Source organism: Syngnathus leptorhynchus, chromosome 4, assembly GCF_054491065.1.
Source record: "Syngnathus leptorhynchus isolate UIUO chromosome 4, UIUO_Slep, whole genome shotgun sequence".
NCBI lineage: Eukaryota > Metazoa > Chordata > Actinopteri > Syngnathiformes > Syngnathidae > Syngnathus > Syngnathus leptorhynchus.
In genome coordinates this window covers 4,322,473-4,437,480 of record NC_141198.1, presented here as the reverse complement: position 1 = coordinate 4,437,480, position 115,008 = coordinate 4,322,473, and the positions used below count along the sequence as shown (strand labels likewise).

At 43.7% G+C, this 115,008-nt stretch overlaps 4 protein-coding genes and 1 long non-coding RNA gene across 16 annotated transcripts; 4 read left to right on the top strand and 1 right to left on the bottom strand.

The window, feature by feature from the left end:
- Nucleotides 1–2,892: 2,892 nt before the first annotated feature.
- LOC147057679 (TNF receptor-associated factor 2-like) lies at nucleotides 2,893–25,071 on the bottom strand. Of its 7 annotated transcripts, none has more exons than XM_085909920.1 (12): nucleotides 24,596–25,071; nucleotides 22,489–22,567; nucleotides 21,979–22,077; nucleotides 18,660–18,821; nucleotides 12,683–12,757; nucleotides 12,477–12,551; nucleotides 10,403–10,855; nucleotides 9,185–9,362; nucleotides 8,952–9,100; nucleotides 6,667–6,741; nucleotides 6,498–6,587; nucleotides 2,893–3,237 (listed from the first exon to the last, which is right to left on the bottom strand). In XM_085909920.1, the coding sequence occupies exons 1-12, from the start codon at nucleotides 24,781–24,783 to the stop codon at nucleotides 3,136–3,138; spliced, it is 1,725 nt and encodes a 574-aa protein (XP_085766046.1). In that variant the 5' UTR covers nucleotides 24,784–25,071; the 3' UTR covers nucleotides 2,893–3,135. The 7 variants fall into 7 exon arrangements, with proteins under 7 accessions (XP_085766046.1, XP_085766050.1, XP_085766051.1 ...); XM_085909925.1 differs by lacking the exon at nucleotides 2,893–3,237 and adding an exon at nucleotides 3,653–4,822; XM_085909924.1 differs by lacking the exon at nucleotides 6,667–6,741.
- A 6,301-nt stretch (nucleotides 25,072–31,372) lies between these two features.
- On the top strand, nucleotides 31,373–64,882 carry LOC147057678 (uncharacterized). Of its 3 annotated transcripts, none has more exons than XR_015065910.1 (3): nucleotides 31,373–31,648; nucleotides 32,741–32,859; nucleotides 59,033–64,882. It is a non-coding gene; the product is annotated as an uncharacterized LOC147057678 (long non-coding RNA). The 3 variants fall into 3 exon arrangements; XR_015065912.1 differs by having other exon boundaries at nucleotides 56,913–64,882; XR_015065911.1 differs by lacking the exon at nucleotides 31,373–31,648 and adding an exon at nucleotides 31,874–32,115.
- Nucleotides 64,883–65,215: 333 nt separating this feature from the next.
- rabl6b (RAB, member RAS oncogene family-like 6b) lies at nucleotides 65,216–82,302 on the top strand. Of its 3 annotated transcripts, XM_085910186.1 has the most exons (18): nucleotides 65,216–65,367; nucleotides 66,640–66,985; nucleotides 67,255–67,389; nucleotides 67,723–67,770; nucleotides 67,931–67,960; nucleotides 68,308–68,360; nucleotides 68,524–68,612; nucleotides 68,799–68,939; nucleotides 71,685–71,790; nucleotides 71,879–71,982; nucleotides 72,054–72,439; nucleotides 74,191–74,247; nucleotides 76,322–76,469; nucleotides 76,859–77,062; nucleotides 78,641–78,893; nucleotides 79,185–79,368; nucleotides 79,843–79,901; nucleotides 79,983–82,302. In XM_085910186.1, the coding sequence occupies exons 2-18, from the start codon at nucleotides 66,856–66,858 to the stop codon at nucleotides 80,166–80,168; spliced, it is 2,313 nt and encodes a 770-aa protein (XP_085766312.1). In that variant the 5' UTR covers nucleotides 65,216–65,367; nucleotides 66,640–66,855; the 3' UTR covers nucleotides 80,169–82,302. The 3 variants fall into 3 exon arrangements, with proteins under 3 accessions (XP_085766312.1, XP_085766313.1, XP_085766314.1); XM_085910187.1 differs by lacking the exon at nucleotides 67,931–67,960; XM_085910188.1 differs by lacking the exon at nucleotides 74,191–74,247.
- A 1,313-nt stretch (nucleotides 82,303–83,615) lies between these two features.
- Nucleotides 83,616–94,677, top strand: imp4 (IMP U3 small nucleolar ribonucleoprotein 4). The gene is made up of 9 exons (XM_085909019.1): nucleotides 83,616–83,781; nucleotides 84,208–84,316; nucleotides 84,397–84,480; nucleotides 84,562–84,671; nucleotides 86,960–87,092; nucleotides 93,309–93,463; nucleotides 93,555–93,649; nucleotides 93,759–93,832; nucleotides 94,309–94,677. The coding sequence occupies exons 1-9, from the start codon at nucleotides 83,779–83,781 to the stop codon at nucleotides 94,425–94,427; spliced, it is 882 nt and encodes a 293-aa protein (XP_085765145.1). The 5' UTR covers nucleotides 83,616–83,778; the 3' UTR covers nucleotides 94,428–94,677.
- Nucleotides 94,678–95,050: 373 nt separating this feature from the next.
- On the top strand, nucleotides 95,051–114,739 carry araf (A-Raf proto-oncogene, serine/threonine kinase). Of its 2 annotated transcripts, XM_085909018.1 has the most exons (17): nucleotides 95,068–95,116; nucleotides 95,228–95,361; nucleotides 96,043–96,222; nucleotides 97,699–97,802; nucleotides 99,716–99,818; nucleotides 99,938–100,095; nucleotides 102,565–102,651; nucleotides 102,750–102,894; nucleotides 105,716–105,743; nucleotides 105,846–105,973; nucleotides 106,068–106,270; nucleotides 107,530–107,706; nucleotides 107,942–107,988; nucleotides 108,290–108,408; nucleotides 108,505–108,636; nucleotides 109,059–109,193; nucleotides 109,526–114,739. In XM_085909018.1, the coding sequence occupies exons 3-17, from the start codon at nucleotides 96,115–96,117 to the stop codon at nucleotides 109,664–109,666; spliced, it is 1,815 nt and encodes a 604-aa protein (XP_085765144.1). In that variant the 5' UTR covers nucleotides 95,068–95,116; nucleotides 95,228–95,361; nucleotides 96,043–96,114; the 3' UTR covers nucleotides 109,667–114,739. The 2 variants fall into 2 exon arrangements, with proteins under 2 accessions (XP_085765143.1, XP_085765144.1); XM_085909017.1 differs by lacking the exon at nucleotides 95,228–95,361 and having other exon boundaries at nucleotides 95,051–95,116.
- Nucleotides 114,740–115,008: the final 269 nt, after the last annotated feature.

Below are 115,008 nucleotides of genomic sequence, written 5' to 3'. Positions count from 1 at the left end.
TGGATGGATAGATGGATGGATGGATGGATGGATGGATGGATGGATGGATGGATGAAATAGGTAGGTGGACAGACAGACAGACAGACAGACAGACAGACAGACAGACAGACAGACAGACAGACGGACAGGAACTATTTCAATTATATTGGCCGCATAGGCAGATGTTGTGCAAACTGTGTGAAGAGTTTTGGAAACGTGTCAGACTTTGTATAAGGACAATTGTATAAAACTACTACTACTACTGCTACTACTACTACTACTACTAATCGTACTACTAGTAGTATTCGTACTACTAGTAGCTACTACTACTACTACTACTACTACTACTACTATGTGATTGTGAATGAATGTGATTCATGAAAACAGATATGATAAAAATCCTACTTCTTCTCCTCTCTTATCAAAGTCAAAGTCCGCTTTATTGTCAATTTCTTCACATGTTAAGGCACACAAAGAGATCAAAATTACGTTTCCCACCGTCCCACGGTGACTAGACAGTACACAACACTCACAATCAAATAGCACAAAGAGTAAAATCGAACAGACAAGAGCAACGAATAAGTAATAAGCAAATAACCCAAATAAACAAACAAACAAACAAACAATAAATAAATAAATAAATAAATAAATAGACAAATAAGAGCGGCAAAATGGAGCATGCGTGCCAATAGCAAACAGCCAGATCATAGCGCAAAAGAACAGGACGTCATGCAGCAGAGGGTGGAGGGAATTCAGGATCCGGACAGCTTGGAGTACGAAGCTGTTTCTGAGTCTGGTGGTGCGGGAGCGTAGGCATCTGTACCTCTTCCTAGAGGGCAGAAGTACAAACAAAGAGTGAGCGGGGTGACTCACATCACACAATCGCGGCCGCTTTGCGAGTGAGACGGGAGGCGTAAACTTCCTTCAGGGAGGGGAGTGGAGCCCCGATGATTTTACTTGCAGTGTTCACTATGCGCTGCAGGGCCTTCATGTTGTACTCAGAGCAGCCACCACCCTACACAGCGATACAACTGGAGAGGACGCTCTCTACTGCGACCTAGTGCGGAAAGAAAGTACTGTTACAACGCAGACAATAGACACTGGCTGTGAGATGTTGATTGTCGTACTGTGAATGTGCCCCAAGCCGCCAAAGTAAGCAGAACATTTAATAGATTAGACTAGAAGAGATTTATATCTTTAAAACAATAATATGATATATGTAACTGATTCCGAAACAGATTTTTTTCTTATTGTATATTATGCGTGCAAAAATACTGTTTTTCAATTTTGACGTGGGGTCAAGAATATCCTTTATCAAAACGTAAAATTATGAACTACGGCAGGGGTCGGCAACCCGCGGCTCTGGAGCCGCATACGGCTCTTTAGCACGCCCCTAGCAGTTCCCTGGAGTTTTTGCAAAAAAATGCGTGAAAATGGAAAAATAAGGTTTTTGTTGTTAGTGGTGTTTTTTTAAATATGGTTTTTAGACCGTTATCATGACACAAGAATTCTTATGCTTTAAAAATATATGTAGTTGTAAGTATAATAAAAATACCACATTTAAGAATGACGCCAAATAGCAAAATTGCGTTATAGCCTGTGACACAGCACCGGTGAGTTGTAAACAAACAGGTTGTGAGTGATGGGCCATGGATTCAAAAGGCAAAAAGAGAAAGATTGCTGATGAGAACAGAGGCTTTAAGAAAGAATGGACTGAACTTTCATTGCCAATGCTGAAGCATTGCCTGCATGTTTGATTTGCAATTAGAAGTTGTCGAATAACAAGAAGAGAAATTTGGAGCGACATTTTCAGCTAAAGCATGCTAAATTTGCTGCCGATCACCCTGTTGGAGGCTTTTAGATTTTTGCGGCTCCAGACAGGTATGTTTTTTGTGTATGTGTGTGTGTGGGGGGGGGGGGGGCAATATGGCTCTTTGAACATTTTGGGTTGCCGAATCCTGAACTACGGTTATGACATTTTCTATTTAAAGTTCTCCGTCCCGTTTGAGTCTTGCCGACAGTATTTTTTCCAATTATATAGTTGCTGCATTGATGCTCATGTCAGCAACAAAAGCAAAACATTGACATTATTGTGGCAGAATGGTTCATGTGATGGACTATAAGAAGTCATTTGTGGTCTCCTTGCAAAGGTTCTTAACCTGGGTTCGACCAAACCCTGGGGATCTCATGGGTTCGGCAGAGCCTCCACTGCGGAGGATGCATATCTGAACTGGTTTCAAAAAGGCAAAAGCAGAATTCACACTGATTTGCAGGTATGTAATTTGTTGTTAGTTCTGTGTTGTGTTGGTTTTGTTCTTTGAACAAGGTGATGTTCATGCATGGCTTATCTTGTGCATCAGTAAAAAACATCTATGTATTGAATTAAAAAAAAAAATCACTATAGAGGGGTTCGGTGAATGCCCATATGAAAGTGGCGGGCTTCGGTATCTCCAACAATGTTAAGAACTACTGTTTTAACAGAATGGCTTTCCTGAACTTTGTTCTATGTCAGGGCACTTAGTGTCAGTAAGCACTAACATTAATGTAATGTTTGGATCCGGAAAAGACTATACAGTCTGCCGCATAGCCACCGAATGGTTAAGGCGATGGACTTGAAATCCATTGGGGTCTCCCTACAGTGTTGAATCATAACAATGGGATAATATTTAGAGATTTGCTCAGTGACTAAATTGTATCTTGGTATCAGTGCAGGCCCTGACATCAATACAAGTATTAAACCCTACATCTCATTTTGTTGTGGCCGAGAGGTTAAAAAGGGTGTCTTTGGGTTGAAGACTTGGTTTTGTCCGCCCCCCTCCCACACACACACTTGTCCAACCTAAAATATCTTGTGTCAAGGTATTGAATGCCATTTGAGTTTTAAAAGCATATATAGAGATGAGAATTGCTCACTTAAAATCGTTTATTACATCCATGTTTCAAGTTTGTAGTTGTAACAATTTTTGCCACATCAGCAAAGAATAATGTAAAAGAATGACAATTGAAAATCCACAAAAACCTGTTCAAAATGTATTTGTTATAAAAGCACATTCACAATTCAGTGAGTTTGTGGAACAGAAAACACAATTATACAGGCACTTTTAATGCAAATAGGAGATCATTGAAGATTAAAACAACAAAAAACAATTACTTCAGTTAGATATTTTTTGTCACTTTGAACAGCTTCCTCAGGTCTATCAGATCACTTTTACAGTTCAAGCCTCCACATGTTTGTGCAGGAGCAAAAGGTTCATACATCTGGAAATGTAAACAAGAAAATGATTCAAAAACTGTTCTTACTTACCAAGTAATGTAAGCACAAACAAACCAAATTAGTATAACATTCATGTGGATAGGATGATATCATGATGATTTTTAAAGTCTAAATACAAACACAAACTTGAACTTTTAATTGGATTGCTCGTCAGATTTACTCCATATCTCCATTCATTCAACCTTTTCTGGGGTCATGAGTAAGGTGGAACCGTCTGCGACTGACTTTGGGAGAGAGGTCGGGTGAACTCTGGATTGGTTGCCTGTCAATTGCAGGATCTAAATAATCATTTTTAAAAAGTAATTATGACCATCTGATATTTAATAAAGGCCTTCCTCACGCATAGAGAGTGATCACACTATTATACAAACATAGGAAGCAAGTAAAACACAAACAATGGTGAATGAAAGAACATTTAATAGCATCATATCCGACAGCGATTCAGACACCAACACTGCAGCAAGCATTCATTTAAACTGACAAACTCCTTTTCAGTCAACACACTGAAACATCATTCATGAAGGTACGAGACATCGTGAACTGGCTCCACATTGACTGCTTTTGTGTGTTTTTGAGCACATCAATGACCGCAGATGTATAGCACGTGTTTACATTTGAATATGTGTTCATATACAGTAGCTCTGTAAAGATCATGAATGGTGCAATCCAAATTCAAAGTTTTCCATATAATTACCACAGAGCCGAACGGGATTTCTTTCACTGCCATTATTTTATTCAACTGACAACTGAGTCTACGTATATCGGCTGACTTTGAATGAGAGTTGGGCTCCAAAATGTCTAATTATTTGGGAGGTTGTTTTTTTAGTTTAAAATGGTAAAAAAATAATAATACAAGAACTGTTTGTCCATGTCCATTTATGTACATACACTTTTAATGATGCAACATGTAAGATGTTAATGTCAATCAAACATTGAGTCCCTACTCCTTTATTGAGACAGATCATACTGAAACACTAAAATATTATTGTAGTGGATGTAAAAGACATAAGATCCCTAGAAGTCCCAAATTACCTTAATGTATGCGTACATTTTGGATATACAATAACCTCAGGTTATAACAACAGTTGTTAGTACATATAGTAGTTACTGTATTAGTAAAATGGTCATTGTACATACACGTAAGTGGCAAAATATGACCATATGAACTGTCAAAATGAATTAATCTGCTGGAATTTGGCAATTCAGCTTGATTACTAGTATTGTTGCTAAAATCATGAATAAATAAAACTAATCTCATTTTCTGACACACGCTCACACAAACGCCTACACAAACTACACAACATTCATGACTACTGCACTCAGAATTCATGGAATTCAAGTAAAGTCCACAACCACAAAGTGATCACTGCAATCAAGTGTTGAAAACGATGACTGGTAACAGAATACTACTCCTAAATGCAAATGAAGTAAATTATTGCAGCTACTTGTACATTGCAATTCTTTTGTGAGTGTGAGGGCAAAAATGAACAGCACGTGTTGGTATCTGTTTTGGTCTTCAATGCATCAAAAGTCATTGCATCCTACGGTAGAGAATTATGTACAGCACATCTGATGGAGGAAACAAACAGTTGTTAATGTGAGCTGTAGTGAGTGAATCTTGCTCTGACTTTGCTGAATCTTAACATTATGAGCTTCAATTATGCTACAAGAAGCAGGCCCAATGTCATTTCACAGTATTCATTTAATTAACTAGCTAATTTATATTTGTCAATTAAAAAATACCAGTTATTGTATTTTCACGACCATAAGGTGCACCTAAAAGTCTTACATTTTCTCCAAAATGGGCGCCTTATGTTCCAAAATGAGCTGTCCATCTTCCGCTCTAATAAAACACATGCAACAATATCACTAACATGGACGAGGTACCGCTTATTTTCGACATTCCGCTGAACCACACTGTCGAGAAGTCAGCTTATACTGTTGCGCTAACTTGCCATGCTCATGGTCAGAAACTGACACCTTTTCAAGAGGAAGGCGCTGCCTAAAGAAAGGTTTCCACCTGGATTCATCAATAAGGCAAATCAAAAGGGCTGGATGAACGATCAGAAAATGAGAATGACTGAGTGAGGTGTACGTGAAGAGACCGGATGTTTTTTTCCACGCGTTACCGTCCTTGTTGATCTGTGACTCCATGCGCGCCCATCTCACAGCCGCTGCGAAAATCCAAGTTCAGCAAACGAACTTGGAGCTTGCTATCATTCTGTGAGGTTTGACGAAGGAACTCCAATCATTGGACATCGGTGTAATAAAGTCTTTCAAATTGAAGTTGTGAGCGCCATGGGAGCGATGGATGACAGATGGCGAACACAGCTTTACAAAAACTGTGAGGCAGCGTCAGGTGAGTTACATCACAATATGTGAATGGACTGCGGATGCTTGGGCTAACGTGTGGTCGCACTGTTGTTCGGGCTTTCGCAAAATCATTTCTGAGGAGCCGCATGGCAACGAGACTGATTCTGACAATGAGGAGAGAGAATCTAGCATGTTTGGAGAACTTGTCGAGCTGTTCATTTTGGACACAGATGAGGACTTTGATGGAGTTGTGGATGAGGATTGATCAAATAACATTGCTAAATACTTCAATAAAGTACAAACGACCTCAGCTTTGTTCCTTCTGCCTTTTTAAAAGGCTTTGGTTTTTACTTGCCATGTAGCACTTTGAGATTCCTCCGAATATAAAGTGCGTTATAAATATAATTTATTATTATTATTATTATTATTAAAACAATGCGCATGCATGCTACCGTATGTTTTAAGCTAGCGTATGTTTTACCATGCCTGCGCCCAATAAAACGGTGCACCTTATGTATACGTTAAATACAGAAATAGCCCCCGTAACTGAGACTGCGCCTTTTATTATGGCGCGCCCTATGGTCACGAAAATACGGTACTGATTAAGTACTGGTAGACTCAGCAAGTGGTAAATCATATTTGTGCTAATGTTTTTAAAACGCTGTCTTTGATTGGCACACTATGAGAAATAGTGACAGTTACGTTTCCAACTCTTATACTGTATATTGCCAGATGACAACGAAACTTGACAGACTCTAAAGAAAAATGGCATTTAGAGGTAATGCAAAGGCCTGTTTTAAACCTAGAGCCCAGTGAGGTCTACAATGGCCTTGATGAAGATGGTGTCATCACGAATGTAAGTGTTTTTAGATTCCAGCTTGGAGAGCGGACAGAAGAGCGGGCAGCCACTGGCAATGTTCATATCACTCACAGGCCTCTGGAAGGATGAGGATGAGATGTCAGGCCGGAAAGCATCGATTATGTGCTCCCTGTTGTTCTGGTCGAGCAGCATTAGGGTGACCTGGATACAGATGTGGCAATTTTGCTTCAAACAACGGTTCCAATATACAAACATCAGAGGCGTTATTAGACAGTGGTACCTTGTACAGCGGTACAGCAGGCGTGCTGGAGCCTATCCCAGCTGACTTCGGGCAGTAGGCGGAAGACACCCTGAACTAGTGGCCAGCCAATCGCAGGGCACACAGACAAACAACCATTCACACACACACACACTCAATTTGGCAGTTTTCAATTTGGAGTGGTCAATTGGCCTGTCTTGCATGTGGGAGGAAACTGGAGTACACAGAGGAAACCCACGGAAGCGTGGAGAAAACATGCAACTTCCACAGAGGAAGACTGAGGCAGGAATCGAAACCTGCATCTCTGAGCTGTGAGATGGAAGTGCAAACCAGTGCGTCACTGTGCCGCCGAAATAAAATAATATGTGAGCCGTTTACCAAACCCACGTCTTTCCTGGTACTTTGTTAACGCTACAATATAGTTATATACTAGATCTCTGCAGCGCACACGCGGCGTTGTTGACATAAAGAACGAGGAATTTGATTGACGGATTTAATGATTTGGAGTGACACAGATGGTTTGATAATATTGTTTTAATATGATAATTATTTGAAATATACTTTATATATCGTTATATGGGTCTGTGGAATAATTAGAAATGCAACTTACAACGGGTCCGACGTCAGCATATGCGGCGCATACGCGGCATTGTTTACATAAAGCACGATCGATGGATTTAATGAATTGGAGTGACACATATGGTTTGATAAACGTATTATTTATGTCATACTTACTTGAATAACTCTGAATGTTACCTCAAGCCTGTTCTCAGTTCCTCGTTTGTGTATATGTCACGTTAGCATACCGTATCGTTTAGCCTGTTGTTGCTGGTTCACGTCTGTTTTTGGTGTTGGATTTTGACAAATAAATTTGCCCCAAAAGTGCGACTAATACTCTGGTGCGACTTATGTATGTTTTTTTTTTTACTTCATTGTGCATTTTACGGCTGGTGCGACTTATACTCCGGAGCAATTTATAGTCCGAAAATTACGGTAATTGTCTCTGAAAGGTAACAAATTGTAAAAATTCTTTCAGAGGGATACAGCACTCTTGAAATTGCTAAGGTTTAAGCAAAATTATTTCCTTCTGCTTCCCTTTTCACCAAGTCATGTCAAACAAATGTGAAATGACTATTAAGCGCATTGTTTATGAACTTGCTGAAATAAACAAATCAAATGAAAGATATTGGGGCGTGACCACAGAACCATAAACGTTTCATTGCAAATGTTGCAATATACATGGTAAGGAAAAAAAAAGACGCAAATTAACTGCCAAAGATTTGAGAAGACTCAAACACAAAGCTATCAGGGACCTGTTCTCTCTCAGTGCTACAATATTCCGAAACTTAAATCTACCTTGAGTGCCCAAAAACACCAGGTGTGTAGTGCTCAGAGATATGGCCAGGGTGCGAAAGGCTGACACCTGACCACGACTGAACAAGACATTCATGTTGACACGTCAAAACTTGGTCAGGAAATATCAGTAGACTGATCTTTCACAGATCTTATGGACTGATGAGACGAGAGTGACTCGACGGGCCAACTGGACCCATGACTGATCAGTAACGCCCACAGAGCCCCACTTCAAATAGGACGCCAGCAAGGTGGAGACAGGGTACTGGTATGGTCTGGTATTATTAAAAATGAGCTGGACCTTTTTGAGTTCCATATACACTTAAAATTAACTCAAATTAAAACAAAAATGTATTCAAATTAACCAACTTCCAGTTTTTAGAAGCAGTGGCACAGTAATATGTAAGTGCATCTTTCAAGAAGACCATGATTTTCATGCAGGAAAATATTCCATTGCATGCATCAAACCACTTGGTAGCTCGCTGGTAAAAGGCCTTGAAGAATAATCAATGTCTGGGAGGCTCTGGTTGTTGCTGCACAAAAAGTTAATGAACAACAGATCAAGAAGCTAGCTGACAGACTCCATGGATAGATGAAGGGTGGCTATGTTGGTCACTGATTTTATTTATTTATTTTTTTTTTAATGTGTAAATTTTGAGTCGTTTGTTATTTTCACTTTAACAAATGATAATAAATAAGTGACATTGGAAAATTTCCATTTTTACTTTAGTTGCAAAGTAATTCTGCACACTAATTTTTGCCTAATAATTGTACACAGAAATGTTACCAAGAAAGCCCGGATCTCACTCTTACTGTCTTAAATATTCAAGTTTAAGGTTTGACCAAGAGCACTGTAATCCTCAAAATGTGTACATTCTGGATTTTCTTTTATAAATGAAACTACGAAATAGACTGGTCACGACATTTTACTTTTTATCTTTTATGAGTCTTACCTTCTGATTAAAAGGCCACTTAAGGAGTGCATCACTGTGTCCTCTCATCACCACAAAGAACAAAGATAAATGGGTCCCCCTTCCTGTCCCGTCACCATTTAGGTAGATACGCAAGCACATCTTGTAGCCATATTTACTTGTATAAAAGGCTGGAAAACATGACAATACGTTATTACAAGAACTCATCAGTGTCTTTATGACAAGACAAATTTTTAATCATCAGATAATTATACCAGGAGAGAACATAGCAGGAGCTCGTCCAGCGATAGCGTCCTGTCTCTTCTTTGTAAAATCGCAGATCTTCCACACAAAGATCCCATCATATGTAGCTGCGGACATCTCCCTCATTTTGCCCTCCATCTCTACAATGGACAAGTCCCGCAGACTCACAGTTCTCTCCAGCTGACGAACCTTTACCACACATAAATAAGCTGTCATATATATATATATATATATATATATATATATATATATATATATATATATATATATATATATATATATATATATATAGTAATTGATTCATCAAAAACAAACCGTTTTCAAATTAATCATCTCGTATCGTTATAATTGAGTAATCGTTTGGAGACATTTTTTAACAATATTTTCCAAATCTTTATTTCAGGCTCTCGCATGTAATAATTATCTGATCTCTCTTGTCCTTCATGAAAGCAGACAAATTTATCTTTTCGTGTTTAGTAAAATAAGACATCTGCTTTTACTTTGGAAATTAACAACGTTAAATCATTCTTGTGAGATTCTTTGTTGAGTTGTTTTTTATAGTCATAAATGACATACACTTATTTATCTTCTGTACTGCTTATCCTCATGAGGGTCACGGGTGTGCTGGAGCCCATTGCAGCAGTAAACAAAAATAATCAAACACTAATTGTGGAAAAAAAAAATACACTTCAATGCAAATAAAATTGTATCCGTTTGCTGAGATTTGTTTCTATATTCCTCTTTATATCTTGTCTTTTGAAAAAAGCCACTAATGCCTTTCAAACACAATCCAGCAATGTGCGTTCCCGTAATGCGAATCCATCAAGTGTGTGGGTTTTCACACAGCGACATAACATCTTGCACAATAAGATAACTACACCGGTATGAAGTGATATATATAAAACATTTGTTGGTTAGTGGCAATTGATTTGAACACAACGGGGCAAGTAGAGTGAGTGAGTGTGAAAACGTCCTACTGTGAGTCGCAGAATACCCTTAAAAGAGGTGTGCTGTGCCTCTGTTATGGCCCTGAAATTACAGGTACCTCTGAAGGACAAAAACTGTTGAGTAGATATTGTCTGCTTTAACGTCATGTCATACATACAGAAGAGAAACATGCAAAAAGGGAATGATACCTGCTTTAACAAACATCAATAATTACATTTCCTAGACAATATCAATAGTTTATTTGACTAGTATGAAGAAATTTCCAGTGTTCCATTTGTCACCTTGTTGTTGAGAATCTCAATTTTGTCTTGGTCCAGCCTGTGTTGCCGATTGTAGGCTTCCATGGTGGTGCAGGAGCGTTCCATCTCTCGGTTGAGGACACAAACGATGTTCTCGAACGTATTGATTTTTAGCTCCAGCTCTTGGCAGCGTCGGCTCAACTCAACAACCTTGGTCTTTTCACCTTGGAGCTGCAGCTTCAGGATAGCACCCACAGTGCTGGGTAGTGTGATGGAGGTGGAAGCCGCAGCACCACCTCCACCAAGCTGGCTCATCTTGAGTTCTAAATCTCTGAGGGACTGGTGGAGCTCCTGTAGCTTGTGGCCAGCTACCTCCAGGCTCTGAGGCTGCAGGCTCTCCAGGCTCACTTTGATGCCCATGATGAAATGCAGAAGCAGGTTAAGGTGTTCGTACGAACATTGACGCTCATGTTCATGGATCTTCTCCTTCTCCACCTGCATATTAGAAAAGAGATTAGAATGTGTTTAGAACAAAACAGTACTGTTAAAAAGCACCAGGGGTCACTAACTATTGTGACAAAAGCTATAGTGTATTTCTTGAGTACTGATTCATGCAAAGTTCCACCAATTTGACACACATTTCTGCCATAACCAAACTGCTTAAATTACCTTTACGTAATCACGTTCCTGTTGTTAATGTTATTCTTCTATGTAAACACACTGATTATGGCAATAATTTCAACAAGGTAGAAAAGAGGTACATATCCATATGCAACATTTGAATTTCATAAATCATTTTCAAATGTTTAATGCGACAACATTCATAGAAAATCACAATGTCCCATTCACTGGTGAACCATTTTGAAAACTGGCCCACAGGTGAGCGCTCCCCACTGCCCATGAGCACCATGTTGGTAACGCTTAGAATACACAACCTCAGAAAATAATCGTGATGATGATGTACAATATGTAATCAAAACAACAACATTACAAGCACACAGCAAATAAATAAAGGAATTTTAAGCATGGAGTATACATGCACAATTAATGTTCAATTTATTACAGACATTGAACCATACAAAAAAGTAAAATGTAATTAAAAATTACATTTTAAACCATTTTAACTTTCCCCGATACAATGTCCCAGTGAGATTGTTTGATAATTGGGGATAGTCATAACTGGGTGCAGCTTTTGGAGGGCCCACAGTTCAATTGTTCCAACACAGAGAAAGAGAAAGAGAGAAAGAGAGAGAGAAAGAGAGAGAGAAAGAGAGAAAGAGAAAGAGAGACAGACAGACAGACAGACAGACAGAGACACAGAGAGACACAGAGAGACAGAGAGAGACAGAGAGAGACAGAGAGAGACAGAGAGAGACAGAGAGAGAGAGAGAGAGAGAGAGAGACAGAGAGAGAGAGACAGAGACAGAGGTCAAGAAAATGGGAATTAACGGCTCAGACTCAAACTTTTCAACTTTGCTAAGTCAGGGAGGAAAAGCAGCCCAAAGGTCCAATGTTCACTAATGTGCGAACAACAGTCACTCGTGTTACATGGTATGCAGCAGTCAATTGTCATGAAATGCCCCAAAATGTAAATTATTATACAAGAAAAAGAAAAAAAGAGTGTTATGTATTATGGTCTTTGTTTTTTTAATTATGGGTTTCTACCATGAACAAGCAAAGAGTATACTGAATTTCTTTTTCAGTTTTTTGGCAGAGGCTACAATATTGTCGTCTTTGCCATGCTGTGTCAACAATTGGTAAGGTGGTAAAATGATTGTTTCTCAATCCCCTTGAATCTTGTACTTTGAAGTAGCATAACCTTCAGTAATTAAGTATCTCAATGTTTCGACATGGTCAGTCTAGATCAGAGTAGTAGTACAAACAGATAAAAAATAAAATGTTTTGTATTTTGACAGCAATCTGTAATGACTCTTGAATAATTCTTGGTTTTCCGTCATCATGAAAGTTCTGATACACAGGCAAGAAACTGTTGTTATGGTCTTATCACGAGTGTGTTAATACGACAAGATCAATAAGTTAAGTTGAATAACGATTCAGCATTTGTTGCTTTAGCTAGTGTCACACACAGCAAATTATGATGAAAATGTCTACTTACAGACGTATCGCAGCCAACAACATGAAATCTGCATGGTGCTTTAAATTTACTGCAGAACTTAATATGGTCCACATACTGCAAAACAAAAAAAAATAAAGAAGCTAGTGATCTACAGATTGCTTCGTCGAATTAGATCCCCAACTAAATGAGAGTAAATGAGAATTGTGAATTGAAAGAAAATCACTTAAAGAACATATTTGGGATACCTTTTCTCTGGGTATCTTTTTCTTTGCACAACCTTCACAGATCATTGGGTACTTCGGGCAAATTTCATCATGAGCCTAAAAAACAAATTACAAAGGAACAATTCAATCAGAATCCTGACATAGTATCCTAATTACAGTCCAACTATGATTTCATTAATTTTAATATTAATACAGATGGAAAGAAATACTCTGAAGATGTCAACAAATAATTAGGTTTTGGTACGCTTCTATTGAAAGATCCTATTTTTTTCAATTCTGGGATTGATTTAACAAATAATGATTTTGACACAAAAGGAAAATTTGGTACCATAGTGATTACGTTTACATGCAGACAACCCTTTTAAAACCCAAATATTGGCAGTATTCAAGTTTTTAAAGTACCGTTTTGGCCCGAATATAAGACGATGTTTTTTGCATTGAAACAAGACTGAAAAAGTGGGGGTCGTCTTATATTCGGGGTCTAGACATAATACCGATTTTCACTTGTGCGCAGCGGTAAGGTAAAGGTTGCTGCTATCGACTGAGTATGTTGCTGTCATCGTGTGCGTCTTTGACACAAAGAGAGTATATACATTTCATTGTTACTACTGTCCACTGTTGTGCTGTTTGTCCGATCGTGGTTTGCTTCGTGTGCGCGCCGTTTGATTGACAGCTCCGGCACGCTCCTTTAAGTTTGCCTCGCATCGTACGAGTAGCCGTTACGCAGCGACACGGCGACTAACGGCCACCAGCAAATGTTATGTTTCGTGTGTTGCCGAGAGTATTTCATTCATGGTTATTTATTATTTCTTTTGCCAATAATTCAGTAAAGCAATGAAAATTGAACCACGTCTTCCCTCCTGTGTTCTGACCGACACCCGGGGGCGAAAAGAGCATAACCATCCGAACCAACCCTCTATACAGTCCTCAGGCTCCCCAACAATAGCGGTAGCAGTTTGCATGATTTTATTGCAATGTTTTTCCTTATTCATATTTGTTTCAAGACTACAGTTACAGTTAAACTTCACTTTCATGGTTAATGCAGTTATTGTAATTTTGTTGTTTTATCACAGTAAATTGGTTTATTTACATTTCAAAAACCAGGAGCCATTCATTTACAAATGTGATTGCACTTTAGTTTACATATCTAAATGTTCAGATATTAAGATGTGATAGACAGTTTTTGCATGATTTGAATGAGGCAAAATCACATGCTTTTTCTTTCGAATATATTGTTACAATCATTTGTTTCAGATGTACCGTAATTTTTGGACTATAAGTCGCTCCGGAGTATAAATCGCAACAGCCATGAAATGCACAATAAAGTGAAAAAAAACATATATAAGTCGCACCGGAGTATAAGTCGCACTTTTGCAAATGTATTTGTCAAAATCCAACACCAAGAACAGACATGAACGAGCAACAACAGGCTAAACGATAGGTATGCTAACGTCACATAAACACAAACGAAGAGCTGAGAACAGGCCTGACGTAACATTCAGTTATTCTAATAACTATTACATAAATAACACGTTTATAAAACCATCTATGTCACTCCAATTCATTAAACAATCCATCGTCCTTTATGTAAACAATGTCGCGTACGTGCGCCGTCGGACTCGTCGTGATTTGCATTTCTAATTATTCCACAGACCCATACGACGATATATAAAGTATATTTCAAATAACTATCATATTACAACATTATCAAACCATCTGTGTCACTCCAAATCATTAAATCCATCGATCAAATTCCTCGTCCTTTGTCAACAACGCCGCACGTGGGCCCTGACATCAGCCTCGTCGTTATTCCACAGATCTAGTATATAACCATATTGTAGCGTTAACAAAGTCCAAGCAAAGACGTGGGGGTTTGGTAAACGGCTCTTTATTTAACAAAACAATAGTTCAACGCGGCAACAACTACTGAACTTCCAGCCACGGAGGTGGAAGAGAGCTCCATAGAATAGGACTAGGCGTGCGTAAAAGCCATGTCCGAGCCCCATTCACCGTCCCCGGACAGCCACCCGGCCGAGCGCCGGCCCCAGACTTCCATCCACGGAGGTGAAAGAAAGCTCCGTAGAGTACGACCGGGCATGCGTAGAAGCCATGTCCGAGCCCCATCCACCGTCCCCGGACAGCTGGCCAGCCGAGCGCCGGCCCTCGACTTCCATCCACGGAGGTGAAAGAGAGCTCCGTCGAGTAGGACCGGGCGTGCGTAAAAGGCATAATAGTTTTTCAAACCCTCTGTGTCACTCCAAATCATTAAATTCTTCAAACTCTTCGTCCTCCGTGTCACCTACAAACAAAGTACATTATGTACACAACCGCCTCGCTGCTGACGTCACTTGAAATTCAAATTACAGCAACCCCTTGCTACATCGCGGTTCATTTATCGTGGTTTTTCAGGGTTTTTTTTATTGTGAAAATTTTCATTTTTATTTTTCAATTTTCACATATAAGTCGCTCCTCAGTTTAAGTCGCCCCCCCACCCAAACTAAGAAAAAAAAACGTGACTTATGGTCCGAAAGTTACGGTAATTATTTTCTGTATAAAAATTTCATTTGGTGTTCAAAAAGTCTTTTTTCAAACTTGAGTCTTGAAAAAGAGGGGGTTGTCTTATAATCGGGGTCGTCTTATATTCGGGCCAATACGGTACATGTAAACATGCAGAGAAACCCAAACATGTCCTTTATTGGGTTTTTAAAAATCAAAATAAGACCCCTGGGTTACCTCTCTTCTTACCCAAATGTCTCAGCTTGTAACCATTATCGGGTTACCTCCTAACCACGCACGCTACTGCTCTATTCACAAGTAATCTTGGTCTTTGTAGTACAGGTACATTTGTATGCGCATCATTCTCGCTGTAGCGAGCCTAACTTGAACATAGATTTTTCAGCAGCGTTTTCACGTTATTTTCTGTCTCTAAGGCAAAAATGAAAGTGTGTACACTGGCAGTGGCACCTGTGTAAGTCCATACGATGTACATAAGATGTACAGTTAAAAGTTAAAACGGGTTGAATTGGTCAAAATAAAAACAGAGAAATTAGAAGGAAAACAGTACAGAAAATGGATGGATGAATGGAGATTTAATTTAGTGGGAATGAAAAGTGAAATTTTTTAATCGTGAGAAGTTTAGTAACCCATACTTTGGAATCCCAAAGTTGAAACCGATTGAATCAGCTTTTGCCTTCACACAATTAGCATAAAAACACAGCGCCTCCTGCTGGTAGAGGGAAAACTACAACCCTTGTCATTGTTGAGTTTTTTTACTACTTATTGATTAGTAGTTGCATTTGCCTTTGCACCCTTTTTGTCAAAGGAGTTTTTTGTTTTGGATTCCCCCCAAAAAAGGATCACTCATCCATTTGCTGATCAATGTAAATTTCAATTGTTTGCTTGAAATCTGTCACCTCTAATTCTTTGACAATATGTCCTTGTTACCATTACATAGATATACAGGCTATGTTACTGGTGTTAAAAAGTTGTTGCAAGCTCCTCTAGAAGTGATCTTGATTGCAACCTTTCTGACTCGTCCATCTTGACTAAGAAAAGTCTCAACCACCAGCCCCATGGGCCAATGGTTTCATTGGGCTTAATTGTTTTTAGCAGAACATCATCTCCCTTTTGTAGATTTAGAGCATCTGATTGCCATGGCCTTCGTCTTTGTTGTGTTGGAAGATATTGTGTTCTCCAGTGATGCACAAAAACATGAGATGTTGCACCTGCCTCCACTGATGTTCAATTAAGTCATTCTTATCAAAGCTTTCTTGAGGGGTAGGTGGCAATCCAATTTTCTGTGTGACGAGGATAGCAAGTGTGAGATGTGTGTCTGGATCTTATGAGACAGGGATGAGTATACAAAAGTTTACAGTTGCCGTTACTTCTGCCAGAAGAAAACTTTGTGAGTCAACAACATTGATGAATCTCATTGCTGTTGTCAGGCAACATGTCACACTTGATGTTTTGAGCTCTCGACGTGACTTACAAGCTCCAAAATGAAGTTGTAAGCTCTCCTTCCTCCAAACCAACTTAGGTTCTCAATTTATATGGCAAAAAAGTTCTTTGTTATACCGAACGTGTCAAATACTGATGATCTGGCAAGCGACCTGATGCTTTGATCGTCTAGGATGGCATAGGCTTTCAGTTTCTTCTCAGGAGAAGCTTTTGGATTTATGGGCACAAGACGGATTTACTTCTCGCTCAAACCGGGCTCGGAACGGCTGCGGCATGGTTTCTCTGCGCAACGCCGGCAGCGATTGACGGCGTTGCGTCTCCGGGAATTTCCGCCCATGAGACCATAAGATTATGGGGAACGGAGGGGGGGAGGGCACATTGAAGAGTTGAGCTCACGTGATAAAAAGAGAGTAAAATAGAGCTATTTGTAAACAATAGCCCTTTTGTTCACACTGATAGACTTTTGGGACATTATTTCCGGGACTTTGGCTCCTCTACCATGGTTAAGCACGTTTTGTGTTTAAATTGTGTTTTTTTCATCAGGTTTAATTTATTCGAACTCGTGTTTTGCCTTTCAAATACCTGACTCATGCCAAGCTATGTTGTTAGCGGGAATGGATCCATCTGTAAGTTGTAGATATGTCATGTTTTCGTGAATTAAAAGAAAAAAGAACTAGTTCGCAGAACGTTTTATATTGAAATATAGCGAATCCACCTCATATGCCGACGCCCCAATTTCCTGTCTGAGCCGTGTAATTTCTTTAGCTTCATGAAAATCCGCACGCGCCGTCTGGAAAAAATAGAAGGCTTGCAGACAGCGAGCAACGTTCCACTGGTGTGCCGCAGCCAGTAAGAGTTGTTGTGGGTCAGTTAACAAGTGGAAATGATGTGACGAAAGGAGCGCCAAAATGCTGCCGAAAATAAGGTGGATGTTGTCGCATCACTGCTGCCAGTGAGTTAGGTTTACAGAAGCAAGCCGGTTTCCGTACTCACAGCTTAACTAATTTTGCCTAGAGATGTGCCAAAAGATGCCGTCGCTTCCATATATCCCCCCCCATATATGTATAAAAAAATTCTCAACAGATTTACACGATTCACGAAAATGATACTTTTGACGGAAAAAAAACCACTGAAATCTGCGGATCCGCGGAAAATTCTGATCCCTGATATTATATATCGTATATCGTTGGCAGTTTTGCTGTCATGTAATTTTGAAGGTGGTCCAATGACTCTGCATGACCACTCAACATCTGAACAGCCAACAGAATAAATGCAAATCCAATTGTCAAAGTGGCACAATGAAGGCAATGGCATTATAAGGCCTCATGAAGCGTGTCAGCACATTGGGCAAACTGTATTGATACTGTGTCACTTTGTTACTCAATAGGACACCTACCGGATCTTACATATTTGTACTACAACTTATTTTGACATTGGGTAGTGTGGCTGGATAAAGACACTTTGCAGGTGTTAAAATTGACCCGAGGTGGTAAATTTACACCAGCAATTGCCCGAAGACTGCTGGGATAGGCTCGGGCACACCCACGACCCCCGTGGGGACAAAGCGGTACAGAAAATCGATGGATGGACTTTTCAACATACAGGGTTAGTGGATGAGTTTACAGATAGGATCAAAGCATTTTTGCTTTTGTTATATTTGAGGATACACTTGCATATATTGCAAGTCATCATTGTACCTGTCAATTAAAATAGCTCCACATGTTTGAGGCACTGCTACTATATGACTGCAGTTAGCAACCACCTGGTTATTTCAGCAAGCGGTCCGTGTTGGGAAAATGCCAAAACACGCAATTGCCAACTCAACAACAAAGAGGACACATGGACTAGTCAACTAGGCAGTTACATTTTGGATAGAAACTGAGCGATCTCACATTCACATTATTGCTGAATAAAAACTCATGTGAACCCACGCTGCTTTCATGAACGACTACATCCACAGAGACTGCTTCTAACAACTTAATCTTAATATAGCATAACATTTCAAAAGTACATCTACAGAAAAAAAAAATCTCCATCTCACCTTGATGTTCTTTAAAAGGAATGGTTCTTTGCAGTATTTGCAGTTGAGTGTCCTCTCAGGACATTCTCGCTCATCATGACGTTCCTGTTCGTTGGCTCTCATCAACTCTTTGCAGGAAGGGCACAAGATGATAGCAAAGTCACAGTGGCCCTCATGGCAGGCCTGCAGGGAATCAGCATGAATACTTTAAAATCATTAAATAGGGATAGGGCAGGGGTCGGCAACCCGCGGCTCCAGAGCCGCGCTCTTTAGCACGCCCGTAGCGGCTCCCTGTAGCTCTTGCAAAAATGCGTGAAAATGTAAAAAGATGCACAAACATTCTTATGCTGTAGAAAATGTATGTAGTTGTAAATATATTAAAAATACCAAATTTCGGAATGGCGCAAAATTGCGTCATAAGCAAGCGACACAGCACAGGCGAGTTGTAAACAAACAGGTGTGTCAGTGACGGGCCATGGATTCAAAAGGCAAAAAGAGAAAGATTGTTGATGAGAACAGAGGTTTTCAGAAAGAATGGACTCAACTATTTGCTTTCATTGCCAATGCTGAAGGATTGTCTGATTGTTTGATTTGCAATGAGAAGTTGTCAAATATAACAAGAAGAGCAATTTGGAGTGACATTTTCAGCGAAAGCATGCTAAATTTGCTGCCGAACACCGAGTTGGAACTGAGAGGAAAAGTGCAATTTGAGGAACGAAAAAACAGTTTCAAGAAGTGGATTGCATCTCCAAACTCTACTTCTGCTGCAAGTTTTGTTGCAGCCCAGGAGATAATAAAGCCCGGAAAACCATTCACCGATTGTGAGTACATGAAGGATTCAGTCGTTAAAATATCAGAGTGCCTGTTTTCGGACTTCAAAAACAAAACCAAGATCATTCAGAAAATGAAAGACATTCCTCTCTCCGCAAAAAAACAGTGAAGGAAATGGTAATTTAATTGGCAAACAATATCACTGATCAGCAAATCAAGGACATCAATTGAGCTCCAGCTTTCTCAATTGATGTGACCGATATCGAATAGACAGCTCTGCTACGCAGGTATGTGAGCTCTAAAGGGCCGCAAGAAGAAATTGATACCACTAAAAGGCCAAACACGGGGGGAGGACATCTGTGAGGCTGTGCTGGAGTGTTTAAATGACAGAGATACACACTGGCCACCTGATTTCAGTCGCTACAGACGGCACACCGTGTATGAGAGGGTCGCAAAAGGTTGGGACTTTACGACAGAAAGCATTGGATCAAAATTTGCTTGCATTCCATTGCATATTGCACCAAGTGGCGCTGTGTGCGTAAACATTCCCACCGGAGTGTATGACGGTAATGAACCATGTCATCCATATTGTGAACAAAATAATCACAAAAGCATTAAACCACCGCCAGTTTCGTGAATTGCTAAATAAAGTTGACAGCGAATATGCCGATCTCCTGCTGCACAACAAAGTCCGCTGGCTATCCAGGGACGACGTTTTGCGTCGCTTTATTGCTTTGTATTTGTAGCCTACTTAATTATTTTAATAGTAGGCATACAGCTCATGTATTGACAGTTTATGTTGCCTTATAAAAAGATTTTAGATTTTTGTGGCTCCAGAGAGGTATGTTGTTGTTTTTGGGGTTAATATGGCTCTTTGAACATTTTGGGTTGCCGACCCCTGGCATAGGGGGATGCTTTATTTGAAATATTGGATGAAATAGAAGAGCAAGTAAACACCAGCAAACATTTTTAAAAATATGTTTATATGTTTGCTTCAACAGCTTATCTTTGCTAATATTATTTTCAACATGCACTTATATGTCATCCATGCATTTTCTATACCAATTGTCTCATTGAAGTTGTGGGTTACTGCTTCATGCATATCCTAGGAGAATTCAGGCTAGACCCTGGACAAGACTTTATGGTTACTTGGATTTTTGAAAAACAATAATTGAGAGCCTTTCAATCAGTTTAGAATGCATCTTACGTTTCCAATTATCTTGTTGAGTCAGACAAAGGGCTTGTTTCTGTATTTTTCCTCTTAGATTAGGCTCACCAACATTGTGACCCTTGGGCACCAGTAAACCCCCAAGGAAAGACAGTAGTCTGTGGGCCTGGTATAAATATAGTTTTAGGGTAATGACAAATTGTGATTTTCTGGGACTGTTGTCTAAATGACGATTTGAAAATGTTGAAATATATCAGTTTCCTCATTACTTTAGGAAATCATCAACATTATCAGTGCCTATATGGAAACAAATATCCTTAATTATGAATTGTAACATATACGATTAAGAAAAGGCATCTGAGCACATTTATTTCAGAAGTCTGTATGAAACTGGTAGCCTTTTGCATTAATAATACTTAAGAAGTAGCTCAGTTTCAAAAAGGTTGGTGAACCGTGTTAGATTAGTGCAGTGATGATTATAAAATCCTTATACAGAAACATCATTGACCCTAAATTGGTTCAAATACTACTGGTTGGATCACTTACAGTTAACATCCATTGATAATAAATAATCTGCGGGTGTACAAGTTTGCCATGGCGTACCACAGGGATGCTCGGTCCATCATTGTTCAGATCTTTACATTTGATTCCCTTAGGAATTATGATTAGAAAGCATTCTTGACTTTCACCGTTGTGCAGGCAACACCATAATAGAACAAATTAAACCAACCAGCTTGCCAAACTCCAGATGTGGCTTAAAGACATCAAAAACTGGATGACTGAGAATTTATTATGAAATTCAAATAAAGACGAAATTATAATCTTTGCAGCTGAGCACCTCAGAGGCAGGGTCTTTAAAGATAGAAATGCTCTCAATGGTTTTGCATTTACACCAGCAGCACCACAAACACAAATACTCACTGATCCCACTGAGGGGCAAACATTTGCAAGTGTTTGTGAACAACACAAATTTGTGTTCAAGTTAGGATTCGGTCAAGGTCGCAGACGTTTGCCCACGGTTTTAATGGATTTTGTTATCTCAAGGTTGAGTATCAAAATTCTCTTTCAACAAAAACGGTACAGGCAAATGTTTGTGACCTTGAACAAACCCTGATGAGAATTTTTTATGTTCACAAACACTTGCAAGTGTTTGTCTCTCAGTGGGACTACGAGCTTTACTGATGATGCAGGATGAGGAGCAATTGGGGGCTCTTCAGTGCCTTCCTCAATGACAACCGCAACCACTGCCCACACTCGACTGACTTCATGAGCCTTCAAAAATTGGCTCTTGGTTTGTGTGCGCCACCCCAAAAATGTAAGTGACCCTATGAACAATTTATGAAGGAGCCCATTTTTAGTGAAGGAAGAATTGGGTTTTACATTTCTGTATTTACAGTATACCTCAAAATCTTTAATAGTCCCTGTCCATGTGCATCCTTCATTGGGGCAAACAGCTGCCAAGGCTTCAACTTCTCTCCGAGCTGCATTGTCTGGAAAAGCCTGGAGGGAACATCAGGGAATCCTGTCCATTAGCAGGCTGATGTGTGTTGTTGGCTACATTTATAATGGTTGTGTTACTTTGACGCACTTTCCTAAGGATCATAATAGTACATAATACATCTGCAAGGTGCAAAACATAAGCAGTAAGCAAGCACAGTTTTTGTTTTGTTTGCTCTTTACAACCAATCAATCGTTGCAACATTTCATCATCTAAGTCTGTGGACCAATATAATATAATATATTTATATGCAATGTGTAATATGTCTTGTCACCGTGGGATAGTCGGAAATGCAATTTTAATCTCTTTGTGTCTTGACGTGAAGAAATTGACAATATAGCAGACTTTGACTTTGATGTTAGTTCCCTATAATCAATAGACAAGTGAGAGTAAGAAATAGAGAGATTACTTACGCATCCTTGTTTGAGAATCGAGGTTGGTTCCTCAAATAAGTCTTCTTTGAGGCAAGCATTGCATTTCTCAGGTCCAGAACTATATGACAACACATTATTATTCCACCAGTAAATATTCCGTGTTATTGATAAACCACCTTCAACGTGTCACACATTAATGATTGCGTGCATTGATTGTATTAGAATAAATATTTGCGTCCTCAAAACAGAAGAAAACCTATCAACCTTGTCAATGGTAGTGAATAGCAATACATTTACAGATACTGTAGTGTTCCCTTGCTCTATTGTGGTTCACCTTTCGCAGTCTCACTGTTTCAATTATTTTTGGGGGGATGTTAGTGTATCACTCATTTATTTTAATTTATTGTACAGCGTAGGAATGGTAAACGGCAAATGGAGTGCACTTATAAGGTGCTTTATCAAAACTACTCTAAATGTCTCACATTTACTCATTCTTACCCGCAATGCGTTCTGACACACCAAGTCCCCGTTTGGAGCACCGACATTGAACCCCGGCACTGTTTTTGGTGGACTCTGAATAACCGAATGACACTTTAAAACAAGTCGAGCCGTGTAAGCTAGATAGTTAACAGTTGCATTCAGGGAGAGGGGAATGTTTAATCACCCCCCGCAGTACAAGGACGATAGATAAACCGTTGGCAAATGGTTGTTAAATATTTAGTCTAAAAAAAAAACTATCTTACCTGTAATCTGTATTCTTTAGTCAAAGACACAATCCTAGTTGTTTAATGCATGCCTTGTTGTTTGTTATTGATCAGAGTGAAAGTAAGTTACCATGTTACCAGTTACCGCTGGCCGTGCATCATCTTTCCAATCTTAAAAGAGCGAAGAAGACGATGATGGCAACGAAGACAATAACGGGGAAAAAAGATGAGCAGCTACCAACTTTTGTTTTTAGCACAATAACATCAAAAAGGGTTCAAAGTTGCATCAACCCATCAGGATTTGACTGGTATGCACCACAACATTCTAGTTAAGGAAAGCCATGTTGGGGTAAAATTAAGAAGCAGCCAGGGGGCAGAGCATGCTCCTCTTACAGCCTGCAGCTTGGAGTTAAATCGATTAATTTTAACGAGTACTTAGAAGGAAGGGCACCGTTTGGGGATGGAAAGGGGCTCATAACCGCATAATAGGAACATAACCCCACCTCAAAAAAATAAATAAAAACTTAAAATTAAAAAAATTATAATGAAGTCCACTTATCTGATTGCCCTTATTGCAGTCACTTTTTGAAATGTATAAGTCCTGCGATAATTAAGGGAACACTGTACACAAGAATTTAACACTGATTAATGTGTTACAGGAAATAAATAATTTATACTTAAGATTACAAGGTCATCACAAATTATTAAAATGATTATAAGGGGCACAAGAACCGCGAAAATTAATAATTACTAGCTTCCTTGAAATTCACTATACGTATGTACCTCAGATAATATCACTTGATCACTCTACTACAAATGACCAATCATATTATATACATTGTGACTGTTTCTAATTTGGCTTATTTTGCTTTTTTACAACATGTTGCTGACTAACTTATTATTGCTTTAGGTCTTTTTCAACAATGACAATAAGTCGATATTGTGGTTGATAACCCCCCCCCACCACCGCCGCTTTATAAAACAAAACAAAAATCTGTGCTACGGTACATGCAACAAAGCACAATTATATACGCACTGTTTTTAATGTTCATTCAATGATTGGAACAGGTTTAAATGTTTGTCAGCTAGCTAATCGATGAGTATACTAATAAATAAATAACACTTCAGGAATATTCAATTTAGCTGAGAGATGTTATCATAATCGAACGATAGAAAATCATGGTCAACGTGAACATGACAACGTTGGAAACACAAGCTATCCTCAGAGTCTTTTAAAAAGGATAAAAGTTGTGATTAGAGCAATGTCCGTAGGCCGAATTCAGAGTATGTGTTTGTAATATGAATATTACAATTACCTTGTATTTCGTTGCCTGTGACAATTCACACGGGAGCATTAAAATAATGCTTTAAAAAGGCTCAGTAGCCAGTTGTAAATCAATGTACGACTGCTAGCCCTTCAGCCACCATGACACGATACCCACCTCACTATTTGGTTGAAACAGAACGAACAAAAGCGGTGTCCACATTGCGCCTGTAAGGGCCTTCGCAGGATTTTCAGGCAAGAATTACACAAATGCTTGTCCTCCAGGTTGTTGGCCAAAATTTTCTTTGGGAAGCCTGGTTTGTTTCCCTCCAGCGAAGATGGTGGAGACGGCTCTTGAGCAGCCATTATTCCCCTTGAGCAATATCGGGGTGCTCACTGACTGGGGTATGTTCAAGAAAGCAAAGTAGGAAACACATCTAAAAGTGTATTTAGCGATGTGCACCAATAAGCACCCATCAGACTACGGGTTAAAATACATATCTCAAGTCGCAAAACACACAATACACAGTCTGGCTCTCGTAAAAATGGAATCTTGATTTCACGTGTTTAAAAGAACCAACCGAGTATGCTGTGCTCACTGGTGAAATCTTTCTCTGCCTCTAGAGGGAGCAAGTACAACAGGAGAGCATCAGGAAGATGTCAGCATTTTTGGCCATCGTTCCAACTTCAACGTATGTATTCCCCCAATACATGCCACGGGCGCTTCTATTTTTGTCACTCAAAAAAAATTGTTTTTCACAAAATTCAAAATTTTCAACCAGAAATTCACCATTCATTCCCAATGGCACATTCAACATTTCAGATTTACATAGTATTTCACATTTGAAGTTCACAACATTCAGCTCATTCAATTGAAAAAGATTGGCAACATGCCCAAAATTGCCACTTCCTAAAAATTCTACATTTTCCCCATTAAAGTCAAAGTCTGCTTTATTGTCAATTTCTTCACATGTCAAAACACACAGAGATAGAAATTTCATTTCCTACTGTCCCACGGTGACAAAACCACGGACAAACCAAACATTCAAGTAAACAACACAAAAAGTAAAAACAAGAAGGCACATACAATGAATAAATAAGAGCAATGAATAATAAATAAATAAATAAATAAATAAATAAATAAATAAATAAATATAACGAGTGAAAATGGAGCAAGTAAACCTTTTTGCATACAGCGGACAGTCAGAATATCGCGCTAAAGTACAGGAGGAGTAGTGCAAGGCACCCAACGTGGCCCAAAAGGCCAGGACGTTATGCTTTGACTTTGACTATTACTACTACTATTACTACTACTCCTACTACTACCACTACTACTACTACTACTACTGCTACAAAACTAGTAAATTGTAATACACATATTTAAAAAAGAAAAAAGACTTTTGTGATGGAACTTTCAAATAAAACAACCTAGACAGCAAAACACAAGGGGGAAACAAAATAAAGATCACTCTCTTATGTATCCCCTCCGCCACTCAGTGCTGTCCTTTTTTCTTTTTTTCTTTTTTTTTATCATCCGTGGCCTCTGTGTATGTGTTCCAAACAGCTTTTGCAAACAAAGATAGACTCTTCGGAGATTGGGCACCACTCATTATAGACTTTGGAATTACTCAGTAAAGAATTATGAATAAATAAAGTCTGACTATAACTTTAATATGGTTAATATGGTTGATTTCATTGGGCGGCTCGGTGGGGCACTGGCACATCCGCCTCACAGTTAGGAGGGTGCGGGTTCGATTCCACCTCCGGCCCTCCCTGTGTGGTGTTTGCATGTTCTCCCCGAGTCCGTGTGGGTTTTCTCCGGGCACTCCGGTTTCCTCCCACATCCCCAAAACATGCTTGGTAGGCCGATTGAAGACTCTAAATTGTCCCTAGGTATGAGTGAGAGTGCAGATGGTTGTTATTCTCGTGTGCCCTGCGATTGGCTGGCAACCGGTTCAGGCTGTCCCCCGCCTACTGCCCGATGACGGTTGGGATAGGCTCCAGCACGCCCGCTACCCCCGTGGGGACAAAGCGGTTCGGAAAATGGATGGATGGATGGATGGATGGATAGATGGATAGATGGATGGATGGATGGATGGATGGATGGATGGATGGATGGATGGATGGATGGATGGTTGATTTCATGATTATGTATTACAGAGATTACCTCGTCCAGTCTAAACAGATTGTCATGTCATGTCAGTCGCACATTTCGAACATCAGCAATCGCACAAGAACGAGCAGACAGTTTTTTTAATTTACCAGCACTAACAGAGTATTCTTGATTATTGAGTATTCTCTTTGCATGAGGCCCACCACCACGCATATTGAACTTTCTCATTTGTGAAGAGCCAGCGACAGAAAAACAATTGAAACCATAAAACTAACAAAGCTGTATTACACCACCACATTGTAACCATCCACTATTGTTCTAATCTACAGTACAGATGTTAAACTTGCATGTGTAATCTTGCATGTTTTTCTTACTGCATGTTTTCAAATCCTCCCCACCAACATGAGACAGCTTTGCAATCTGTATATAACAAATAATGAACAGTGTCTCAGAAAAGTGGAATTACTTAAAGACAAAGTTTAATCAAGGGCTTTTTTCTTGTAGGTCAGACAGACGTGACTGCTAAAAGTCAGTAACTCTCATAGAATACCAATGAAACCAAAGAGAGACCTATGGGTTCCATTTGTACGCTATCAAGATTCAAGACTCAAGAGTTTTTATTCACCATGTTTGAGCGTGCCAAACAAGGAATTTGACTTCGGTACATCACAGCGTCTGTTCAACATTTAGGTGACTAACAACACTCAGGACATGTGAAAAATGACAAATATTCTCAAACATCTCCTGATCTTAAACTCCCAGGAGGGCAAGGAAAAACTAAAAAACTCCAACTAGGGGAAATGAGAAACCTTAAGAAGAGACCACAGATGGGAGGGGCCCTCTTCCAGGATGACCAGGCTGCAATGGATGCAGAGAGGACACATAGTACAAATAGTGTAGACAATTCACAAAAGGTGTGGAGAGCAGGATGGTATTGCACAGCAATGACTCTGAGACTCTAAGAGTGGTGTGAGTTCATCAGAGCAACAGCCTTGGGGAAGAAGCTGTCTCTGTGTCTGCTGGTTTTGGCGTACAGAGCTCTATAACGCCATCCGGAGGGGAGTAGTTCAGACCGCAACCTGGGTGAGAAGGGTCTGTAGAGATGTTACTTGCACGTTTCCTGATCTTGGACAAGTGAAAGTCTTGGATAGATGGGAGGTTGATTCCAATTATCTTTTCTGCAGTCTTTTCAAGACCAAAAGGGGGACCAAAACAATCAAAATTTTGATCAACATTGATTCAATGATCTATCGTTCTGATTAACCCTTGAGCGTCATACGTCCTGTTTGGCATTTATTTCCCTGGACCTCATGTCAAATGTCTACAGATTAGTTATGGGCAATTGTCCACTCTCCATGCACATTCTTCCCAAGAGTTGAAGCTTCTCATCTCAAGGATTGCCAGAGGGGACTCCACAACAACAAAAAATGTTAGCTGCAAGATTCAAATCAACCATTTGCCACAAACAACTTTACCTTGTTTGAAAAAGGATTGTAACATTTTGTTTGTGCCTTTGGGTATGTTTTATTTTGATTTGCTTGATTTGGTTTGTACATATAAAATAATGTTCTCTTAAGTTTAAAATAGTACTGCGTAGAGATAAAATTACTTGTTCTACAATAGTTGTACGAAGTTCATTTTGTTTTCACTTGTCAATTATTTTACTGGTTCTTTTATCACAAACAAGATATTTTAGGTTGCATTACCTGACATGTTTCGGCTGGTAATTCCGCCTTCATCAGTGTAACTTCTTCGTAATACTAGTTATACTAAGTTCATTTTGTTTTCACTTGTCAGTTATTTTACTGGTTCTTTTATACATGCGTGAAGCTGGCCCCCTCACCCACGCAAATTTTAAGGAAAATAGTCTGTTTCGTTTGTGCTTCGTTTGTGCTGGTTTGTGCAGCAAAAATTTTCGTTTGTGCAGCAACGATTTTCGAGTTATAAAAGATAATTTTATAGGTCATCCAGAGTTCACCCAGCCCCCCCTTTTTCTCCAAATGTACCCAAAATGGTACCGTTCGTTTGTGCTTCGTTTGTGCTGGTTTGTGCAGCAAAAAGTTTCGTTTGTGCTGCTCCGGTTTCGTAGATATTAGACATTTATTTTATAGCGATGACGTCACCCAGCCCCCCCTTTACCTCCAAATGGACCCAAAATGGTACCGTTCGTTTGTGCTTCGTTTGTGTTGGTTTGTGCAGCAAAAAAATTCGTTTGTGCTGCTCTGGTTTCATAGATATTAAACATGTATTTTATCGCGATTATGTCACCCAGCCCCCCCTGCTATGTTTTTTTAGTTATTACACATTTAATTTTTAGCGATGACGTCACCGTATTTCGTCGCGAATGTCAATCTCTGGAATGCTCCTGATGCAAGACGAATAGACCCAGATTGTTACAGATTGTTTGTGCCGCAAAAATTTTTGTTTGCGCTCAGTGAATAATTCAATTTGCCATTTATTTAATATGAATTTATTTTCGAGAGATGTCAAATCCTTGCTCCATAGATCGTTGATTTACCATTTGTTTGTGCCATTGCAATTTTTCATTATTAAAATCATGCATCTTCGTTAACCCCCTGTCATGTATTTTATTCTAACAATTTTTGTAACCATTTTTCACATCCTGATAATTCCTCAATTCTTATACATGTATTATCCAACTAATTACCATGCAAAGTTATCTCTGCAGGCCGGCTCTGTACACCTTTGTAAAAACAAACAGACACAATATCTGGTCAGCTCTGGGATTCAGTCATGATGAACCTAATCCTGAAACTAGCAGTGAAGCAAACTCGGAATCAGGTCCTAAACTGTAATTTCAGCTTCATATTCCTTTTGACAAGTGGATGGAATGTATTCCGAAAAAGGCTGAATACTGTTGGAATTTATTTCTAATTTAACAAATCTGACTCCAATTTGTGACCTTACCCAACTGCCACTCATCCAACAATATGCACGCTCGTTCTGCAATAGAAAGGTATCAGGAAGCCGGCATTTTCATACACGAGTGGATTTATTCCTAACACACAAATCTAATACATCACCTGGGTCTCGGGTCCCTCTCAATACACCTCTGTACGCCTCTGTTGCCACCAGCAGACGTACTCTACTTCCGAGTTGCCCAGCCATGAGTTATACTACACAATATGCAAATGGCACATCAACAAAGGCATTCTGTCATTATTCTATTGGCTATGTGTATACTGCAGTTAACTTTAGCTTGCTCTCATTAGTCTTTCTTCTCCTGCAGAATCACTTGCTCGCTCCTCCTGGTTGTAGTTTTCCTTACAGGGTCACCAGTTGTTATCCACCAGCTGGCCCTGGGTTATCTTGTCGTCCTTGCTGCTCCTGGGTTATCGTTTGTTCTGGAACATTCTATTCGTGCACATCCTTGCACCACATATCTTGTAACATTAATTGTGGCGGAGAGACAGAAATTAACAGCCCAATAATCTTGAACTGTTTCAAGATTTCAAGAACATTAAGAACAGTGATGACTCCCTTCACACTGGTAGCTCAAAGCGGTTTCTATCTGGACAGTTGCGGGAGCAGGTAGCCAAGGAACTTTGTGAGGGCAGGATGGAACCACATGTATGGCGAGCATCACAGACAAATAAACTGATGGACTTCGGAGACTCTGAGCCAAGCCAGGACCGACCCAGGATTCTCTTGGGCATTATGTGGCATACTGCAGGAGGACTGCATATGCCTGGGAGATCTATAATGACCTGGGAAGTGGAGTGAAAGCAGCATCAGTAAATACTAAGATCTTCCCACATGCTGTGTTCTACACAGTGTGGTGATGCATTGTTTGATTTGTTGAAAAAAAAAGTGTTGATAAGGTTCCCTTTGAAAAATAGTTATTTTTTCACGTTTTCAAGTTTCTTTTTCTCGCGGTCATCAACTTCACATACATGTATTAATTGTTGCATTAATTAATGTTTTGGAACAGACATAGACTCAACAGGTAATTTAGGTTGCGGTGAACCTTTTTCACGTCAGATGTAATTGAAATAAATTATCATACAGGCTTATTGATAACAAGGAAATTAATCAATGAGCACGATAAAAACATAATTACAGAAATATCCTCGCACTAAAAGCCATTTCCCGCAGTGAGAGTTTTCTGTAAGCTAAAAAGAGAAAAAAAAGGCTAAGAACATATTTACCTTGTATTCGTCTTGCATCAGGAGCATTCCAAGAGATTGACATTCGCGACGAAATACGGTGACGTCATCGCAATAGAAATAAATGTCTAATATCTACGAAACCGGAACAGCACAAACGAAACTTTTTGCTGCACAAACCAGCACAAACGAAGCACAAACGAACGGTACCATTTTGGGTCCATTTGGAGAAAAAAGGGGGGCTGGGTGAACTCTGGATGACCTATAAAATAATCTTTTATAACTCGAAAATCGTTGCTGCACAAACGAAAATTTTTGCTGCACAAACCAGCACAAACGAAGCACAAACGAAACAGACTATTTTCCTTAAATTTTGCTTGGGGGGGCAGCTTCACGCAGGTGTCACAGTCGTGACGCTAAGATGCCGTCAATGGGCGGAACTTCCGCCGAGATTCAAATCCGTGGGCGCGGCTCGCAACACGGAAGTAGGAAGTAGGAGAAAAGAAAATGCTCAAAGACGGGCGTCGAACCCGCCATATCATGCTTATGAGGTGGACGTGCTAACCAGTGCGCCATTATGTCAACGCATATTAACTGTAAGTCTACTAAACAAAACAGTGGTTGCTATATGACGTCTGCCACGTCGCAGTCATATGACGCGGACATGGCCGCAAATGCCAGCCACAAATGCCCGAATTTCGACGATTTTTCCTGGTCAACGTTTGTAAATGATTGCGTTGTTTAAAAAAAGAACTTTATTTAACTCTAATTTACCCTTTTAGATGATATTACGTTGCAGTCACGTGCCGCGGAAATTACGTCAGTAGGCGGAACTTCCGCCAAGATTCAAATCCGTGGGCGTGGCTTTCAACGGAGTAGGAAAGAGCGAGACTGCAATGGGCAAGCGACACAGAGCGGTTATTAACACGACGATTAATGAGAGAAATGTTTCTATTTTCTGCTTGCAACTGGACCGTCTAGAGCGTACACGGTAAATACAACTCATTGTTTTTAAAAAGAAGTACTTTAGTAGCCCTGAAAAGCGAGCGAGTGCGCCAGTGTGTGTGTGTGGGGGGGGGGACGTCGAATTCGGCTTGGGGGGGGGGGGGGGGGGGGGCTGAGGACGTCTAATTCGGCGTCTGCTGCCAGCCACAAATGCCCGAATTTTGACGAGTTTTCCTTGTCAACGGTTGTAAATGATTGCGTTGTTTAAAAAATAACTTTATTTAACTCTAATTTACCCTTTTAGATAATATTACGTTGCAGTCACGTGCCGCGGAAATTGCATCAGTAGGCGGAACTTCCGCCAAGATTCAAATCCGTGAGCGCGGCTTTCAACGGAGTAGGAAAGAGCGAGACTGCAATGGGCAAGCGACACAGAGCGGTTATTAACACGACGATTAATGAGAGAAATGTTTCTATATTCTGCTTGCAACTGGACCGTCTAGAGTGTGCACGGTAAATACAACTCATTGTTTTTAAAAAGAAGTACTTTTGTAGCCCTGAAAAGCAAGCGAGTGAGTGCGTCAGTGTGTGTGTGTGTGGAGGGGGGGGGGGGGTTACGTCGAATTCGGCGTCTGCTGCCTGCCACTAATGCCCGAAATATCTTTATTTTCTGCTTATAACTGGAACGTCTAGAGCGTACACGGTAAATACGATTCATTGTGTTTAAAGAGATTTACTTTTGTGTAGTTTCACTAAAGTTGTCGATGTAGCTAGCGTTCACATAGCAATAGCAATGTGTAGCTGTGTAGCTAACCCTAGCTGAAACGTAGTTGTATCTAGTTGTACTAAGTTCATTCTGTTTCCTTTTTCAATCACTTTTTGGTTCTTTTATCACAAACAGGGTATTTTAGGTTGCATTACCTGACATGTTTCGGCATGAACTTCCGCCTTCATCAGAATGTCCACTCTGTGACACTCTGTGACACTGATGAAGGCGGAAGTTCATGCCGAAACATGTCAGGTAATGCAACCTAAAATACCCTGTTTGTGATAAAAGAACCAAAAGGTGGTGGTGGTAGTTGTATCTGTGAATGTTTGTTGAGGCTAAATGCTAATCTTCTATTTTATTCCTTTACAGTCCACGGTGTTTGTTGGCTGTGTTTTCCACTGTAAGAAGAAAAAAAAATACAAATCAGTTGGAGGCTCGCATCATTCACCAGGAGCCACAATGGTTGGACGTTGGCAAAGACTTCTCAAGTGAGTACCCCTTTCTTCCTCTATTTATGTTAAACACCTCCTATTAAAACTTCCACTGGCTGCAGACAGCCGCGTTTGATCCACCAACAGTATTGCAACTTGCAATTAACTCCTAGTGTCCTTCTCATTAATATGGAATGGTAGCAAATCCAAATTTGCCTGAGAACAAAAATAGATGAAATAAATTAAATAAGTCTTACTTGTTCCCATTAAATAAATTAAGTAGGTCGTCTTCCCATTCCTTTTCAAACAAGTAAAGCCTGCCCATTTTGTGTCGTAGTTTTTGCGTCTATACCTAGTATTTATACAAAATCAAAATTTAAATGACTTTACTCATTCATTTATTTATTCAAAAGATCCAAAGTTGTGTTATGTGTAATTCACAACAAGTCTCATGTCAAAATAAATTAAATAAGTCTTTTTCCCACTCCTTTTCAAACAAGTAAACTCTGTCTATTTTGTGTAGTAGATTTTCTGTTTATACCTAGTATTTATACGTCGTAATTTAAATTCTCATTATCAAATATTCATCCATTCAAAAAAAATCCAAAGGTGTGTGTACCTATGTGTAATTCAGAACATATCTCGTGTTACTCTACTCGCTCTTATCAACTTCTATCATTTTAACTAAGCTTTTAATACGTCATCAGGTCTCATTCAAAAGATCCAAAGTTGTGTGCGCTATGTGTAATTCAAAATAGATCTCGTTACTCCACTCGCTCATATGACCAACTTCTATCAATTTAACTAAGCGTTTAGTACGTCCTATCAGATCTATAGCCAAGATTTGGCACCATGTGGTGAAATTTTGAATTGCAGCACATCCAATTTTGCCTGGGAATAAAAATAGATTAAATAAGCTAAATAAGTCTTACTTTTTCCCATTAAATAAATTAAATAGGTCTTCTTCCCACTCCTTTTCAAACAAGGTCTCAAGTTACTCCAATCGCTCTTATTAACAACTTCTATCAATTTAACTAAGTGTTTAATACGTTCTATTAAGACGTATGTGAAAATTTGGCACCATCCTTTGGTTAAATCAAGATTAAGAGCAAATCCAAATTTTCCTGGGAACTAAAATAGATTAAATAAATTTAAAAAATCCTCTTCCCACTCCTTTTCAAATAAGTAAACTGCCCATTTTGTGCTGTAGGATTTCCGTATATACCTAGTATTTAACCAAAATCATTATTTAAACGACTTCATTCATTTATTCATTCAATAGATCTAAAGTTGTGTTAGGTGTAATTCAAAATAGGTCTCTAAGTGCCACCGGCCCTGCCGAGCTTCAGAGTCCGACCAGCGCCGGTTCTGCAGCCGGCCTCGAATGACGAAAAATAACGGGCTCCGCCTGGAGGTCCCCGCCAACTCGGCGAATATTTTCTAAGTGCCACCAGTCACAGGGGTGCAGTACCAACTTTGGTCTTTAGGTGCGCCAGAGTACAATGTGTTGGTCCCCCTAGTTAATGTACTCATTAACTTTACCACTGTTTTCCAAAACACAATCGGTACGAGAATGGGGGCGGACCCCTCACAGCCATGCCAGCGCAACAAAAGTCCGCTCCGCGCTGATTCCCCTGTCTGCCACGCATGACGAAACACGTCGGTCTGCCCCTGGAGCTCACGAGACACAAAAAAATTTCCAAGTGCCACCGGCTCTTCCGAGCAAATGGGTCCGCTCCGCGCTGGTTCCCGGCCCCCGAATGACGAAAACTGCCGGTCTCCGTCTGGAGGTAATGACAAACCTTTGGCGAATATTTACTAAGTGCCACCGGCTCTGCGTGGCTATGGCGTCCGCCCAACGCCGGTTCCCGGGTCGAACCCGGATGACGAAAACTGTCGGTCTCCGCCCGGAGCTCCCAGCCAACTCGGTGAATATTTTCTAAGTGCCACCGGCTCTGTGTGGCTATGGCGTCCGCCCAACGCCGGTTCCTGGGTCGAACCCGGATGACGCAAACTGTCGGTCTCCGCCCGGAGCTCCCAGCCAACTCTGCGAATATTTTCTAAGTGCCACTGGCTCTGCGTGGCTATGGCGTCCGCCCAACGCCGGTTCCCGGGTCGAACCCGGATGACGAAAAATGTCAGTCTCCGCCCGGAGCTCCCCGCCAACTCGGGGAATATTTTCTAAGTGCCACCGGCTCTGCGTTGCTATGGCGTCCGCCCAACGCCGGTTCACGGGTCGCACCCGGATGACGAAAACTGTCGGTCTCCGCCCGGAGCTTCCAGCCAACTCGGCGAATATTTTCTAAGTGCCACCGGCTCTGCGTTGCTAAGGCGTCCGCCCAACGCCGGTTCACGGGTCGAACACGGATGACGAAAACTGTCGGTCTCCGCCCAGAGCTCCCAGCCAACTCGGCAAATATTTTCTAAGTGCCACCGGCTCTGCGTGGCTATCGCGTCCGCCCAACGCCGGTTCCCGGGTCGAACCCGGATGACGAAAAATGTCAGTCTCCGCCCGGAGCTTCCAGCCAACTCGGCGAATATTTTCTAAGTGCCACCGGCTCTGCGTTGCTAAGGCGTCCGCCCAACGCCGGTTCACGGGTCGAACACGGATGACAAAAATGTCGATCTCCGCCCGGAGCTCCCAGCCAACTCGGCGAATATTTTCTAAGTGCCACCGGCTCTGCGTGGCTATCGCGTCCGCCCAACGCCGGTTCCCGGGTCGAACCCGGATGACGAAAAATGTCAGTCTCCGCCCGGAGCTCCCAGCCAACTCGGCGAATATTTTCTAAGTGCCACAGGCTCTGCGTGGCTATGGCGTCCGCCCAACGCCGGTTCCCGGGTCGAACCCGGATGATGAAAAATGCCAGTCTCCGCCCGGAGCTCCCAGCCAACTCGGCGAATATTTTCTAAGTGCCACCGGGTCGTCCGAGCTTCGGCGTCCGACAGCACCGGTTCCGCAGCCGGCCTCGAATGACGAAAAATAACGGTCTCCGCCTAGAGATCAACGCCAACTTGGCTAATATTTTCTTAGTGCCACGGGCCCTGCAAAGCTCTGGCGTCCGCCCAGCGTCGGTTCTGCAGCCGGCCTCGAATGACGAAAAATAACGGTCTCCGCCTGGAGGTCCCCGCCAACTCGGCGAATATTTTCTAAGTGCCACCGGCTCTGCGTGGCTATGGCGTCCGCCCAACGCCGGTTCCCGGGTCGAACCCGGATGACGAAAACTGTCGGTCTCCGCCCGGAGCTCCCAGCCAACTCAGCAAATATTTTCTAAGTGCCACCGGCTCTGTGTGGCTATGGCGTCCGCCCAACGCCGGTTCCCGGGTCGAACCCGGATGACGAAAACTGTCTGTCTCCACCCGGAGTTCCCAGCCAACTCGGCGAATATTTTCTAAGTTCCACTGGCTCTGCGTGGCTATGGCATCCGCCCAACGCCGGGGTCCCGGGTCGAACCCGGATGACGAAAAATGATAGTCTCCTCCTGGAGCTCCCAGCCAACTCGGCGAATATTTTCTAAGTGCCACCGGCTCTGCGTGGCTAAGGCGTCCGCCCAACGCCGGTTCCCGGGTCGAACCCGGATGACGAAAAATGTCAGTCTCCGCCCGGAGCTCCCAGCCAACTCGGCGAATATTTTCTAAGTGCGTCCGCCCAGCGCCGGTTCTGCAGCCGGCCTCGAATGACGAAAAATAACGGTCTCCGTCTGGAGGTCAACGCCAACTTGGCGAATATTTTCTAAGTGCCACCGGCCCTGCAAAGCTCTGGCGTCCGCCCAGCGCCGGTTCTGCAGCCGGCCTCGAATGACGAAAAATAACGGTCTCTGCCTGGAGATCAACGCCAACTTGGCGAATATTTTCTAAGTGCCACCGGCCCTGTAAAGCTCTGGCCCAGCGCCGGTTCTGCAGCCGGCCTCGAATGACGAAAAATAACGGTCTCCGCCTGGAGATCAACGCCAACTTGGCGAATATTTTCTAAGTGCCACCGGCCCTGCCGAGCTTCGGCGTCTGACAAGCGCCGGTTCCGCAGCCGGCCTTGAATGACGAAAAATAACGGTCTCCGCCTGGAGATCAACGCAAACTTGGCGAATATTTTTTAAGTGCCACCGGCCCTGCAAAGCTCTGGCGTCCGCCCAGCGCCGGTTCTGCAGCCGGCCTCGAATGACGGAAAATAACGATCTCTTCCTGGAGGTCCCCGCCAACTCGGCGAATATTTTCTAAGTGCCACCGGCTCTGCGTGGCTATGGCGTCCGCCCAACGCCGGTTCCCGGGTCGAACCCGGATGACGAAAAATTGTCGGTCTCCGCCCGGAGCACCCAGCCAACTCGGCGAATATTTTCTAAGTGCCACCGGCTCTGCGTGGCTTTGGCGTCCGCCCAACGCCGGTTCCCGGGTCGAACCCGGATGACGAAAAATGTCAGTCTCCGCCCGGAGCTCCCAGCCAACTCGGCGAATATTTTCTAAGTGCGTCCGCCCAGCGCCGGTTCTGCAGCCGGCCTCGAATGACGAAAAATAACGGTCTCCGTCTGGAGGTCAACGCCAACTTGGCGAATATTTTCTAAGTGCCACCGGCCCTGCAAAGCTCTGGCGTCCGCCCAGCGCCGGTTCTGCAGCCGGCCTCGAATGACGAAAAATAACGGTCTCTGCCTGGAGATCAACGCCAACTTGGCGAATATTTTCTAAGTGCCACCGGCCCTGTAAAGCTCTGGCCCAGCGCCGGTTCTGCAGCCGGCCTCGAATGACGAAAAATAACGGTCTCCGCCTGGAGATCAACGCCAACTTGGCGAATATTTTCTAAGTGCCACCGGCCCTGCCGAGCTTCGGCGTCTGACAAGCGCCGGTTCCGCAGCCGGCCTTGAATGACGAAAAATAACGGTCTCCGCCTGGAGATCAACGCAAACTTGGCGAATATTTTTTAAGTGCCACCGGCCCTGCAAAGCTCTGGCGTCCGCCCAGCGCCGGTTCTGCAGCCGGCCTCGAATGACGGAAAATAACGATCTCTTCCTGGAGGTCCCCGCCAACTCGGCGAATATTTTCTAAGTGCCACCGGCTCTGCGTGGCTATGGCGTCCGCCCAACGCCGGTTCCCGGGTCGAACCCGGATGACGAAAAATTGTCGGTCTCCGCCCGGAGCACCCAGCCAACTCGGCGAATATTTTCTAAGTGCCACCGGCTCTGCGTGGCTTTGGCGTCCGCCCAACGCCGGTTCCCGGGTCGAACCCGGATGACAAAAATGTCGATCTCCGCCCAGAGCTCCCAGCCAACTCGGTGAATATTTTCTAAGTGCCACCGGCCCTGCCGAGGTTCGGCGTCTGACCAGCGCTGGTTCTGCAGCCGGCCTCGAATGACAAAAAATAACGGTCTCTGCCTGGAGGTCAACGCCAACTTGGCGAATATTTTCTAAGTGCCACCGGCCCTGCAAAGCTCTGGCGTCCGCCCAGTGCCGGTTCTGCAGCTGGCCTCGAATGACGAAAAATAACGGTCTCCGCCTGGAGGTCCCAGCCAACTCGGCGAATATTTTCTAAGTGCCACCGGCTCTGCGTGGCTAAAGCGTCCGCCCAATGCCGGTTCCCGGGTCGAACCCGGTTGACAAAAATGTCGATCTCCGCCCGGAGCTCCCAGCCAACTCGGCGAACATTTTCTAAGTGCCACCGGCTCTGCGTGGCTATGGCGTCCGCCCAACGCCGGTTTCCGGGTCGAACCCGGATGACGAAAAATGTCGGTCTCCGCCCGGAGCTCCCAGCCAACTCGGCGAATATTTTCTAAGTGCCACCGGCTCTGCGTGGCTATGGCGTCCGCCCAACGCCGGTTCCCGGGTCGAACCCGGATGACAAAAATGTCGATCTCCGCCCGGAGCTCCCAGCCAACTCGGCGAATATTTTCTAAGTGCCACCGGCTCTGCGTGGCTATCGCGTCCGCCCAACGCCGGTTCCCGGGTCGAACCCGGATGACGAAAAATGTCAGTCTCCGCCCGGAGCTCCCAGCCAACTCGGCGAATATTTTCTAAGTGCCACAGGCTCTGCGTGGCTATGGCGTCCACCCAACGCCGGTTCCCGGGTCGAACCCGGATGATGAAAAATGCCAGTCTCCGCCCGGAGCTCCCAGCCAACTCGGCGAATATTTTCTAAGTGCCACCGGGTCGTCCGAGCTTCGGCGTCCGACAGCACCGGTTCCGCAGCCGGCCTCGAATGACGAAAAATAACGGTCTCCGCCTAGAGATCAACGCCAACTTGGCTAATATTTTCTTAGTGCCACGGGCCCTGCAAAGCTCTGGCGTCCGCCCAGCGTCGGTTCTGCAGCCGGCCTCGAATGACGAAAAATAACGGTCTCCGCCTGGAGGTCCCCGCCAACTCGGCGAATATTTTCTAAGTGCCACCGGCTCTGCGTGGCTATGGCGTCCGCCCAACGCCGGTTCCCGGGTCGAACCCGGATGACGAAAACTGTCGGTCTCCGCCCGGAGCTCCCAGCCAACTCAGCAAATATTTTCTAAGTGCCACCGGCTCTGCGTGGCTATGGCGTCCGCCCAACGCCGGTTCCCGGGTCGAACCCGGATGACGAAAAATGTCAGTCTCCGCCCGGAGCTCCCAGCCAACTCGGCGAATATTTTCTAAGTGCCGCCGGCTCTGCGTTGCTAAGGCGTCCGCCCAACACTGGTTCCCGGGTCGAACCCGGATGACTAAAACTGTCGGTCTCCGCCCGGAGCTCCCAGCCAACTCGGCGAATATTTTCTAAGTGCCACCGGCTCGTCCGAGCTTCGGCGTCCGACAGCACCGGTTCCGCAGCCGGCCTCGAATGACGAAAAATAACGGTCTCCGCCTAGAGATCAACGCCAATTTGGCTAATATTTTCTAAGTGACACCGGCCCTGTAAAGCTCTGGCCCAGCGCCGGTTCTGCAGCCGGCCTCGAATGACGAAAAATAACGGTCTCCGCCTGGAGATCAACGCCAACTTGGCAAATATTTTCTAAGTGCCACCGGCCCTGCCGAGCTTCGGCGTCTGACAAGCGCCGGTTCCGCAGCCGGCCTTGAATGACGAAAAATAACGGTCTCTGCCTGGAGATCAACGCAAACTTGGCGAATATTTTTTAAGTGCCACCGGCCCTAAAAAGCTCTGGCGTCCGCCCAGCGCCGGTTCTGCAGCCGGCCTCGAATGACGGAATATAACGGTCTCTTCCTGGAGGTCCCCGCCAACTCGGCGAATATTTTCTAAGTGCCACCGGCTCTGCGTGGCTATGGCGTCCGCCCAACGCCGGTTCCCGGGTCGAACCCGGATGATGAAAAATTGTCGGTCTCCGCCCGGAGCACCCAGCCAACTCGGCGAATATTTTCTAAGTGCCACCGGCTCTGCGTGGCTATGGCGTCCGCCCAACGCCGGTTCCCGGGTCGAACCCGGATGACAAAAATGTCGATCTCCGCCCGGAGCTCCCAGCCAACTCGGTGAATATTTTCTAAGTGCCACCGGCCCTGCCGAGGTTCAGCGTCTGACCAGCGCTGGTTCTGCAGCCGGCCTTGAATGACAAAAAATAACGGTCTCTGCCTGGAGGTCAACGCCAACTTGGCGAATATTTTCTAAGTGCCACCGGCCCTGCAAAGCTCTGGCGTCCGCCCAGTGCCGGTTCTGCAGCTGGCCTCGAATGACGAAAAATAACGGTCTCCGCCTGGAGGTCCCAGCCAACTCGGCGAATATTTTCTAAGTGCCACCGGCTCTGCGTGGCTAAAGCGTCCGCCCAACGCCGGTTCCCGGGTCGAACCCGGTTGACAAAAATGTCGATCTCCGCCCGGAGCTCCCAGCCAACTCGGCGAATATTTTCTAAGTGCCACTGGCTCTGCGTGGCTATGGCGTCCGCCCAACGCCGGTTCCCGGGTCGAACCCGGATGACGAAAAATGTCAGTCTCCGCCCGGAGCTCCCAGCCAACTCGGCGAATATTTTCTAAGTGCCACCGGCTCTGCGTTGCTAAGGCGTCCGCCCAACACTGGTTCCCGGGTCGAACCCGGATGACTAAAACTGTCGGTCTCCGCCCGGAGCTCCCAGCCAACTCGGCGAATATTTTCTAAGTGCCACCGGCTCGTCCGAGCTTCGGCGTCCGACAGCACCGGTTCCGCAGCCGGCCTCGAATGACGAAAAATAACGGTCTCCGCCTAGAGATCAACGCCAACTTGGCTAATATTTTCTTAGTGCCACGGGCCCTGCAAAGCTCTGGTGTCCGCCCAGCGTCTGTTCTGCAGCCGGCCTCGAATGACGAAAAATAACGGTCTCCGCCTGGAGGTCCCCGCCAACTCGGCGAATATTTTCTAAGTGCCACCGGCTCTGCGTGGCTATGGCGTCCGCCCAACGCCGGTTCCCGGGTCGAACCCGGATGACGAAAACTGTCGGTCTCCGCCCGGAGCTCCTAGCCAACTCAGCAAATATTTTCTAAGTGCCACCGGCTCTGTGTGGCTATGGCGTCCGCCCAACGCCGGTTCCCGGGTCGAACCCGGATGACGAAAACTGTCTGTCTCCACCCGGAGTTACCAGCCAACTCAGCGAATATTTTCTAAGTTCCACTGGCTCTGCGTGGCTATGGCATCCGCCCAACGCCGGTTCCCGGGTCGAACCCGGATGACGAAAAATGATAGTCTCCTCCTGGAGCTCCCAGCCAACTCGGCGAATATTTTCTAAATGCCACCGGCTCTGCGTGGCTAAGGCGTCCGCCCAACGCCGGTTCCCGGGTCGAACCCGGATGACGAAAAATGTCAGTCTCCGCCCGGAGCTCCCAGCCAACTCGGCGAATATTTTCTAAGTGCGTCCGCCCAGCGCCGGTTCTGCAGCCGGCCTCGAATGACGAAAAATAACGGTGTCCGTCTGGAGGTCAACGCCAACTTGGCGAATATTTTCTAAGTGCCACCGCCCCTGCAAAGCTCTGGCGTCCGCCCAGCGCCGGTTCTGCAGCCGGCCTCGAATGACGAAAAATAACGGTCTCTGCCTGGAGATCAACGCCAACTTGGCGAATATTTTCTAAGTGCCACCGGCCCTGTAAAGCTCTGGCCCAGCGCCGGTTCTGCAGCCGGCCTCGAATGACGCAAAATAACGGTCTCCGCCTGGAGATCAACGCCAACTTGGCGAATATTTTCTAAGTGCCACCGGCCCTGCCGAGCTTCGGCGTCTGACAAGCGCCGGTTCCGCAGCCGGCCTTGAATGACGAAAAATAACGGTCTCCGCCTGGAGATCAACGCAAACTTGGCGAATATTTTTTAAGTGCCACCGGCCCTGCAAAGCTCTGACGTCCGCCCAGCGCCGGTTCTACAGCCGGCCTCGAATGACGGAAAATAACGGTCTCTTCCTGGAGGTCCCCGCCAACTCGGCGAATATTTTCTAAGTGCCACCGGCTCTGCGTGGCTATGGCGTCCGCCCAACGCCGGTTCCCGGGTCGAACCCGGATGACGAAAAATTGTCGGTCTCCGCCCGGAGCACCCAGCCAACTCGGCGAATATTTTCTAAGTGCCACCGGCTCTGCGTGGCTATGGCGTCCGCCCAACGCCGGTTCCCGGGTCGAACCCGGATGACAAAAATGTCGATCTCCGCCCGGAGCTCCCAGCCAACTCGGCGAATATTTTCTAAGTGCCACCGGCTCTGCGTGGCTATGGCGTCCGCCCAACGCCGGTTCCCGGGTCTAACCCGGATGACAAAAATGTTTATCTCCGCCCGGAGCTCCCAGCCAACTCGGCGAATATTTTCTAAGTGCCACCGGCTCTGCGTGGCTATGGCGTCCGCCCAACGCCGGTTCCCGGGTCGAACCCGGATGACGAAAACTGTCGGTCTCCGCCCGGAGCTCCCAGCCAACTCAGCAAATATTTTCTAAGTGCCACCGGCTCTGTGTGGCTATGGCGTCCGCCCAACGCCGGTTCCCGGGTCGAACCCGGATGACGAAAACTGTCTGTCTCCACCCGGAGTTCCCAGCCAACTCGGCGAATATTTTCTAAGTTCCACTGGCTCTGCGTGGCTATGGCATCCGCCCAACGCCGGTTCCCGGGTCGAACCCGGATGACGAAAAATGATAGTCTCCTCCTGGAGCTCCCAGCCAACTCGGCGAATATTTTCTAAGTGCCACCGGCTCTGCGTGGCTAAGGCGTCCGCCCAACGCCGGTTCTCGAGTTGAAGCCGATGACGAAAACTGTCGGTCTCCGCCCGGAGCTCCCAGCCAACTCGGCGAATATTTTCGAAGTGCCACCAGCTCTGCGTGAATATGGCGTCCGCCCAACGCCGGTTCCCGGGTCGAACCCGGATGACGAAAAATGTCGGTCTCCGCCCGGAGCTCCCAGCCAACTCGGCAAATATTTTCTAAGTGCCACTTGCTCTGCGTGGCTAAGGCGTCCGACCAGCGCCGGTTCCCGGGTCGAACCCGGATGACGAAAACTGTCTGTCTCCGCCCGGAGCTCCCAGCCAACTCGGCGAATATTTTCTAAGTGCCATCGGCTCTGCGTGGCTATGGCGTCCGCCCAACGCCGGTTCCCGGGTCGAACCCGGAAGACGAAAAATGTCGGTCTCTGCCCGGAGCTCCCAGCCAACTCGGCGAATATTTTCTTAGTGCCACCGGCTCTGTGTGGCTAAGGCGTCCGCTCAACGCCGGTTCCCAGGTCGAACCCGGATGACGACAACTGTCGGTCTCCGCCCGGAGCTCCCAGACAACTCGGCGAATATTTTCTAAGTGCCACCGGCCCGTCCGAGCTTCGGCGTCCGACCAGCGCCGGTTCCGCAGCCGGCCTCGAATGACGAAAAATAACGGTCTCCGCATGGAGATCAACGCCAACTTGGCGAATATTTTCTTAGTGCCACGGGCCCTGCAAAGCTCTGGCGTCCGCCGAGCGCCGGTTCTGCAGCCGGACTCGAATGACAAAAAATAACGGTCTCCGCCTGGAGCTCCCAGACAACTCGGCGAATATTTTCTAAGTGCCACCGGCCCGTCCGAGCTTCGGCGTCCGACCAGCGCCGGTTCCGCAGCCGGCCTCGAATGACGAAAAATAACGGTCTCCGCATGGAGATCAACGCCAACTTGGCGAATATTTTCTAAGTGCCACCGGCCCTGCAAAGCTCTGGCGTCCGCCCAGTGCCGGTTCTGCAGCCGGGCTCGAATGACGGAAAATAACGGTCTCTTCCTGGAGGTCCCCGCCAACTCGGCAAATAATTTCTAAGTGCCACCGGCTCTATGTGGCTATGGCGTCCGCCCAACGCCGGTTCCCGGGTCGAACCCGGATGACGAAAAATGTCGTTCTCCGCCCGGAGCTCCCAGCCAATTTGCCGAATATTTTCTAAGTGCCACCGGCTCTGCGTGGCTAAGGCGTCCGCCCGCCGGTTCCCGGGTCGAACCCGGATGACAAAAATGTCGATCTCCGCCCAGAGCTCCCAGCCAACTCGGCGAATATTTTCTATGTGCCACCAGCCCTGCCGAGCTTCGGCGTCTGACCAGCGCTGGTTCTGCAGCCGGCCTCGAATGACAAAAAATAACGGTCTCCGCCTGGAGGTCAACGCCAACTTGGCGAATATTTTCTAAGTGCCACGGGCCCTGCAAAGCTCTGGCGTCCGCCGAGCGCCGGTTCTGCAGCCGGACTCGAAAGACAAAAAATAACGGTCTCCGCCTGGAGGTCCCCGCCAACTCTGCGAATATTTTCTAAATGCCACCGGCTCTGCGTGGCTATGGCGTCCGCCCAACGCCGGTTCCCTGGTCGAACCCGGATGACAAACTGTCGGTCTCCGCCCGGAGCTCCCAGCCAACTCTGCGAATATTTTCAAAGTGCCACTGGCTCTGCGTGGCTATGGCGTCCGCCCAACGCCGGTTCCCGGGTCGAACCCGGAAGACGAAAAATGTCGGTCTCTGCCCGGAGCTCCCAGCCAACTCGGCGAATATTTTCTTAGTGCCACCGGCTCTGTGTGGCTAAGGCGTCCGCTCAACGCCGGTTCCCAGGTCGAACCCGGATGACGAAAACTGTCGGTCTCCGCCCGGAGCTTCCAGACAACTCGGCGAATATTTTCTAAGTGCCACCGGCCCGTCCGAGCTTCGGCGTCCGACCAGCGCCGGTTCCGCAGCCGGCCTCGAATGACGAAAAATAACGGTCTCCGCATGGAGATCAACGCCAACTTGGCGAATATTTTCTTAGTGCCACGGGCCCTGCAAAGCTCTGGCGTCCGCCGAGCGCCGGTTCTGCAGCCGGACTCGAATGACAAAAAATAACGGTCTCCGCCTGGAGCTCCCAGACAACTCGGCGAATATTTTCTAAGTGCCACCGGCCCGTCCGAGCTTCGGCGTCCGACCAGCGCCGGTTCCGCAGCCGGCCTCGAATGACGAAAAATAACGGTCTCCGCATGGAGATCAACGCCAACTTGGCGAATATTTTATAAGTGCCACCGGCCCTGCAAAGCTCTGGCGTCCGCCCAGTGCCGGTTCTGCAACCGGCCTCGAATGACGGAAAATAACGGTCTCTTCCTGGAGGTCCCCGCCAACTCGGCAAATAATTTCTAAGTGCCACCGGCTCTATGTGGCTATGGCGTCCGCCCAACGCCGGTTCCCGGGTCGAACCCGGATGACGAAAAATGTCGTTCTCCGCCCGGAGCTCCCAGCCAATTTGCCGAATATTTTCTAAGTGCCACCGGCTCTGCGTGGCTAAGGCGTCCGCCCGCCGGTTCCCGGGTCGAACCCGGAAGACAAAAATGTCGATCTCCGCCCAGAGCTCCCAGCCAACTCGGCGAATATTTTCTATGTGCCACCAGCCCTGCCGAGCTTCGGCGTCTGACCAGCGCTGGTTCTGCAGCCGGCCTCGAATGACAAAAAATAACGGTCTCCGCCTGGAGGTCAACGCCAACTTGGCGAATATTTTCTAAGTGCCACGGGCCCTGCAAAGCTCTGGCGTCCGCCGAGCGCCGGTTCTGCAGCCGGACTCGAATGACAAAAAATAACGGTCTCCGCCTGGAGGTCCCCGCCAACTCGGCGAATATTTTCTAAATGCCACCGGCTCTGCGTGGCTATGGCGTCCGCCCAACGCCGGTTCCCTGGTCGAACCCGGATGACAAACTGTCGGTCTCCGCCCGGAGCTCCCAGCCAACTCTGCGAATATTTTCAAAGTGCCACTGGCTCTGCGTGGCTATGGCGTCCGCCCAACGCCGGTTCCCGGGTCGAACCCGGATGACGAAAAATGTCAGTCTCCGCCCGGAGCTCCCAGCCAACTCGGCGAATATTTTCTAAGTGCCACCGGCTCTGCGTTGCTAAGGCGTCCGCCCAACACTGGTTCCCGGGTCGAACCCGGATGACTAAAACTGTCGGTCTCCGCCCGGAGCTCCCAGCCAACTCGGCGAATATTTTCTAAGTGCCACCGGCTCGTCCGAGCTTCGGCGTCCGACAGCACCGGTTCCGCAGCCGGCCTCGAATGACGAAAAATAACGGTCTCCGCCTAGAGATCAACGCCAACTTGGCTAATATTTTCTTAGTGCCACGGGCCCTGCAAAGCTCTGGCGTCCGCCCAGCGTCGGTTCTGCAGCCGGCCTCGAATGACGAAAAATAACGGTCTCCGCCTGGAGGTCCCCGCCAACTCGGCGAATATTTTCTAAGTGCCACCGGCTCTGCGTGGCTATGGCGTCCGCCCAACGCCGGTTCCCGGGTCGAACCCGGATGACGAAAACTGTCGGTCTCCGCCCGGAGCTCCCAGCCAACTCAGCAAATATTTTCTAAGTGCCACCGGCTCTGTGTGGCTATGGCGTCCGCCCAACGCCGGTTCCCGGGTCGAACCCGGATGACAAAAACTGTCTGTCTCCACCCGGAGTTCCCAGCCAACTCGGCGAATATTTTCTAAGTTCCACTGGCTCTGCGTGGCTATGGCATCCGCCCAACGCCGGTTCCCGGGTCGAACCCGGATGACGAAAAATGATAGTCTCCTCCTGGAGCTCCCAGCCAACTCGGCGAATATTTTCTAAGTGCCACCGGCTCTGCGTGGCTAAGGCGTCCGCCCAACGCCGGTTCTCGAGTTGAAGCCGATGACGAAAACTGTCGGTCTCCGCCCGGAGCTCCCAGCCAACTCGGCGAATATTTTCGAAGTGCCACCAGCTCTGCGTGAATATGGCGTCCGCCCAACGCCGGTTCCCGGGTCGAACCCGGATGACGAAAAATGTCGGTCTCCGCCCGGAGCTCCCAGCCAACTCGGCGAATATTTTCTAAGTGCCACCGGCCCTGCCGAGCTTCTGCGTCCGACCAGCGCCGGTTCTGAAGCCGGCCTCGAATGACAAAAATTAACGATCTCCGCCTGGAGGTCCCCGCCAACTCGGCGAATATTTTCTAAGTGCCACCAGTCACAGCTGTGCAGTACCAACTTTGGTCTTTAGGTGCACCAGAGTACAATGTGTTGGTCCCCCTAGGTAGTGTACTCATTAACTTTACCCCTGTTTTCCAAAACACAATCGGTACGAGTATGGGGACCCCTCACAGCCCTGCCAGAGCAACAAAAGTCCGCTCCGCGCTGGTTCCCCTGTCGGCCACGCATGACGAAACACGTCGGTCTGCCCCTGGACCTCACGAGACACATAATATTTTCTAAGTGCCACCGGCTTTTCCGAGCAAATGTGTCCTCTCCGCGCTGGTTCCCCTGTCGGCCCCGAATGGCGAAAACTGCCAGTCTCCGTCTGGAGGTCATGACAAACTTTTTGGCGAATATTTTCTAATTGCCACCGGCTCTGCGTGGCTATGGCGTCCGCCCAACGCCGGTTCCCGGGTTGAACCCGGATGACGAAAAATGTCGGCCTCCGCCCGGAGCTCCCAGCCAACTCGGCGAATATTTTCCAAGTACCACCGGCTCTGCGTGGCTATGGCATCCGCCCAACGCCGTTTCCCGGGTCGAACCCGGATGACGAAAAATGTCGGTCTCCGCCCGGAGCTCCCAGCCAACTCGGCGAATATTTTCTAAGTGCCACTGGCTCTGCGTGGCTAAGGCGTCCGCCCAACGCCGGTTCCCGGGTCGAACCCGGATGACGAAAACTGTCTGTCTCCGCCCGGAGCTCCCAGCCAACTCGGCGAATATTTTCTTAGTGCCACCGGCTCTGTGTGGCTAAGGCGTCCGCTCAACGCCGGTTCCCAGGTCGAACCCGGATGACGAAAACTGTCGGTCTCCGCCCGGAGCTCCCAGACAACTCGGCGAATATTTTCTAAGTGCCACCGGCCCGTCCGAGCTTCGGCGTCCGACCAGCGCCGGTTCCGCAGCCGGCCTCGAATGACGAAAAATAACGGTCTCCGCATGGAGATCAACGCCAACTTGGCGAATATTTTCTAAGTGCCACCGGCCCTGCAAAGCTCTGGCATCCGCCCAGCGCCGGTTCTGCAGCCGGCCTCGAATGACGGAAAATAACGGTCTCTTCCTGGAGGTCCCCGCCAACTCGGCAAATAATTTCTAAGTGCCACCGGCTCTATGTGGCTATGGCGTCCGCCCAACGCCGGTTCCCGGGTCGAACCCGGATGACGAAAAATGTCGTTCTCCGCCCGGAGCTCCCAGCCAATTTGCCGAATATTTTCTAAGTGCCACCGGCTCTGCGTGGCTAAGGCGTCCGCCCGCCGGTTCCCGGGTCGAACCCGGATGACAAAAATGTCGATCTCCGCCCAGAGCTCCCAGCCAACTCGGCGAATATTTTCTATGTGCCACCAGCCCTGCCGAGCTTCGGCGTCTGACCAGCGCTGGTTCTGCAGCCGGCCTCGAATGACAAAAAATAACGGTCTCCGCCTGGAGGTCAACGCCAACTTGGCGAATATTTTCTAAGTGCCACCGGCCCTGCAAAGCTCTGGCGTCTGCCCAGCGCCGGTTCTGCAGCCGGCCTCGAATGACGAAAAATAACGGTCTCCGCCTGGAGCTCCCAGCCAACTCGGCGAATATTTTCCAAGTACCACCGGCTCTGCGTGGCTATGGCATCCGCCCAACGCCGGTTCCCGGGTCGAACCCGGATGACAAAAATGTCGATCTCCGCCCGGCTCTCCCAGCCAACTCGGCGAATATTTTCTAAGTGCCACCGGCTCTGCGTGGCTATCGCGTCCGCCCAACGCCGGTTCCCGGGTCGAACCCGGATGACGAAAAATGTCAGTCTCCGCCCGGAGCTCCCAGCCAACTCGGCGAATATTTTCTAAGTGCCACAGGCTCTGCGTGGCTATGGCGTCCGCCCAACGCCGGTTCCCGGGTCGAACCCGGATGATGAAAAATGCCAGTCTCCGCCCGGAGCTCCCAGCCAACTCGGCGAATATTTTCTAAGTGCCACCGGGTCGTCCGAGCTTCGGCGTCCGACAGCACCGGTTCCGCAGCCGGCCTCGAATGACGAAAAATAACGGTCTCCGCCTAGAGATCAACGCCAACTTGGCGAATATTTTCTTAGTGCCACGGGCCCTGCAAAGCTCTGGCGTCCGCCGAGCGCCGGTTCTGCAGCCGGACTCGAATGACAAAAAATAACGGTCTCCGCCTGGAGGTCCCCGCCAACTCGGCGAATATTTTCTAAATGCCACCGGCTCTGCGTGGCTATGGCGTCCGCCCAACGCCGGTTCCCTGGTCGAACCCGGATGACAAACTGTCGGTCTCCGCCCGGAGCTCCCAGCCAACTCGGCGAATATTTTCAAAGTGCCACTGGCTCTGCGTGGCTATGGCGTCCGCCCAACGCCGGTTCCCGGGTCGAACCCGGATGACGAAAAATGTCAGTCTCCGCCCGGAGCTCCCAGCCAACTCGGCGAATATTTTCTAAGTGCCACCGGCTCTGCGTTGCTAAGGCGTCCGCCCAACACTGGTTCCCGGGTCGAACCCGGATGACTAAAACTGTCGGTCTCCGCCCGGAGCTCCCAGCCAACTCGGCGAATATTTTCTAAGTGCCACCGGCTCGTCCGAGCTTCGGCGTCCGACAGCACCGGTTCCGCAGCCGGCCTCGAATGACGAAAAATAACGGTCTCCGCCTAGAGATCAACGCCAATTTGGCTAATATTTTCTAAGTGCCACCGGCCCTGTAAAGCTCTGGCCCAGCGCCGGTTCTGCAGCCGGCCTCGAATGACGAAAAATAACGGTCTCCGCCTGGAGATCAACGCCAACTTGGCGAATATTTTCTAAGTGCCACCGGCCCTGCCGAGCTTCGGCGTCTGACAAGCGCCGGTTCCGCAGCCGGCCTTGAATGACGAAAAATAACGGTCTCCGCCTGGAGATCAACGCAAACTTGGCGAATATTTTTTAAGTGCCACCGGCCCTGCAAAGCTCTGGCGTCCGCCCAGCGCCGGTTCTGCAGCCGGCCTCGAATGACGGAAAATAACGGTCTCTTCCTGGAGGTCCCCGCCAACTCGGCGAATATTTTCTAAGTGCCACCGGCTCTGCGTGGCTATGGCGTCCGCCCAACGCCGGTTCCCGGGTCGAACCCGGATGATGAAAAATTGTCGGTCTCCGCCCGGAGCACCCAGCCAACTCGGCGAATATTTTCTAAGTGCCACCGGCTCTGCGTGGCTATGGCGTCCACCCAACGCCGGTTCCCGGGTCGAACCCGGATGACAAAAATGTCGATCTCCGCCCGGAGCTCCCAGCCAACTCGGTGAATATTTTCTAAGTGCCACCGGCCCTGCCGAGGTTCGGCGTCTGACCAGCGCTGGTTCTGCAGCCGGCCTCGAATGACAAAAAATAACGGTCTCTGCCTGGAGGTCAACGCCAACTTGGCGAATATTTTCTAAGTGCCACCGGCCCTGCAAAGCTCTGGCGTCCGCCCAGTGCCGGTTCTGCAGCTGGCCTCGAATGACGAAAAATAACGGTCTCCGCCTGGAGGTCCCAGCCAACTCGGCGAATATTTTCTAAGTGCCACCGGCTCTGCGTGGCTAAAGCGTCCGCCCAATGCCGGTTCCCGGGTCGAACCCGGTTGACAAAAATGTCGATCTCCGCCCGGAGCTCCCAGCCAACTCGGCGAATATTTTCTAAGTGCCACCGGCTCTGCGTGGCTATGGCGTCCGCCCAACGCCGGTTTCCGGGTCGAACCCGGATGACGAAAAATGTCGGTCTCCGCCCGGAGCTCCCAGCCAACTCGGCGAATATTTTCTAAGTGCCACCGGCTCTGCGTGGCTATGGCGTCCGCCCAACGCCGGTTCCCGGGTCGAACCCGGATGACAAAAATGTTTATCTCCGCCCGGAGCTCCCAGCCAACTCGGCGAATATTTTCTAAGTGCCACCGGCTCTGCGTGGCTATGGCGTCCGCCCAACGCCGGTTCCCGGGTCGAACCCGGATGACGAAAACTGTCGATCTCCGCCCGGAGCTCCCAGCCAACTCAGTTAATATTTTCTAAGTGCCACCGGCTCTGTGTGGCTATGGCGTCCGCCCAACGCCGGTTCCCGGGTCGAACCCGGATGATGAAAACTGTCTGGCTCCACCCGGAGTTCCCAGCCAACTCGGCGAATATTTTCTAAGTTCCACTGGCTCTGCGTGGCTATGGCATCCGCCCAACGCCGGTTCCCGGGTCGAACCCGGATGACGAAAAATGATAGTCTCCTCCTGGAGCTCCCAGCCAACTCGGCGAATATTTTCTAAGTGCCACCGGCTCTGCGTGGCTAAGGCGTCCGCCCAACGCCGGTTCTCGAGTTGAAGCCGATGACGAAAACTGTCGGTCTCCGCCCGGAGTTCCCAGCCAACTCGGCGAATATTTTCGAAGTGCCACCAGCTCTGCGTGAATATGGCGTCCGCCCAACGCCGGTTCCCGGGTCGAACCCGGATGACGAAAAATGTCGGTCTCCGCCCGGAGCTCCCAGCCAACTCGGCAAATATTTTCTAAGTGCCACTGGCTCTGCGTGGCTAAGGCGTCCGACCAGCGCCGGTTCCCGGGTCGAACCCGGATGACGAAAACTGTCTGTCTCCGCCCGGAGCTCCCAGCCAACTCGGCGAATATTTTCTAAGTGCCATCGGCTCTGCGTGGCTATGGCGTCCGCCCAACGCCGGTTCCCGGGTCGAACCCGGAAGACGAAAAATGTCGGTCTCTGCCCGGAGCTCCCAGCCAACTCGGCGAATATTTTCTTAGTGCCACCGGCTCTGTGTGGCTAAGGCGTCCGCTCAACGCCGGTTCCCAGGTCGAACCCGGATGACGAAAACTGTCGGTCTCCGCCCGGAGCTCCCAGACAACTCGGCGAATATTTTCTAAGTGCCACCGGCCCGTCCGAGCTTCGGCGTCCGACCAGCGCCGGTTCCGCAGCCGGCCTCGAATGACGAAAAATAACGGTCTCCGCATGGAGATCAACGCCAACTTGGCGAATATTTTCTTAGTGCCACGGGCCCTGCAAAGCTCTGGCGTCCGCCGAGCGCCGGTTCTGCAGCCGGACTCGAATGACAAAAAATAACGGTCTCCGCCTGGAGCTCCCAGACAACTCGGCGAATATTTTCTAAGTGCCACCGGCCCGTCCGAGCTTCGGCGTCCGACCAGCGCCGGTTCCGCAGCCGGCCTCGAATGACGAAAAATAACGGTCTCCGCATGGAGATCAACGCCAACTTGGCGAATATTTTCTAAGTGCCACCGGCCCTGCAAAGCTCTGGCGTCCGCCCAGTGCCGGTTCTGCAGCTGGCCTCGAATGACGGAAAATAACGGTCTCTTCCTGGAGGTCCCCGCCAACTCGGCAAATAATTTCTAAGTGCCACCGGCTCTATGTGGCTATGGCGTCCGCCCAACGCCGGTTCCCGGGTCGAACCCGGATGACGAAAAATGTCGTTCTCCGCCCGGAGCTCCCAGCCAATTTGCCGAATATTTTCTAAGTGCCACCGGCTCTGCGTGGCTAAGGCGTCCGCCCGCCGGTTCCCGGGTCGAACCCGGATGACAAAAATGTCGATCTCCGCCCGGAGCTCCCAGCCAACTCGGCGAATATTTTCTAAGTGCCACCAGCCCTGCCGAGCTTCGGCGTCTGACCAGCGCTGGTTCTGCAGCCGGCCTCGAATGACAAAAAATAACGGTCTCCGCCTGGAGGTCAACGCCAACTTGGCGAATATTTTCTAAGTGCCACGGGCCCTGCAAAGCTCTGGCGTCCGCCGAGCGCCGGTTCTGCAGCCGGACTCGAAAGACAAAAAATAACGGTCTCCGCCTGGAGGTCCCCGCCAACTCGGCGAATATTTTCTAAATGCCACCGGCTCTGCGTGGCTATGGCGTCCGCCCAACGCCGGTTCCCTGGTCGAACCCGGATGACAAACTGTCGGTCTCCGCCCGGAGCTCCCAGCCAACTCTGCGAATATTTTCAAAGTGCCACTGGCTCTGCGTGGCTATGGCGTCCGCCCAACGCCGGTTCCCGGGTCGAACCCGGAAGACGAAAAATGTCGGTCTCTGCCCGGAGCTCCCAGCCAACTCGGCGAATATTTTCTTAGTGCCACCGGCTCTGTGTGGCTAAGGCGTCCGCTCAACGCCGGTTCCCAGGTCGAACCCGGATGACGAAAACTGTCGGTCTCCGCCCGGAGCTCCCAGACAACTCGGCGAATATTTTCTAAGTGCCACCGGCCCGTCCGAGCTTCGGCGTCCGACCAGCGCCGGTTCCGCAGCCGGCCTCGAATGACGAAAAATAACGGTCTCCGCATGGAGATCAACGCCAACTTGGCGAATATTTTCTAAGTGCCACCGGCCCTGCAAAGCTCTGGCGTCCGCCCAGCGCCGGTTCTGCAGCCGGCCTCGAATGACGGAAAATAACGGTCTCTTCCTGGAGGTCCCCGCCAACTCGGCAAATAATTTCTAAGTGCCACCGGCTCTATGTGGCTATGGCGTCCGCCCAACGCCGGTTCCCGGGTCGAACCCGGATGACGAAAAATGTCGTTCTCCGCCCGGAGCTCCCAGCCAATTTGCCGAATATTTTCTAAGTGCCACCGGCTCTGCGTGGCTAAGGCGTCCGCCCGCCGGTTCCCGGGTCGAACCCGGATGACAAAAATGTCGATCTCCGCCCAGAGCTCCCAGCCAACTCGGCGAATATTTTCTATGTGCCACCAGCCCTGCCGAGCTTCGGCGTCTGACCAGCGCTGGTTCTGCAGCCGGCCTCGAATGACAAAAAATAACGGTCTCCGCCTGGAGGTCAACGCCAACTTGGCGAATATTTTCTAAGTGCCACCGGCCCTGCAAAGCTCTGGCGTCTGCCCAGCGCCGGTTCTGCAGCCGGCCTCGAATGACGAAAAATAACGGTCTCCGCCTGGAGGTCCCAGCCAACTCGGCGAATATTTTCTAAGTGCCACCGGCTCTGCGTGGCTAAGGCGTCCGCCCAACGCCGGTTCCCGGGTTGAACCTGGATAACGAAAACTGTCGGTCTCCGCCCGGAGCTCCCAGCCAACTCGGCAAATATTTTCTAAGTGCCACCGGCTTTGTGTGGCTATGGTGCCCGCCCAACGCCGGTTCCCGGGTCGAACCCGGATGACGAAAACTGTCTGTCTCCACCCGAAGTTCCCAGCCAACTCGGCGAATATTTTCTAAGTGCCACTGGCTCTGCGTGGCTATGGCATCCGCCCAACGCCGGTTCCCGGGTCGAACCCGGATGACGAAAAATGTCAGTCTCCTCCTGGAGCTCCCAGCCAACTCGGCGAATATTTTCTAAGTGCCACCGGCTCTGCGTGGCTAAGGCGTCCGCCCAACGCCGGTTCTCGAGTTGAACCCGATGACGAAAACTGTCGGTCCCCGCCCGGAGCTCCCAGCCAACTCTGCGAATATTTTCTAAGTGCCACCGGCTCTGCGTGAATATGGCGTCCGCCCAACGCCGGTTCCCGGGTCGAACCCGGATGACGAAAACTGTCTGTCTCCGCCCGGAGCTCCCAGCCAACTCGGCGAATATTTTCTAAGTGCCATCGGCTCTGCGTGGCTATGGCGTCCGCCCAACGCCGGTTCCCGGGTCGAACCCGGAAGACGAAAAATGTCGGTCTCTGCCCGGAGCTCCCAGCCAACTCGGCGAATATTTTCTTAGTGCCACCGGCTCTGTGTGGCTAAGGCGTCCGCTCAACGCCGGTTCCCAGCTCGAACCCGGATGATGAAAACTGTCGGTCTCCGCCCGGAGCTCCCAGACAACTCGGCGAATATTTTCTAAGAGCCACCGGCCCTGCAAAGCTCTGGCGTCCGCCCAGCGCCGGTTCTGCAGCCGGCTCCGAATGACGAAAAATAACGGTCTCCGCCTGGAGGTCCCCGCCAACTCAGCAAATATTTTCTAAGTGCCATCGGCCCTGCTGAGCTTCGGCGTCCGACCAGCGCCAGTTCTGCAGCCGGCCTCGAATGACGAAAAATAACGGTCTCCCCCAGGAGGTCAACGCCAACTTGGCGAATATTTTCTAAGTGCCACCGGCCCTGCCGAGCTTCGGCGTCCGACCAGCGCCGGTTCCGCAGCCGGCCTCGAATGACGAAAAAATAACGGTCTCTGCCTGGAGGTCAACACCAACTTGGCGAATATTTTCTAAGTGCCACCGGCCCTCCCGAGCTTCGGCGTCCGAGCAGCGCCGGTTCCGCAGCCGGCCTCGAATGACGAAAAATAACGGTCTCCGCCTGGAGATCAACGCCAACTTGCCGAATATTATCTAAGTGCCACCGGCCCTGCAAAGCTCTGGCGTCCGCCCAGCGCCGGTTCTGCAGCTGGCCTCGAATAACGAAAAATAATGGTCTCCGCCTGGAGGTCCCTGCCAACTCGGCGAATATTTTCTAAGTGCCACCAGTCACAGGGGTGCAGTACCAACTTTGGTCTTTTGGTGTGCCAGAGTACAATGTGTTGGTCCCCCTAGTTAGTGTACTCGTTAACTTTACCCCTAATTTCCAAAACACAATCGGAACGAGTATGGGGGCGGACCCCTCACAGCCATGCCAGCGCAACAAAAGTCCGCTCCGGGCTGGTTCCCCTGTCGGCCACGCATGACGAAACACGTCGGTCTGCCCCTGGAGCTCACGAGACACATAATATTTTCTAAGTGCCACAGGCTCTTCCGAGCAAATAAGTCCGCTACACGCTGGTTCCCCTGTCGGCCCCGAATGACGAAAACTGCCGGTCTCCGTCTGGAGGTCACGAATAACTTTTGGCGAATATTTTCTAAGTGCCACCGGCTCTGCGTGGCTATGGCGTCCGCCCAACGCCGGTTCCCGGGTCGAACCCGGATGACGAAAAATGTCGGTCTCCGCCCGGAGCTCCCAGCCAACTCGGTGAATATTTTCTAAGTGCCACCGGCCCTGCCGAGCTTCGGCGTCCGACCAGCGCTGGTTCCACAGCCGACTTCGAATGACGAAAAATAACGGTCTCCGCCTGGAGGTCAACGGCAATTTGGCAAATATTTTCTAAGTGTCACCGGCCCGTCCGAGCTTTGGCATCCGCCCAGCGCCGGTTCCGCAGCCGGCCTCGAATGACGAAAAATAACGGTCTTAGCCTGGAGATCAACGCCAACTTGGCGAATATTTTCTAAGTGCCACCGGCCCTGCAAAGCTCTGGCGTCCGCCCAGCGCCGGTTCTGCAGCCGGCCTCGAATGACGAAAAATAACGGTCTCGTCCTGGACGTGCGTGAAGCTGGCCCCACCCACGCAAAATTTAAGGAAAATAGTCTGTTTCGTTTGTGCTTCGTTTGTGCTGTTTTGTGCAGCAAAAATTTTCGTTTGTGCTGCTCTGGTTTCGTAGATATTAGACATTTATTTTTATGGCGATGACGTCACCCAGCCCCCCCTTTTCCTCCAAATTGACCCAAAATGGTACCGTTCTTTTGTGCTTCGTTTGTGCAAAAACGAAACTTTTTGCTGCTCTGGTTTCGTAGATATTAGACATTTATTTTTATCGCGATGACGTCACCCAGCCCCCGTCACCAGCACAAACGAAGCACAAACGAAACAGACTATTTTCCTTAAATTTTGCGTGTGTGGGGGGGCCAGCTTCACGCAGCTTTCTTTTCTTCTTCTTCTTCTTCGTTGGGGTTTAACGGCAGCTTGCATCCTATTAGTTGCATTGCCGCCCCTACTTTTTTTTTTTTTTTTCACATCACAACCCTAAATTCTCTTCACCAGACCAGTGCTTTTTAAAAACTCAAATAACCAGCGCTTTCCCCTCCCACTTGACCCTACTTCCAGATTGGTTTTCACCGATATTCCCTCAAGCCCTTCTGTCCGCAGCTTCCCCACCAACTCAACCCTTTGCCCATAATATTTCCTACAGGAAAGCAGCGCATGTTGCACCGTCTCCTCCTCCTGACACTCAGAGCACAGTCCATCCTGGTGTTTCCCCAGAAGGTGGAGAGTGCTGTTAAGAAAAGTATGTCCTATCCTCAGTCTGGCAATAATGACTTCATCCTTCCTTTTCCACCCTCCTCTCCCACACTCATGAACTGACTCAGCCACTCTAATACACACTGAGAACAGGTGCCTCCCTTTGCTCTCCTGCTCCCACCGCTGTTGCCACTGCAGCATCACTTCCCTCCACACAATACTTTTACCCTCAGACTTAGACAGCGCTATGTTGGTCTCCACACGCTCTTTTTTCACTGCCTCTTTTGCCATTTTGTCAGCCCTCTCATTCGCCAGGATACCCACATGTGCTGGAACCCACATCAGTGCTACCTTAACCCCCCTCACTGCGACATCCCTAACAGCCAAAAGAATTTCCTGAATAAGGTCCTGTCGGCTCAGAGAACTGCCCCTCCCAATACTTTTAACTGCAGACACAGAGTCACTACACACCAAGAAATTACAATTTACAAGTTGCTCCGCCCATTGCACTGCCATCAGGATAGCAGCCAATTCCACAGTGAACACACTTACATTGTCCGATGTTCTCTTACATGACTGTACATTTAATTTATTTCTGTAAAATGCTGCCCCCGTAGCCCCAGTTTCCTGGTCCTTTGAACCATCCGTAAAGGCTAGTAGTATATGGTCAGTGTAGTTCTCCACCACCCGGCATTGAAACTCACGCACCAGATTTGCCTCTTTGTCCCTTAACTTGACTTCAAGCAGCTTTAGATCAACCTCTGGGGCCCTCAGCTGCCACAGAGGAGTCACTGGCCACAATACCACTGGGCAGAAATTCATGCCGTAAACAGCCAACTCTTGCGCCACTGTCTCCCCAGTCCACCCAAAGCTTTCCCCTCTCCCTGCCCCTCTCTCCCAGCTTGCCTGAAATGCCGACTTAACTGGATGGTCATCCCCTTGGCACCTCCACCAAACTCCACCTCTCCAACATGTTTTCCAATTACTTTGGTCAATTTAACTGGATCCATACCCTTCACTCCACCCTCTCCTTCAAACCTCACTACAACCCTCCATTTCTCCTCTTTCCTCTGCCTTTCCGCAACTTCCCTGAGACGCTTCACTCCCCTACTCCCCACCATTTCCCAACTCCCACTCCCCTCCTCTTCCTTATCCCCCTCATCCATACCCCAACTACTATCTTCCTGTGACCCAGCCATGGCCAGAGAAGAGAATAATAGCAGGCGTAATGTGTTATGGCGCAATTATTATTATTTTTTTTTTTTATCCCCTCAGCCCAGCGCCGCCATAACTGGCTCGCTACCTTAGAAATATTTAAAGCCTAGGTTCTTTTTGAAGAATTTCCATACAAGTTGTGTGCAGTTCCAAGCAAACGCTCCTCGAATACGTGTCAGTGCGAGTGCTCTTCCGCCTTCCCGCCTTCCTCCAGGTTTCTTTTATCACAAACAAGATATTTTAGGTTGCATTACCTGACATGTTTCGGCTTGTACTTCCGCCTTCATCAGAGTGTAACTTCTTCGTCATAGTTGTACTAAGTTCATTTTGTTTTCACTTGTCAATGATTTTACTGGTTCTTTTATCACAAACAAAATATTTACATTTATATTTTTATTTATATTAATATTTATTTTTATCATTTATGTTAGGGTTTATAAACTATCTTGATCGTATGATTATGTTGAGATGTAGACTAGAATGAACTTTAACCTTTTACCTTTACTTGACTCTGAAAAGTTTAACCATTCAGTTGTTGCCACTTTCCAAATGGTGTGTTGTTTAGTTAGTCATCTGGAAGGCTCCACTAGGTTTTATTTCCATGACCTCGTAAAACAATAAACTGGGACCCTCTGAAGTGTTTAACCATTGTCTGAGGTGACCAGCACACATGTAAATTGTCACCCCCACCTTTGCCACTCTCACCCCCACCCTTCTTCTCTCAATAAATACTCTCTTGCATGACTTCAACGGCAGACTTTGTTCGTACATTGCTGTATCTACAGTAACGAACAAATTCTCCACTTGCAAGTGTTCAAAGGGCATACTGTCTCCCGTGTGGTTCTTGCAAAATAGGTTAGAGTCGGAACATCCCTAACATTTTGGTGCCGTGACCCGGACCCAACATACCCACTGCTGATCGAAGGAGGACGACGTGCTGCATTGTCGACAAGCCAGCGTCCATTAGGAGGACCTGGTAAAGAAAAGTCCTGGCAAGAAAATTCTTCGCTGGGCCAGCATCTTAGGTCTGCCTTCGTCGGACAACAGTGGATTGACGGGATCCGGCAGTGCAACGAACCAGGGGACAAGTAAGTTAAAGCCCTAAAATTGTGTGATTGTGTTGTTGTGAAACGCGTAAAAAGTTAAAGGTGCACAAGATATACGGCTTTGGTTTGTCCGGGCTATGAGATATACGGCTTTGGTTTGTCCGGGCTATGAGATATACGGCTTTGGTTTGTCCGAGCTATGAGGTTTACGGTTTGGTTTGTCCAGGCTAAGAAACAGCTGGGGTTCTAGACCCAGTGGATGGAACGGGTTAAAAAAGACAGAGATTCTTTTTCTTAATTGGAGAAGGGCGTAGGTTCTTTTTTTGTCCGTTTTTTCCTAGCTGTTTGGAAGGGTTTTTGCACCCATCCGAGATAGACCTAAAAGTTAAAAAGCGCTAAGTTGTGTGGTTGAGTGTGTGAGTGGTAGGATAATTTGACTAAGAGGCAATTTTGTTGAAGGGTCAATTTAATCCTACATTGAGGATCCTCAAAAAAGAAAAACAAAAAATTGAAAAAAAAAAGGAAAAATCTAAAAATACCAAGTTAAGATAGGAAATAAAAACGGTAAATCTCTAGCTCTTGAAGGTGATGAGAAGTACATGGCAAGTAGATTTCTTAATTGTATACGATACATGCCAAAGTGGAAGAAAGAGTATGGAGTAGAAGGGAAGTTGAAAGTTGAAATGTGGGAGAAGTGATAGAGGCTTTAGAGGAGTGTGGCTAGGAAAACAAAAGGGATTGAGAAAGGAAAGAAAAGAGAGAGAATTGCAATGTGCTAGAGTGTGGTTGAAAACTTCACAAGAGCTAAGAGAACAAATTCAAAAGCCCAAAAATGGAAAGATAAAAAGTGATGAGGTCACAAGTGTTTGTCAGACCAGAACACAATGAGGCCCCAGTGCGCAGACGCAAGGCCGCCATATGGTTCAAAACCCCCACCAGATTCTGACAACTGTTGGTACTGTGGGAGACGAGGACACTTGCGAGAGAGTGTCGTTATGCAAAACGAGACCAATCAAAGGGTGGAGGAAGGGGCAGAGGAAAAGCCAAATTTTCAGCATAACGGGCTTCCTCCCCTTTGACCTCTCATGCTCCTACTTTTGGTTTAAAACATTTTTTTTTAGGTTATTAGAACTCCTGTACATACAAGACGTATGACAATGCTGATTGTATGCCAAATGGACAAATGACAAGGGGTCAAATTATGTGTGCACACTGAAATTAAAATTTGCAAACCAAGTGGTAAAGAAATACAACTTGTTTCTAAAAGATAAATAGAAAAATTAGAATGTGCTGTCCTCGCGTGCGTGGGTGGGACCAGCTTCATGATCGACCGCAAGAAATGGCCAGCTTGTGACGAATCATTGATGCCAGGTCCCCTCCCCTCGCACCGAGAGCTGTGCATGTGTGTGCATATTTGTTAAACTGATAAAATTGACTAAACCTGTGTACAAAGAAATTTGTTAGACTGTGGTCTATACAATTTGCACCGCAAAACAGAAACAATTTTGAATAATAAAAAAAAAATAATAATAAATAAAAAAGAGAAGAAAAGAAAGAAATCTGTTTGTAGACAGAAAACTGGTTTACACTAGTGCTCATTTGTGTCTCACCCTGATGACAAATTCGAAAGACAGAGAAAACATGTTTTCTGGAATTGGATGAAGCAAAATTGTGGATTTCACACACTGCAAAACTAAATTTGGAAAAATAATTGATTAGTTGTGTTGTAAGAGTCTACAAACTTCTATATTTTAGTTAAATCTGAGAGATTGAGTTGGTTAATTTAAAAAAAAAAAATCGGATTAATTCGCAAGTTGGTTTTTTTTGTGTGTTGAGTTTTTTTTGGATTAGTGAATTGTTCTATCGGGAACATTAGGAATAATTACGAAAGGGATTGTGTTGAGAATGGTATATGAATGTTGTGTGGAGGACTTGGATAACTTGAGACCAATGTGATGAAAAGACTCCTCTTTGGTGACTGTGTGTGAGATGCAAATGAGCAGGGACAAATGATTTCCTGAATGAAAGGAAAATATTGGTTGAATGGTTGAAGTTGTTGGAGACTACTATGGGAAATTGGTAGAGCAGCTTTGACGAAAGAGTGATTTTGTGCAAGTTAAATGCTAAGAAAACAAAAACAAAAAACCCAAAGAAAAAGTTGTTGCTAATTACTAACGAAGTTATGAGGAAGTGGTGTGGGTGTTTAGAGGGGCACGCGCTTATGCGCTTCCCTGGCTCATCAACATTTGTTTGACTGATCAAAGGAACCATTTGCTACAGGACTTAACATCCAAATCTAACCGGGATCAGAGAATCTCCTTTAAACCAGGAGGCAATAAATGGGATAGCCCCTGTCGTAAATGGTCTTTTGTCAGGAGGAATCCTTAGGAAGTGCTTGGATTCTCCTTGCAAGACTCCTGTTTTTCCAGTCCAAAGGACCAATAAAATTGATTGGCGAATCTGCACCTAATGTGCCTGACCCACGCACTCTTCTAAACACTTTTTAAGGCAGCAGCAATTGCGACACATGGGCCTTGCCATGTGTCGACAGGAGGGATGAGGTCAATTCACTACCTTTGGTTTAGATTCTTACTTAAAAAATTTTTTGTAAAGCATGTGCTGTTTGTGTGAAAAATAATCCACAAGGAAACATGAGACCTAAGAGAGGCTCCTTTCCAAAACCATCTTACCCATTCTAAATCATGCACATGGATTTTATTGAACTCACACAAAGTGGACCTCACAAATACTGTCTAGTGATGATTGATACATTTTCCAAATGGGTTGAAATAGTTCCATCTAAACGAGCAGATGCCTTAACAGTGGCAAAAGCCATTTGCAAAACCGTCATACCGGTTCATGGCATCCCGCAGATCATTTACAGTGACAAAAATACATGGAATCAACAGGCAGAGCCTGGCCGGAGTGCCTAGACTTGGTGAAACTCTATATGAGAATCACCCCCAATTTAGAAGGGCTAACACCTTTTGAAATTATACATGGGAGACCATATAGACTACCTGTGTTCCCTGCAGATTTGCAAAAAGCAGATGAAGAACAGACCTTGGCAGATTACATGATCAGAACGCTCAAAATGAAAGATGTGTTAAATGCAAATTTACTGCCGCCTGGTCTTCTTTCCCCACAGGTTGACAACCTCATCAAGCCAGGAGACTGGGTCTACATCAAGGTCATCAAAAGAAAGAACTGGGCCAGCCCACGGTGGGAGGGACCATTCCAAGTCTTGCTGACTACCCCCACTACAGTAAAGATTGCTGAACGGCCCAGCTGGATTCACCTCAGCCACTGCAAGTTGCAGAGAGTGCTGGACCCCTCATTCGGAGTGGTGGGGAAGTCCGACTTCAAAGGGGTTTCATCGCTTAGGGTGGAACGTCTCAACGTTGGTGAAGAATCCAGCGATCCCCACTCCGCTAGGCGAGGAGATGTCCCGGTGTCTCTGCCATCCTAGTAGCAACGGAATTCCATATGCCAGCTGGATTCTATGCTGCGCTGTGGTTGGAGTGTGCTATGGTTTGTGGGCTCATCTGAATGGACCAATGGACAGTGTCATTCGTGGAAGAAGATGGTCACATGATGAGAATTTCGAGGACTGGTCATGAGACCCCAGAAACCCATACAAAACCTACACTTGGTACCGGTGTGTAAAGTTCACTGTGAGAGCTCACACACAGGAGGAATGCTATGTGTGTGTTCCAAACTCCCCCCCCTTCCTCCACAAAAGTTTACCTGGAGGCCAGAACAATGACTGTCACTGAAGCAAATGCATAGCCTTTGTGGGAGGGGTTTGGATTTCAGCACCATGCTGTCACAGTCAGTGATGCTACCCCTACCGCCCTGGACTCTTTTGGATTAATGTCAACGCAACTGTTAAAGGACGAACATTGCCGCAAGTGGCCTACACAGAGAGACCAGCTGAAGTGAACTACACGTTACATCCAAGGAAACGAGACCCACAAATGCATCAACGACGACTGCTCTCCAGGAGGAAACTGGATGGGAGCTTTGGATGTCACTGCTAAGTGTCAGGATGAGAGAGCCATTTCAAGTGGTGAGGGCTCTCCTACCAACATGGCTGCGCCATCAAACAGAACCTACTTCATACAGAATGGCTGGTGGCTTGGTGATCAAAAAGGTTATCCGATGCTGCCCGCCAACTGGACAGGAGTGTGTGCTCCAGTGTGGGTGACAGACCACACCTACAGGATACAACATCATCAGCTGACGACAGCACACAACTCTTCTGGACGTCGACGCAGGGCTGTTGTGACCTTTGACTCTCATGATCCTGTCTGGGGTCAGTGATGGACAAAACAGAGCGATTCAGGCTATTAGGCTAATGGTCTTACAAAACAGGATGGTTCTGGACTTGATGACTGCAACACGACGGTTCCAGCAAGGAAGCAGATCCACCATCGACAGCGTCCCCGCCCCCAATTCAAATAGAGGCAGAATAATCCTCTTCCCCCTTGGTGGCCAGGTAGTCTACCCTGGCCACTGAAGACTGAAGACGACAACTGCGCGGCAGACACTTCCAGGTTCTCCCCCGACGAAGCAGTGCTGCAGAGGGGGTGAGAATTGTGCTCACCCTCCAACAGTGGGCGTGCCAAGCCCCCGACGGCTGAACAATCACGAGCAGTTTTTGTCTTGACTGTTGTTATTGATAACATTATGGTCGCCTAAGGCAGAGGGACCGTGTGAGACTTTTCCTGCATTATAACATCTTGCCGCAGGTTTTTCACTCACACACTAAAATTGATCTACGTAGATTGCGTAGATGATGTTTAGCCGAGCATGTTTTACAGAAACTTAATGATTTGGCCATCGAAAATGCTTCGCAAGTGATGGGTACAATGATGTGCCGTTTTCCGATGTTTTGATTTTATTGTTGTTGTTCGTTCTTCATTATATTTTCTTACTTATGTTTGATTGATCGGGGTGGGCATAATCATATGATATACAGGAGGGATATGTTAGGGTTTATAAACTATCTTGATCGTATGATTATGTTGAGATGTAGACTAGAATGAACTTTGTTTTAACCTTTTACCTTTACTTGACTCTGAAAAGTTTAACCATTCAGTTGTTGCCACTTTCCAAATGGTGTGTTGTTTAGTTAGTCATCTGGAAGGCTCCACTAGGTTTTATTTCCATGACCTCGTAAAACAATAAACTGGGACCCTCTGAAGTGTTTAACCATTGTCTGAGGTGACCAGCACACATGTAAATTGTCACCCCCACCTTTGCCACTCTCACCCCCACCCTTCTTCTCTCAATAAATACTCTCTTGCATGACTTCAACGGCAGACTTTGTTCGTACATTGCTGTATCTACAGTAACGAACAAATTCTCCACTTGCAAGTGTTCAAAGGGCATACTGTCTCCCGTGTGGTTCTTGCAAAATAAGTTAGAGTCGGAACATCCCTAACAATTTATATATTTTGTCTTTCCATTTGTGTACAGTAATCTTATTTTTTGTCCACGTTTGAAATAAACGAATAAACGAAACGAAACGAATACACATCTGTGCTGGTATGCTCTTGATAAACAATTTCTTCAGCATTGTTGAAATTAAATGGCCGAGTTGTACATCGAACCTTTATGCAGACATTTTTCAGGACTGTTTAATAAAGTGCTTGTAATGGAGTTGTAATAAAATAGCTCGTCTGAGGCGATTGTGCCATGATTTATTTATTTATTTATTCATTCATTCATTCATTCATTCATTCATTCATTCATTCATTCATTCATTCATTCATTCATAGTCTTTACACTGGAGGCCTTTCCTGACCAAATCAGCTCGTTATTATTATTATTATTATTATTATTATTATTATTATTATTATTGCTATTATTTTGTTATTATTATTATTATAAGCATTATTATCATTATTATTATTATTATTATTATTATTGGCATAACATGTGCGTCTACTAAGCTCGTTCGTATCCTGTTAAGCTTTATTGTGAAAGAGTAAAGGGAAGTCGAATGTATTGAGTCGCGCTTAGAATAGGCGACACTAGTATCCTTGCAAAGGTATGTAGCTGCAGCAATATTTCTTTTAGGGATGGATGTCTGACTCAATGAAGATGACAGAACTGCACTTTCTCTTCTTCGACAACTCCGTGAGTATTTTTTTTCCATTGCCACTCTGGAATCATCATCCAATAGAGCTACAAATGTACGTCCGCAGAGGGGAAAGCTAAGCTAGTGCGGACTGTGTCGCTAACATTTGTTACTTGAAACTGAGACTAGGGATAACGTTACCTTTATCTAGAGGTGGGTTGAAATTGGCCGAGGTTTGAGTTACGCTCGATGTTGTCATAATCTTCACGATCATCGCAGTTTCTAATCGTTATTATCCACAAATTCTAAATGTGTCCAAACAAGCTAACAGTCTGTAAAGCCAATGCTAGGTGGTTACGTTAAAAAGGAGTTCGGCAGCGACCTGGAATTCTTAGTCATAAATAAATATAGTGGAGAACTGTGACATTCCTAATGCTGTCGTACTGCTTCTGAGCGCGTTCGCATAATACACATGTACTTCTCGGATGATGTCATAGATAATGTCATGATGCACCACTGGAGCCTTGAAGTGCCACATGAGTTTGTTTCCGTTCATGTCATCAAGGAGTCTCTATTTTTAAAAATATAAAATACACAGCGTAGTATTGACATCATTCATGCTGTAGTAATGTTGTGTCTAATTTACTATTACCAGCATATTCTGTACCAGTGGTGTTTACTTTCCACTGCACAAAAAAAAATGTCAAGCGGGTTTGGGGGATTCAGGATTTTCATGGGTACCTCAGTAGTCGGTGCTCAGAGTACAGAATTACAAACCTCTAACAACTTGCCCAGATATCTACTTTTACCCCATTAAACCACTAAATGATGGACTATGAACTTTAGATGCATGTTTTGGTTGGTTAGCACTTGTCTTACAGTGCAGAGGTTGTGGGTTCAAATCTGGGATCTCGCCTTCCTTTAAGGATAATCCATACAGTTTAAAACAACAGCATTTCATTTTTATCTGCCATTTATACACCCACCCAATCATTGTCTTTACCCCTAATCCTAAAGGTCATAGCTAAAATGGAGCCTGTCCCATCTGACCGGGCAAGAGGTGGGCAGACCCTCGACTGGTTGAAGTTCAATCGCAGACAGCACATTGACAAGTAGAATATATTTTTGCAGCTATTTAGAGTCAATCAATTGTTGTTGTTTTTTTGGAATGTGGGAGAAAGCTGCTTTGGTTTCTTGACAAAAAGGTCCACAATTTTTAAATATTACCTGTATTTATTTTTTATTTGTACTATATTATACATATTTTTTTACCAATGAATGAAAATGCACTGCCCTTGATGTTCAGGTTTTTTTTCTTTCCTCCCCCACAGATGATGAACAGCATGATGACCTCTTCTATTTCCAAGTGGCCGGAAAACACAACAGCTCAAATATAGTTCTTATCAGACCAGAGTGTTGACAATTAACTTTTGTACCTATTAAGACTCACAATTGCAATTTTTATACAGTCTGTTGGATGATCAATTGTTTCCGAAAAAGCCCACTTTGCACCTTTTTGATTATATCAGTTTCTGACTAATTGAAAAATGTTTTCGGCGTTGAAAAAACTGGTGGGGTCTGAGCCGGGCCAGTTCAGGGACAAGAACATTCCTGCTGGCCTACAGTCCATGAACCAAAGTTTGCAAAGACGCTTCGCTAAAGGGGTCCAATATAATAGTAAGCTTTCAAACAAACAATTTCCAATTTTAAACAAACTCATATACTCACACTCTTCTTTTTTGTTACATGCATAGCTTACTTCTCCGTGCAGTGCAAACACATTGAAAGAAAGTGTAGAATTCAAAATAAGTCACAGGCAGATTTTTTTATTTAAAGGTGTTGTGTAAATTTGCTTTTCAAATACTCAATTAAAATATAAGCAAATTGGGATTAATATTTAAACTGCTAATGTGTTTGTTTTTTTTTTCCAATTCATTTTACTCAAGTGAAAATCGTCATCCGCGGCGATCGGAACACTGGAAAGAGTACTTTATGGTATCGACTGCAAGGCAAGAAGTTTGTGGAAGAGTACATCCCCACTCAGGAGATTCAAGCCACGAGCATTCATTGGAACTACAAAAGTGGGTGGTTTTTAACATCTTTAAAAGTCTAGTCAATGCTCAGTGTGTCTGTGTTTTTCTAATGTTTCGCTCATGTAAACATATTTACATGTACTGTTGCCTTTTTATTCATTCCAGTGGCTCCATATCAAGGTAAACTAGTTCGATTTAGCCCAAGTTTGGTAACCGTTCGTTGTTGGCTTTGCTGTACTAGCCCTTGCTCTTCTTGTAGTGTTCTAAATAACAGAGCAGTCACTGAATCTGTGTGAGTGTATCGTCATAATCTCTGTGTTAGTATAAACTTCTTCTGCAAAACAACACTTAGATAATTAAACCTCCTCTCATGTTTCTCAGCTACTGATGATGTGGTCAAGGTCGAGGTGTGGGACGTGGTTGACAAAGGTAAGTGGTGGTGAAAAAGTGTATGGTGTATCGAGGTTTTTGCTAAGTCTGACCTCATCGCCACAGATCAAACTGCTGAATCTCATGACTTCATGCGTGGTTGTTGTTTTGTTTCCTGTCTTCACTCATTTCTTTTCTGAACCCCTCGCGCTCATCTCAGGCCAAAAATATCCTCTTCCTGAAGGTGTAGGTGAGCGCCATTCTAGTGTGTAGAATTTCAACACTTGTGTGCTGTTGGTATGCTACACCATCCTCCATTGTTATCTGAGAATTGATATTCTCAAGGTTTGCAGTTTGGCTACACCTTTATGTTTGGCTGTTTTCTTGCTGTGTTTACAATAGTAGCCGACATACTGACCAAGCTTACTGATAGTAGCGATATTGGATTACTATACTTGAAGCATAGCGTTTTGAGATGCATTGGTACACTGCAGTTCTGTAAGAAAAGAATGCGCTGCTCTGCTTGCTCCGCCCATGAACTCACCGAAAGCGAGAAGAGAACCCTACATTTGATGTAATCCATCTTATATCTTTCAGGCAAAGGCAAAAAGCGTGGAGACAATTTGAAAATGGAGAATGAGCCACAAGAGGTAATATTAATCACATGACTGTCATGTGTTAAGAACAAATAGCTTACTCATAGGATGTGGGTCAGTGATGGGGGGGGGTGTCTACCAGGCTGTTACCAAATCAAATTGATGTGGCAGTTCTTATGTATTTTCATTTCAACCTCAATACATTCATGTGTTGCAGTCAGATGAAGTAGCCCTTGACGCAGAGTTTCTAGATGTGTACAAGAATTGCAATGGAGTCATCATGATGTTTGACATTACCAAGCAATGGTAAGAATCGTCTGTGTCCTCACTTGAGGGTATACCAGAAGTTGACATAAGTGAAGTGTAATTAACTCCAGCTTCGACTTCACTTCTTCCTCTCTAAATTACTTAAGTGTAGGTTTCTACTAGATTTGTTTGGTCTGCGATTTTAAAATTGACTTTTACTGAGAGCTGTCCACAATATGTTTTCAGGACATTTAACTACATCTTAAGGGAACTTCCCAAAGTTCCCACTCATGTACCAGTCTGTGTGCTCGGAAACCACAGAGACATGGGTGAGCACCGGGTCATCCTCCCTGATGATATAAGAGAGCTAATTGCTGGACTAAACAGGTAAATGTCATCTCAGACCAAATGCTGTTTCCCTAACACAAGACAATCACCTCAATCGAGAAAGGTCAATTGTAAGAGTCTTTAGAAACAACAATCTGCTAAACTAAACACACCTCATTCAATGAGTTTTCATGTTTAATTTATTTATTTTCAGGACAATTTACATTGTAGATTCTCAAAGAACATGTGGAGTTATGTACTTCTCAACCAAAAAGATGAAATAACTGAAATTATGTTTTGTATCTTCGTTTCTTTAAAATAGCCCTTTGCCCTGATTACTGCTTTGCATTCTCCCAAAAAGCTTTAAGAGATATTTCTTATCATATTATGATGAAACTTATAGCACGTCCGCCTCACAGTTAGGACGGTGCGGGTTCGATTCCACCTCCGGCCCTCCCTGTGTAGAGTTTGCATGTTCTCCCCGGGGGCGCGTGGGTTTTTTCCGGGCACTCCGGTTTCCTCCCACGTCCCAAAAACATGTTTGGTACGCCAATTGAGCACTCCAAATTATCCCTAGATGTGAGTGCGAGTGCAAATGGTTGTTTGTCTCTGTGTGCCCTGCGATTGGCTGGCAACCGGTTCAGGGTGTCCCCCGCCTACTGCCCGATGACGGCTGGGATAGGCTCCAGCACACCCGCGACCCCCGTGGGAACTAAGTGGTTCAGAAAATGGATTGATGGATGGATGGATGGATGGATGGATGGATGGATGGATGGATGGATGGATGGATGATGAAACTTATGTTTACAATGCCAATCGCCCACCAAAACCAATTCTAAAATTTGTGCGTGAACTCAATTATTAAAACTACATTTGTATTAATAAAATATGTTTAATGTAGCTACTTAAAAATTCACATTTTCATGTAGTGCATTCATCATAAAAAAATCTTAATTTACATTTAGTTTGATTCAGGGAGCAGCAAATGCTACTTATTATGTCTGTGTAGATTCTCAATTTTATTTCTGTGACCATACTCACCAATACAGAAAGAATTAACTGCCTTATCTTGGCAAGGGGCAGGATAGTCCATTGTTTTAGGAGAAACGCATTAATTTTCATTTCTTCATTTCCCGCCTCATTTCTTAACATTTTAATCAGGCACTGCATGGCCACCCCAACCCTGGGTGCAAACCCCATTCTGTAAAAAATGCGTCACCTGTGTTGGTTTCCTCTCGTGTTGTCTCTGCCACGACTAGTGGCACTTGTCTTTGTCCTTATTTTTCTGTAATTTATCCATTTTTACATTGCACTTGTTTTTTGTATTCTTGCACTCTTGTACACTGCTGTGACAAGAACATTTCCCCACTGTGGGATAAATAAAGTTCTATCAATCATTCGATCGATCAATCAATAAAAATAAAGATGAAACAATTTCCATGTACAATTAAGATATATTTCAATTCAGCTGTAGGGTAGCACATACCACAAGACTTACCTCGCAAAGCATAAAAAAAATTACAAGCATTTAATTGATCAAGAAAATTGATCCTTTTGGCTTTTACGCTGAGAAAGCACCATTTTTTTTTCCATTGAGGAAAGACTTGCATTGACTTTGAAGGCATGTTCAAGGGGATTCGGAAAGCGCACAATATCGTAATGCCAGAGTTGCGTGCTCCCAGTGCTTCCCAGTCTTATAAATGTACATCACATGCAACTATAGTGTTTACATGAGTATTACAGTAGATAGCATGAAATCTAGTGTATGTCTGGCTTGTAAGATTTGTCTCCTTGCTAAATTGGAGATCCCACATCAGGAAGTGGGTTGATTAAACTTCTGATTGTGGTGCAAATTCACAACCTTTTGGCCGAACATAATGCATCAACAGTTGCAGCACAACATACGCAATACCAGTGGTTCTTAACCTTGTTGGAGGTACCAAACCCCACTAGTTTCATATGCACATTCACCGAACCCCTCTTTAGTGAATTTTTTTTTTTTTTTCAAATTCATGACACCGATGTTTTTTACTGGTGCACAAAATGAGCTGTGCTTGAACATCACCTTGTTCAAAGAACAAAACCAACACAATGCATGAACTCGTAACAAATTACATACCTGCAAATCAGTGTGACTTTTGCTGTTGCCTTTGTGAGACCAGTTCAGATATGCGTCATCACAAATTTACACGATACTCCACAGTGGAGGCTCTGCCGAACCCCGGAGACCGACTCACCGAACCCCTAGGGTTCGATCGAACCCAGGTTAAGAACCACTGCGCTATACACGCTTCATGCTTGTCTCGATGGAAGCAGAACATTAGTCTTCTGTGTTACCGGATTTTTATTTCGTGTTGGATTTGCTTTGCATTCAAACAAATCGAAAGTACCAACAAATCGTTATGTTACCTTAGATTAATTATTATTTTAGTTTTGAGGCCCACTTGACCTCAGATCTGGCTGAACTACTACATGGTTGGTTTGAGAAGCCTTCGTGTCCATGGGTAATTCCAGTCATTTTAGGTTGAATTGCCTCCTAGTGGCAAAAAACACACTTGGAATTCTATTAGAGAAATAGATTGATACTCTTCTTAAATATTGAGTGTTTATGATTTGCACAGTGATCAATTATTATACATTGCCAAATGAAAAACTCTAATATAATGAAATTTGTTGTCCATTTAAAAGTTTGAAAGCTCTAAATTCAACTTGAAAGCATTGTGTTTCATATAATATCATGAAATCTGTTGTCTATTTAAGAGTTTGAAAGCTCTAAATATAACTTGAAAGCATTGTGTTTTACAGACCAATGGGATCATCCTACATCCACTATGCTGAATCATCTATGAAGAATGGCTTTGGCCTCAAATACTTGCACAGATTCTTTAACATCCCCTTCCTACAACTGCAGGTCATCTTTTTCCCTCACTTGCTATTATTAATATGAACGATTAACGATTTTGTTGCAGATTCTAATCTTTGTGATTTTGTGTATGCAGAGAGAGACCCTTCTGAGGCAACTGGAGACCAACCAGTTGGACATGGATGCCACCCTAGAAGAGCTTTGTGTGCAGCAGGAGACAGAAGATCAAAATTATGAAATGTACAATCCCTCTTCTTGTGTTATGATTTTGTTGATAACGTCATTGTTGTAATGTATTTCAATTTCTATAGCTTCCTGGAGAACTTAGAGTCTCGCAATAAGGGCTATGGCTCACCCGGTCCAGCCAATGGTCAGAGTCCGTCCTCAGGCTCCCAGTCCCCCATTGTTCCTCCGAGTGGGGCCTCCACGGGAAGCTCCAGCCCAAGCACACCTCAACCCCCAATCCCTTCCCAGCCACTCCCACAGTCGCCTTCTGTGACATCTTCTTCGGTCCCAGCTCTCGCTGCAGCTGTTGGCAGAGCAGCCTCGCCTTCCGCCGAGTTAAAGACTTCAGCGCAATCACCAGAGCACCTTCAGTCCTCCATTGCGCCAGTATCAGCCCCCCAGAAACGCAGCTTCATGTCTCGATGGTTTGGGTCATCATCGCCTGTCCCTGAAGCTTCTGTTAGTGCAGCAGGTACGACTCTATACCTTAACCCTGAATTGGTTTCTTTTTTGCATTTTACATCTGTGCAGTGTTCAAAAGTAGTAGAATTACTTCACATAAAATTACTTGACATGGTAGAAGACTCACTCTTTGAAGAAACTCTTTATTCAGTCGTATTTACCGTAATTTTCAGATTATAAATCGCTCCAGAGTACAAGTCGCACCAGCCATAAAATGCACAATAAAGTGAAAAAAAACCTACATATAAGTTGCACCAGAGTATAAGTCGCACTTTTGGGGCAAATTTATTTGTCAAAATCCAACACCAAAAACAGACATGAACCAGCCACAACCGGCTAAACGATATGGTATGCTAACGTGACATATACACAGAGGAGGAGCTGAGAACGGGCCTGACGTAATTATTAGAGTTATTCAAGTAAGTATTACATAAATAACACTTTTATCAAACCATCTGTGTCACTCCAATTCATTAAATCCATCGATCGTGCTTTATGTAAACAATGCCGCGTATGCGCCGCATATGTTGACGTCGGACCCGTTGTAAGTTGCATTTCAAATTATTCCACAGACCCATATAACGATATATAACGTATATTTCAAATAACTATCATATTACAACATTATCAAACCATCTGTGTCACTCCAAATCAATAAATCCATTGATCAAATTCCTCGTTCTTTATGTCAACAACGCCGCCGTCCCCAGACAGCCACCCGGCCGAGCGCTGGCCCCCGACTTCCATCCACGGAGGTGAAAGAGAGCACCCCCAGTCGAGAAGGCCCGGGTGCGCGTAAAAGCCATAATAGTTTTTCAAACCTTCTGTGTCACTCCAAATCATTAAATCCTTCAAACTCTTCGTCCTCCGTGTCACTTACAAACAAAGCCGCTAATGATGCCGGTAGTACGTGGGTCCCTTCGTCATCTTCGTCATCCCGTGATCGAATCCTTTGCCCTTTATGTAAACAACCGCCGTGCGGCACGGGTGACATCACTCGCAGTTCAAATGACAGTAATCCATTGCTACATTGCGGTTCGTTTATCGCGGTTTCACTACATCGCGGATTTTTGAATTCTGAAAATTTGTGAAAAAATCACATATGTCGCTCCTGAGTATAAGTCGCCCCCCCCCCCCAAACTATGACAAAAAAACGCAACTTATAGTCCGAAAATTACGGTAGTTTTAAATCCAAATTTAATATTTAGACATTTCTTGAATGAAAAGCTTAAATAACATATATATGAACACTAGAAATATAATACTGAAACTGCCACTTAGATGTCTCATTAGAGTAAGTTGAAAATTAGAAAATGCTACTTTTTATGCTATTTTTTAATTGACCAATTTTGCATGTGTGCACATCGTGTATGTGGACTAACTATGCAAAACGTTAATGTGACCTATAACATCTACAATCCACTTGAAAATGAAAAGAAATCTTTCAGAGTAGAATTCAAAATAAAAACCAAGTGTGCACACCTTTTTTTTTCTTTTTTTTTTTTTTAAATAAAAACAAGTGGGCATTGGGTTTTGTTCATAATTAAGCAATTATGTTCAAGCCCATGGTAAAAACGACTCAACACACACACACACACACACGCCACTATTTAAAAATACACCCGATTGACCCTATACCAAGTTCAGATACTTTATTAGTTGCTAGTGTTGGAAAAGCATTTGGTAGCTTTCTCAATCTTGCCGTCCACCTCTGTGCATTCTACCTAACCAATTATCTTATCTTTTTTTATTGATTTTTAGAGGGATGTACTGTTCACGATAATGACCCTCATGATGACTGTCTTCGCTTTTTCCATGGTATAGTTAATGCCTTGGAAATTCATTTGTTCCATTCTCCCAATTTATACTTTTGAACAAAGAAATCACTGTGATGCTGTGAAAGCTTTCACTTACAAAACGTTAATCAGAGCACTGTGGTTCAACTGCACATAACATATTATTATAAAGAAAATGTGGTTGTTGATTTCCCTTTACAATGGTGGTAGGTGTGTTCTGACTCCCTATTAACATGTGGTTATTTGTGAACACAGCCACCTCCTCAGTTAATAGGGTGTGCACCTAACCACATTGTCAGTTGTTAATATTTACTTCCCCAATCAAAAGTGTTTTTTTTCCAACTTGAGTTGTACAGGTTTGGTCATGTGTATGGTGGAAAAAGTTTTGTAACTATTTATTTTATTGTGTAATTGGTTTTATATCACCAAAAAAAATGGCATTTGTAAAAGGGTGTGTGGGCTTTATGTATTAATTAAGTAGAGGGCAGTCACAAGTCCTAGCCTGAGCTGTTGAGAAATTCAAAGACTGCAAAATACTTGTCGTACTTGCGGGTATTAAAATGTCTCTGTTTCATTGCCATGTTTAGTGTAGGAAGATTGCAACACAGTTGCACTGCAATTGAACACAAACATAAACAAGAAGAAAATATTGTAACTATTATCGTGACTACCGTAATTTTCGAACTATTAGTCGCTCCGGAGTATAAGTCGCACCACCTTTAAAATGCACAATAACGTGAAAAAAAACGTATATAAATCGCTCCGGAGTATAAGTCGCACTTTTGGGGCAAATGTATTTGTCAAAATCCAACACCAAAAACAGACACGAACCAGCAACAACAGGCTAAACGATACGGTATGCTAACGTGACATACACAAACGAGAGGCTGAGAACGGGCCTAACGTAACATTCAGAGTTATTCAAATGATTATTACATAAATAACACGTTTTTCAAACCATCTGTGTCACTCCAAATCATAAAATACATCGATCATCGATCGTGTAAACAATGCCGCGTACGCGCTCCGCCGGACTCGTGATTTGCATGTCTAATTATTCCACAGACCCATATAACGATATATAAAGTATATTTCAAATAACTATCATATAGCAACAATATTACCAAACCATCTGTCACTCCAAATCATAAAATACATCGATCATCGATCGTGTAAACAATGCCGCGTACGCGCGCCGTCGGACTCGTGATTTGCATGTCTAATTATTCCACAGACCCATATAACAATATACAAAGTATATTTCAAATAACTATCATATAGCAACAATATTACCAAACCATCTGTCACCCCAAATCATAAAATCCATCAATCATTGATCGTGTAAACAATGCCGCGTACGCGCGCCGTCGGACTCGTGATTTGCATGTCTAATGATTCCACAGACCCATATAACGATATATAAAATATATTTCAAATAACTATCATATAGCAACAATATTACCAAACCATCCGTCACTCTAAATCATAAAATACATCGATCATCGATTGTGTAAACAATGTCACGTACACGCGCCGTCGGACTCGTGATTTGCATGTCTGGCGTGATGTGTGCTCGCATGCTGTCCATCACAAGCAAAGCTTGCATCCTAAATTGCATTGCTGCTGTTTTTTTTTTTCTTTTTTTTCTTTTTCTTTTTTTTTACATCACCACACTAAATTCTCTTCACCAGACCTGTGCTTTTTAAAAACTAAAAAAAACAGCGCTTTCCCCTCCCAGTTGTTGCGTCACGGCCAATGGTGAAATTTAAATCACCCTCGTTCAGTTTAGTTTGAAAATAACCATATTTCTTTTTCAGTTGTTTTTTTTTTTGTTTTGTTTATTTGTTTCATGAACTTGAATATTGTGCTTTAAAGTGTGTATTGCTTTATTCGTTTTTTCAGTGTATTAAAAATAATATGTGAGGTGATCAACTGTACTAGTAAGTAATGTGTTAATGATCAAGTAATTTTTTTTGAAAAAACCCCACATATAAGTCGCTCTTGAGTATAAGTCGCCCCCCCACCCAAACTATAAAAAAAAACGCGACTTATAGTCCGAAAATTACGGTACTAGTGAGATGCAATGTTTTCCTCAGAGGACGTACCTGCACCAGTGTGTCCTACTGTAGTACAAAGCGTGGATGACTTTGTGCCAGACGACAGACTGGACAAGAGTTTCCTCGAGGACAGTTTGCCCTCAAAGACAAAGGTGCCTCAGCCAGCTGCAGCAGTGGACAGTGACAGGTGGGCACTTACTTTAACTTCTGGGGGGAATATTGCGGTAGTTGTGATGGAATGTTTGCACAATGATTTATATCAATATCTCTTAGTGTTATTACTGTTTTCTTTTATCTCAATTATTTCTGTATCTGAAAAAAATCATTATTTCAAAAAATTGCAACATTGCATTTTTATTTAGCGATGTCCTTCAGTACACCCACACCATTTAGGGGTGATGAGCTGTAACCTAACAACCTGCTTTTGTTTTGACTAACACTGCTTGAGGGTATTATAATTTTCTGTATAGATGCCTGAATAGGATGCAGATTGTTTAAAGAACTACACACACAACTACATTCAATTGAATAGACGTACTACACGATGTGTATTTATTTTTTCATTATCTATCCTAGTGATTTTGAAGACAGAGGAAACCCCATGGTGTCTGGTTTCCAGGACGAGCTTGATCCAGATGACACAGAGCCCAGTCTTCCACAGCCTAAAACGCTGCCTCCCAGTAAAGATATCATTCTGACCAGTGATGAGGATGACCAAACACTAATAGCCCCTTCTGTCAAAAACCACCATGACCTGGACAGTGAACTTGAACTAAAAACGTAAGTCTTGACACATCACCAAACATGTTGACTGGACTAATGCATGGTATGACAAAGTTATCTTACTTTTTGCCTGTAACTACCGTATTTTCCGGACTATAAGTCGCTCCGGAGTACAAGTCGCACCAGCCATAAAATGCATAATAAAGAAGAAAAAATCATATATAAGTCGCACCTGAGTACAAGTCGCAATATTTTATTTGACAAAATCCAACACAGAGAACAGACATGAGTAGGCAACAACAGGCTAAACAATACAGTATGCTAACGTTACGGAAACAAACGAGGAACTGAGAATGTGCCTGGTGTAACATATTAACGGTTATTAAAATAACTATACATAAATAACACGTTTATCAAACCATCTGTGTCACTTCAAATCATTAGATCCATCAAAATCGTTGTCTTCTGTCGAAACAACGCTGCTGCTGACTCCAGACTGCGGCGCTGATGTCGGGCTCATCATCAGTTGCGGTTCCAGTTATTCCACAGGCCTATATAATTATATATAAGCTATATATCAAATCACTATAACATAAATAGCAGTTTTATCAAACCATCCGTGTCACTCCAAATAATTAAATCCATCTAAATCTTTGTCCTCCGTGTCACTTATAAACAACACCGCTGCTGACTCCGGAAGTACATGCGGCGCTGAGGTCAGACTCATTGTCAGTGGCGACTCCAATTATTTCACAAGCCTAGTGCGCCTTCATGCGGTTTAAAGTGAAAATAACGTGTGAAGTGATCAACTATATTATCGTAAGTAAGGAATGTGTTATAATGTTTTAATAATTTCACGTATAAGTCGCTCCTGATTATAAATTGCACCCCCGGCCAAACTATGAAAAAATAACTGCGACTTTGAGTCTGGAAATTACGGTATATTTGCCATAAATATAAGTGCTGGAAGTCTTTTTGTATTTGGCAATGAAAAATTCATTCTACACACGAGTTCAACGTAAAAAAGTATGAAAGTGTATGTCACATTCAGTCAGAGGTTAATTATAAATGCTGCTTTTTAGGCTAAGAGGTACAGTCTTTTCAAATCAATAAACTTTTTCAGATAGTACAAATCACATGATTTATACAAGTGGAGAGCAGCAAAGTGCAACATACAACTCATAAGAATTCTTCCCCAAGGCATTATTTCAAATGTTTGAGAAACGGGGTGTCACGTTTCAGAGTTCACAGTTCAGTTTCACAGTTCAGAGGTAGCAGGTCCAACGTTTGAGAAACGGGGTGCCCACGCCCCCTCGCTCGTGCCTGCGAAGGTTTTCTCCAGTTACACTTCCGCCCACACCCTAAAACATGCATGGAAGGCCGATTGATCACTCCAAATTGCCCGTAGGTGTGAGTGCGAGTGCAGATAGTTGTTTGTCTCTGTGTGCCCTGCGATTGACTGGCAATCAATTCAGGGTGTCCTCCGCCCACTGCCTGCAGACTCCTGGGATAGGCTCCGACACACCTGCGATCCCTATGGGGACAAGCAGTACAGAAAATGGATGAATTGATGTTCAAGAAATCCAAGGAAGATATAATGACGTTATCAAGTATTGGTAAATCTCTCTCTTTCAGCTGCATCAGCAAACCAAAGGTGGCATCTAAAGCGTTGGAGCCCAGGAACCAATCTGCTGCTCCCATCTTCCTCACGTTGACTCCAACACAAGAACAGCCCACCCAGCAGCATGGAAAAAAGAAAGGAGTCTTACCTATTGCTGGTGACTCTGACACTGACCCTGAGGGCCCTGTGGCCCAACAGATGCTCTCTTTTGTTATGGATGACCCTGACTTTGAGTCTGATGCATCAGACACACCAAAAATAGCAAAGGTAAAGTATAACAGACTTACCAGTATATTATAGATTGTAAAAAACTTGTTTACAAGCACCCGATGTCTTCACAGATCTTTTTATTGATGAGTAGGACAAAATTATTCTTGAGTAGGACAAAATGATTTCAAAAAATGATTTACAGCTATGAAAAGTGCTGATGAATGGGGTAAAAATTATGAACCCAAGCTTCTGTAGTCAAGGATGTATATGCCTGTCACATATTTACTTGTCGTTCCCAATGAAATCCTCTGTCGCCCATACCCATAGTCCTACTGTTGTCATCCTCAGAGTACATTCCTTGCCAGGGATGATCTATCTGACCTTTCAGATGATAACGTCCCGTCAGCCAAGGTGCCAAAACCTGTGAACCCCACTGTGATCTCCTTTAAACAAAAGGATGTTTCTGATCTTTTTGGTCTTGGCATCCAAGAAGAACCTTCAGCAACCAAAGAGAGCAGTGAGGAGCACGAAGGCAAGATCATGGATATTGTACTTTTTTGTTGTTACCACAACTCCCGCAGCCTCATTGTTTATGTATCAACAGACTGTTGGTTTGTTATACTAGTTTGAAAAAAAAAAAAAAGGTTGAATAGCTCCATCCCCGTTGTGACAAGGTGACATTTCTGTTAAATTAAATTAAAGTAGGATAGACATCCTTGCCCTTATGAGGATATAGCCGTTCAGGTGATAGACAGACAGACGGATGGATGATAGAAATTAAATGAACTGCAGTGTTCAGCTTCACCGTTTACAGCAAAAATGTAACTGAAAGGGCAAGCCTAGAAAGTGGTATACATATTACGGATAAGCTGGTTTCAGGACCCTTCACAGCTTTTGCCAAGTGAAACACATAAAATGTGTATCTGTTGGTGTGAGATGATCATTTGTCAATGGATACTATCCTTGCACATCACGCAACTAATGTTTTTATTTTCTTTGTTTTTAGAGAAAGAAAGCAAACACTCTTCCAAAGACAAGAAGAAAAAGAAGAAAAAAAGCAAAGAGGTTAAGTTTTGCAAAATCACACAAAAGGTTGCTAGCGCTTTAGTTTGATTAAATGATTCAATAATCCTGCTCCATTTTCAGGAAGATGAAAAGAGTAAGAAGAAACATAAACACAAGAAAAAGGAAAAAGACGAAGCTGTTGATGATAAAGAGAAAAAAAAGAAGAAATCGAGGACCAAGAAAACAGAAATGGATGAGTTGGAAGACTTTCTAGGAGGCGGGTTGAGTTCCACCAAAAGAGAAGATGGAGATTATGAAGAACTTTAGAATATTATCTTCTATTATTAAAGTGAACTTCAGAATAACCGTGGCAAAGAGTTGAGATCACTACCCGGTTGCCCGACTTGTATGTGCACAAAGTTGTATCCCAAGCCATACAAAATGCAATACATGAGGCTACCAACAACCACCAAGTAAAATCTCAGACACTCTGGACTTGACCTTGTTTGTTCTACTAGTCTGATTGGGGTTTCCTTGACTGCACTTACAGGGTGTCTTTCATTCTATTCAACTAGAAACAACAAGGAGACTACAAAATGACCTTCGGTATAGCTGTATTTTTTTTTTTTTTGTGATTAAACATTTGTGACGATTTGATACTCCTCAAGAAATCCATCTCCGGTAGTTAGTCTCGATAATTAGGACAACCAAGACCATTCTGTCTCAATCTTGGTGTGGTTGGAATAATGTTTGCCAGCATGCTCCAAGTAACAAATGCCTCCCTTTTTGTCTCTGTACTTGTGCTATGACGTGTCACACCACATTTTTTCCTCTCCACGTTTACAACTGTAAAGTTAATTCATACAACAATCTTCTTTCCACCATTGAGTAGCATTTTACAGACTACCAACATTGGAGTTTTTCTTCAGGGTTTTTTTTTTTTTTTTTTTAACAGCAGCACCTTTCATGAAAGTTATTCCAGCTGGTCTTTGTCATGCCACTCTATGCATGGGAAGTTGGAAATATATGTGCATTCTACTAATTTTGATGGTTATATGTACATAACTGACCTAAAACAAATAACCTTAAAAAAAGATACAATCATCAGTCTGTTTTGTATCTCATTGAAACAGCTGTTTAGATTTTAAATGATATCCAGGTCAAGAGGTTTATTGTAGCCTGAATCAAAGGTCAGACCAGCACATTTTATTTGTCACAACTTTAAGTATTAGCTTATGTCTTTCATCTAATTAATGATTTCCATGCATGAGTACATACACTCTTGTCTACAGAATGTTCTTATGTCGACACCATGGTGGACCAACAGATTTAGTTGCCCTAATTCTAAAATTGGCTTGTTGTGGCTGTAGCAAAACTGCAGCTGCCTGATCTATTGAAGCATCTTGCAGAAGAATCATCACTCTACTTAAAGCTTTTCTTGCAAGCATTGTACACATGTAAATTCTGTTTTCTTTTAATGCCTTATCAGAGGTTACAATGACTGGTGTGCCGCTATGAACCATTTTAAGTGTTCTTAAATTCATCTTAGATCTGCGATCAGAATTGCACCTTTGCAGCTGAAATTCATTTATAACAGTTTTAAGATTGCAGTGACCTGCTATTTACTAGGCTTCATCCTTTGGTTTGTGTCCTTTCGTGTTTATCTGTCTCTGCATGTTGCAACATTTCCATTTCTAATGATCTTGGTAACTTGTTACGGTCTTGTTTTACTACAAGGTGACATGGTTGTGTTAGTATACATTTTGGTGAAAACTCCAAAACAATGCAGCTTTTCATATCTCTGTTTACATTGCAATGTTTTTCTCCTGTTAAATTGTTTTATTTCCACTTGTTTTAAGGAATCATAGAATGTCATGCCTGTATGTTTCAGACCAGATTGATTGCATCTGATGGAATTTTACTGTATCATCTTAAGACTGCGTGTCTGACATGACTGTCTTTCAAAAAAGTGGAGTACTAGAAAAATTCTTTGTTTCCACCTCCTCTCCCACACTCCAAGTTTACATTCTATTGGTTTATTAAGTGTGTTTAAAACTCCACAGCTGAAACAAAACATCATTGGTTATGTTTTTTTTCCTTCTATGATTAAAAGAGGATTAATGCGGAACGCAGTTTCAAGGAAGCATGAAGCCTGTATGTACAGCAAGAAAATAATTTATTATGAAAATAATATATGACAAGTGTCACTGATTTTCTATCAAGTTGTTGTAGGCTGGAAAAATGCGAGATGATTTCATATAACGAGTAATATTTTGTAGAACTGACGTGCACTTTGAAACAGGTTTTGTTCCCCAAGTATGAGGTTTCTTCCAAATTTAAATACAGTGCAACTTAGAAAAAAAGAATCTCATAATTTTTCCCTACTTCTTAATGACATGTTCCATCTTTACACTGTGTGAGTTTGACAGTGTTGTCCAATAAATGCAAACATATTTCTGAATATTCTGCCTTTTTTTTATGGTTTGATGCGACTGAAAAAAAAAAACCCTGGAAGTTGTGGATAGTTACCAGGGAAAGACCACTGTGCTATCTAAGCCTAAACTGGGTGCTACTCTGCAATGCACTGACAAATAAAATGCTTTGGTTAGCATAACATGAAAAGATAAAACATCAGTATCAGTTATATCAGCTGACTTTGGGCAAGGAATAGTGAACTGGTCACGAACTCATGACTGGGACTAGGACACAACAGAGAAACAACCTAAAGTAATCGTTAAAGGAACAGTGCTAACGTTTAAGTTTAACAATTAAGTCTGGAAATTCTTCCTGCAGCCGGTATTTTTCAAATTAGCATCGATCGTACCCATACTTTACATGAGCCCACAAGTACTCATCTTTTTTTAATGATATTTTTTTAAACTCTTGCGTTTTCCCAATGCAGCATTCGAGAAAGGTCGGAAGTCTGATATATCCCACTCCGATTTGCCAGTTCCGGAGGTGAATGTAAACAAAGATGCCTGATTCTGATAGATTGTTTGTTCTTGTCAAACTCATTTTTGTCACGGGCCGCATTTTTCTCATAGTTTCCGTCGGAGGGCCATTCTGACTGTCAATGTATATATTATATACAGTACAGGCTGCACAACAAACTGATGAATAATGAGCTTTGAAATCAGACACTAGTAAAAAACTAAAATCTAATATTTTAAAAAGATGATTGGTCATAAAAATTGCCAGCATTATCTGTAGTTTTTAAAATTGAAGACAATTTGCAATTTTAGTCAAAGCACAATTTGTCTTCACGGGCCATATAAAATGATGTAGCGGGCTGTCTTTGGCCCACGGGCCTTGAGTTTGACACCTATCAATCCTCAAGATTCTTGATCGTCACAATACATTTTGACCTCCAGCAAACCTCCTTCATAATTTATATGAATAAAGGGATATCGTATCTCCAAAGATTTCAATCATTTCACCCAATAACTTCATTCAGGTGGATAACTGCATAACTTCACGCAGTCAGTACAAATCACATTGTGCTATGTGAAGTTATTTTTAATAAGTAAATTAATGTAATCATAAACAATAAGCTAAATAGTATTAAATAATTTATCTTGTACATTAAATTTTGCCAGTCAGGACTGTCTTCGTCTTTGAGACGTCACTCCACGGTCACCGTTGTGGAGTGACGTCACATTATAGTCAGCCATGACATCGGCGTCTTTTTTTGCCCGAATTCGCAAATCGGACCTCCCAATTCCAAGAGGCGTTCAAGTGCACTTTTCCTCGCTGGCAGTCGTAAAAGTCTGGCTTCCCACTTTCCTCGAATGCAGCAGTTTTGGAATCACTGTCTATGTGCTAGTATAAAATGCTCCTATTGGCCCCGACTATGGCCAATGAAGAGCAATCTTGTATGGGGGACTCATTTCCATGTGGGTACTGGTAAACTGCTACCTACTAGCCAAAGAAATAAACCATGGTAAGGTTTTTACAAGTCCTTCATATTTAACAGACGAAATACAAGGGTATTGTTGAACAAACACATGTTAACACTCGCTTAAGTAGAAAACGGTGTTGGTATGGTTTTGTGTCTCAAACTGTACGATGCAACTAATGAATCAACAGCCATCAAGCAAAAAAAAAAATCTACGGCTGCTTGAAGGGAGCATCTCGTACAACGTTAATCTCGTACCAACTAAAAAGTATTGGTTAACGACTAACAAACCAAGATCGTTTTAATCTTTTTAATTCGATTTGAAAGCAAAAAGGGCAATGTTTTCTGCGCGTGCAACAAACATAGATTGCAAGCAATGGCGACGAAAGAATTCCTCATGAGATGTTTGTACATGTTTTTAATGATCATATGTTACATTAAATGTAAGGCATTGTTATGTTATTTTGATAGCTTCGTCGAGAGGTCAGACTGAGGCGGGAGTACTTGTATAGGAAGGCACAAGAAGACAGGCTCCGAACAATCGAAGAGAAGAAACAGAAGCTGAAGGGTGCTCTCGATGGTACGGATGGCATGCTCTTCATATCAACGGAATAGTGAAATGTATGACATTGAAGTCACATTTTCCCCCATTCCTTCCAGAAAACTGTTTGCTTCCAACTGAGGTACGCAAAGATGCATTGCAGCTCCAGAAACTTTTGGAATATGATGATGACGGCGCAGAGGGTTAGTGTTACGTTAGTACAATTAATCAAATGCTTAAACAATATTTATCCCAGTTAAGTTATGACATTGCCTCCCTTACAGGTGTCAGCTCACATATGGATGATGAGTACAAATGGGCTGGAGTTGAAGATCCCAAAGTCATGGTCACCACTTCCAGAGACCCGAGTTCTCGACTCAAAATGTTTGCTAAGGTTTGGCCCAGTTGTTTCTGAGAGATTCCCAAACTACTTAACGCGTTAAGTGTCGTAGCAGGAACAGTATAGTAGAATAGATAAATCAATAATAACATGACAATTTCGATGTACAGTATCTGATATATTAAATGGAAATTCAATATATGTTGGCAGGCATTACGTATGTACAATCTGTGTGTCTTAATATCTGGTTCTTCAACAGTAGATACTGTTAAAAACAAAAAATTTTAGTCGTTGCAGATTTAAAAAATATATTTGCTCAATATTATTACACATTTGTATTGTGCAGAAATGTATTGTAATGTTAGGTATTTGTTCCTATTTGTCCGCTTGCTCTAGAGATGTCAAAATTACCTGATTAATCAATAGTAAATCAATTATAAAAATAATTGTTTAGACATTTATTTAACTTAATGTCCTAATCTTTTGATTTTAGGCTCTCAAAAGTAATAATATGTCTAGTCCTCAATGAAAACAGGCTAATTTCTCATTTTTTTTCATCCAAATAACACATTTGAAAAACGCTGCTCTTACTTTGGAAAACAATGACCATCAATCCTACTGGTGTGATGTTTCTTAAGGGTTGTTTTGATTTTTTTTTTTAATTACTAAATGATACCAAATAAACAAAAAGACATACCGTAATTTTCAGACTATAAGTTGCGGTTTTTGTCATAGTTTGGGTGGGGGGGCGACTTATATGTGATTTTTTTTTTTTTTCACAGATTTTCAACAAAAAAAAATCGGCGATGTAGTGAAACCGCGATAAACGAACCGCGATGTAGCAAGGGATTACTGTCATTTGGACTGCAAGTGATGTCACCCGTGCCGCGCGGCGGTTGTTTACATAAAGGGCAAAGGATTCGATCACAGGATGACGAAGATGACGGAGGTCCCCACGTACTACCGGCATCATTAGCGGCTTTGTTTGTCAGTGACACGGAGGACGAAGAGTTTGAAGGATTTAATGATTTGGAGTGACACAGAAGGTTTGAAAAACTATTATGGCTTTTACGCACGCCCGATCCTTCTCGACGGGAGATCTCTTTCACCTCCATGAATGGAAGTCGGGGGACGGTGCTTGGCCGGGTGGCTGTCCGGGGACGGTGGATGGGGCTCGGACATGGCTTTTACGCACGCAAGCTCCTATTCTATAGAGCTCTCTTCCACCTACGTGGATGGAAGTCGGGGGCCGACGCTCGGCTGGGTGGCTGTCTGGGGACGGTGGATGGGGCTCGGACATGGCTTTTACGCACGTCCGCTCCTATTCTATGGAGCTCTCTTCCACCTCCATGGCTGGAAGTTCAGTAGTTGTTGACTCGTTGAACTCTTGTTTTGTTAAATAAAGAGCCGTTTACCAAACCCACGTCTTTCCTGGTACTTTGTTAACGCTACAATATAGTTATATACTAGATCTCTGCAGCGCACGCGCAGCGTTGTTGACATAAAGAACAGGGAATTTGGTCGATGGATTTAATGATTTGGAGTGACACAGATGGTTTGATATATGATAGTTGTTATATGATAGTTATTTGAAATATACTTTATATATCGTGATATGGGTCTGTGGAATAATTAGAAATGCAACTTACAACGGGTCCGACGTCAGCATATGCGGCGCATATGCGGCATTGTTTTCATAAAGCAAGATCGATGGATTTAATGAATTGGAGTGACACAGATGGTTTTATAAACGTGTTATTTATGTAATACTTACTTGAATAACTCTGAATGTTACGTCAGGCCCGTTCTCAGCTCCTCGTTTGTGTATATATCACGTTAGCATACCGTATCGTTTAGCCTGTTGTTGCTGGTTTATGTCTGTTTTTGGGGTTGGATTTTGACAAATAAATTTGCCCCAAAAGTGCGACTTATACTCCGGTGCGACTTGTATATGTTTTTTTTTCACTTTATTGTGCATTTTATGGCTGTTGCGACTTATACTCCGGAACGACTTATAGTCCAATAATTACGGTGCATCTAAAACAAATGTTGTTGTTTTTTTTCACTTAATTGTGCATTTTATGGCTGGTGCGACTTATACTCCGGAGCGACTTATAGTCCCAAGATTACGGTAGTTAAGAAACAGTAATTGGAGGGAAAAAAATGTAATACACTTTAACGAGAATAAAATTGTATCTGATTAATTGATGGAATAATCGATCGAATAATTTATTCTAAAAATAAACCATAGTGACAGCCCTACATTGCATCCAAGCTTACTTCACAAAATAAAGATGTGCCACCTTTTTTTCAATTAACAACTACCATCTGTTCTGACACAGGAGGTCAAATTGATGTTTCCTGGAGCTCAACGCATGAACAGGGGCAACCATGAGATTCCTACACTGGTGCGAGCCTGCAAAGCCAACAACGTCACTGACCTTGTCATGATTCATGAAACCAGAGGACAGCCAGGTTTGTTAATTCTTTAACGTTCAACAAAAGAGATGTTGTAAAAAAAAAAAAAAAGTATCAGAACTGGTTTCACAAAATCAATATTTCAAATACAAACTTTGAATTACAAGTTACCCTGTTTAAAGTAATCCCTCTGGAGTCTAACCTACCGTCTTAGCCTTCTCTGCCATGCCTTTTTACATTGTCTGAAAGATCTTCCGGGATCCGTTGCAGCTCTGTCGTCTTGGCCATTTTGATGTGGCTTCAAAAATGTCACTTGAGCTTGGAAAGAATAATAAAAAAAAACACTTAATGCCACATTAGGTGACTGGGAGGTTGCTTTCTTCTTGGCCATGAATTGTCAGATGGTCAAGACATTATTAGCTGGTGTGTTGTCATGATGAAGCAGCTACAAGTTGCTCTGCCAAAACTCTCACCTCTTCCCGCAAACAAGCAGGCTGTCGCTGGAATCTTGCTGGTTAATTGTGTAGCTCACATTGAAAGGGAAAATTCATAGTAATTTTCGGACTATAAGTCGCATTTTCTTTCATAGTTTGGGTGGGGGGGCACTTATGTTATTTAAGCTTTTCGTTCAAGAAATGTCTAAATATTAAATTTGGATTTAAAACTATCGTAATTTTCAGACTATAAGTTGCGTTTTTTGTCATAGTTTGGGTGGGGGAGGCGCGCGACATACTCAGGAGCGACTTCTATGTGATTTTTTTCATTAATTTTCAAAATCCGCAATGTAGTAAAACCGTGATAAACGAACCGCAATGTAGCAAGGGCTTACTGTCATTTGAACTACAAGTGATGTCACCGGTGCCGCGCGGCGGTTGTTTACATAAAGGACAAAGGATTCGATCACGGGATGACAAAGATGACGAAGGGCCCAGCGTTTGAAGGATTTAATGATTTGGAGTGGCACAAGGTTTGAAAAACGTATTTATGTTATAGTTATTTGATATATTTTATTTCGTGTAGCAGCTTGTATATGTTTTTATCGTTACAGTTCAGTAGTTGTTGGCTCGTTGAATTCTTGTTTTGTTAAATAAAGAGCCGTTTACCATACCCACGTCTTTCCTGGTACTTTATTAACGCTACAACATAGTTATATACTAGATCTGTGCGGCGCGCGGGGCGTTGTTGACATAAAGGACGAGGAATTTGATCGATGGATTTAATGATTAGGAGTGACACAGATGGTTTGATAATGTTGTTGTTATACGATAGTTATTTGAAATATACTTTATATATCGTTATATGTGTCTGTGGAATAATTAGAAATGCAACTTACAACGGGTCCGACGTCAGCATATGTGGTGGATACGCATCATTGTTTACATAAAGCACGATCGATGGATTTAATGAATTGGAGTGACACAGATGGTTTGATAAACGTGTTGTTTATGTAATACTTATTTGAATAACTGAATGTTACGCCAGGCCCGTTCTCAGCTCCTCGTTTGTGTATATGTCACGTTAGCATACCATATCGTTTAGCCTGTTGTTGCAGGTTCATGTCTGTTCTTGGTGTTGTTTTTGACAAATACATTTGCCCCAAAAGTGCGACTTATACTCCGGTGCGACTTATATGGTTTTCTTTTTCACTTTATTGTGCATTTTATGGCTGGTGCGATTTATACTCTGGAGCGACTTATCGTCCGAAAATTACGGTATTGTCCTGCAGCTTTTCTGATACATCTCAAGATATTACATATCTGCTTTTTTTGGGTGGAGGGGAACTGAAAGAAAATTCATCTAGATTTGTACCATTTCTGAAGTACCCTGAAATGCCACAGGATGGTGACAAAGCCCTGTTTGTTAGAACAGCAACTTTACTTTCACACTTTACTTTACTTTTACATATTTGTTTCTTATTTTTCTGGGGCAGGGGGTGCTATTTTCCATTATATGCTGAGAAAAAAAATTCTGCTTTTTTGTAGACCCTCTGTGCTCTGTTTTATAGAAGAGGCTTGTGTTTACTTTGTGCTATGGTATTTATAGGTAATTACATATTGAACCCAACAATCTGCCTCTTAGATAAAAATCCCACATCACCCGCAAAAACATTTTATTACTTCTTCGAGGAACAAATCTTCAATGTTGTGAATTATTCTCTCTAGACAAGTGTCTTCCCTACTAAAATGTCAGGGATTATGGTGGGGAATCGCTGTGTTCCTATAGATTCAATTACGATTCAGGGGCCGTTCCATTATAAGATTGTTGTATGATGAACTATAAGTACTGTATAATGATGCACTTTTTCAAAACATATTTTTCTCACTATTACTTGCAATCTTTAAAAAGTGTATTTATAAAAGACACAGTTTTGGATTAATTTCATTATATTTTATTAAACTAAGGGGATTGCATACACTCCCGTAATTAGTATTACTGCTACTTCTGCTACTACTACCGCTGCTACTATTACTACCACCGCTGCTACTAATGCTACTACTACTACTCCTGATCCTCCCCAAAAGCTATATCATGATAAATGGTAGCATTTAATCGAAAAAAAAAACTTCTATTTTGGGTGTTCAATATGAAATTAAACAAGAGCACAAAAACACTGCAATTAATTAGAAATGTGTACTTGAGTTTAAAAGATATATGAACTTCACTTCTGACATGATACTCCGCACAGAATCCCCTTTTACTAAACAAAAGTTCTTTTTTAATGTGAGTTCAACAAGCATCCATCCATCCATCTTCTTCCGCTTATCCGGGGTCGGGTCGCGGGGGCAGCAGCTTTAGGAGGGACTCCCAGACCTCCCTCTCCCCAGCAACTTCATCCAGCTCATCCCGGGGGATCCCAAGGCGTTCCCAGGCCAGCTGAGAGACGTAGTCTCTCCAGCGCGTCCTGGGTTGTCCCCGGGGTCTACTACCGGTGGGACATGCCCGGAACACCTCCCCAGGGAGGCGTCCTGGAGGCATCCTGATGAGATGCCCGAGCCACCTCATCTGGCTCCTCTCAATGTGGAGGAGCAGCGGCTCTACTCCGAGTCTCTCCCGGATGACCGAGCTTCTCACCCTATCTCTAAGGGAGACCTCGGACACCCTGCAGAGGAAACTCATTTCGGCCGCTTGTATCCTGGATCTCATTCTTTCGGTCACAACCCATAGATCGTGACCATAGGTGAGGGTAGAAGCGTAGATCGACCGGTAAATCGAGAGCTTTGCCATTTGGCTCAGCTCTCTCTTCACCACGACAGACCGGTACAGAGTCCGCATTACTGCCGACGCTGCACCGATCCGCCTGTCGATCTCGCGCTCCATCCTGCCCTCACTCGTGAACAAGACCCCAAGATACTTGAACTCCTCCACTTGGGGCAGGATCTCACCCCCGATCCGGAGAGGGCATTCCACCCTTTTCCGACCGAGGACCATGGACTCGGATTTGGAGGTGCTGACCCTCATCCCGACCGCTTCACACTCGGCTGCGAACCGCTCCAGTGAGAGCTGGAGATCAGGTCCTGAAGAAGCCAACAGCACCACGTCATCTGCAAAAACCAGTGACGCAATGCTGAGGTCCCCAAACCAGACCCCCTCAACGCCTCGGCTGCGCCTAGAAATTCTGTCCATAAAAATTATGAACAGAATCGGTGACAAAGGGCAGCCTTGGCGGAGTCCAACCCTCACTGGGAACGAATCCGACTTACTGTCGGAAATGCGGACCAAACTCTGGCATCGGTGATACAGGGACCGAACCGCCCTTATCAGTTGGCTCGGCACCCCGTACCCTCGAAGCACCCTCCACAGAACCTTCCGAGGGACACGGTCGAACGCCTTCTCCAATTCCACAAAACACATCTGGACTGGTTGGGCTAACTCCCATGCACCCTCGAGGATCCTGCCGAGGGTGTAGAGCTGGTCCACTGTTCCACGGCCAGGACGAAAGCCACACTGCTCCTCCTGAATCCGAGGCTCGACCTCCTGACGGATCCTCCTCTCCAGCACCCCTGAACAGACCTTGCCGGGGAGGCTGAGGAGTGTGATTCCCCTGTAATTGGAACACATCCTCCGGTCCCCCTTCTTAAAGAGGGGAACCACCATTCCAGTCTGCCAATCCAGAGGCACCACCGTCCCTGATGTCCACGCAATGCTGTAGAGGCGTGTCAGCCATGACTGCCCCACAAAATCCAGAGCCTTTAAGAACTCCAGGCGGACCTCATCCACCCCCGGGGCCCTGCCACCGAGGAGTTTTTTAACTGCCTCAGTGACTTCGACCTCTGAGATTGGAGAGTCCGCCTCAGAGTCTTCAGGCCCTGCTTCCACAATGGAAGGCGTGTCGGTGGAATTGAGGAGGTCTTCAAAGTATTCCCCCCACCGACTCAAGACATCCCGAGTTGAGGTCAGCAGCACACTATCTCCACTGTAAACAGTGTTGACCGTGCACTGCTTCCCCCTCCTGAGACGCCGGATGGTGGACCAGAATTTCCTCAAAGCCATGGCCTCACCAAACTCCTCGCACTCCCGGGTTTTTGCCTCAGCAACCGCCGAAGCTGCGTTCCGCTTAGCCATCCGGTACCTGTCAGCTGCCTCCGGTCCCGCAGGCCAAAACGGCCCTATAGGACTCCTTCTTCAGCTTGACGGCATCCCTTACCGCCGGTGTCCACCACCGGGTTGGGGGATTGCCGCCACGACAGGCACCAACAACCTTACGGCCACAGCTCCGGTCGGCTGCCTCAACAATGGAGGCGCGGAACAAGGTCCACTCGGACTCAATGTCTCCCGCCTCCCCCGGGACGTTGGAAAAGCTCTGTCGGAGATGGGAGTTGAAGCTCTTCCTGACAGGGGATTCTGCCAGACGTTCCCAGCAGACCCTCACAGAGCGTTTGGGTCTGCCAGGTCGGACCGGCACCATCAGAGCCAACCCACCACCAGGTGGTGATCAATTGACAGCTCCGCCCCTCTCCACCCGAGTGTCCAAAACATGCGGCCGCAAATCCGATGACACGACTACAAGGTCGATCAACGAACTGCGGCCTAGGGTGTCCTGGTGCCAAGTGCACACATGGACACCCTTATGCTTGAACATGGTGTTCATTATAGAAAATCCGTGTCGAGCACAGAAGTCCAACAATAGAACACCGCTTGGGTTAAGATCTGGGGGGCCGTTCCTCCCAATCACGCCCTTCCAGGTCTCACTGTCATTGCCCACGTGAGAATTGAAGTCACCTAGTAGAACGATGAAGTCCCCAGAAGGAGCGCTCTCCAGCACTTCTTCCAGGGACTCCAAGAAGGGTGGGTACTCTGAGCTGCCGTTCAGTGCATAGACACAAGCAACAGTCAGGACCCGTCCCCCCACCCGAAGGCGGAGGGAGGCTACCCTCTCGCTCACCGGGGTGAACCCCAATATGCAGGCGCCCAGCCGGGGGGTAATAAGTATGCCAACACCTGCTCGACGCCTCTTACCGTGGGCAACTCCAGAGTGGAAGAGAGTCCAGCCCCTCTCGAGAGGGTTTGTACCAGAGCCCAAACTCTGTGTGTAGGCAAGTCCGACTATGTCAACATGGCTCCTAGGATCATAGGGGCACGCAAACCCCTCCACCACGAGAAGGTGACGACTCACGGAGGGGAGTTCAACAAGCAATTGCAACTAAAACTTATAAGGCGGGTTAAAGGTCAATTCCAATACTTAGTACTTACTAAGTAAGTAATACTTGTTGTGCAAATCCAATAAACCTTGATTAACAGGTCGATTTAATAGTGTACCAATGTATGCAGCAGTGCTCAAAATACCACATTTGCCATGATGGAATAAGGATCACGTTTGAATCACAATGCATCTAATAATCTGTGGTGTTGGATTTTGACAAATAAATTTGCCCCAAAAGTGCGACTTATAGAACGGTGCGACTTATATTTGTTTTTTTATCACTTTATTGTGCATTTTATGGCTGGTGCGATTTATACTCCGGAGCGACTTATAGTCTGAAATTTACGGTATATATTTTGTTAGTATACGGTGCTAGAGCTTGCTTGCTCGTGCTATCAGTCATGTCCAAAGGATATCAAGGACCTACGTTGAATTTTGTTTCATTCACAAGAGAAACATTTCACATATGAAAATTCACATTTTCATTTAGGGTCAACATTCCCTCCAATACAATGTTATGCACAACTTGTAAAATCTTATTTTTAAAATAGGCTTTAAATAAAACTTTGTCACTATAAACCTGGTGTGAATGAAAGTACTGGCTGTGATAGTTTGTTCATCTGTATTTTCAGATGGCCTTGTGGTGTGCCACCTGCCATTTGGACCCACAGCTTATTTCACGCTTTATAATGTGGTAATGAGGCACGATGTCCCAGACATAGGCACCATGTCTGAGGCCTACCCCCATCTCATCTTTCACAACTTCACCTCACGGCTTGGCAAGCGGGTGAGTACTCAACCATGCTCTGCTCACATGCTGCTGATAGTGTCTTTCATCATTTGTCCGTGAGTTTACCTAATTAATCCCTCTCGCACAGGTATCCAATATCCTCAAGTATCTTTTTCCAGTGCCGAAAGAGGACAGTAGGCGTGTAATCACATTTGCCAACCAAGAGGACTTCATCTCTTATAGGTCAGTATAGAGGTGTCCTCTTATTTAAAAGGACATGTTGCATCATGTGCTATAAGATGGAGGAGCAGTAAACGTGTTTGTGCTTTTTTGGCGGTTTTCTTTTTAACAGACATCACACCTATAAGAAAACAGATCACAAGAACATAGAACTGACAGAAGTGGGGCCCAGGTTTGAAATGAAATGTAAGTATAAATTGAGCCAGATTTAGAACTCTGGTGCATATTTTAATCAATCCTGCGACCCTGTGAAAATTCAACCTGCTTTGAACTTAAACCATGTTTTTATCAGGATATGTATGGGATATTTACTGTATTCACCTAAGAAAAAAGGGCTCAGTTTCATTTATTTATTACAATAAAAATAATGAAAATGGGCCTGCTTTCGGGGTGGGATTATTTTTCCCGCACCATTTTGATTTTATATTCATTCTGATGGCTGTGGAAATTTTATCCATATCAAGGAATGTAACAAATGTTACATATATGCCGGTTTAGCTGCCTAAATATGAGTGTAAAATGTCTTATCCTGTGTCATGTAGTTTCTTATAAGTACCTTTTTTCCCCTTATGTTCAAACCATTTATGTTGTAATGCATGTTCTTTTTGACATTTCCATGTGGAAAATGTTCTCTGACTTTAAATCCCTCTTTCTCTTTCTAGTATACATGATCAAATTGGGCACACTGGAAAACGAGACCACAGCAGATGTTGAGTGGCGACACCATGCATATACGCACACGTCCAAGAAAAGAAGGTTTCTCAGTGTCCAATCAGTTTAGAAACAATTAATCTAATCGAACATTTGGACAGTTTATCAAACTGACTGACTGGATTGGTTTTTTGTTTTTTTTGTTTTTTGTTTTAATCAGACGTATCATTGTTGAGCTCCCATTAAAAACAAGACAATTTCAATATATCCACTGGAGATGTCAGCATTTGTCAAATGATTATATCCTTTGGACACTTCTTGATTGCATGTCCTGTACTTCTTTTTTTTTTTTTTTTTTTTAATAAAATGTATTGCCTGTTTGTATTTGTTCATTTCTTGACTATTGAATAACAGGCATCATACTTAAAATAAAAAGTGTAATTTTCACTGTTTATTTTACGGCAGGAGCATCCCAATGGGATGTGGTAGGTGCAAAACATATATAATGTTAGACACTTTAATTAATTTAAATTTTTTAGATTTAAATATCTTCTCTGGTATAAGTGAGTGTCGCAGTTTTCTTCGCTGTAGTTTTGAAAGCGATCAGATTGCAGCTCGACACTACTGTTGCTTCATTTACATGACAGTGAGGTTAGTGAACGCCCATCTCTGGTATGTCCAACTGGCGACGTCCAATGAAAGAAGGCAGATACAGGAAGTGGCCAATGAAAAAAGAGCATTTCCGAGGTTTTTCCGCTTTCCCCGGAGTTCTTGACAGATTCGACTTGAGATTGAGAGAGTTCAAGATGGCTGCCACAGGTAAGAGTTTGAATTTGTATCTAAATTTAAATATGTTTAGCGATGTTCGAATTATCTGCTATCTTTAGAAGTAAATGCCAAACCGCACAACTATGTCGTATTATGTTTTAGATGGCGATGTATTGTAACGAGTCGCCGCTGACGAAACTGAGAAAGGACTAGCAACAGCTCCGGAGCCGACGCAGTAGTTAAACCACTAAAGTTTGCCAACGTTTTCAACTGGGCTGGCGACGAATAGCTAAAAAGTACGCTAGCCACTTTGGAGCTACATAATCTCCTCCACTACGGGCACAGTTTAACCTGAGCACAATTGCTTGTTCAAGTTCAGGTAACACTTGGATATGCCAGAATGACATTGTCAGTACGCTGTAGTTGCCTTTACTTGCTAAACAATTTGGTAAGGCAGTTTTAAAGTCGCATAAGTGGCACAGTGCAAGAGACAAGGCTTTCCACTACTCCAAATGTCACATACAGTAGACAAATCCCACGCTAAGCTAAGTGGCTAACGTTGCATAGCATTAGCATCACTCATCTGTGACTTTTGCAGCTTCGACTTTCCGCGAGTAATGGCATGTATAACTCGTTTTAATTAATTCACGATTACTCAATTGAATGTTGCACGGTCTGTGATTTTAGTTATGAGCGTTCAAAGTATATGTAATTGCTGTGGGGATCTTATGGGTTGCCAAGTTAATGTTAGACCAAGTAGCGCTTCATGCCATCTGTCAAAATACAGCACCATCATTTGTTTATTCAGCCAATAGTCATCCTCCTTGTGTCAAATGCATATGTACTGTTATTCCCACCATACAAAGTCCTGCCCATTGGAAAAGGCACTCAGTTGAAATGCCTGTGTTCAACAACAAGCACGGCTTCTTTGCTCTGTTTAACATGCTCACAAATGAAGCGTGTTAATTTTGTTGCAGGTTGCATGACTCTCTCCTGAGGCTTTGGTGTCAACTGTCAAGAATAGCATCCCCCTTGAGCTACCATTCATCATGTCCTCCACCTCCTCCTACTCCTCTTCAGGAGAAACTAGTCCGGAGGATGTCCCCCGAGGTGGGGGTACCATCCGAGTCTTCCTCCCTAACAAGCAGAGGACTGTGGTGAGACAAGTGATTTGATGCTGCTCTTTATTTTTACACAGCTACTAAAACGTTGCAACTAGATTGATGGCTGTTTGTGGCTTCGTGAAAGTCCATGGCTGGTATTGCTGATTTTAAGTGTGATTACTCTCACAAACTTTGACATATTTCTCACTTGGTCAGTGAGTGTGAAACTAACCATTTGGTCTGGCAGATGGTGCTTTTCATAATCCTCCCATTTTCTGATTTATAATTCAGATCAGATCTATCTCACTTTGCCACATTTGTTAGTTTTAAAATATAATAAGCGGTGATATTGTCATTGCCTCATAGCTAAAAGGTATTAGGTTAAAATCTGGGCAAATGCCCTCTTGTGTGGATTTTTTCATGTTCTCCCCACACTTGTGTAAGTTTTCTCCGGGTGCTGTACTCTGGCTTCCTTTTCCTTCCACATTCCAGAAACATGCATGTTAGATTAATTGAACCCTACTCGTCATTAGTTGAGAATTTGAATGTGAATGGTCGTTTGTGTGTGTAATGAGGACATCAATTCATAAATCATTTGAAAACACTTTCAATCAAAAGATGACATTCATAACATAAAATATTAAAATACCGTATTTTCCAGACCAAAAAGCGCACCGGATTATAAGGCGCACCTTCAATGAACGGCTCATCTCCAAACTTTGTCCATATATAAAGTGCACCGGATTATAAGGCGCATTAAATAGAAGCTATACTGCAACAAACTGCGGTTGACTTGGGTTGCGGTATGCATCCACTAGCCAATCACCAATGAGCCCTCTGTAAACAATCGCGTTACTCAAACTATCCCATAAAAGAACTGATTAAAGTTCTGGTTCTGCTTACCTATGTTTCCCTTCCATATCGATCAGTAAATTTACTCGAAACATTAACAGAGCAGCCTATTTTGACATGAAATAGCCTCGTGCGTACGGCAGCTATCACTATAGCAACAGCCACCCGCAGACTCCCATGAGCCTCAGCAAAGTGTAAACAATCGCGTTTCTCAAATGATGGTTTATGAAATGATTGCGACGGACTAAAGTTTGATCTAACACCTTGGTACTGCTTACCTATGTTTCCCTTCCATATTGATCTGTAAAATTACTCAAAACATTAACAGAGCAGCTTATTTTGAAATGAAATAGCCTCACGGGTACAACAGCTATTCAGTGACGCCCCCTGACCACGGTTGCCGTAATGCTGGTAAGCGATGCGCAATGTAATTTACGAGTTGTACTAAAACGTACTGAAAATTTTGGCAGAGCACTGTGTACAACCAGTATAGATCAACAAATTCATAAATTGATCCATATATAAGGCGCACCAAACTATAAGGCGCACTGTCGGCTTTTGAGAACATTTTAGGTTTTTAGGTGCGCCTTATAGTCCGGAAAATACGGTACTTGTTTTTAACATGGCGTTTGAATGTGACATTGACAATGTTGTTGAGCAGCAGTCTCCTTTTTGCAGGTGAATGTTCGCCAAGGACAGACGGTGTATGAGAGTCTAGATAAAGCACTTAAAGTGAGAGGCTTAAGCCAAGACTGCTGTGCTGTATTCCGCCTTCTCGAAGGGTAAGCTTGCAAGTTATCGTAACAAAAGCAAAATGGGCTAGAAAACCGTGGAGGTCTAAAATACAGTTCTTTCTGAAAGTATTGGAATGGCAAGATTTATTTCTCTTGTGTGCTGAAGAAATTTGGGTTTCAGATCAAAAGATTATTGTTTTTTTAGACAAAAGTTCAGAAGCCAATTTTATTGGTACCAGGTTTTGATCCTAAAAAAAACAACATCATTCCAAAATACTTTTAGGTAGGTCTTAGCCTCTTAACATAAGTCTCCCAATTTTCAAAGATTTTGGTAAAACGAATGCGTCATTAAAAATGTATAGGGGGCGCTTTTTTTATTATCACAAAAAAGTTCAAAAGTATTGATTCTTATGCCAGCCCTGATGTGTGTGTTTGTGCAAAGTTTGTCTTTTCTCCTCGGTTTGTACATTCTAAAACGGCATAATTTTTCTTTACAAACAGTGCATTGCCACAGCAACAGCATGCAACAAAATCAAAAGCTTTCAATAACTTCACATCTTAACCATGTTTAGATTAACGACCCAGAGTTTGAAGACCGTTCGATAAAATCCCTGGGCGGAGTTCGCTGAAATATGATCTCTTTAAAAGGCCAAAATTCAGCAAAATCCCAAAATGATGTAAAAGTTGGCATCTTTCTTTTAGGATTAGCATATAAATAAAATACATTTTTGTTGGTGAATGTTCACCTTCCACCGATAATGCTTTGTTAAAAATCTGTAGGTGGCGCTGTAGAGAATATTTTTGGAAATAGAGCAATGACTCTGTTATAGCAGTGTCAAGTTTTTGCCCAAGTTTAGAACCTCAAAAGCAGCAGTTTTTCTTTATATACACTGCATCACTAGTGTGCAGGCAAATAAAAAGATTTCAATAACTTGTCTTCAGGTGAAACATACAAAGTTCGAAGACAAATTCTCTTTTAGGAGTTCATTACGATATGCCCTCTATGAAAGTAAATTCAAAATGGTGGACATCTTGTGAGGTTTAGCATATGGCTCCAAAAGACCTTTTTGTATGGCGTGGGCCTCCCAGTTGGTGCAGATCTATAACCCAGAATGAATCGTTAAGAAGGAATTATGAAACACAAAGTTTGATGCCCCATTGTATAGTATGTAGAAAATGTAAAAATGTTTTCCTTTTTGTTATCCCCTGTTGTTGAGATGGGACAACCCAAGTTTCAAGTCACTCGGGTTCACTGTTTAGGAGAAGGGTGCAGATGTATGACTCCTGTAAATGTGTGAAGATGGCCTAAAATTGTACTTTGAAATACATACTATTTGTAACTCACTTCCTGTACATGTTCATAATATCAAGAAACTTTATTTACAGACTCAGTGGTCCAGATAAAAGAAGACCGTACAAAAAATTAAATACAAAGGTTTAAAAAAAGACGTAAAAGTGAACAACATATTAAAAAAATAAAAATAAAAAGGCAATGACACTCAGAAGAGTCAAGTATACCAGTGCTTCCAAATCACTTTATCATTATATGCATCCTCGAATTTTTACAGGCTTCATTTGTTGTAATTTTGTGGTGTGCAATGGCCTCTGAATAAAGTCACCTCCACTCCATCTGTTCATTCACCAAATTTGTGAAGCAAACTAGAACCTTATCTGTATTGAATTTCATGTCAATAAATACCATACTCAGAGCAGACATTAAGAAGCTGCTGGAGACCAGCACTGCAGGAACTGAAGACCAAAAAGTCATTCACACTCCCCGAACATATGATTCACCAAAGTATTGCCAATCATCCATACACAGTATTACAGGTGTTCTGATAGAAAATTTATCACCATACAGAATAAAAATAAATAGAGAGCGGATTCCATCTTGTCATAATAATTATTCAAAATATTATTATTATTATTTTTTTGCTGTTGTCTTTTAATTTACTTTCCAGTCGTAAGAGGCTGACGGATTGGGAGACGGACATTACTCCTTTGGTTGGAGAAGAGCTATTAGTTGAGGTCCTGGATGACATTCCCTTGACCATGCACAACTTTGTGAGTAGTCGACAAGCCTGCTTTCTTTGGATATACTGTACATTTACCATGCTCCCCCCCCCCCCCACACACTTTAATGTTCCGTTGCTGCACGAATAATGACATTTTTATCTGCACAGGTACGGAAAACTTTCTTCAAGCTGGCTTACTGTGATTTTTGCCACAAGTTTTTATTTAATGGCTTCAGGTGTCAGACATGTGGATACAAATTTCACCAGCACTGCAGTAGTAAGGTACCTACCGTTTGTGTGGACATGGACACAGTAAGCAAACAGCGGTGAGTTGAATCACAGTTCAAAAAGCATTAAACGATTTCTACGATGATACTTTGATTATTAGCAAGGTTTTGTTGCAGTGTGTGGTTTTGATGGCTCTTTCAGGGTAATTACATTTGAAATCAGAAATTTACATATACGACGTAGACCCCCCCCCATCACCTAAATGAGGTTTTTGCTAAATGAGAGGATTTTTTAAAAGATTTTCATCACTTTCTTCAGTCTTCAAGTTTACTTACTATATCTTTAAACAATTCAGAAAAAGCCAAATGATATGTCTTTGGAATCTTCTGGTTTTTATATTCATTATTTTATTTTTATTATGTTTATTGACAACATTTTAGTTTGAGACACTCCTGAAACACCACTTCTATCTGTAAAATTGAAAGGTCAAAAGAAATCAAGAAGAAAATTGTAAGAACAGGGATGAGAATTTTCTGCGGATCCACGGATGTCTGTTTTTTTCCGTCGATAGTATCATTTTCATGAATCGTGTAAACCCGTTAAGAAGTTTTTTTTATACATAAGTGGGGGGGGGGGTAGGGAAGCGGGCAAGTTAGCCTTGGGGACTCGTGAGCATTCGCCCGCCCGCTGCGACAGCATCTTTTGGCACAATGTGAATTTGCGATTGGGTTTTCATCACTTGTAGACAAGTTATTTAGTTAGATAGATCAAGGGCCTACTCGGCAAATGTTTCCGCCAGCATGGCGGAAGTTTGGGAGAAAAAAGACGAGTGAAATAGACAAGTCGAACGGGACGAACTGCTTAAGATGGGCATGGCTCAAGCGCAGCGTCGTCATACAACTCTGAACATATCCGTAAAGTAGATGTCCCGGGGAAGGTTTTGTGTATTCTCTGTGAAGATATGATCAGCTATGGAGGTTGTGGCGCTAGGAACATTAAAGAACACATAGAAACAAAAAACAGAACAAAGGTACCCCCGGCCACTTTTTGATGTTTTTTCACATTTGCCATTCTCATCCCTGTAAGAAGTTTCATTTCTGGGCACAGTATTGAGATGAAAAGGCATTTAATGGATTACCGTATTTTCCGGACCAAAAGGCGCACTGGATTATAAGGCACACCTTCAATGAAGGGCCCATTTTAAAACTTTGTCCATATATAAGGCGCACCGGATTATAAGGCGCATAAAATAGAAGCTATACTGCAACAAACTGCGGTTGACTAGGGTTGCGATATGCATCCACTAGCCAATAACCAATGAGTCCTCTAAACAATCGCATTTCTCAAACTATCCTATAAAATGATCAGAACTGACTAATGTTCAATCTAACACCTTGGTACTGCTTACCTATGTTTCCCTTCCATATTGATCCGTAAATTTACTCGAAACATTCACAGAGCAGCCGATTTTGACATGAAATAGCCACGTGCGTACAGCAGCTATCACTATAGCATTAGCCACCCGCAAACTCCCATGAGCCTCAGCAAAGTGTAAACAATCGCATTTCTCAAACGAGGGCTTAAAAAATGATCAGAACTGACTAAAGTTTGATCTAACACCTTGGTACTGCTTACCTATGTTTCCCTTCCGTATCGATCCGTAAATTTACTCGAAACATTAACAGAGCAGCCTATTTTTACACGAAATAGCATCGTGCGTATAGCAGCTATCACTATGGCATTAGCCACCCGCAAACTCCCATGAGCCTCAGCTCGCAGACTCCCGTGAGCCTGAGCAAAGTGTAAACAATCGCGTTTCTCAAACGAGGGCTTACAAAATGATCGGAACTGACTAAAGTTTGATCTAACACCTTGGTACTGCTTACCTATGTTTCCCTTCCATATCAATCCGTAAATTTACTCAAAACATTAACAGAGCAGCCTATTTTGACATAAAATCGCCTCACGGGTACAACAGCTATTCAGTGACGCCCCCTGACCACGGTTGCCGTAATGCTGGTAAGTGATGCGACCTTGTAATTTACTAGTTGTACTAAAACATACTGAAAAGTTTGGCAGAGCACTGTGTACAACCAGTATGGATCAACAAATTCATAAATTTATCCATATATAAGGCGCACCGGACTATAAGGCGCACTGTCGGCTTTTGAGAAAATTTTTGGTTTTTAGGTGCGCCTTATAGTCCGGAAAATACGGTAATTTGACTTAGAAAGCAAAAACACGTGCCTTCAAAGTAGCTTGTTAGATGAGTCGCTCAGACGTCACTGATGACAATTAGTATCGCTTTCGGATAAGCATGACATTTTCCAAATGGAACTTCATAATCTGTCCTTATTTACAATTGGATGATCATATCGGCATATCACTAGCTGAGAAGCAACACTGCTTTTAAAGCAATAAGTGACTAATTAAATATTTCTATGAAATCGTCCACTTGAGCATATTGACAGAGTTAAGTCTTAATATGTTAGAACACACCCTTGTTTAATGTTATTGTCTTTTTGTCTCATCCTTTTCTACTTGTGCTTGGACGGGTGTGATCCAAGTCCCTGCACAGATGAGTATCCTCAGATACTATTGCCAGAAAATTCTCCATCACAGAGTAATATAGCCTTAACACCAGAGCCTGCTGGGTAAGCTCGCAGACCAAACTAGTTCTAAATGTGTTTAAAAAAAGTTCACCTTAACAGATATTATAATGCACAGTTTGACATTTTGCTTGCCATTTCAGGCTGGACCTCTTGTCCCCAACATCAGCCTTTCACTTCCCCATCCCTAGTGGAGATGGCCAGTCTCTGCAAAGGCATCGTTCTACCTCGACACCCAATGTTCATATGGTCAGCACAGTGAGCCCTGCTGTTGCCAGCATTATAGAGGCAAGTGTCAGTTGCCCAATGCGCAATCTTCTTTTGTTCTGTAATTTTGAAATAATTCAAATGTAATTTCTTGTCCAGGAATGGGCAATTTACGGCCCACACCCCCACTTGGAGTTAATTTTTGTATATTATAAATGTGCTTTTTCTACCACTTTAGTTCTGAAGTATAATAGTATTGTTCACCACTGCATGGCAGACATCTCTTTTTAGCTGGAACTCAGGAAGGCAGAGTACGGTGGTGTCAACGCGTACTTGTAAACTGATCACGAGATCACAACTGACAATAGTCAGAACTGAGAAACAACTAATGTCTTCTAGAATACTTGACTCTTGCCACCACAAAGACACTGCTTCATGGTGAAACGCTTTGTTATGTTTGCATTATTAGCTTTAGCATGGTGTCGAACTGCACTAGCCGGGGGTTTTACTATATTTATATTGGACATACATCACAGTCATGATTTTATATCCACAATGTGAAACACAAATTTAACCCAGTAGTTAAGACACCCATTCAACAAACTATGGGGAACAATAATGATGTCCTTACTACAGAAAGAAACGCATGCATGCAGGGATTTTCAGTCGCCATCGAATCAGCCCCTGGAATCCCGCTCTGTCTGAGTCAAGTGTTGTAGTGTCCTTGAGCAAGACACTTCACCCACCCTGCCTCCAGTGCAACTCACACTGGTGTATGGCCGTGTGCGAATATTTGGTGGTGGTCGGAGAGGCTCTCGGCACACAGTGGCAGCCTTGCTTTTGTCAGGCAGCCTCAGGACAGCCGTGGCTACATATGTAATGTCCCACCACCAGAGTGTAAATTTGTGAGCGCATTAATAATGCATCCAATCAATGTAAAGCGTTATAATAGTGTCCAGATAAAAAGCCTGATGATTTGATGTTTTAGTTGTGATAATTAATCGTGTGTGTAATTGTGGCACACATTGATTGATGTTACTTACTAACGTGGGATTCCCCCAACTGAAAATAAATGGACTGGTTGGATTTTTATCTTTTAATGTTGGCATTATATTTTTTAGGAGATAAAATAATTTATTTAAAGCTTAGGAACACATCTTGATCAAGGGTGTCAATGATAAAACACTTAATCTGCTCATGCATGAGAATCAATTGTAAAAAAAAAAAAAAAAAAAAAAAAAAGGGGGGGGGACTACCAAACAACAAGCTATTTTATTGTACACCTTCAAACTTGCAGGGTTTGATTAAAAGTTTTTAAGCCAAGAGCGCTTTGTGCCGTGTGAAACTGCTCTCAACTGAATGTAGGAAACCCCTGTTAATTCTTCATAATTTTTCTACAGAAAAAGATCCACGATAAGGAGGGACTCAAATTGAAGATTTCTTGACCACATTTTTTTTGTCATTATCTGTAAACCCATTTGGAACAGAAAGAGACTATACAGCAAGCTACTGGACAGCAAAACTAATGAGAAACTCAACATGTGATCAGCCCGATAAAATGTTTTTTTAATCGCTATCACGATAAAATTAAGAAACGTTTCTGCATTATTTTGGTGTTGCGGCATCATGGCATGTCATATGGCCATTGAGTTGTCACGTGTTATGCTTTCTCAGGTCACTCACATCATGCGAGCAGAACAACACATTTATTCAGCCTATTTGTCTTTTGCTGCCAGTGTTGGTAGTAAATGTATTATAAAGCTAATGACTTAAAACAAATGTAACGTATCACATTTAACTATGGTCGGTGCGCTATTTAGACAATTATTTTCTTTATGTACTGTCAGGATTAAAATCTGCATGCTCTAGAGCAAAGCAAATTACCATAATTGTCCTACTTGTTTTGTCTTCACGTCGTGGTGTTGTTTCTCGGGGTCGCCGTCTGCCCTTCGTCAGCCAAATTTCATGAAAAAATGATGACGAATGAATCTTGACCGTCATATCCCAGTAGGCTGTGTAAGAGGTTTAAAATGACATAGATTTAAGAAAAGAAAAATTCCAGCTGTTGAAGCGCTCCAAATCACATTGTACTCTGCTCACGATAGTTATAAAGGAAAAGTTAATATAGCCTATAAGAATTTGCCTTACCCATAATGTAGAACTGAAGATCTGCAAAAGGTCTATTCTGAAGGACATTGTTAAGTAAAGAACAAAGCAAAAATACTTTAAACTAATATGACTGCCTCAGTTCATTGTGACAAATGAATAGTAGTTTTGCCCTTTGGAGAAAAGTCAAGTGTTACACGACAGTAAATATGATGACAATGAAAAAGCCTTCAAGAAAGGCTTCCTATTTATAGTCTAAATCTGTTATTTTCAAATGGGGTACATGAAGCCACTTTAGGGGGTACATGAGATTTCTAAATTATGTTTAGAAAATAACAATTATTTCATAACATTTTTCAGTTTCTACTTTTATTTAAAATAAAGTTAATTGTTTCTCTTTGAGAACACATCTGTACTATGATCCCAAAAGAGGACACTATGTCAACAATTATGTTTATGTGCACAAGTCTTTATTTATAATTATTAATTACTATTTCCTCCTTTTTTTTTTTAGTTCTTTTTTTACGCAATGTTATTTACTATTGCCTCCTTTTTTTTTTAAGTTATTTCTTACCCAAATAGGTCTAGAGACACAAATACAAACAGAGTTCCAATTTTAAATAAATCACCTACTGATGGCACAGTACTCAAACAAAGGAAATGTTAGGGTATACTTGACTGGAATTTTTTTTTTTTTATAGGTACGTAGTTGACAAAGGTTGAGAACACTTGGTTTTCATGTAAAATTCCATGCAATCCATTTAATGAACTTTTTTTTCCCCCTCAATCCTTATAGGACGCAGTGAAATTTAACAACACAATAGGTATGGTTTGGGTTTTTTTTAATAACAATTTTAGGTGTGGCTTTTTGGTTTATTTTGCATGTTGGTTTTGAAAAGTTAACAGCCTGCCTTTTATATCTGCAGGTCCTGAGCCATCACCAAAGCCATCCACTAGCCCGCCCTCTTTAGGTTCCCCAGGGAGAAGACCGCCCAAGTCACCTTCAGAGCACAAAGAACGAAAGCCCTCCTCCTCGGATGACAAAAAGAAAGTAGTATGTAATTTTTGCAGTACTCTTTGTCAGTGGATCTTTTCTGAGACACAAGTGTTAATTTACAAATTTATTTGGCAAATTGAATGTGTTTTAGCATCGAGGGGGCTACAGGGACTCAAGTTACTACTGGGAGGTTCACTCCCGGGAAGTCAATATTCAGAAGAGAATAGGAGCTGGCTCCTTTGGAACTGTATTCAAGGGAAAGTGGCATGGGGATGTTGCGATCAAGATCCTTAAAGTCACAGAGCCAACACCTGAACAGTTACAGGCTTTTAAAAATGAAATGCAGGTCTTACGGTAAGTTGTTTCACCTTTTTGAAAACAAGTGCGTGAGAAAATACTCAAACACTTTAAGGACAATGATCCTTGATGTACGGAATTTAGGGATTTTATCATCTACGGTCCATAACGTCATCAAAAGGTTCAGAGAATCTGGAGAAATCACTGCATGTAAGCGGTAAGGCTGGAAACCAATCTTTCAGGTGGCACTGCAATAAAGACTTCCATCATTGTGTAAAAGATAACCCAACATGGGCTCAGAAACACTTCAGAAAACCAATATTAGTAAATACAGTTTGGCACTACATCCGTCAGTGCAACTTAAATCTCTGTGCAAACCAGAAGTCATTTATCTGCATCACCCAGAAACACTCTTCTGGTTCACCCTTGTGCTTCTCTGGGCACAAACTCCTCGACTGAGGCAAAGAGGAAAGGTGTACAGTTGTCTGACAAGGCCACATTTTAAAATGTTTTTGGGAATTGTAGATGTCTTGTCCTTTGCACCAAAGAGGAACAGAACCATCCGGATAGTAGTAGTTCAAATGCCAACGTGTGTGATGGTGTTGGGCTATGTCAGTGCCAATAGCATGAGTGACTTACACATCTATGAAGACACAATGAATTGCTGAAAAGTACATGCGCATTTAGGAGAAACTAATGGTGCCATCCAAGCAATGTCTTTTTCAGGGGCGCTCCAGCTTATTTCACACCACATCCTGTGCATGTTACAACAATGTGGCTTCATAGTAAAAGAGTGCAAGTACCAGACTGGCTTGCCTGCAGTCCAGACTTGTCCCCCGTTGAAAATGTTTGGCGCATTATGATGCATAAAATGCGAATACTGAGACCCCGGAATGTTGAACAGCTGAAGCTATACGTAAAGTGAAAATGGGAATGAATTTCACCACCTTCATCATTAGTGTCCTCAGTTGTATTCAATGTTAAAAGAAAAGGGTGTCCCAGCTTTTTTGGAATGTCTTGGAGCCCTAAAATTCCGAGATAATCATTATTTGCTCAATTAACAACAACCATGTTTATCAATTTGAACATTAAATAGCTTGTCTTTGTAGTATATTAAATACAGGTTAAACATGATTTGCAAATCATTGTATTGTGTTTTTATACAACATCCCAACGTCATTGCAATTGGTGTGTAGAGCCAACCGTAAAAATAATGTTCGTACGCTGAGAAATTATGCAAATTACAAAGCGACAATCACTAAGTGATTAATGGGAGATTGCTTTTTTTATGTTAATATGATTTTCCATTTCTTCAGGAAAACCCGCCATGTCAACATTCTGTTGTTCATGGGCTATATGACGAAGCCCAATTTTGCCATAATCACACAATGGTGTGAAGGCAGCAGCCTGTACCGCCATCTGCATGTCTCTGAAACCAAATTTGACACGATGAGGCGGATTGACGTGGCCAGACAAACAGCACAGGGCATGGAGTAAGACTTTTCCACATTCAGTTGTACCAATACTCTTTGCTTGAAGATGTGACTGTTTTCTACACGTGACGTGTGAAAGCTACTACAATGTAGAGGGTGGTGCGTTTGTATGTATAAAAGTTGACCTCTGCAAATACTAAGGCTTTCTAATATTGCAGTTATGCAGCAAATTTCCACTTTTGTGTTTGATATCTTATCCATGTAAAATTAATGATGATTTTATTTTTCCTTGCAGTTATCTTCATGCGAAGAACATTATTCATCGCGACCTGAAATCAAACAGTATCCTTTTCTTACCCTGTAATAGTTTTTACTCAAGCAAGAACCATACTGGTAATCTTCAATGTGATTCCAGTTGCCTGATGACAAGTGGCCATTGTCTTAAATTGTATTCCAAATGCTGACCGCAATCCTACTTTGTCCATTTTGCATATTGTTATGAAAATCCCTATGTAAAAAATATTTGTCCACCTAGTACAGAGAATGATCAATCAACTTAATTGGAATTGTTTTCTGGAACCAACTTAAAAATGATTGTTGGTTGCACATTTTTAGTCACCTATTTCCTGAGATTGTTTTCCAGACATTTTCCTCCATGAGGGTTGGACTGTTAAGATTGGTGACTTCGGTCTTGCAACAGTGAAGTCACGGTGGACCGGCTCTCAACAAGTTGAACAGCCCAGTGGATCAATTCTTTGGATGGTAATTTTGTTATAAGGTCATTCCAGAAACACTTATGATGACAGAAATGATCTATACACGGCATGACACTTGTGTTTCTTTTCCATGTGTTCCAAGGCCCCTGAGGTGATCCGCATGCAGGACAGCAACCCATATACATTCCAGTCTGATGTATATGGGTATGGAGTAGTACTGTTTGAGCTGATGTCAGGGACTCTACCATACTCTAATATCAACAACAGAGATCAGGTTAAATAATGCTTTATTTGAACCATTCAAAATCTTTTGAGCCAAAGTCTAATGAATGGTGGATTTGTTACATTTGCAGTAACAAATACCAAGGCAGCTTTATCAATATGTCAATGTAGTCATACACACACACACACACACACACACACACACACACACACACACACACACACACACACACACACACAGCACCTAAAAATATTTAAATACACTCACAACTGATGACATTCAGAAGCAAAGCAGAAAAAACTAGTTTACTTAAATGACAAAGAGTGTACATTGACAACATAGAAACACATTAACCTCAGACTAAAACATTTAAAACACAACAAAAGACTTGATTCTTGTTCATGATTCTCCATTCAGCACATTAGAATTCCGGTAATGGTGTAGTGATTCCCCCAACCCTTCTTTTCTTCCAGATAATCTTTATGGTGGGACGTGGTTACTTGTCCCCAGACCTCAGTAAGCTCTACAGTACCTCACCCAAATCAATGAAAAGGCTTATCATTGACTGCCTGAAGTTCAAACGGGATGAGAGGCTCTTGTTCCCACAGGTTTGTGTTTTCCTCAACAAAATGTTTTCCTCTGAATTAATAACGCTTCAACTAGCTGTAAAAATTGAAACGTAAATTTAGTTTTGTATTCTATGAAAGTGTGTGGATTCTAAGTGTGTTCTTCTCTGCAATGCTAATGTTCAACACAGCAAGTATCTAGGAAACAAAGATTTTTGAAAAAATTCTCATTTGATACGTGTTCATGATATGAATCATCTTTGTTTTGACATATTCTTGCCAAAATGATCAACTTATTTTTGCCAAGTGCAATTGTTTTTAATGTCATTTTTATACATTATGTTGTTGATTTACATTTTCTTTTCTCTTATCAGATCTTAGTCGCCATCGAGCAGGTACAGGATCTGCTGCCAAAAATTGAGCGCAGTCGTTCTGAGCCCTCTCTCCATCGGGCTGTTCATGCTGAGGACTTGAACCCTCTTCTATTCCACACCACTAGGCTGATGCCACTCTAAGATTTCAACATCACTAGGCAGAAAGGTTGTGTCCCTTTCTAAAACCACAGCATTCCAGTGCCTCTGAGAGGCTTCAGCTGCTTTTGTTGCGGAACTTCATCACTAACTTTCAGAGCCTTGGAGCTCCAGCACTCAATAACACACTGCAGGAATAATCTTTAGGTGTTTCGTTCCAGTTTGAATTCTTCTAATGACAAAGACCTGCTCCTTCAGAGGGGCATTCATTCGCTTTTTTCTCAACAGATTGTCAAGTTTATTTTGCTGTACATTATATTTCAAATGGGCATTCGATACTGTAACTTACTGGGGTGTCCATCGTTTCATGGCAAACAAACACTGCAGCATCGTCGTCGTCTCATACATGGCCCGATCTTGGAAGGATCACTTTGAACATAACCAAGAATTCACAATCATATGACATCAAAATCGGTGATTCTATTGCCCTTTTAACAATCACGTAAAAATGTTTGTACTCTCAAGTAGATCTACAGTGGGGCACGAAAGTATTTAGTCTATCACAGACTGTGCACTTTAAATGAGAAGAGAGTTCTGTAACAGTAACCGTAATTTCGGACTATAAGTCGCTCCGGAGTATAAATCGCTCCAGCCATAAAATGCACAATAAAGTGAAAAAAACCCCATATATAAGTCGCACCGGAGTATAAGTCGCACTTTTGGGGCCAATTTATTTGTCGAAATCCAACACCAAAAACAGACATGAACCAGCAACAACAGGCTAAACAATACGGTATGCTAACGTGACATACACAAACGAGGAGCTGAGAACGGGCCTGACGTAACATTCAGAGTTATTCAATTAAGTATTACATAAATAACACGTTTATCAAACCATCTGTGTCACTCCAATTCATTAAATCCATCGATTGTGCTTTATGTAAACAATGCCGCGTATGCGCCGCATATGCTGACGTCGAACCCATTGTAAATTTAATTTCTAATTATTCCACAGACCCATATAACGATATATAAAGTATATTTCAAATAACTATCATATTACAACAATATTATCAAACCATCTGTGTCACTCCAAATCATTAAATCCATCGATCAAATTCCTCGTACTTTATGTCAACAACGCCGCGCATGCGCTGCAGAGATCTAGTATATAACTATATTGTAGCGTTAAAAAAGTACCAGGAAAGACATGGGTTTATATAACAATATTATCAAACCATCTGTGTCACTCCAAATCATTAAATCCATCGATCAAATTCCTCGTTCTTTATGTCAACAATGCCGCGCGTGCGCTGCAGAGATCTAGTATATAACAATATTGTAGCGTTAACAAAGTACCAGGAAAGACGTGGGTTTGGTAAACAGCTCTTTATTTAACAAAACGAGTTCAACGAGCCAACGACTACTGAACTTACAGCCACGGAGGTGGAAGAGAGCTCCATAAATAGGACCGGGCGTGCGTAAAAGCCATGTCCGAGCCCCATCCGCCGTCCCCGGACAACCACCCGGCTGAGCGCCGGCCCCCAACTTCCACCCACGAAGGTGAAAGACAGCTCCCGTCGAGAAGGACCGGGCGTGCGTAAAAGCTATAATAGTTTTTTAAACCTTCTGTGTCACTCCAAATCATTAAATCCTTCAAACTCTTCGTCCTCCGGGTCACTTACAAACAAAGCCGCTAATGATGCCGATAGTAGGTGGGGCCCTTCGTCATCTTCGTGATCCCGTGATCGAATCCTTTGCCTTTTATGTAAATAACCGCCACGCGGCACGGGTGACGGCACTTGCAGTTCAAATGACAGTAATCCCTTGCTATATCGCGGTTCTTTTTCGCGGTTTCGCTACATCGCAGATTTTTGAATTTTGAAAATTTGTGAAAAAAAATCACTTAAGTCGCTCCTGAGTACAAGTCACCCCCCCCCCCCCCCCCCCCGCCCAAACTATGACTAAAACTGCGACTTATAGTCCGAAAATTACGGTACTATTAATATAATAGGTACACTTAAACTGTGAGAGACAGAATGTGGGGGAAAAAAATCCTGGAAATGACATTTTAAGATTTTGAAAGTATTTACATGCCAATTACGGTGATATTTTGGCTCATTCCTCCATGCAGGTCTATTTTAGAGCAGTGATGTTTTGGGGCTGTCACTGAGCAACACAGGCATTCAATTCCCTGTCCCCTTTGCAAAAAAAAAAGAGCCCCCAAGAACACACCTGTGCTTTACAGTAGGTATGGTGTTTTTGGGATGCAACTGAGCATTCTTCTTCCTTCATACACCATGAGCTGAGTTTGTGCCAAAAACATCCGTTTTGCAAACTTCAGATAGGCCTGGACATGAAATGGCTTAAAAAGGAAAACACGTCTGGCACTGCAGGATTTGATTCCCTGTCAGCCAGCCCTGTTCATGTTGCTAACCCTTGTTACTTCCTTCCCAGCTCTCTGTAGGTCATTCCCCAGTGTACTTCTGGGATTTTTGCTCCACGTTTTTAGGATCATTTTGATTCCACGGAGATGTTATTTTGCATGGAGCTCCAAACCAGCACTTACTTATGTGTCTGTTATTGACAAAATACTTTTTTTCACAATAAATTCTTTGAAATTCCTAAAATGCAATTTCCAGGAATTTTCACTTTCACAATCTGTCAGTTCAAGTTTACCTATGATGAAACTTACATAAATCTCATCATTTTAACTGGGAGAAATTGCACTCAGTGATTTCATACTTTTTGCCCCACTGTACATAACTGAATTTCGTCAATTACTTGGCCAAGAAATATTTACAGATTACATGCATTTTATTGTTGCCCCAGTGTACATAACAGAGTTTCTTCACTTACTTTCCAAAGAATTATTTACACAATTTAACATGCAATTTATTAATTTACAAGCCCAAACCAATATAAATGGACAGATGGAGAAGCCCTAAACGAGATGCCTTGAGTGATTGAATACGTGAGCGCTATGCTGACTTAAATAAAGCCTTCACGCAAGTACTTTTTGATTAACAGCCTGGAAAACAGTAGTGCGATGAATGTTGCTGAAGTTAAATCTTGTAAATGGTTATCAAGTAATTATTACTGCTTACATTTAAACCGATTGTGTAAGTATACATTAATACAGTCATTGATAAATTATCCAAATAACTGTTATGAGTTGAGTAGTACTGTTTCTCTTGAAACATGTCAAGAGCTGTTTTGCCTTTTCAGCACAGCATCTGCCACTACTGGACATAGAATGTTTTCATTTATTGCCACTTAAAGGGCTTCTTTAATAGCGTTTTCCATTCCATTTCCATTTAGTTGTCTTTTTTAAAACATGTCATTTTTTGTTGATACTGATGACACTTCATTTGTGTCAATTTGGCGTAGTAACCAATATCTGGGGCCTATTTTGGTACACTGGCAACTGTGCGCTAAGTGTAAAAATGGGTTGAACTTGGTTTTCTTGCCAACACAAGTCTATTGTAGACTTGAAAAGTAGACTACATCATAGACCATCTTAAAAGGAGGGCTGTTTTGCAGCACAGTTGATGTAATGCCATTTTAGTGTATTTGATCATGGCACAGGCACACAATTTCGATGCTCCGCGGATGTGCATAATGAATGTGGTATTTCATTCAAAAATATGAAACCAGGGTGGTACAATCTCCTCTGAATTATTGTCAAAATTAATTAACTGAACCATATATAGCCATTATCTTAAAGAATACATACCGAGCACCTCGTCACTATTGCAAGGGGGTTGAAGGGTGGGGAAACTGGGCATCCAATAAGGAGGGGAATGGAACAGCAATGAATATATGTCATTAGGCGATTTTAGATAATTTCAGTATACTTTGTGGTTTCCCTTTTACATAGCATGCCCTGGCATTGTCGTTTGGTATAGATTCAGTCCTCAACTTCTCTCGATGAGCCCCCCCACTGGCGACTTTATTTTGGATACCGTTTTATGTTTAGTTTATTCTCCTGAGTGTGAGCATAGCAAACTCAAAAGTTTGACTTGTGTTGCGACATATACTATATACTGTACCAATGACATAGAAAGGTCGTATCAGAAACTAATGCACAGGTATCAAGCTAAATTTTGTCGAGGACCATTATTGTAGTTATGGTTTCACCGCAGAGGTCCATTATGACTCTGAAACGATATATAAATGTATAATTGCCTCATCATATTACATATACTGTGTACAACATGGCCAATAACTAAAAAGCGTGATAAAAATATGCTTACAATTTAAAGTGAAGACAATTCTCAACTTTGGTACAAATTCTAACAAGAAACATGAAGTAAATGCACATGACAGCCCCCAGGTTGAGGGTTTGACACCTATGAACTAAAGCATGGTGGAGTGTAGTCAAGGAGCTTGCACTTTAATTTCCCCCCCTTTTTTTCTCTTGTGACAATATGTACAAACTGCCTCTTCTTGCAGGACAATGTGAAAATAGGATGAACAGAGCATTTTTTATGGTGATTGGTTTGTCAATGGCTCTAGGCTTGAATTCTATAATTTTATCGTAGTTTCATAGCTTAAGACAACATAGATACCAATGCCTAATTGTTTTATAATGACATTGACCTATAAACTTTGTGAATTGGGTTTGGCATGTATGTAGAAACACTCAGCTTTGTCATATTGTAAGAGAGGTGTTTCTTTAAGCACAATGGGATTACGTTAGAGCAGACATTTGGAACTTCAACATTGCAGTCAGGGGCTGGGTACCCTTTGTTCTTACTCGTTCCATGTATTCAGGGGCAGTCATGGATGGGAAATGACATTTGATGCGGTTTAAGATGGGTATTTATGAACCAGGATTTGGAGACACTTTTTATTTTATGCTGATGTGGTGTTGTGCTTGCAGCTTTTTAGGTGAAGTGAACACACGTAGGCTACATTGTTGGTACCCTTGCAGGAAAACAAAATTATTTCCAAGACCATACAAATGAAAAGAACACTGTACCTTTCATCTATTTCTTATCAAATGTATATGTATATGAAGCTATATTTGTATATACTGTATTGTAAAAATGTATACAGTATGTGCATTTATGTGCAAATGTATACAGTATGTCCATTTATTTATATATATATATATATATATATATATATATATATATGTATATATGTATACATATATATATATATATATATGTATACATATATATATATATATATATATATATATATATATATATATAATGTAAAAGTGTGTGTGTGTGTGTGTGTGTGTGTGTGTGTGTGTGTGTGTGTGTGTGTGTGTGTGTGTGTGTGTGTGTGTGTGTGTGTGTGTGTGTGTGTGTGTGTGTGTGTGTGTGTGTGTGTGTGTGTGTGTGTGTGTGTGTGTGTGTGTGTGTGTGTAACGA

Coding starts and splice junctions, on each gene's coding strand:
- LOC147057679 (XM_085909919.1), bottom strand. CDS start 24,783: ATGGCTGCTCAAGAGCCGTCTCCACCATCTTCGCTGGAGGGAAACAAA. Junction 22,568..24,595: donor TGTTTCAACCAAATAGTGAG/GTGGGTATCGTG, acceptor GTTGTCATATAG/TTCTGGACCTGAGAAATGCA. Junction 22,078..22,488: donor CGATTCTCAAACAAGGATGC/GTAAGTAATCTC, acceptor TGTTCCCTCCAG/GCTTTTCCAGACAATGCAGC.
- rabl6b (XM_085910186.1), top strand. CDS start 66,856: ATGTTTTCGGCGTTGAAAAAACTGGTGGGGTCTGAGCCGGGCCAGTTC. Junction 67,961..68,307: donor TCCTCTTCCTGAAGGTGTAG/GTGAGCGCCATT, acceptor TATATCTTTCAG/GCAAAGGCAAAAAGCGTGGA. Junction 76,470..76,858: donor GCAGCAGTGGACAGTGACAG/GTGGGCACTTAC, acceptor TATCTATCCTAG/TGATTTTGAAGACAGAGGAA.
- imp4 (XM_085909019.1), top strand. Junction 84,481..84,561: donor TGATGATGACGGCGCAGAGG/GTTAGTGTTACG, acceptor CCTCCCTTACAG/GTGTCAGCTCACATATGGAT. Junction 87,093..93,308: donor TGAAACCAGAGGACAGCCAG/GTTTGTTAATTC, acceptor CTGTATTTTCAG/ATGGCCTTGTGGTGTGCCAC.
- araf (XM_085909017.1), top strand. CDS start 96,115: ATGTCCTCCACCTCCTCCTACTCCTCTTCAGGAGAAACTAGTCCGGAG. Junction 108,409..108,504: donor GTGGATCAATTCTTTGGATG/GTAATTTTGTTA, acceptor ATGTGTTCCAAG/GCCCCTGAGGTGATCCGCAT. Junction 108,637..109,058: donor ATATCAACAACAGAGATCAG/GTTAAATAATGC, acceptor CTTTTCTTCCAG/ATAATCTTTATGGTGGGACG.